Genomic DNA, 144,179 nt, shown 5'->3' on the forward strand with positions numbered 1-144,179 from the left:
CCAGTCCTTTGCAGTTTGCACAAGTGAATTTCTAATCAAATAATTATATGTGGCCTTTCAACTAACTTGCACCTTATTAATTAAATCTAATTATTGAATCGATAGAAAATGAAAAGCTGTTAATACATTCCATTGTGCTTTTACTTCACAATTTTATACTCTGCACAGCGTAGGATTATGGTGAAAACAAAACACTCTGTAATAAATCTGAGGCAAAGAGGCTTCAAAACATTACCCTGTGGGCAACATTGTACAAACATTTAAACTATTTTACTGATCTTAGTTCATCAACAACTTGCTGCACTAAGATGGGTGGGAGAAAAATTTAATATGACTATCACTTGCTTTATTGATTTCCATTACTAGCCTTGTGCACCAGTTGGAAGTTTCATAAATTTTGTGACTAGAAAATTAGTTTTGTTTATAAACAATATAGATTTAATAAATATTGATGACAATAAATAAAACAGAATGCCAACATCACTGTTAAGTGCCCTGAGCGTGCTTCTCTGATCGAGGTGTTGGGGTATTTTTAGTTCTCCCTTGGGGTGAAATACTCTGTTTACCTGACAAAACAAAATATGGGGGAAAAGTATTACCTTTTTGTCAGAAGTAAGTATCAAAGTTACAAAAAAAATAGGGACTAATACAAATCAATCCCTACTTGGCTACAATGTGGAGATGCCGGCGTTCATCTGGGGTGGCCATAGGAAGGCGTCTCACAACAACAGGTTTGTTTGGAATCATGAGCTTTTGGAGCGCTGCTCCTTCATCAAGAGAGTGGACACTCACCTGATGAAGGAGCAGCATTCCAAACAAGCCTGTTGGCCTTCTTACTGTACTTGGGTATAATTCTTAATACCCCAATTTGATGCCTAAAAGGCAAAGAAACTAATTGCAAGCTTTTTGACGCAATGATAGCACTCAGTTTTGTGTTTAAACTCCACTTTAAAATTTAAACACACAAACGAGGTTCACAAATCAGTGCAGTGCTGAAGGAAATATCTTTGAATAAGGTTAAGACACTAAACTGAGGCCTAGTCAGTCAATTGGACATAAAAGAAAGCAAGGCGCAGAGTTCTGTCAGTTCAATAGAACTGACTGATGTATTCTATTTGTGGGACCTTATTTTGCAGAATGCTTCCAACACCAGTGAAACTTCAATTTGGGTGCAATTAAGGTCATAAACAGTGTTTCATAAAAGGCAATATCTGGCCTTTTATCAAATGCACTATTTCCCTGGTTAGGGAGGTGAACAGAAAGGCACAAGCCTCTTTATGTTTAACGTGAAGGAGATGTTGGTGAGTGATTGATTTACCCTTTAATCTTGAACTCCTCGCAGTCTGAAAGAGCTTGTGCTTACTTAGCCTCTTTCATATTTTCAGGCCCTCATAACATCCAACAGCCAATAAATGACCTTTTTAACAAGTGGCTGTTGTTGCGATCCAGGCAGAAGTCTGCTGCAAGGATCCCAAACAGCCAGAGGTACATGATGAATTAAACTATTGTTGGTCGAGTTCTTAGTTATCTAAAAATCATTGGACACAAATCAGCTATCCCTGTTCTTAAAAAAACAATGTGTTACATGAAACGTGGTTAGCATTGCTGCCTCACCGCGCCAGGGACTGGGGTTTGATTCATGGCTTGTGTCACTGTGCAGAGTCTGCATGTGCTCCCCATGTCTGTGGGGATTTCCTGTGCTCTGGTTTCCTCCCACAGTCCAAAAGATGTGTTGGTTAGAAGCATTGACCATGCTAGCTCCTCCCTCAATGTACCCGAACAGGCGCGGGAGTGTGGCGACTAGGGGATTTTCACAGTAACTTCACTGCAGTGTTAATGTAAGCCTACTTGTGATACTAAGTGATAAACTTTTAAACAAAATATTCTCCAATCAGAAAATGTACAATTTTTTTTACAGTAAAGAATCTTTACAGTATAGAATCTTGAACCCAACCAGCCCAAAAATTATTTCACTAACTCAAGTTGAAAAAGTTAGCATGGTAAGTTATTATCTCCTACTTCCCTCTGCTGAACTTTCACTGGGAGGAGTGGGGTGTTTGTGTTAGAGCAGTGCACATGCAGGAGGGTAGTGGGAGAGATGTGACTTTTTTTTAAAAACATTGAACATTACCAGCAACCTTGGTAAAATGAAGATGTGATTAGAATGCATTTTACACGTGTACTAGTTTATAATAGTTGGAACTGAAGCTATTGCAATAAGTATGACTTCTTACCATTTGCGGTGGATGAGCGAGAGGGAGATGGTGATGAGGACTTCTTGCGCATCTTCTTTGCTTTTCCTTGAGACTGACCTGGAAGGTCCAGACGAGCTCCAAGCTGAGCTTCAGGATAAAGGAGGCAAAGAGAGACTTGAACCCCTTTCTCCCAAGCTGCCTTTAATTGTACTTTTTCATTAGCGTTCCAATAAAATGGAGAAACACAGACCCAACAAGCACTAAAGCTGATTAAAGATGAGAGAAATGTAGCCTTTTCAAACAAAGTACACTTTGCAAATGATTTGTTGGAGAAGTCAAATTAATTGGAGGCCATGTTGGAAAAACAAGAATCAGAGATTTTGCGGCTGCAAATACTTTCAGATTAATCCTTAGAGCAGAGATAGTTACAGGGAGATTTAATAAGATGTGATTTTCCAGCTTTGTGTGTTGTTGGGATCTTCCAATCCTGCCCAAAGGTGGGCGGGTTTCTTGGCAGCAAGATGGATGACCCGTGCAAAGTGGCATAGACTTTGGCAGGACTGGAAGCTCTCACCAGCAGCTAATGGAAGGCCACCTCCAATGGAGGAAAACATTGTGCAGTGAGAGTTGGAAAGTTCTAGTCCTAAGGTAGATAGGGGGAAACTGTTTCCAATGGAAGGAAGATCCCTAATCAAGAAAGATTTAAAATTGTTGACAAATTCGCCGGGGGAAGAAAAGACTAGGAGAATTCCATTTACTCTGAGTTCTGATCTGGAATGCACAAGGAAGTTGATTCAATAGCAACTTTCAGAATGGAATTTGATGTCTACTTAAAAAAGAAAAATTTTGCAAGGTTTTAGGAAGTCACTTTCAAAGAGTCAGCAAAGGGTTGAATGGCCTGTTTCTGTGCAACTGATTCCTATTTAATGTTTATCACTCAGCCAATCTTACCAAAAAAGATCTGATCATTCTTATACCTGGGATCAGACTGTGCCCAAACTGGCTACTTTATTTTCTCAACCAACAGAAACACAAGTGACTGCGTATCAAAACTAATCACTTCCTGTAAGAGACAACTTGAGGCTATAAAAGGCTTTAAATAAATGCAACTGCTTTGTGCAAGTATTTATTTTAAATTTTATATACCTTCCCCTGTCACGATGTAACTAATATATTTGCAGCGACTTTTATGCATATCCACAAACTGATTCCAAATTGTGAGCAATGAAATTGTGAAAAGGATGTTGTTTTTATCAGTTATGATTACACATTACTTGTAACATTTTCCTGTTATTTAAGAAGTTGGCAGATGATTCTGAAACTAGACATTCCAGGATGTGCTGGAGAGGTAACTGCTCACCCCCGTTAATAATCCTCCATTTTATTTCTTCTTGTGAACCGTGGAATCATAGAATCTCCACAGTGCAGAATGAGGCCATTTGGCCCTTTATGTCTGCATTGACTCTTGGGACAGAGATTCTTACCCAGGCCCTATCCCCATAACCCCATCTATTTGCTCCACTAATTCCCCTAACCTACATGTCTTAGGGCAATTTCACATAGCCAGTCCACCCAGCCTGCACAGCTTTGGATTTAATCAGCGGCACCTTGAAAACTTTTCAACCTCAAACAAAAATAATCCCATTGTTATTTTCACTTTTAATGACAAGATGTTTTTGTTAGTACCCGAGTTATTTTCAGCAAGTGAAGGATTTGTATGTAGTTATTTATTTGTGACACAAGTAGACTTACATTAACACTGCAACAAAGTTACTATGCAAATCCCCTGGTCGTCACACTCTGGCGCTGGTTCGGGTACACGGAGGGAGAATTTAGCATGGCCAATGCACCTAACCAACATGTCTTCACACAGTGGGAGGAAAGCGGAGCACCTGGAGGAAACTCACGTAGAGACTGAGAGAATGTGCAGACTCCGCATAAACTGTGACCCAAGCCAGGAATCGAACCTGAGTCCCTGGCGCTGTAAGGCAACACTGCTAACCAGTGAGCCACCATCCCGAAAAAGCAGTCAGGGTTTCTCCACAGCAGAGGAGCTACCAGGAGCTCAGCGCAATAAGGATTACCATTGCATGAAAACATATTCTAAAACTCACATTTGGCTACCTGATTAATATGTGCTGCTTTTGAATAGGTTCTCTAACTGGCACGCTACTTTAGTTGTAACTACATGGCATTTTGTATACACTAGCTGCAAAATATATTACTATGATATGCTTGATGTATTCATTTTCATTGTACAAGGAGAATTGCTTTCTTAATTCCATGTGAAGAATAAAAAACTGTTGGCAATTTTTGACTTACCAAGGAATTTGAAATTGACAATGTTTTCATTGTTCAGTAATGGTATATAAACCGGTGTTGAGGCATAGGCTGGTCCTAGAAGATACAGAAATACACACACAAGGTTAAAAAAACACTATTTCAAGACACAAAGCTAAATAATTGTGATTCTTAAACCCTTTGGATTCCAGCTGCTGCTGCTTCCTTACCTCACTGCTTTCTTCCTCCTGCTGTTGGAGGATAGAACGGTCTAGCTCAGCGATTGCCAGTAAAAAGTTTGAGGGTTGAGGTATTGAGCTGTAGTGATTGTGGTGTCTGTCTCTTTAAGACAGTATGGAAGAGGGTCACCTGACTTGAAGGACCAATGGGAACGTACAGCGAGTTACCACCCCAGAAGGTGGAATCCTCTCTCAGGTAGAATTCACTTGGAGGCCATGTTGTAAGCATATGAGGACTGGAGCAGCAGAGGGTTGGGGCTGCAAACCCTTTTACCTGGTTTCTCTTCAATAAATATGTTTTATTCCTAATAAAATCTGAAATCCCTTAATTATATCAGAAGGGTTGGACTGACAAGTAGCAAGTAACATTCGCGCCACACAAATGGCAGGCAAGGACCATCACCATTAAGAGAGAATCTAACCACCACTCCTTGACGTTCAATAGTGTTACTATTGACCAGAAACTCAACTGGACTTGCCACATAAACATAATAGCTACAAGAGCAGCCAGGAATACTGTGGTGAGTAACTCACCTCCTGCCTCCCAAAGCCTGTCCAGCATTTATAAGACACAAGTCAGGAACGTGATGGAATGCTCCCCACTTGTCTGGATGGGTAGAGATCCAACAACACTCAAGAAATTTGACACCATTCAGGACAAAGCAGCCTGCCTGATTGATACCACAAATGCAAACATCCACTCCCTCCACCACTGGCACGCATCTTGTAGATAGTAGTGTGTACTATCTACAAGATGCACTGCAGCAATTCATCAAAGATCCTTAGACAGTAGCTTCCAAACTCACAGCCAGTTTCATCTAGAAGGACAAGGGTAGCAGATACATGGTAACACCACCACCTACAAGTTCCCCTCCAAGCCACTCACCATCTTGGAAATATAGAGCTATTCGTTCGCTGTCGCTGGGTCAAAATCCTGGAATTCTCCTCCCTGACAGCATTGTGGGTCAACCCACAGCACGTGGACTGCAGCGATTCTCAAGGGCAATCAGGAACGGGCAGTAAAATAAATGTTGACCAGCGACACGCACGTCCCACAAATGGATTAAAAAAAGTGCCACATAACAAAAACACTTCCAATTAAAAAACATTTAAGGTCCAAAGTTTTAATTTCAAAAACCAGGGTCCTTGACTTATAATTTTTCTGAATTAAGCAAAATGTAAATATACTTAATAAGAAGCAGTGAAGACAGCCTTGATACACTTATCCTCAAGGATACATGTAGGATTTCTTGAATACTGACAGAGCAGCTGAAGTCTGTTTTTTCCTGTCGCGGGGTAATGATGAACTATAGAAGTATACCATTGATACAATGGTAAAACTATGCCAACAGTGACACTAATTCTCCAATTTTCATTTCTCACTAACTACTCATAACTCACCACTTCCTTTTCTGGGAATGGTCTAAATTTACCTCTTCCACAGGGTGCAAGTCATCTTGTGCCACTCTCTGCTTTATGGGTTGTAAACTCTGTCATTTACTTCCTCAGACTCCAATTCCATTACAAACAAATGACACATTTCTGTTTGATACCAGTCATAAAATCACATTTTCCAGTCAACATATTTTAACCCAAGCCCCACACTTAAGCTAATGAAATCAACAGCTAAGACAACTTCATTCTGTAATATCAAAGAATAAGGGTTTCCTTCTGGTACAGATCAATTGAAGTAATGCATGGTTTGTTTAAATATAAGGGGCCATAACTTCCTGGCTCCCCAGCGTCTCATTTGGGGGTAACCCCCAAAGACGTGCTGGAGAATCTCCCTTGGATGTTCCATATAAGGATTCACCTGGCAATTGTCCAGAAGGGCTAATTTGCTTTGGGCAATTGTGCTGGACCATCAGACAAAAACAAATTTAAATCCTAACTTTGGATGGTTCTGCCAGTTCTTTTTTCCTATTCATTTGTAAGACATGGGTGTCGCAGTCTGGGCCAGCATTTATTGCCTATTCCTAATTGCCCTTGTACCTCAGAGGGTAGTTGAGAGTCAACTACATTGCAGTGGGTTTGGAGTCACATATAGGCCAGACCAGGTAAGGATAGCAGATTTCCTTCCCTAAACTCTTTAGTGAACCAGATGGGTTTTACCAACTATCGACAATGGTTTTCAATCAGAAGATATTTAATTCCAGATTTTTTTTTTACATTGAATTCAGTTTTACACTCATATTTACTCTGCAAGTATTAGAAGGAAAAAAGCACTTCTAACTTCAGAGCAACTATTTTAAAGATCCAGATTGTACCTTACACGGCATACCTTGAGCTCCTTGGGGAATCCCCATTGCGTCACCTTCATGACTCCCCTGAGAACCCTCTAGGCCCCTCCCCTGACCTACCTCATCATCATCCCCTGTCCCCCTCCAACACCCAACCTCCCCCAGGTTCAACCCAGCAGCTCTGCTCCCTGCCAGCTGACAGAACCCTACACAACCCCACTCCCACCGTCAATGTCTGAAGCTTTACATTCACTCACTTTTGAAACTTACGTCCCCTTTCAACTGTCCCTTTAAAATTCACCTGCTAGTGTCGTAAAGAGGAGGGTGTGTCCTTCTTCACCACATTCTTTTTACACTTCGCTATTGGAACCCCTGAGCTACTTTGTTGTTTCAGTCTCACCTGGCCTGAGTCAGGAAGGTCGAGCGAGATGGGTGATTTGGATTTCAAGCTGAGGCAAATTGCTATGAAATGGCAATCTGCAGTGATTGCCAATCCCAGGAAAGTAGGGGCCAAGTTGTCATCCTCAGTTCAATGCTGTTGAACTATTCCTTCAAAGCAGAAAACTGCTCGACTTCAGACTTCAAGGCACCATTGGAATCATAAATTCATCAGGTATACCTTCTCACTAACAATTGCTTTCCTGTTTTCCAATTGTCTTGACTGTTAATTATCTAACTCAGGCTGGAATTTTATCACCCCACAGGAATCAGAACAGGCGAGGGGCGGACAATGGAAAGGACCATTGACCTCGAGTGGGATTTTATGGTTTTGGGATGAGCGAGGCTGTAAAGTCCCACTGAGAAAGTCAAACAGACCATTCCAAAAGTGGCTAAATTAAAAGTACATAAACATTAGTCCACTATTTACAAAACTCCCAAAAAGATGTATGGGTTAGGTTGATTGGCCATGATAAATTGCCCCTGAGTGTCAGGGAGATTAGGAGGGTAAATATGCAGGGTTACAGGGATAGGACCTGGATGGGATTCTTGTCAATGCAGGCTTGATGGGCCTAAACGGCCTCCTTCTGCACTGTATATACTATGATTTATGATTCTACTATCAAAAACTTATACAGGTATTCCAATGTGCCACTTGTACCAATCACACAGTAATATAGAATCCTTTCATTCAATGCATTTTACCTTTCATTCTGGTCTTAAGCAGCTTATCTTCCTGGACTGATTGGTCCACATGCAGTTAACTGGCTTATTTCTTTAGAGGAATTAACTTACTGTTCACACCAAGAAGAATATAGACCTCTCGTTCAGTCAGGATGTCAGAGGCGTAGCAATGTTGGTTTTCTGGTAGATTCTTCACTTGTCCACTGTTATCTGCTAGATCAACCTCGACTTAAGTGCAGAAACATCAGAACTACATCAGTACAAAAGGAAATACTGGGAAAAGTTCATATCAGCTTCTGCCTGCAACTTTTTCCAGATTCCTTGTAGCTCTTTGCAAATAACTAGAATTAATTGTATCTCAAAAGTCTCATATTGCTGCGTTACTTAATCCTCTTTATTACAAGAAACAACAAACATTCCTCACTGCCTTGCTTCTGGGTTAAAGGTCACCACAGTACCCTCCTATCCATTTCTTCATGTATTTATCTAATTTCCTCTCTGCATAAAACTTACTGACACGTGTAGTAGTTTATGTTCTAATCACTCTGAGTCAAGTGGTTTTCCTGAATTCTCATTGGGTTTCTCAATGGCTATCTTACATTGATGACTCCTGGTCTTGGATTTCCTTACAAATGGAAACATCATCTCTGTGATAGAGATGTCCACCAACAAACTGGGAGAAAGGACGTTTACAATGATAGAATCCCTACAGGAGGAGGCCATTTGGCCCATTGTGTCTGCACCAACTCATGTCCAGGCTTACCCCATGACCCCATGTATTTATCCTGCTAATCCCCCTAACTTTTCTACCATGGGATACTAAGGGGCAATTTAGCATGGCCAATCCAACTAACCTGAACATCTTTGGACTGGGGGAGGAAACCGGAACACCCGGAGGAAACCTACGCCGACGCAGGGAAAACATGCAAATTTCACCGATTCACCCAAAACTAGAATCAAACCTGGGAACCTAGCATTGAGAGGCAACACTGCTAGCCACTGTGTCACCCATAATAACCTCAACTGATGCCGTTTTCACAGGGTTTTTGTGGTTCTTCCAGCAAAGTTAATCAAGTGGGAAAATCCTGAGGAAATGACAATTTCTCATCACACAGCAAGTTTCACAGAGTGTTCTTACCAACATTGAGTGAGCAAGAGCCTACAATGTAAAAAAGACTTTCACAATTACGTTGAAAACAGATAAAATAATGTATTTAAAAGGAGGGTTAGACATCATGAACTTCTGTTTTGATTGGATCTTTACAGCCATGTATTTCTATCCTCCTTTCCTACTATCTGAATTTCCTTGTGATCCTTGGTAAAGGATAAACAGATTTTACTTCTAGGGCTTTGCTGAATCCAGGTTCTAGGATTTGGATTTGATTTAATATTATCATATGTGTTAATGTACAATGAAAAATATTGTTATACGACAAAGCATATCGTACATAAGGAAGAAAAGGAGAGACTGCAGAATTTAGTATTACAGTCATAGCTAGGATGTAGAGAAAGGTCAACTTAATGCAAGGTAATTCCATTCAAAAATCTGATGGCAGCATGGAAGAAGCTGTCCTTGAGTCAGTTTGTATGTGTCCTCTAACCCACTACGGTGGTGTCATCAACAAACTTGAAAATCAAGTTGGAGGGGAATTTGGCCGCACAGTCATCGGTGTATAAGGAATATAGTAAGGGGCTGAGGATAGAGTAGGGTACTGGTGTTGAGGATGATCGTAAAGGAGGTGATGTTGCTTATCTTTACTGATTGTGGTCTGTGAGTTAAGAAGTTCAGGTCCAGTTGCAGAGGGAGGAACAGAGTCCCAGGCCACGGGGTTTGGAGATGAGTTTTGTAGGAATTATAATGTTGAAGGCTGAGCGATAATCAAAGAACAAAGAACAAAAACAGCCCAGGAAACAGGCCCTTCAGCCCAACAAGCCCGCGCCGCCATCTCAACACCACCAGTCCCCCCCTCACCCACGACCCTCATCTAATGTTTTATGGCCATCCAGATTGAGGGAAACTGATTTAGGGACAATTTATTACTGTCAATCAGCTTAACAGCACATCTTTGGGGTGTGGGAGGAAACCGGAGCACCCGGAGAAAACCCATGCAAGCATGGGGAGAATGCGCAAACTCCCACAGACACCGGCCCAAATCCATGTGTCTGCACAGCAAACAGTGATAGTCACTGAACTGTCGTCTTGCCCAGTATCCGATCCAGTTTAGGTACACACTAACGACATGAAGCACCAGGCCAATCTTGAACAACCAAGAGCAGCCCAAGTACGACCCATCACGTGTATGCCCCTCATCGGACACAAGGCGGACCGACTTAAAACCTGTGAATGAAAAGGAAAAAAAAAAGTCGATAAAGAGGCGTCTTTGTTATCTTGGTGTTCTAAGGATGAGCGCAGTGCCAGGGAGATGGTGTCTGCTGTGGACCTGTTGAGACAGTAGGTGAACTGTAGTGGATCCAGGCAATTTGGGAGGCTGGGGTTGATTCGTTTCATGACTAATCTTTTGAAGCACTTCATAATGACAGATGTCAGAGCAACCGGACGATATTCATTAAGGCACATTGCTTGGCTTTTCTTTGGTTCTGGGATGATGGTTGTCTTCTTGAAGCAGATAGGGACCTCAGATTGTTGTAAAGAGGGGTTGAAGATGTCTGCGAATACCCTTTCCAGCTGATCCGCGCAGGATCTGAGTGCTCATCTAGGTACCCTATCTGGGCCAGTCCTTTCCCTGGGTTGACCTTTGAGGTTCATCCAAGGCTTCTGGTGTGAAAGGCGTGCTCTCGCTGACCTCTTGCTCAAAATGGACATAGAATGCATTGAACTCATCAGGGAGGGGTGTGTTGGAGCTGGCAATTTTACGTGCCTTCATTTTATAGCCTGTTATATTTTGCAGACCTTGCCATATGAGGACACTCACATATGCACCTCAGGATGAAAGTGGCATGGAGGCCCAGTGATCAGCACTGCTGCCTCACAGTATTCAATTTCGGACTAGGGTCACTGTCTGTGTGGAGTCTGCACGTTCTCCCCATGTCTGCGTGGGTTTCCTCCCAGTGCTCCGGTTTCCTCCCACACTCCAAAGATGTGCAGGTTAGGTGAATTGGCCATGCTGAATTCTCCCTCAATGTACCCGAACAGATGCCAGAGTATGGCGACTAGGGGATTTTCACAGTAACTTCATTGCAGTCTTAATGTAAGCCTACTCGTGACTAATAAATAAATAATAAATAAACTTTATAGTCGGCAGGGATCTGTGTGGCTAGCTTGGTACGGTACTGTCTTTTGGCATCTTTGATGGATCTCCTTAGATCATATCTGGCTTTCGTGTATAGGACAGGTCACCTGACTTGAGTGCCTCAGATCTAGATTTCAGCAAGCAATGGATATTCCTGTTCATCCATGGTTTCTGGTTGGGAAACATGTGGATTTGCTTCTACAGTCTTCCACACATTTACTCCTTAAATCAGTCACTGTTGTGGCGTACTCATTCAGGCTGGTCACAAGGTTTTGAAATACTGACCAGATTACTGAGTTGAAGCAGTCCTGTCGGAGATCATCCAATTCCTCGGACCAACATTGCACAAATTTCTTTGACAGATTCTCCCGTTTCAGTTTTTGCTTGTAAACTGGGAGCAGAAGCACAGCTTTGTGGTCTGATTTGCCAAAGCGTGGGCGGGTGATAGAGTGGTGGGAATGTTTGATATTTATGTAGAAGTGGTCGAGGATGTTTGGGCCTCTGGTGGAACAGGAGTGGAACAGTATCTCAGCCAGTGCTAAACAAAATAATGGTGAGAGATTATCCTTCTGAATCTCCTTATTTTAGTTCCCTGTGGAAAAATATTTGATCTCTGCCCTTCCTCGAATACATGGCTGTGATCAAGAGCTCACCATGAAGGAAGTTATTGACATAAACCTTCACCAATTATTTGTTGATGTCTATCCTTTAATTTGGTATGGAAATCACACAAAATCGATCCCAAACCTGTTTTGAAATGTTTTAAGATGGTGCACTCACTATGAAGCGTCTGAATATTCATAACCAATTTAGTAAGTTGCCACGTGGCTCTGAAATCACATGTAGCCAGACCAGGTAAGGACAGCAGATTTCCTTCCCTAAAGGGCATTAGTGAACTCTTACCTCTGGTTGCTCTTACCTTGAGTCTCATAGTGACAGTTACGTTTGATGTAGTCCAGCAAAATTTGGATCTTACAGAATAAATTGAAGAGAGCACATTCATTATCTGCAGTGAACACATACTTGGTTAAAAAAAGACAGATTAAAAGCCACAGAAGAATTCTTACAGTTATGTGCCATTTAGTACAAATGGATATTGTATGGTGACGCAGCGGTTAGCATCGCTGCCTCACAGCGCCAGGGACTCAGGTTTGATTCCTAGCTTGGGTCACTGTCTGTGTGGAGTCCACATGTACTCCCCGAGTCTGCTTGATTTCCTTGGGTGCCCCGGTTTCCTCCCACAGTCCAAAAGACGTGCTGGTTAGGTGCATTGGTCATGCTAAATTCTCCCTCAGCATACCCTAACAGGCACGGGAGTGTGGCGACTAGGGGATTTTCCCAGGAACTTCATGGCAGTGTTAACGTAAGCCCAATTGTGACACTAATAAAAAAAGTAAAATATTTAACTTCTTGACTAATCAATATTTCAAATATTTGACTTTTCTCCCAATATCTTCTCCCACATTTCCTGATTGTACTAATGCATGCTGGAGTTTAGTCACTCAATTATCTGGACCAACTGACCATTCATTCCTCATACATGTAGCCAGACAGGACAAAATACTCAGCTCAATGGTAACCACAAAGCTGGACGTTGAGATGGCACAGGTTCAGAGGTTAGTATTTGGGAATTAAACTCTGACTGATTCAAAGAGTGCTGGAGTCAATTGTAAAGCTCTGTCCCCAACTCAGAATGAGATCCATTAGCTCAACACAGAGGAAGGGCTGGAATCTTCCTGGTCCGTAAAGAATACCAACCATCTCAGATCCTCGGTAATGGAGTAGGCTATCCAGCCCTATGACTGTGATCATGGTTGACGTGCATCATAACTTCATTGCTCACCTTGGTTCTACATTCCTTCACATGTTTACCAACAAGAATCTATTAAGCTCAGAAATTTTCTATGGATCTAGCTTAGCAGCGTTTTGAGTTGGGAGGAGCGGGTAGGGGACGACGGGGGAGAAGAGGTCTAAATGGCTATTCAACTTTCCTGGCACTGTCATCTCAGTTCCTGACATTACACTTGACCTCACTCCAAATTTTAAGGTTGTGCTCTCTTGTTCTGGATTCCATCACCAGAGGAAATTATTTGTTTCTATCCATCCTACTTGTGTCATTGTGCATTACACTAATTTCGCCCATTACCCAATACTGTTACATGCCCAAAGGTCTGCAGTTTAAGAAATGACCTTCAGTCACATGAAGGCCCACGGCAGAAACTCACAACCTTGGGCAAAAGCCATCTTTAACAAGAGGGGAAACCTGATGATGATTGCAACTAGTTCTGTTCAAGCAAATCCTCCCATTGCTGTTCATGGCTTAAGCTGCATCGTAGGATCCTACAGTGCAGAAGGCCATTCACCCATTGAGTCTGTACTGTCCACAAATCTACCCAGATCCTATCCCCATGCATTTACCCTAGCTCGTCCCCCTGACACTGAGGGGCAATTTAGCATGGCCACTCTACCTAACCCGCACATCTTTGGACTGTGGAAAGAAACTGGAACATCTGGGGGAAACCCACACAGACACAGAGAGAATGTGCAAACTCCACACAGGCAGTGACCCACGGAAATCAAACCTGGCTCCCTGGAGCTGTGAGGCAGCAGTGCTAACCAATGTGCCACTGTGCGCAATCATTCACCTGATGAAGGAGCAGCGCTCCAAAAGCTTGTGCTACTAAAACAGATCTGTTAGACTTTAATGTGGTGTTGTGAGACTTCTTACTGTGCCCGTTCCAGTCTAATGCCGGCATCTCCATATCATAAATTTTAATTGGTTGAGCCTTCAGTTCAAAGAGTCACGAAGTTATGAGGACTGACTGGTATAGACTACCAGCCATTGCAGATCCTAGGTAATAGCTATCCAACCCTATGAGTTTGATCATGGTTGATCCGTTTTATAATTCCATTACCTGTCTTAATTCTATATCCCTTCAAATGTTTACCAAAAAAAATACATTAATCTCAGAAATTTCTGATGGAAACTAACTCTAGATTTCTCTAGCATATCTATTACCACATACAATGCAGATCTGGAAACCTAGGATTCTGCAGTTAAAACAAAAGATACCGATTCAGAGGGCGAGGCAGCTACTTTAACTGTCGAAAGGATTCTTACACTTACCTCCGTACAACACTGTAATAAACATGATCATCACTACAGCAAAACTCTAACACAATTCTGAAATGGCTGTTCGATGTCCATCAGATGTTAATTGCAATATTCAGTTAACTACCAACAGCAATGCAAGACCGGGCATGCTGTAACGTGCTCCTGTTCTAAAACAAATAAGTAAATAAATGATTCCTTTGAGGCAATATATATTCAATGATAAATATGGTACATTATTAATTATTAACCAGCAGTGGCTCAGATATTTATTGGACACTTTCCAGAAATAATGCAGAGTAAGAAAAGAACATTGTCAAGTAGCTTTAAGCTGTCGAGCTAATCCTCAATGCTTTTAACATAATGTTTTTTTAAAAGGCCATTTACAATAAGTTACTAGTACGCAGGAACTTGCTGTTCTGTTCCTTGGACTGAGTAGAACTTGATCTCATTTCATGATTTATTAAGTAAGCGTGATTTAGTACCCAATTACTTACCTTCCACTTCTCCCATCCTGCCAACCTTGGCTCACTAATAGCACCAATGAGATTATGGGTCCAAGTCTCACTCCAGGATGTGAATGTGTAGCCTGGATGGGCACTTAGTGCAGTAAAAACAGAATGCTACATTTTCTGGAGGTGTTGTCTTTTGAATAAAGGCCCAATTAACCCTTTCAAACGGGCATTGTAGATCCCTTAGAAATTGATGTACCATAATTAACCTGTGGGGGCACTCGGATATGCACCTCCAGGTGAGGGCGGCAATGTGGTTAGCACTGCTGCCTCTCAGCTCCAGGGACCCAGGTTCAATTCCAACCTTGGTGACTGTGTGAAATTTGCACTTTCTCCCCATGTCTGCATGGGTTTCCCCCCAGAGACCAAAGATGTGTGGGTTATGTTAATTGACCATGCTAAATTGACCCTAATACCAGGAGGATTAGCAGGGTAAATGAGGATGATGGGAATAGGGCCTGGGTGGGATTGTGGTCAGTACCAACTCAGTGGGCCAAGTGGCCCTTTCTGCACTGTAGGGATTCTATGACCAGAGGCAAAGAAAGGCAACGGGTTAGAAATTTGGCTCCATAGGGCCCAGGATTTTGATACAATGGGTGCCATTTTCTGACCAAAATGGCAGGTGCATGAGCACAATTCTGCTGTAGGCCATGCTGGACACCATGCTGGTAAGGTGCCAAACAAGAGGCATCCTTTACCCGCATCAGAAGCTTTTAGGCAATCATATGCAAATAAGGAGCCTCAGGCTGCTTGTACTCCCTTTTAGGCTTGCGCCCAAGGCAGGCAGCATCAGTGCTAATTGTCTTGGCGAAAACTAACACCAGGCAGCATGGAGTAGACAAAAGGTCAGAACTCAACCAAATCATTGCTGCTCTCCATTCTAAAGTCTTCAGCTTCACTCCCTACTCTGACCTCCAGCCCCTGCTAACAACAATGCTTAGTCAGCACACCCTTGTGATTTCCTTTCCTGACCTTCTGGCTTCCCATCATGATCACACGCTGAGGCTCTGCTATTCCTGGTCCACAGCAGTGAGAGCTTCCTCCATCACTTAGCTATACATTAGTGCATGAATGAGTGTGCACTTCTACCACTGCGTCTTCTATACGGCTGTGTGTGTGTGTATGTGTGTGTGTGTCGGGGGCGGGGGGGGTTCAAGGAACAAAATCCCAAGCGGTGAGTACCCTACGGATGAAGTGCCCAGAAATAGGTGCTGTCCAAATCCATAGGCCAATATATGTTTCCACTGAATTTTTCCAGACCTGATACCTCACTGTTGGATCACCCAGGTGTAGAACCATGAGCGATGTACCTGAAAATGGCAAACATTTGTACAGTTGTAAGGTATGTGTTTGTTGCACAACACATGGCTCTTTCCATCTGCAGGGCAATGAGCCATGGTGGTACAGTGGTTAGCACTGCTGTCCCACATTGCCAGGAACCTGGGTTTGATCCCCAGCTTGGGTCACTGTCTGCATGGAGTTTGCATGTTCTCCTTGTGTCTGTGTGGGTTTCCTCTGGATGCTCTGCTTTTCCTCCTCCGAAAGACATGCTGGTTAGGTGCATTGGCCATGCCAAATTCTCCCTCAGGAGTGTGGCAACTAGGGTATTTTCACAGTAACTTCTTTGCAGTGTAAGCCTATTTGTGACACTATTAAATAAACTTTAAAAGTTAAACTTTAACCAATTTCCCTTAGAAAAGCAATCACTACAAATTACACTAAAACTTTTTTTTAAAAAAAGCTTTGTATTTACATAGCGCTTTTCACAAACACTGGATATCTCAAAGTGCTTTTTGAAGTGTAGTCACTATTGTAGTGTAGAAAACAGGGCAGCAAATAGAAAACTCACAAACATCAGTGTAATATTGACCAGATAATCTGTTCCGTATGATATTTATTGCGGTTATATCCAGGACACTGGATATAACCTCCTCCCCCCACTCTCTTTCAAAGAGTGTCATCCTCCCAAGAAGGCAAATGGGGGTCTCGGTTTATCATCTAATCCAGAATACGGCACATCTGACAGTGTAGCACACTCTGCATTTGAGTGTCAGTATTTGTTTTAGATAGAGTTCATAGAATCCTACAGTGCAGGAGGAGGCCATTCAACCCACTGAGTCTGCACCGACCACAATCCAACCCAGCCCCTCACCCCATACATTTACACTAGCTGGTCCCCCAACACTAAGGGGCAATTTAGTATGGCCAATCCACTTAACTCACACTTCTTTGGACTGTGGGAGGAAACTAGAGCACCCATAAAAAACCCATGCAGACACAGGGAGAATGTGCAAACTCCATACAGACAGTGACCCAAGCTGGGAATCAAACCCTGGTCCCTGGCGCTGTGAGGCAGCAGTGCTAACCACTGTGCCACCTCGATATAGAATTTGACAAAACAAAACTTGTTGAATGTATTTATAGAATGCTGCCCAGATTTGTTAAGCATGACATTTGGGAGGGGAAAGATTAGATTGCTGCTGTGATTTTGGGCAGGATTTTCCAACCGCGTTTCTCCCAAAACCGGAAAATCCTGCTTGAGGTCAACAGACCTTTGCGTGGTCTGCTCTCTGCCTTCTACAATTCTTGTGGCAGGCAAGACAAAAAAAACACTCTCCTCTACATTTTGTCATGTAAATACCACACTGTCAATATTTGTTCAAATACAATTTACTGTATTTTTTCAAACGCTCTGTCATAACTATTTTACCATCCACATTAATATTCATCAACAAGCTCAAGGTTTAACATTTCTAAGGACCACATTACCACACAATGCAACATAGCAGCCAACTATTCAAGCTGACTGAACTTACGCTGTGGGGGTTCACAAACAAGATTAATTTACAAGTGTAAATTCAATCTACACAATATCATTTTGAATTCTTTCCTCACTTGAGGCAGACAAATAATGCTCCAAACTCCCACGCCTAGTAACAGATACAGAACATGAAGTGGGAGGAGATAAAGGGTGCTACGAGGCATGATTGGGTTTGGACCTTCGGATGAGTTCGCTTTTGGAAGGTTGGGGACGATGTACGTAGTGAGGTGGGTGGGTGGGTTTCAGCCACAACATTTTAGGGTGGAGGGACATAATGGTTGAAGGATCTGCCAGCTAATGCTTTGATATGCAAACTCCGCAGAGTGGAGAGTAGAATCAGGGATATTCTGGTCATTGAAAGCCATTGTTCAAGTGCAAAGGGGACATTTTGCAGATGAAAGTGGGTTGAAATGCTAAGGAGTGATGAAGTTCCCATATTTTGAAGTATCAATCTTAGTTCCTCACAGTGGTGAGATAACATAAAGCTACTTCTTTCCTCTGAAAGGAGAAATTGAGAGGGAGGAAAAAAAGAGCGTGATCGCACTCTGCTTTGTCTAGCTGTCAGTTTGTACTGACAGTAAAAAGTCTGACAACACCAGGTTTTAGTCACAGGCAACAGCTTAGCCATTTTGTTTAGTTACCTACCTTTCCTGTTCTAGTTGGGCAGTTGCCCAAGAAAATAAAATCGTGAAAACAAGAGAGGCAATGCTTATTCCAAAATAAACAAACTGTATAACAGGGAAAGTGTGTTCTAAGATAGCTCCACAAAAATAAATAAACTCTGTGCCATAGTGAAATCTGAATCACAATGGGTTGGTGAAACAGTGAACAATCAAACCGTCCCCTTAAAGGCATATTACAACACAGGCTTGATTGTTTACAAAGCAACAATCTCTCATTCTCCCGGTGATAATCATCAGAAGCGATTGACCAGTGTGATACATAAACACTAACTACATCTCAGCAGGAAGTAAAGTACGATGATAAGTTTGCTCCAAGTTTGAATTCCTTTTGCAACCTGGTGTAAGGAATTAAAACATGACAACACTTCCTGACCGTGTTTCTGTTGTAGTCCAACCTATTTATTTGATAATATACTCGCAAGCTTTCGAGGGGTTACCCTCTTCGTCAGGTGAATGGAGAGTTCTGGCCTCAGACAGAGCATATAAAGCACAGACAGTTTAGAGATTACTGATTAAAATGCGAATCCCCACACCCAACCTGCTGTTCAAGACCTGAAGTGGCTGATAATGTGAGTGGTAGGAGCACTGATCACAGTTTAAAGAGATGTGTATTGTCTCCAGACAGTACAGTAAGTGAGGTTTTGCAAACCCAGGCAAGTCACGGGGGTTACAGATAGTGCGACATGAACCCAAGATCCCTGTTGAGACCGTCCTCATGTGTGCGGAACTTGGCTATCAGTCTCTGCTCAGCGACTCTGCGCTGTCGTGTGTTGTGAAGGCCGCCTTGGAGAATGCTTACCCGAAGGTCAGAGGCTGAATGCCCGTGACCACTGAAGTGTTCGCCAACAGGAAGGGAACAGTCTTGCCTGGTGACTGTCGAGCGATGTTCATTCATCCGTTGTCGTAGCGTCTGCATGGTCTCCCCATGCAGACGCTACGACAACGGATGAATGAACATCGCTCGACAGTCACCAGGCAAGACTGTTCCCTTCCTGTTGGCGAACACTTCAGTGGTCACGGGCATTCAGCCTCTGACCTTCGGGTAAGCATTCTCCAAGGCGGCCTTCACAACACACGACAGCGCAGAGTCGCTGAGCAGAGACTGATAGCCAAGTTCCGCACACATGAGGACGGTCTCAACAGGGATCTTGGGTTCATGTCGCACTATCTGTAACCCCCGTGACTTGCCTGGGTTTGCAAAACCTCACTTACTGTACTGTCTGGAGACAATACACATCTCTTTAAACTGTGATCAGTGCTCCTACCACTCACATTATCAGCCACTTCAGGTCTTGAACAGCAGGTTGGGTGTGGGGATTCGCATTTTAATCAGTAATCTCTAAACTGTCTGTGCTTTATATGCTCTGTCTGAGGCCAGAACTCTCCATTCACCTGACGAAGAGGGTAACCCCTCGAAAGCTTGCGAGTATATTATCAAATAAATAGGTTGGACTAAAACCTGGTGTTGTCAGACTTTTTACTGTGTTTACGCCAGTCCAACGCCGGCATACCCACATCGTGTTTCTGTTATCAGGTTTGAAATTACACAGCACTGTTCCCCAGTGCTGTGTAAAGTTCTGCTAATTCAGATTCCAGTTCTGTCAGCCTGTTCAGTCCACAGCTTCTCTGCAAGTGCAGCATTGACAGCTCGTCTCTTGCCCGTGTGAGGTTTTTCAACAGGTTGCTGAAATCTCCAAGAGATGGCTCACACCTGTCCCCGGGTTCCTGAAACAATGGAGAAACCATATCACAAAGAGGACAAACACCCGAGATTTTGGACAGGATCAGTCAAGTTACTGACTGAACTCAGTAGACCCTACTTTCTTTCGAGCAGGACAATATGGTTATCTTCACACCCATACCATAAGACCATAAAGATATAGGAGCAGAATTAGGCCATTCGGCCCATTGAATCTTCTCTACCATTCAATCATAGCTGCTATGATTTTCATCCCCATTCTTCTGCCTTCTCCCCATAACCCTTGATCTCCTTATTGATCTGTGTCTTAAAGACACTCGAAGACCTGATCTCCACAGCCCTCTGTGGCAATGAGTTCCACAGATTCACCACTCTCTGGCTGAAGAAATTCCCCCTCAAAGTGCTTTCTACCCTTTGGGGAATAATGGGGAAGTGGTGGAAGAATTTCCGAGCTATCAGTCCGTTGAATACCCCTTCTTTGGCCAACAAGTCTTGGCGTTGGACTTGAACCTAGAGATTCTAGTCCAGAGAAAAGGGCGCTACCACTGTGCCACATGGCCTACAGAGCAGAAGAATAATTCTAGACAAGGGAAGCACCACAAATCAGATCATGAATTCATAGGACAAGCTGTTTTTGGGAAGGTGCTTCTGAATCTCCCTTCTTATATACTCTCTTCTGATCAGTCCATTATTGATGGTTATGTCTTCTGTGATGTAGACATGCTGGCGTTGAACTGGGGTAAAGGCTGTTTCCGAAAGCTTGTGGTGTTATCAAATAAACTGGTTGGACTTTAACCTGATGTTGTGAAACTTCTTACTATGTCTTCTGTCACATGGGACCCCATGATCAATACCCTTCTCACTCCTTAAAGCCTTCCTTAAGACTTTGACCAGACTTTTGGTCACCTCTTCTTTGGCTCAGCAAGTACCCAGTTTCTTTTTCCTGATGCCATGAATGAAGCATTTGGAACATGTTAAAGTGGTTACACGAGTGCAAGCTCTCCATTGGTACAATGGATTTTCAACAAGAGATAAAGAATCAGTCCCTTCCTCAGAGGCAAAACAGCATTACATGGAGTGCACTTCTTCACAGACAAATATCTTGATAGGAAACATGAGCAGAATGTTTTGTAAAAATATTAGCTTAATAAAAAATTGACACTCTATTGAGACTGTCATAGCATATTGTAACCCTGGTTGATTGATTAATGACCTAGTAGAAGTGATGTGTTGTGCAATCTGGTTATATGCAATCAGAATGACTGGGTTTTATTCACATTTTATTCAGCTACCAGCTGCCTATTCCACTATGGACCCTTTTGGATCAGTTGACTGGGTACAGAAAACAGTTGGCATAAATGGGCACATTTTTAGTTGACAGAATGTGCCACAGGGGTCAGTGCTGGGCCTCAACTTTTTATAATTTATATAAATGACTTTGATTAAGGGACTGAATGCATGATTGCTAAATTTGCTGATGACAAAAAGATAGGTAGAAAAGTAAACTATGAAGAGGATGCAAGGAAGATACAAAAAGGACATGAATAGGTTAAGTGAATGGTCAAAAAACAGAGTATAATGTGGGCAAACATGAAATAGTTAATTTTGGCAGGAAGAATAAAAAAAGAGGCTTATCTAAATTATGAGAGATTGCAGAGCTCTGAAGTGCAGAGAGTCTGAGCGTCCTAGTGCATGAAAACAAAAGGCCAGAAAACTGCAAATAATTAGAAAAGCTAAATAGCATGTTACCGTTTATCGTGAAAGGAATTGATTACAAAATTAGGAAGGTTATGTTTCAGTTGCACAGAGCATTGGTGAGACCACATTTGTAGTATCGTATACAGCACTAATTTTCTTAACTAAAGAAAGACGTAAGTGCATTAGAAACAGTTCAGAGAAGGTTTAATAGGCTAACATCAGGAGTGAATAGGTTGGAGAAGAGTAAGAGTAGACTTGATCAAAACTTTAAGATCCTGAGGAACATTGACAGGGTGGATGTGGAGCAGATGTTTCCCTTTGTTGGAGAATCTAGAACTCGGGGTCATTGTTTAAAAATAAGGGGTCATTCATTTAAGACAGATGAGGAGAACTGTTTTTTCCTCACAGGGTGATGTGTTTCTGGGGTTCTCTTCCAGAAAAGGTGGTGGAAGCAGAATCTTTGAACATTTTTAAGGTCGAGCGAGATAGATTCTTGATTGACAAGGGGGTGAAAGGTAATTGGGGGTAGCCAGGAATGTGTGGTTAAGGTTACAGTCAGATTAGTCATGATCTCATAGGCCAAGGGGCCTATTCCTGCTCCTTCCAGGAAAGAGCAAAATGAATACTAAGACAGTTAGAAAATACTGTTTTCCAAAAAACAAAATAAATGCAGGGAAAAATAACTATCCAACAGCATTTGGTGTCCACTGTTACTTAATCTAGATCCATACTTGTGTTAAATTAGCCTGGATCCTTAATTCCTCCTTCAAATGTTCTAGCTGTTGCTTGTACTCGGCAATCTTGATTGTGTGAAGAGAGAACTCTTCATTCATTTTATCCAGTTCATCTTCCAGTTCTTCAATTCTTGTCTATGACAAAGATGCAAGTATGTCTTAGCAATTAATTAACTTTATCAGCCGGTGTGTCACAAATAGTGAGTGGAAATTGTACAAAGCGAGGACACTTGAGAACATCTGAAACACATTGCGAGATATTTGTCCTGCCCAGTTCATGACAGTTTACAAAGATCTCTCGTCTTTATACTTGGGAGGATTTTCTGGTCCCACTCACCATGGAAAGTGCCGGGGATGGGTTGGAAAATTTGGTGGACGGATTTAAAGATGTGTTGACTATGGGCGGGTGTTTCTAGTCTCTGGGTGGGCGCGATCGGAAAATCCTGCTGACTGTTTCCTAACGTTGGATTTTTCGAATATTTATTTCTGATATCATTAAAATATTTCCCTTACAAATGCAATGGGACATATATTGCATGGAAGAATTCAGTTTTCTAACTTTGTGCTAATCTGCTTCCACTTCCTATCTTTAGGGCCATGGATTAATGCTGCTGTTCTATCCAATGGTGGCAACCTTCCTTTGGTACCTCGCCAAAGTGGCCACTTTCCAAGAAAAGTCACTGGGCCAAGATCAGAAGCCGGATTTTTGGCTGAATTTCCTCTCCCTCAGGCAAGTTGCCAGAGACAATGTGGAATCCTGCGGAGGAACCCAATCCTGTTGCACAGCCAGTCAATCCAGACCTGGAGTTGAGTACTCATGCATACCCACTGAAAAATAAAAGGCTGACTGACCTACTTGGCAAAACTCTACACCTCAATAACGTTGGTGCTTGTGGTTTCGGAAAACAAAATAAAGCATAACTCTAACTCAGAGCATAAGCTTGTGAAAGGCTGACGACGCAGGGATAAATTCTCACAGCAAGAGTGAGGCCGAGGGATTGTAAAAAGTAATGGTGCAGAAGCAGGTCATTCAGCCCATTGTGTCTCTGTTGGAGGAATTCACCCAGTGCCACTCAAGGCTTTTCACCCACTCAATACAGCCTTTCAGAGAATGATCTGAAAGGGTTAATAATCTCACAAGTTTAAAAAAAATCACACAAGCTGCTATGAAAGAAAGGGTCTTCTTATAAAAGCCATCACAGATAAGCATCAAGGCCATTAGTCTGAGAAAATTAATTGAATCAGACATCTCAAACTAGAAAACAGGAGTGGCAGAGTGTTCAGCACTGCTGCCTCTCAGTGCCAGAGACCAGGGTTTGATTTCAGCTTTGTGTCCCTGTCTGTGTGGAGTTTGCACATTCTCGCTGTGTCTGCGTGGGTTTCCTCCCACAGTCCAAAAATTTACAGGTTTGGTTGATTGGCCATGCTAAATTGATCCTGGTATCAGGGAGATTAGCATGGTAAGTGTGTGGGGTTACAGGAATAGGGATCTGGATGGGACTGTGGTCGGTGCAGACTCGATTTGCTGAGTGGCCTCCTTCTGCACTGTAGGGATTCTACGATACACAGACTGAGCTGGAACAAAGTTAACTTATAACACTGATGGATTACGTCTTCACACTGATTGGATATTATAAATCAAGCAAGCATAAAGTGATTGTGATTGGTTTTAATATCTGAATGATATAACCTTAATAACTCTGAACGGATTGCGATAACTCCTAAAACGTGATTGGTATATGCTAATTACTTGTAATTGAATTTGAAACTATAATTGCTTGTGTATTTCTGAATTCTGCACTCTGGCTAATTACAGACTGTGACCCGTGATTTTCCAGGGTCCGAGATATATATCTTGATTCAAACAGCTGTTTAAGAGAACTCTGGGACTTGGTCTGGTTATTTGAAGGGTAAAATTGTGGTCAATTTTAAGGCTGACATCAAAGCCTGCAACAGATCCAATTTTATATTCAAAGTTGCAATTGAATTTGCTTCCGGCTGATCCTAAGAACATTAGGGAGAAGGAAGATGCTGCTTTGTTTTATTTTTGCAGCTATTTTGAAAATTATAACACAATGTGTTTTGTTCTTAAGAGACAAATCTGAAATGAGGGGTTAACATGCTACCTGTGAACTCTCGAGAAGATGGTAACACCAATAAGTGTCAATGTGACACCACATATACTTCAGGGAATTTCAACAATCACTCATACCATGACGCACATTGATGATGCCATAGAATAGTGATTGAAGACAACTACAATATGTTTGCCAATGAAATCTAAATATCTTTTTACTCCACTTCCAATTGATCTTCTATATCAGGCTTGTCCAACATTTTTATAAAGGGAGGCCAATTTCCTTGCACTTAGGGGGGGCGGATGAAAATATTTCAGTTAAGGTCTCATACAGTAATAAACATGAATTTCATAAAAAGATCTGACACAGGAAAAAAAACTCACTGCAAAAAAGTCACAACAATACATTGACAATTAGAAATGAGTGATAAATAAAGATGTTCAATAGAGAATGAAATGGTCAGAGTGTGTGCGTGTGTCCAGCTCACTCATGGGATCAGTCACTCAACCCTCACCCAGGGTGAGTGTGGCTGGGAAGTGCCTGTTGGTGTGTGGAGGTGATGGTGAGTAAGAACACAGAGACAGAGTAAGCCAGACACACATTCACCCTCCACCTCCCAATCTCTCAAATTCTCTCTTTCTATCTCTCCACCCCCCATTCTTGCACTTACTCAGCCTTGCCACACACTTCCCCCCCACACACACACACACAACACCAACACATACACACACCCCACACACATTCCTGAACATATATACACCCCCCCACACACACTTCTCCATACATAGTCCCCTTTATACACACATGCATACAGACACTTAGCCTCCTACACACACAGCCCCTCCACACACAGGCCCTCCCACACATGCTCATCCTATATGCAAAACCTCCCACATACACATGCTCAATCCATCCACACACACATACACAGACACTACCATCCACCCCATAAACTCACTCATGCACACACATTAATCCCATCCCAAATACACATAGATTCACCCCATCACAGACACACAGAATTCAATGCCTTCCCATACACTAACACACACAAATGGACACACACATGCCCTCCCTCCACACTCTCGGACCCCTCACCTGTCTGCTTTCTTAACCACCCTCACACTCAATTACTCATTTTCATTAAATTGGCTAGGGGACAGTAAAAAGGGAAGAGAGATATGAAGCAAGGCTTTAGGTTGAGTGGTACCTGAACACGAGTTTGCACTGAGGGAGTGCGGAGAATCAGGGTAGTGTGTCAGGAAAAGAGGGCAAACGGAGGGGGGGGGGGGTGAACGCAGTGGGAACGGGGGTGGAACGCAGTGAACACTGGGGGAATATTCTTAGGAAATGCAGTGAGAAGTGGGGGAAACAGCAGGAGCCGGGCTATCGAACTGGGCTGAGTGTGAAGCAGCCAGAGTCCAGAGAAAGCCATGTCAGTGAAGGCCTCGTGTACTCCTGCACCTCTATGTTTGCATACTCAGATGTGCAGATGTTTACTTCTCAGTCCAATCGCAGCCTGTTTTCTCCTGTCATTGATAGTGATATTAGCAGCAAACACGGGAGAGAAACAGATTGTGATTGGAGGAGCAGTCCCATGTAACAATCCTCTAAATCACTAACCCATCCAGCTGACACTTCAGCCATCGTTCCGTGGGCCACGCGGAGGGGCTTCGCATTGCAACTGGAGGGTCATGGGTTGGATAAGCCTAGCATTCAGTGCTAGATGGCCAATTAAAACACATTTTCCACCCTAGTAATATTGGAGAAATGTTTCATTGTTTCAGTATAATAATAATAAAACAATGCTGTGCAGAAAGGCAAGTTGACAGGAACTGTAATAATAATAGATCGAACAATATACCGCACCAAACCTGATAGATGCCTACAGAACAGTCACATGTCGGAGAACATGATTGGGTGCAGAGGACATGAGGTAGTGTTTATAATCTGCACCATACTGATGGAGTACCTGAGTGTTGGATTCCTCAAGGCCGCCTTCTTTAGATTCAGACTCTAGTGGAAAGAAATAATTTTTCTGAGATTAATCAGAAATATTATCCAATGGCAATGCACTTCAAACAGTAAAACCTGGATCAGAATTACCATAGTCTTTCCTCTTCTGAGACTCTGCTTCCTGAACTACTTAAAGTCATGTAATTCCTACCAAAATAAATCACTGGACTGATGAGATAGTTTAGAATTCGTCACTCTATTACTCAGCAGTCACTTCCTGTTCATTTTTAATAACTAGTCAGTCAATCTCAAGTCCTCACTTGAAAGGTAAACTGTATGCTTCAAACTCCAACATTATTTCCATCTAACCATGACACCAAACTATGGATGGCATGGTAGCACAGTGGTTAGCACTGCTGTCTCACTGTGCCAGGGAGCTGGGTTCAATTCCAGCCTCGGGCCATTGTCTGTGTGGATTTGCACATTCTCCCCGTGTCTGTGTGGGTTTCCTCCCATAGTCCAAAGATGTGCGGGTTAGGTGGACTGGCCATGATAAATCGCCCCTTGGTGTTGGGGGATTAGCAGGGTAAATGCTTGGAATTAAGGGGATAGGGCTTGGGTGGGACTGTTATTGGCACAGGCTCGATGGGTTAAATTGTCCTCTGCATTGTAAGGATTCTATGAACTATCGATCATTGCACAGAGATGGAAGGGTGAAACAAAAATATAGTACAAGTTGTCTAGAAATCTTCTTCATTGGGCTCCTAGGTTACCTGTTTCCATACGAGGCATGTCATCAGCTACCTCTCCTCCCTCCTGTACTGAGAATCTCCTGTAGATTCCTGTAGGCTTCAAGATTTGTTGTAATACACTATGCAGTTTGAAGAATGTGTACTTCTTAAGTCTAGAAAATTAGAAAGCAGTGTTAGTGGTCTGAAGGTGAAATAAAGGGAGCAATGCAGGTTGAAATTAGACTCAAAAACACTCCTTTCCCTGAGGAGATGGTTGTCTGAACAGATTTATTTCTCTGTTTGACCAAGTTTTTCTGATTTAAACTTGTATAGTGGGCAATAACTTGGATTTAAACAGCACATTTAACATAGTAAAATGTCCAGGGGTGCATGAGAGTGTAGCATCAGAGAAGATCTGATCAAGGAGACATTAGAACATGTGGCCAAAAGCTTGGTCAAAAATGTAAGGGCAAAATTTTACATTCCCCGCCGGTGGGTTTGTAGGCCTGAGGGGTGTGGAGGAGAATGTAAAATTCCTTGTATGGACTTTCTGCTGGACTCCCATTTTCTCCAATATCTCTAATTTTTCCACTATCCCCCACTTCTGTGCCTTTTAGCTTTGACAAAGGGTCATCTGGACAGGAAATGTCACTCTTTTCTCTCCTTACAGATGCTGCCAGGCCTGCTGTGATTTTCCAGCATTTTCTCCTTTGGAGCAAACAAAGCCTTTGCACATTTGCTCCAATCGAAGCCCTCTGAGGTGGGACTTCCTCCTTGAGAGGTGGTGGTGGTGGTGGCAGCAGCAGCAGGGAAGGGGGTAGAGCTGAAGTTCCACCTGATGTTAATTAACACTCACTGAAATGAGAAATAGTGCGGGGTAGGCAGTGTCAGCAGGAGTGTGTTCCCCGTCAACTCTTTAGGTGGTTAAAAGGGAAACCTCACTATCCCAAAGTTATTGCTTCAGGTGTTAATATGCATCTTAAAAATGGAGGGTGAGATGCAGAGGTTTTAGGGAGGAAAGTACAGAGCTTATGGGTGGGAACGATAAGCACTTTGAGGTAAACTGGCAACATTTCATATTGTGTTGTTGCTTGAGGTTAGGACAAGCACCATTGCCAGTCATTCCTCAACAAGAAACTCATTGTTACTTGTGGGAATCTTATTTGACCCAATTCCATATTCCCTGCAAACCTTAATAAATCCTGGGGAAATGGCATTCAATCATTGAAACCCTATAGTACATATGTAGATCATTCGGCCCATTGAGCCTGCACCGACAACAATCCAACCCAGGCCTTTACCCTGTAACCCCAAGTATTAACCCTGCTAATCCACCTGACACTAAGGGTCAATTTAGCATGGCCAATCCATCCAACCTGCACATCTTTAGATTCTGGGAGGAAACTGGAGCTCCTGAAGCAAAGCCACAGACATGAGAACGTGCAAACTCCACATAGAAAGTGACCCAAGACTGGAATTGGACCCGGATCCCTGGCGTTGAGGCAGCAGCGCTCACCATGGTGCCACCATGTTTCATTTAGAAAGCTTCATTTTGACTCACCTGAAGAAGGGGCAATACTCTGAAAGCTCATGCTATCAAATAAACCTGTTGGACTTTAATTTGTTGTTGTGAGACAACTTACTGTGCTCGTTTAGAAAGGTTCGGGCATCCTCGAGTTAAATTTGCACTCAGAATCAATGGTTTGACAGAAACAAAAGACACCATCAACAGCACGGTGGCACAGTGGTTACCACTGCTGCCTTACAGCCTGGCATGGGTTGGCAGTGTATGGGTTTCCTCCAGGTGCTCCGATTTCCTCCCAGAGTCCAAAGATGTGCAAATTAGGTGGATTGGCCATACTTACTTGTCCCTTAATGTTAGGGGAATTGGAGTGTAAATGCATGGGATTATGGGGATAGGACATGGGTGGGATTGTGGTTGGTGCAGAATCGATGGGCTGAATGGCTTCCTTCTGCACTGGAGGATTCTATGACATCCTGGAAGTTACCATTTATTAGAAACTGAATTGGAGGAACCATTTAATGGCATGTTTACAAGAGCCAATCAGAGATTCAGTATTTTGTGACAAGTAACTCACTCCTGACTCCCCAAAGCCTTTCCACCATTTACAAGGCACAAGTCAGGGGTGTCTTGGAATATTCTCCACTTGCCTGAATGGATGCAGCTTCAATAACACTCAGAAGTTTGACACCATCCAGGGCAAAGCAGACCAATTGATTGGCATCCCATCAACAAACATTCACTCCCTCCACCACAGGCAAACACTGGCAGCAGTGTGTACCATCTACAAGGTGCAGTGCATGAACTCAAAGTTCTTTCAGCAGCACCTACCAAACCCCAAATAGTTACCATCTAGTAGAAGAACAATAGCTACCTGGGAACACCATCACCACCTGGAAGGTCCCCTCCAAGTTACTCCCTACTCCCTATCCAGACCTGGACCATTCCTTCACTGTTGTTGGGTCCAAATCCCAGAATTTCCTCCCTAACTGTGTTGTGCGTGAACCTACATCTCAGGGATTGTAGTGGTTCAAGAAAGCAGCTCACCACCACCTTCTCAAGGGCAACTAGGGATGGGCAACTGATCTAGTTAGTGACGCTCACACCCATAAATGAATTTTGAAAAACAATTTGACGCAGCGGGAAAATTCCTACATTTAATTTTAGAGTTCTCAAACATGATCGATCAGCTGCAGCACCAAATTATACATTCAACATTGTGCTGAAACAATGCAAACAGCAGCCGCTGTTCTAGTCTCTCTCTCGCATTTCTTTAACAGTATAACATTAGGAAGAGTTCATTTTATTTTCAACTAATTTAATATATTTTCCCCACTCTTAAAATTTTTACTCAAAGCAGCTTTTAGCAATTGTGATTAAAGTTAACTTATTAAAAAAAGATTTCTTGACAATAAAAGATCTGAATTGCTATCATAAAATACGCTGTGCAGGTTTTGCAGCATCACACCATCTGCTGGTGGAAAAGGAACACTGCACCTGATGGCTGCTGCCCCTCCTTAGGCCCAAGGATGGGATTTGCTGTCCTGGACTGTATGTACTGATTCTCCAACAGACCCCTCTAAGACAGACTGCACCAGCAAAAAGGGATAGAAAGTGGGGTGATTTGAATCTCTGAGACTGAGGCCTTCTGAGTGCTAAGTAGAAAGTAAGATAGAGGAGCAGAATTAGGCCATTTTGTCCGTCGAGTCTGCTCCGCCATTTAATCATGGCTGATAAACTTCTCAATGCCAGTATTCCACTTTTTCCCCATAACCTTTGATCCCCTTACCAATCAAGAAGCTATGCACTCAATGCCAGATAGAGGTCTACAAAATTACGAGAGGCGTAGACAGGGTGGATAGTCAGAGGCTTTATCCTAGGGCGGAAAAGGCAATTACCAGGGGACACAGGTTCAAGATGAGGAGGGGGAAGTTTAAGGGCTACGTGTGGGGCAAGTTTTTCATGCAGAGTGGTGGGTGCCTGGAACTCACTGCCAGAGGAGATGGTAGAAGCAAGCATATTCGCAACATTTAAGAGAAATCTGGATGGGTACATGAATAGGGAGGGAATAGAAGGATATGGACCGAGTAAGGGTAGAAAATTGTTTTAGTTCAGTTAGGGCATCATGATCAAGCTTGAAGGGCTGATGGGCCTGTTCCTGTGCTGTACCCTTCTTTGTACTTTTTTTTATTCTTTGTTCAATGACCTGGCCTCCACAACCTTCTGTGGCAATGAATTCCATAAATTCATCACCCTCTGGCTGAAAGTAATGCAAAAGAATCATTCTGCAACGATTCTTCAGCTCATCCTTGGATCTTATAGGGAGCAGGTCACAGATTAGCCGTGCTAAATTGCCCTTTACTGCCCCAAGATGTGTAGGTCTGGGGGGAGGAGGGGTCAGTGTGGGATTGCAGTGACAGGGCCTGGGCAAGATGCTCTGATGGAGACCCTCCCCACCCCCCAACGACTCCTATCAACAATGGCATACCCTAATCACAGGGTAACAGAAGTTAAAAGACTGGGTTCCATTGACTTTTACCTAACCTTGACCCTGGGGAATTCCCACATTCCCCAGGGAGCAATGATTAGGAAAATTGCCCTTAGAGAACTTTACAATGTTACACAGATATCAAAAATTGCCTTGTCATGATACCCTACAATTTTAGATAAAATTATTTCCTGTTAGAGCAGATTGGGATTTTTACCAACCAAAACACTGAAGCACTGTGGGAAGTTTGCTTGAATCTTTTGGCAGAAGTTTGACCTCCACTAATTCCTGTGGCAATCACTGAATAGAACTCAAGTGACATCAACAGAATAAAGGTGTAAACTTGCACTACTTGCTTACTATAACTATGACTGAGAGCTATTTAACCACAGGATTAGTGTTGGATTGTAGGTCCACAATTACCTTTTGTGATGATAAACCAACTTCTGTTAGGAAAGAAAAACACTTGGCCATTGTTATCTGCTCAACACTCACCGAGATAGAATTGGTTGATATCCTTTTATTTCTTTCCATCATACTCATACTTCAGTAATTTGACTAACAAATTCTGTACATAGGCCAATATGGAGAGGCTAGATAGAAGCTGAAATATTTTCAACCCATTGCAATATCTTGATGTTATAGAACCATAGAATACTACAGTGCAGAAGGAGGCTATTTGGCCCATCGATACTGCGCCAACCACAATCCCACCCAGGTCTTATCGCCATAAATTTAGCCTAGTTAGTCCCCTTAACATTAAGGGGCAATTTAGCATGGCCAATCCACCTAACTTGCATATCTTTGGACTGTGGGAGGAAACCGGAGCACCCGGAGGGAACCCACGCAGCCACAAGGAGAATGTGTAAACTCCACACAGACAGTGACCCAAGCTGGGAATTGAACCTGAGTCCCTAGCACTGTGAGGCAGCTGTGCTAACCACTATGCCACCATACTGCCATTGGAGTGTGCCGGTCATCCCAGTTAAAACATTTCAACAACAAAACCCTCCAAAGTATTGGACTGTGTTTATTCAGAGTAGGCTAAATTTATAATGTTCATATTTAAGAGAAGCTAAATTGCTCCATACATTTTGGGGAAGTGATCTTGGGAATTTTAAAGATATTAACATATCAATCAGTGCTTTGATGTAATTCAGAGCATCATGTGGTCGCATCGAACATTTTTTGGGCAGATATCTACCTTTCATTTAGGATTTCCCCCATAAACTTTGTTTCAGATGGCACTTTGATGCGGATGAGATCGTTGAACATTGTCTGAACAGATTGAATATGTTCAGTTTGGTTCCAGTTTTCAGGATCCTGTGAAATGGAAACAATAACCACAGTTCACATCCAAATAGGGATTTATAAAAAGAATGAATGTCAGGTTAAGACATGAACTGTGAGGATGGAGCAATTATTACACACAAGGACATGTAAAACTGTAGAGTATCTTACCGTAAACAGCATCAAATGTTGGAAAAGGTAAGACAGTACACGTTACTCTATAGCACAAAAAAGGAGAGGGGGACTCACCAATGAAAGGAACAAGTGAAAAATATGGAAGTTGGAGTTTGGTGATGAATTGCAAATAACTTAAGTAAGGAGCCATTGAGTTTTCACAAAGATATTACTTGGAATTCTCTGTCCAATTCTAAAGGACTGCTTAAATATACAGATAAACTACACGGTCATGGAGAAGATCAAATATGGTGACTTTAGGCTTGAACTTAAGTACTGGTGATGGGCAGTGAAATCTGCTAACCTCCCTGAAAGGAAATAAGAGGAGAAAATGAAAACTAAGACGTTAAAATTAAGTTTATTGGTGTCACAAGTAGGTTTACATTAATACTGCAATGAAGCTACTGTCGCCACACTTTGCCGCCTGTTTGGAGAATTTAGCATGGCCAATGCACCTAACTAGCATGTCTTTTGGACTGTGGGAGGAAACCCACGCAGACACTGGAAGAATGTGCAAACTCCACATAGACAGTGACCGAAGCCTGGAATCAAACCTGGGTCCCTGGCGCTGTGAGGCAGCAGTGCTAACCACTGTGCCACCATGCTGCCCTAAATCAGAAAGAAATTGATGGAACAGGAGTTTTTTTCTTAGTTATGATGGGCAAAGGATACGGGAATTAATCTTCAATGTGATTAATCCATAAATTACAGATTCATTTTAAGCAAAGGGAATTTTTTTTAATTGTAGAGGGGTATCATCCATTAGATAAGATTCAGCAAATGTCAGTATTTAAATTGGAGATGCTTGAAACTGAACAGCAGAGATGAGAGCAGGGTAGATATAATGGTTTCAGAAAATGTAATAAACTGAATTATAGAGGAGCAGTCTAGACATTCTTTACTATCAGTCCTCTATTAATTATGGATTGTTCATAAATCTCTCTCAGCCCTCAACTGAAGGAAAAGCCAACAAGAGTACACTAAACCTCGATTGTCACTACTAAAATGGAGAATAGAAAAGGAAAAGGGCAGAAAACTGTTGTAATGCATAGTAAATATCGAATGGTCAGCTGTGCAATGCTAAACAAAATTGTAAAGTGGCCATGTTTCATAAATGATCAATTGTATTACTTTGAGTCAGGTACAAACTTCAAGAACAAATTAAATTGCAGAACATGTTGACACAGAATTTTGCAACTTATCCAGCGAAACGCATACTTCACACCCTCAATAGACGGGATGGAGCTTTCAGAGTATTAAATTGGCCTGCATTCATGCTATGAGGAAGTCTGCATTCCACAAGGTGGCATACAGAAGTTTGAGTGATACATGGCATGCACAATTACATCACTGCAAGGGGAAAGAATCACGCCTGGAAAAGAAAACCATCTCAGGCAAAGATCATCGGCTAATTTATTTTACTTGGAAAATCTTATTTTTGTTTACTACTGAATTGTCATAATCTTTCAATCACGATTTGTCTTCAAGGAACCAGGAGAGAATCCTTCAGTCCTGCTACCTTTATGGTCACCATTTTAATGGCTGTTAAGGAGTGACCTCATTCTGTTTTATCTATCTAATAATGTAAATGCAAATTACACCTCTCAAAATGATCTTTACGTGTGTGCGCGTGCGGGAGTGGGTGCGTGTGTGTGGAATGTGTGTGTGCAGAATGTGTGTGTGCGGGGAATGGGTGCATGGGAGTGGGGGGGAGTGGGTGTGTGTGGAGTATGGGGGGGTGGGGGGGGGAGTGTGTGTGTGTGTGTGTGTGTGTGTGTGTGTGTGTGTGTGTGTGTGTCCGCTTGTTGCATTTACATTTCAGGTGTTTTAGACATGAATGTCTATCCTTTCTTTTGATTTAAACTTACAAAAAAAGCCCTTTATGCATGTTCTCCAAAGTCAGAGCACGCACTCTAAAAATACATCATGTTGCAGTCAGCTGTGAAGTGAGAAATGGGGAAGTTTTCCCATCTCTCTCCCCTTCTGTCACAGTATTTGAATATTTTTTTAATGCAAAGAAGAAAACAAATATGTTCTATGATAATACCTGATTATACTCATGCAGGAAAGATTTTATATTTGCAATTATACAAATAAGTTTGGGCGAAAACTTGAACCACAACTTTTCCTTGGAAAACAGTCCAATTTCTTCCCTGTTTGTCGACAGTGTCCAATATGGAAACTTTTCCCCAGTAAATTTAACCATTTCAGATACTTAACAGAACTACCAGCAGTATCATTCTTTAATGACTTTCCTCTTCAAATTCAGGATTATAATGGTCATATTGCTACAGGCTAGGCATTCAATTCTTTCATTACCAATATTTTAGTATCTTCGCGCTCATCTTTCTCGTGAGCAGCAGTGTCACAACACATTAAGAACAGAGTGGTACCCAGGGTGGCAACTGCACGCTCAAACTCCTCGATGAAGATGGGGTGACTGTCATTTATTTGGATTCCTGAAGAGACAGAGAGAATTTAAGAAAACAAGTACACTTCTGTCAGTTATATGCAAAACACATTTATGCTAGTTTAAACCTAGTGGAACACAATCATAGAGTCTATACTGTTATCTGCTAACATACAGGATTTGCAATTATGCCATAGAATCTACAGTCATTACTCAAGAATGCTTAACATGTCGACTGCTTTATCTGAGATGTTAATGGACCTGCTAATTACCTTTATAAATAGTGAGTTAAAGTATGTCACGTGTATTGAGTGTTCAGACCCTGTAATCTTGTAACATATTTGCCAGACCTTAAGTATGGCCTTATACCACAGTGAATGATCAGAACATGATAGTTTTATTTCCCGCATTACTTACTTTCATGCAGTGCTAACACTCTAAAATCTTAGGTCAATTAGCTAATTCCAAGAGCTCTAGTTTCTCCTTCCATGCTGCCATTTTACTGCATTCCCTCTATGCTATCGTTGACCTATATTGTTGGCCCATCTGTTGGGCATTGGGGGCTCTGCTTCTGATCAACTTCCTTCAGACTACACATTTTCCGTCATCACAACCTCTGATCCTCCAACAATGCAACTCGGTCTTGATCCTCCCCCATACCCTTCAAGAGCCAATGAAAATCTAGTTTCTTCTAATCTTTCAACTATATTGGCCAGAATTCTCTGGCCATTCACGCCCCAGTGTCGTTGCAAGTGAGGACGGAGAACTTGACACTTGGCCAAATCTCCATTTACTGCAGCAGGAACTGCCAGAGAATTCCAGCCTTCTTGTCACTTAACGTTGATGTGTCTACATCCATCCTATATTGTCGTCCTTACTACTGAAACTGATCTCAAGTTGAACTCCCAGACCCTTTACCATTGCTGAAGATGCTGTGACAGAGCTTGGTGTACCCTTTTATGCTGAGCAGACTTTCGTCATTAAGAGTTCTTAACTCAGTTAAAAAAAAATAAATCTGTTCATGATGTGAATGTTGTTCCTTTATCCGGGGAGTATCTCCCACATTTCCAGACAGGATTTAAGGAAAAGATCATCATTTGACAGGTCGCTCATCCTTGCCCTCCAAATGTCTACTCCCTCCATTGCAGGCTGTCTCACCTTTATGCTCAATATAGTTAGTGTTCTTATTAATTTTCTTCTTTATTTAACTCCAAAACACACCCGCCCCTTTGCTCTAGATTGCTGGATAATGCTGCATCGTGCACTTTTCTACTTAAACTCATTTGTTCTGCTTGCCTCAAAACTGCAGACCTAGCACTTCTGTCAGCTCTTTCTCCTTCAATCTGCAAGTCTTTGCAACCCAAAATACTTTAAAATACTGAATCATTACCTCCTTACTTAATGCATCTTTTATTTATTTCAGCTGTACTCGCCCTTTACTCTGCCTTTCCACACAAAACAATCAAGCCTACATGATTGCCTCTGATTAGGAGGAAGGCTAATACTTCATGGCATTAATATCTTGTTTAATTCCCTTATTGCATTTCCATGCATCAATACATACTTTAAAAGTGAGCCTGAAACTCTAAAGATTCCCCTTGTTAAAACTGCCTTTCATTTGGAATATCTTCTAGTTGGTATTTTGTATCACGTCTTTCAAAGAGCTAAGAAAAATACAGCACAGGAACAGGTCCTTCGATCTTCCAAGCCTGTGCCAATCATGATGCCCTAACTAAATTAAATGCAATACGTTCTGCCCTTACTCAGTCTGTAACCCTCTATTCCCTCCCTATTCATGTAACCATCCAAATGGCTCTTAAATGTTGCTGGTGTCTGCTTCCATCACTTCCTCTGGCAGCGCATTCCAGGCACCCAACATTCTCTGCATGAAATACACCCCCGCTCATATCGCTTAATCATTTCCCCTCTCAACATGAACCTGTGCCCATAAGACAATAATACATAGGAGCAGAATTAGGCCACTCAATCCATTGAGTCTGCTCCACCCTTCAATCATGGCTGATTTTTTATCCTCATCCTCCATTCTCCTGTCTTTTCCCCACAACTCTTGATCTCCTTATTAATCAAGAACCTATCTCCATCTTAAAGACAGTCAATGACCTGGTCTCCACAGCCTTCTGCAGCAAAGAGTTCCATAGATTCACCACTCTCTGGCTGAAGAAATTCCTCCTCATCTCTGTTTTAAAGTATTGTCCCTGTAGCCTGAGGTTGTGCCCTCTAGTTTTTCCTATGAATGGAAACATTCTCTCCACATCCACTCTATTCAAGCTGTGCAGTTTCCTGTAAGTTTCAATAAGATCCCCCCTCATCCTTCTAAACTTCAATGAGTACAGACCCAGATTCCTCAATTGTTCCTCATATGACAAGCTCTTCACTCCTGGGATCATTCTTGAGAACCTCCTCTGGACCCTTTCCAAGGCCAGTGCATCCTTCCTTAGATTTGGGGCCCAAGGCTGCTCACAATACTCCAAATGGGGTCTGACCAGAGCCTTGAACAGCCTCAGAAGTACATCCCTGCTCTTGTATTCTCGCCCTTTCAACATGAATGCTAACATTGCATTTGCCTTTCTAACTGCCGACTGAACCTGCACATTAACCTGAAGAAAATATTGAACAATGATTCCCAAGTCCCTTTGTGTTTCTGATTTCCTAGGCGTTTTCCCATTTAGAAATTAGTCAATGCCTCCATTCCTCTTTCCAAAGTGCATAACCTCACACTTGTAATTGATATTTTCACCCTGGGAAAAAGCCTCTGACTATCCATCCTGTCCATGCCTCTCATAATTTTGTAGACAGCTATCAGGTCCCCTTCAGCCTCTGTCTTTCCGCTGAAAACAATCCTAGTTTATTCAACCTCTCCTCATAGTCAATTCTCAAGATCAGGCAACATCCTGGTGAACCTTCTTTGAACTCTCTTCAAAGCTTCCACGTTCCTCTGTGGCAGCCAGAACTGCACGCAATTAGGTCCTGAACTGCGAACTTCAGCAGTAATTCACACAAAGGATAATGCACCATTCTTGATGAATTTTGCATAGGGACAGTCTTTACATAGAAAATACATCCCATTTTGGTGTCAATATTGGCTCATTAATATAACTTGTACCTTCAATAAAGAAAAATAGACTCTCATGCAGACTAGACTTTTTTTTTGCTTCTTATGAATGTTATTTATTTGAGCACTTCAGAACCATCACACTCATATGCAAAATAATCTCATATTTGAACTGTTCTGAGTGGGGACAGCAACTGACAATTAAAATCGAGAACAAAGAGTTCTTATTAGTGGAAGTGGGAAGAGTGCCATGCCAGTTTTGACTTGGGATCATGTTATGCTTGAGAAATGCTTGATGCAAATAAGACACCAATGGAAGATTTTACTGGAGACATGTTTTTAAAGTAGTTTTATAAATATCGTTCAATTTTTTTTCAGGAAATATCGGGTTGTAATTCTGGCCTCCCAGCGTCAGATTTGGGAGGTAACAGAAAGACCGGCTGGGGAATGCCTTACAGAACAAGGTTGAAGTGACTTTTTAAAAAGTCACATACAGATCCTCTATTGATAATTATATGACTTCTTAATTGGTTCGCGGAAGACTTGTAAGGGGGATCCGTTTCACAAATTCATTCTGTGGCTGGCCTTGGCGCAGCCAGACGTTAATAGTCTCACCCCAGCCACCCGGCTTTGTGAGTGTGACTGTTCTGGTGTAGTAAGTGGCGAAATCAGTGGCTGACCACAAAATCCAGGCCATAGTGGAGAAGTGTGTATGATGTAGCAGTTAGGCTGAGGCTACAGTATGAACCTTAACTATGAGACACTTTAAATAGCACTCCAAATGCTCTTCCTACCTAGATGCTTAAGACCAGCTATACTGATGAAGGTATAGCAACAAAACGCTGACAATTGCACTAGTTAGTTCACCTACCGGTTTTAATATGTGCCATTGTGTGGAGAATGCTGACGATAAACCCTCCTATGTTGTCGAGCCAAGTGGACCTAATGTACAATATCCTGTTGTTGGTATCATAGTAAAACCTGTTCTTGTACACACTGTTCTGGCAGCAGATCCTTACTTCAGTGGGGACACTATCAGCCAGCAGGAGGGTAAGAGGAGAGTGACCACAGCTGCTGCAGAGTAGGCGAGTGATGTAACACCCAAATCTGTAGACCATAAAATGGTGTGGGGACAGGCTGCCCAGGTCAACTGGATTGAGGCTTTGGTCACTCAGAGGAATTGGATCCAATTGATTAACAGCGCAGCTTTCTATAAAGAAAACACACCATTAAGAATGTTAAATGATTACTGGGCAAAAGAAACATGACACATGTTCATTTTCTTTTCCTTAAAAAAGGCACCCACATCGCAGGATCCTGGCGTTGCCAGTGTCTATAGACCCCACCTCTCTAGCTGGCTATGTGATCCTCACCAGCACATTGCAATTGCACAGATATCCTTGTCTGATCAACACCCCCAAAACTGCACCCCGTGTGTGCCCAAATGGATAGTATTGCCAAGGGATCTCCTATAGGCCCAGTTCTCTCAAACACCCTTGTTCGATTCCATGAAAAACTTGTCTTGGACAGGATTAGACCTAATCTCCTATCCCTTGCCTATTTCCAACATATGGATGATGCATTTGCTATATTTGAGAGACTTTTTTGTTGTGTGTAATTACTTCCTTATGTACCTTAATGGGCTCCATGCTGCATTCAAATTCATCTTTGAAGAGGAGCAGTCAAATATACATTTTTTTCTTGACATATCGGTTGAGAAATCTTCCGGGAGGAAGGGTTCCAGCATGGTCTACTGCAAGCCTACTCTCATTGGTCAGTATATGCTGTGGGATTTTTAAGTTCCACAAACTATACTATTCGCCTTATTAGCAACTTCATAAATAAGATCAGAGCCATTGCTCACCATGCAAGCTTGATGCTGAAATAGGATGCACCAAAGGCAGGATGATGGCGACCCGGATCGGATCATTTTGCATTTTAAAATTGAAAAATCTTGAGTGATGCTAAGGCTGTCAATTTCAGCCTTTGAAAAGTATCCAATCCGCCTCAGATTAGCCTGGAAGTGTGAAGTATCTCAAAAACCTGAGCAACAATTGAAGCTAGCTGTTTGGTGCTGCTATAACAGCAACACAAGTGGCCTTCTCCATTAATGGGATGTGGCCGTCAAACCAAAAAGACATAAATGAGTAACGTGATATCTAAATTTCAGTGGCAGTGTGATGCTCGGTATGTGGGCTGTACATTCCAAAGACAGGTGGATCTTAACAAACAGCTTGTACCTTCTGCTGTTTGCAAGAGACACAATACAGATTGTACTCAACCAGCCCTTGGTTGCTAAACCTAAAACACAGTGTCCAATATCAGATGTGATTCCTACCTAGATAGCATGTGTTAAATAATTCTCAGCGTGCTAAGAATAATGCTGACGACCAGTTTAAGATTGTCAGTTGGGCTCGCAGTGTAGCGCTTTTGCATTTACTGAAGGTTACATATATAAAAACACAGAGTCCTGTCCTTTGCAGACATAAATAACACGTACACACATTGTACCTGTTCCAGCGAAACAAAATATGTGACAGCCATTCGCTGCTTCGTTCCTCAGAACAATGTTTTGACCAGAGTCAAGTTGCCTGGTTTAAATTTTAAGCAATGCTTGGCAGTTAACTGTCAGTCACCATCAACTGGGGCATTCTCCATGGCAACATCTCTACCAGAGTTCACTTGACAAAATCAGTCAGTACTCTCTCGTACAATATAAATTGGTTTTCCCTTTAAATTTGGGATTGGAATTGTATCAATGAGTGAAAGACTAAAAACTTTGACGAAATGGTCTCTTTGTTTCATTTAAAGCTATACTTACCCAGACTTTAAAGTAACTATGGTCAACAAATCAACATTACTGGGCCAATCTGGGCTATACACAGTCAGACTATACACAAAATTGAGGACTTTCGCAGAAAAAACTCTAACAATGCATAATAGCTTCAGGATGGGTAAAAAACTGAAGCTGAACAAGTAAATACATTTCTTTATTCAGTAGGACTGATAGCTGATGACATCACTGCGAGGCAAGGAATAAATTAGTCCTCAGCTAAATCTGATGAAGTTCAAAAATTATGCAATACATACTTTAATTGAAGCGGCAGCAACAATTCAGCGTGGATGAATTTCAACAAACATGCCCAGCAATCTGGAGAACTGATTGGCTCTTTCAAAAGAGGAAGAAAATTACAGCACAGGAACAGGCCCTTTGGCCCTCCAAACCTGCACTGACCATGTTACCCAACTGAACTAAAAGCCCCTACCCTTCTAGGACCATACCCTTCTATTCTCATCTTATTCATGTATTTGTCCAGACGCACCTTAAAACTCACTATCATAAGTGCTTCTACTACCTCCCCCGACAACGAGTTCCAGGCGCCCACCATCCTCTGTGTAAAAAAGCTTGCCTCGTACATCTCCTTAAACTTGCCCCTTGCACCTTAAACCTATGCCACCTAGTAATCGACTCTTCCGTCCTAGGAAAAAGCTTCTATCTACTCTGTCCATGTCCCACATAATCTTATAGATTTCTATCAGGTCGCCCCCTCAACCTGCGTCGCTCCAGTGAGAACAAACCAAGTTTCTCCAACCTCTCCTCATAGCTAATGCCCTGCAAACTAGGCAGCATCTGGTAAATCTTTTCTGTACCCTCGCCGAAGCCTCCACATCTTTCTACTAGTGTGGCAACCAGAATTGAAGGCTATCTTCCAAGAGCGGCCTAACTAAGGCTCCATAAAGCTGCAAAACAACTTGCTAATTTTTAAAGTCAATGCCCCGGCTGATGAAGGCAAGCATGCCCTATGCTTTCTTGACTACCTCCTCCACCCGCGTTGTCACTTTAAGTGACCTGTGTACCTGTACACCTAGATCCCTCTGCCTAGCAATACTCTTAAGGGTTCTGCTATTTATTGTTTATTTCCTATCTGTATTTGTAAAAAAATTATAAAAAATTGGCTGAAGGCTGTGACTACAGTGACCTTAAGTTGGAATTCATAGACACAGAATTGTTACTGGAGTGACTGACGATGCCCTTTCAGGATTACAACAGTTCAGGAAGTCTGACTCTAGAAAGGGCCATTCAAATAGTTAGACCTTCTGAAATCTGCCATCAGGACTGATCCACTTTAGAGAGCAAAATCAAGCCAAGCACAACCTAACTGTCCGGCTATTAAGGCAACAAATGGACGGATAGAGTCCAGCAATGCCAGTGCAATGATTCCACTAAAACCAACGAGGACTCTTCAGGTACAGTTGTGGACTAGACAGAGACCAGTGCAAAAGCAAGCATGGAATTAGCTTATACCCTGTATAAATGTACGTAGTTACATGATGCCAACAAACAGCTAATATTCAACCATACAAGACTCAGAACAGCTCTGTGAGACATACTGACAATTAGGCCCAGCCAATAAGATCAGATGGACTTCTATATTTCTTGGCATATCACCAGTTCAAGATTTGCACACCATGCTTACTCATGGTTGTTAGTTATTGCCCAATCCTAGTTGCCCTGAGAACATTAAGAATCAAACAGTTAGGTGCAGGACTAGAATCCCTGATTAACTCGGGTATTGTGATATTGAATTAGCAATCCAGTAATTATGACTTGAGTTCCACAGTAAAATAGTGCTTGGACTGTTTCAGGGAAAAAAATCTTAATGCCTTCTTCACTTTCTACGTGTGGACATTCCAGTCCAAATTATTCATAAACAGAGGGAAATAAAAGAGTGGGGGGTTGGTCAACTTGGCTACATTACCCCCTGCCCACTTTCCTTAATTCTGGTGTTTTGGGGAGAGTATCCAACGGCCTGATCAGGGAGGGAGGTTTTGCTGGCCATGATTCGATTTGGAGTTGGGGGGGTGGGGTGGTGGTGGGGAGAGCTCCATGCCCCATTTCCATTGCCAGACTGCCTCAACCCCACTTTAAAACAGGCAACTTTATTCAGAAAAACCCCGACACCAGTGTCAGATCTGTGCATAGGCTGAGGCCTACCAGGAAGTTAGAACCAGTCACAAATCAGATACAGCTTACACATGAAAACAAAGCCCACAATACACTTGACAAGGTGGGCCAAGAGAAGTAAGCAGGCTTTGATGCAATTAAACCAACCATTTTTTAAAAAAATTAATAACGTTACTCCGCGCATAATAGCTGGTATCAATCCAATAAAATATCACTTGGCTATTTTAGGAGCAGAAAATAATGATTAGCTTGTGTTTTACCAGCTCTCATCCCTACCTGTTTTGTTTCCATGGTGATTTTTCAACAACGTTTGTTTAAGGTCTTCCAGTTTTTTTAGCAGTGGAGAGGAAAGCAGAATTTCAGATATATCTTCATCACCAGGCAGTGTCAACACAGTGAATGAATCAGACATTGACAGCTCATCTGCCGAAGGAGAACAATTTGTAAATAGAGTGGCTTTGGATTAGTTTGCAACCTACCTAAACTTAATGTACAATTTGCACTGCCTGCAATCTGAATTTGGATATGTCATCCCCTTTATTTAGCTACACCCTTTGGGTGTTCAAAGTAAGAAGTCTCACAATGCCAGGTTAAAGTCCAACAGGTTTATTTGGTAGCACAAGCCACAAGCTTTCAGAGCGCTGCCCCTTCATCAAGTAAGTAGGAGTTCTGTTCACAAACAGGGCATATAAAGACATAAACTCACTTTACAAGATAATGGTTGGAATGCGAGTCTTTACAGGTAATGAAGTCTTAAATGTGAGTGGAAAGAGGGTTAAACACAGGTTAAGGAGATGTGTGTTGTCTCCAGCCAGGGCAGTTAGTGAGATTTTTGCAAGCCCAGGCAAGTCGTGGGGGTTGCAGATAGTGTGACCAAGCAAGGAACAGAATAGTCAAGGAATTGTTGCCCTTCCATCCAATTAGTGTGGGATTAGGGGAAGAATCTGGAACTGAAGAATCATATCTTAAATATAGATCCTGCCACCTCCCCCTATTCCACCTGTTTTCTCCTCAGATCAATAATACAACAAATTATGAAGAGATTGAAGACGTGGCCTATGCCTTCCCGTCTCTAACTCTCGCCTTGACCTCTGCCATGACAGTGTTTGGAATTTGTTATGTTGGTCAACTGAAGAATATAAATTGAGTCGACAACTTAATTGTTGAACGTACTGGAGCACAAGCATTCTGCACTGCAACTAGCAACACCCACTAAACTTGTAACATTTCACTAATCTAAAGCATTGTATAGATTAGAAGCAAGAGTAGATATAATCAGAGTTTACAGTCTGGTTTAGGTGCCAAGTGAAATGCATATTGGCCAATTTGTTGCTAAGGGTGAGTACCGATTCCGTCAATAAATGTTGAGTTAATCTTTCCAATATTGTTGATATTGAGTACCTTGTGATATTTTATTATATTTAAAGGTGCTATATAAACCTAAGTCCTTGTTTCAAAAGGCATTATGGAAGATATTTCAAATGAAGGGGAAAATGAGCTGACATAAAAGGATTGATATTCCTTCTGGGCCATTGCAATTCCAAAGCTTTATCAGGGAAAGATTTTCATCTGATTCCATCAAATATCTCAGGACGAAGTTTAAAGTTTATTTATTAATGTCACAAGTAGGCTTACATTAACACTGCAATGAAGTTACTGTGAAAATCCCCTAGTAGCCACATTCCAGCGCCTGTTTGGGTACACTGAGGGAGAATTTAGCACAGCCAATCCGCCTATGTCATGTCTTTTGGACTGTGGAAGGAAACCCACACAGGCATGGGGAGAACGTGCAGACTGCGCACAGACGGTGACCCAAGCTGGGAATCGAACCCGGGTCCCTGGTGCTGTGAGGCAGCAATGCTAACCAATGTGCCACTGTGCAGTGAGAAGAACCATTTGAATATGTTGGGAAAACTACTAGTGGGTTCAGCTTGCAACGGGGAATCCACCCACAGAGAATGAAGAGAAATCGTTAAGGGTGCAAATGAGGGGAAATGTGCCACTTGCTATATTCCTGTAATTAGCAGCTTGTTCTGATATGCACATATCAACTCTCAACTCTTTCCTTACACATGGTTCAATGCATTTCATCCTTCTCTTGAATTAATTACTCAGGTTTATTTGAAATCTTTCAAGCTTTCAGAGCGCTACTTCTTCATCCGGTTAAGACTTAGAATCGTAGAATCATAGAAAGAGGCCATTTGGCCCAACGAGTCTGCACCGACCACAATCCTACCCAGGCCCTGCCCCAATATCCCTACATATTTACCCGCTAATTCTTCGAACCCATGCATTTCAGGACACTAAGGAACAATTTTAGCATGGCCAATCAACCTGATGAAGGAGCAGTGCTCCAAAAGCTTGTGATTTCAAGTAAACTTGCTGGGTTATAATCTGGTGTCATGTGAGCTCTCATCTTGTCCACCCCAGTCCAACACCAGCATCCCTACATCATGAATTAATTACTGATGTCTGTTAGGGATAATGATACTAAGCAAGAACTGATTGCCACTAGTGTGTCTATCTTGAGCTCACATTCACCGTCCGCGGGAATGTCAGCAGAGGCTTAAATCCAAGGAAATCAGGAAATTGTGAATCCTGCCTGTGAGATCGTTATTTTGGATTTTTACCCCCCTTCGCTAAGTAATTGACAGGGATCCAATTTAGTCATTTTGACACATTTACGTATGATTAAAGCCTCAATTCCACTGCCTGTCACCCAGACGTGAACTTGTCACGAGGATTCCCCTGGGGGTGCAAGAGGTAAGTGCAGCCATTGAGGGAAAGGGACATAGCCAGGCATGTATCAGAGGACAATGGCCAAAAGGTGGACTCTAGTGGGATCTTAATGGGGTGGAGATTCACCTATTTATGGTGATGATTGGGAGTAGACATTGGAGCTGGGGATGCTAGTGATGGCTATTTGGGTAGGGGGTTGGGGAAGGGGTCTGATGTTTGAAGTGGGTGTTGCCGGTACTGACTACTGGGGTACTGATTTGGGGGGAGGGGGGCAAGTAATCCAATGTTCGTGGGGAAAGCTGGGGTTGAGGGGAGGCCCTCAAAACCTCCATGATGAGGTAGTGGGAGCTCATTGTTTAGTTTGATTGGGGAACCCTTCAAAAATGGCGCCCTGATCTCGGCGCAGTCAGGCTTTGCTGTGTATTTAGGCCCCAGCCCTCAACATGACAGTGTGAAACTCGCCCAGTTGCTTTTTTTGTGACAGTGTGGGGTAAGACCTGGAGAGAAAACCAGTCTGTTTGTTGGAGAGAAGCATATTGTTTTTCCTCACTGGAACCATGTCATTTTTTGTAAGATTTCACCCAGCGTGTATTCAAATCCCTCCCATGGAAGTTTGAGAAAAGTAATTTCAGTAAATCTGATAATCTGTGGGAATGCCACCAGATAAAATAGCTGCCAGATTGTCATCAGACCCTGCCCAGGGCAACTCTGACAGAAACTTACTGACTCTCATGTTTAACTGTGCATGTTATATAGCTGTCCGATTGCCCCTCTAATAACAGTGAATGTGTTTTCAGGCTCACCTTTGGCTAAAGATATGATTGTCCTTTGCTCTTCAATATTACCCAATATTTCTGCACCACCAGAGGGAGGTTTTTCCAGGGGATTCATTTCCTACCAAAAAAAAAGCATTGAAACAAAGAGAACTTAATTTGTTTTGTGTGATAGAGGATTACGCATAGCACTTTACCACTTATTATTTGAGTAGTTCGACCTTCTGAACTGGCCATCAAGCAAGGGAGGATGACAGTTGATAAAAGCTTGATTGTATGTGGATAATTTATTTTTTCAGGAAGCACCTAGTGAAAATGTTTTAAATGTTCAACAGTTGCAATTATCAGCCTGATGCAATGATCAGGAAGACACTCTGCTGTCTTCCTCTCTCCATGAATTAGTCTGGCTTGTTCTGTGGCGTTCTGCTGCTGTAAGTGTTGCCTTGTTAGTAGCATATTTGGGAGATCCCCGAGACGTCTACTAAAAGGGTCTGCTGACTGCAGAAAGATCTTATTATTGAATATAATAAGCCATAAAATTGATGATATTATTTATGTGTGGATTTCTAGTTCAAAAACAAAAGTTGCATCTTCTTACCTCTGGTTCCGTGTTATCTTGAGCTGACTTGGTCAATCCATCTGGAAACCTATACAGTTGCTGTGCTTTTGCAATCATTTCTTGGGAGATGGTGATTTGTCCAGAGTCGATTTTATGAACCAAGGCAAGTAGATTGTTAAAAAGTTCCTCAAGATGCTGGTTAGATTGGTCTCCTAAATAGAAAAAAAGAAAATTAGAACTGTTCATCATAACTTCAGCCAAAAGCAGAATTGCACTGTAAGATTGCTTGCTGCGGATTATACAAAAGGGTTTGGCACTTTCCGAGAAACCATTTCTCATTCAAACACAGCAGCACTTTCTCATTCTAGATCTTTATTGAATGGAAGTAAATTTGTCACTCAGAGAAATTGCTTTATGGCAGATGACTGTAGCAAGCCAGATAGGACATGTAGTTCAAAAATGCAATCATCCCCATTTTCATAACCAAAGGATCCAAACATCCCCTTTTGCTCATGAACAGAAGACACTCTCACATTTACAATCATGTGTAAGTGTGAATTACCCAGGTTAGTCAGTACACACTGGTTGTTCTCATGCATCAACAAGCATTTGCCTACTAGTCAGTCTCTGCACCTACACTGCATAATCTTTAAATTGTGCATGTCTATTAATAGCATGCATGTGCATTGTCATGGGCTGTATTTCTGGGTGATGTTCCTTGTCGCTCCCATGGCACTTGTTATTATGGTCTCATTTTATTGTTGGGGACAATTGGACCTCTGGACATTCTGTAGATGACCAGCTGACTGCAGTGAAAGAACAGTTGTGTGTTTATGTGTGGAGTTGTGTCGATATATTTGATCCTTAACCGGGTGGGTGGGGGGGCTGACATCAGGGGGAATGGGTGAGGTATTCAGACATCAGGGGTGGGGTCGCACATTGTCGGGTGGGCAGAAGGATGGGGTGTTGGAGGGATTGAATGTGGGAGGTTTGAAGCTTTGGGGAAATCAGACATCAGGCTTTGGGTGGAAGGGTGTGACATTGGAAGGGGGGGGGAGGTGGGTGGGGTGTCAGAAGTCATGGTGTTGAGTGGGGGAGGGTCAGGCATCAGGGAATAGGGAGCTGAGACACTGGGGAGTGGATTGGGTGTGTCTGTCTGTGCGTTGAGTATCAGTGGGGTGGTGGGGGTGTCAAACATTAGGGAGGCTGTTTGGGGTCAGATCATGATGGTTGTGACTTATAGTTGGGTGGGGTGTTTCCAATGGAGGGGATTCCCATGATAGGAGTGGGGGTGTGGAGTTGGGCTGATTAGTGATGAGATGGGGGAGGTGGGGGGTCAGAATTATGGGGAGTGATCCATGCGGGGACAAGTCCGGTATTTAAAATAGTTACTCTGAAGTCAGAAGTGCTTTAGTTTCTTCTAACTCTTTTAGAGTAACGATTGGCAGAAACAACCAAAGTTAAATGATTTAAATCGCTTTGTCAGATTGTTCCCAGCGCAGAGCACAGAGTTCAGGGGAAGTTATAGCTTTAGGACAGTTGCCGCGGAAACCCTTACCAGGCAACTTCCAAAAGCATATCTTTGGGGTAACCTGAATTCTGACACTGGGGAGCCAGGAAATTAGGGGCCAATGTATTTTGTGCAGCACTTGAGTCAGGAATGAATGTGATGAGCATCTTCCCTACTCTATATCAGTAGGCTCCTCTCTTGGAAGGAAGTGCTGCTGCCAACTCTATCTATCCTCATTATACCTGGAGCTTCAGCCTGTGATCCGGTCACGATTTCCGGCTCCTCTATCATTATCCATTTTCCTTCCTTGTTTTGGAGTTCATAAGGATTTAAACATTCCAACATTTCCTAAATTAAAAAAACTCAAAATCAAACCCAGTTGATTGAAACCTTTCACAGGAGTAAAACCAGGAAGCGTTGTGTCCCACAAACAGTAGTAAAAATTCACAACCGTCTCCATAAAATTATTTGAAAACTGGGATTCAATTAAAACCTTTAAGATTTTTGTTAGGTAAGTGTATCAAAAGAATACGGATCTAAGGTGGGAACATGGAGTTGGTGTTCAGATCAGCTGCTCAACAGGGCAATAGACATGAGAGTGTCTTGTTCTGATTTGAGAAATACGGAGGTTCTTCCAGAATCCTACACTGCCAGTGGGTAGTTGCAACTTTCAGGACATCAAGATTCCAGCATTGGTGACAGAATTTGTATTTTCTGTTCTGCTGTCATGGTGAAGACACAGACACACCATTAACGCCATAACTGCTGGAATAGTGACATTCATAGCTGCACTCTCGTGGTCACCTCTTCTGCCTTTTTTAAAAAAAAATTGGTGTTGTTGATGAGCCTTTTATTTGGACTGTTTTAGATACGCTGGACAGTGTGGGTGTAAAGTACTGCAGGAATAATTTGGGGTGGGCTGTCAAAGAGACAACTATCTCCATCAACTCTAAATTTGTGTAATCATTTTTTGTTATTATTAATTCTTGGAATATGGGTGTCACAGGCTGGACCAGTCCATCCCTGAGGGAACTTGAGAGTCAGCCACATTGATGTTGCTCTGGAGTCACATGTAGGCCAGACCAGGTAAGGTCAACAGATTTCCTTCCCTAAAGGAACCATGTGAGTTATTACAATAATGGTTTTATGGTCATCATTAGACCTCCAGATTTTTATTACATTCAAATTTCACCATCTGCTGTGATGGGATTTTCTTTTCTTTATTCATTCATTGAACGTGAGTGTGACTGGCTGGCCACCATTTATTGCCCATTCCTAATTGCCTGAGGGCCACTAAAAGTCAACCACATTGCTGTGGGTTTGGAGTCACATGTAGACCAGACCAGGTAAGGATAAGAGATTTCCTTCCCTAAAGGACAGTGAACCAGAAGGGTTTTTCTGACAATCGACAATGGTTCCATTGTCATCAATAGATCGTAATTCCAGATATTTTTTGTTGAATTCAAATTCCACCATCTGCTGTGGTAGGATTCGAACTTGGGTCTCCAGAATATTGGCTGTGTTTCTGGATTAATAGTCAAGAGAAATACCACGAGGCCATTGCCTCCCCCTGATTCGAACTTCGCGTCCCAAAATATGACTTGGGTATTATTAGTCCAGCGACAATACCACTAAGCTGCTGCCTCCCCCTGAATCGCATCACGTTGAGCACTCTTTTAATAAAGCCCTTTTTTGATTTGGTGCAGGACTTCATAAATAATTATCTTAACAAAATTGCATCCTACTTTTAGAAATCACACTGGAAATTGAATCCCTCTGATGTATCATCTTCTATATTTCAAACCTTTAGCTCCTGGGTCTGTTGGCTGATGTGTCGATAAAAAGCCTGCAGATCACTCTTTTGTTTACTGAGCTGGGAAGCAAGATGAAGGTTCTGATCTTCCAGTTTGTCATACAAAGTGCGGACACTAAAATCCTCCAGTTCGGTCTCTGTTTGTCTTTTGCCTGATGGTACATAAGAAAAGATTAGGTGATCTTGGGTGTCGTTGAATATATTTATCTAACCAGATAATTCACTGTTCCTTTTATTCTCTGTGAGCATCTACCCCTAGATGGCAATTTAATGAGGGCTGACTCTAAATCCTGACATTTCATAAAGATGGCCAAGAATTTTTAAAAAATGAATTAGGGCACGCGAGGAAGGATGAAACAAAAAACATATATTTTATATACTGCCTTTCAGCATCCCCTCAATAGGATCAGAATCATAGAATACTCATAGTGCAGAAGGCCGTTATGCCCATCAAGTTTGGACTGGCCGTTTCTCAGAGTATTTTACCCAGGCCCTCTTCCCTGTCCTTTCCCTACAACCCCACACGTTTACCATGGTTAATAAGAAATAGAAAATAAGAAATAGGGACAGGAGTAGGCAATTTAGCTCTTCGAGCACTGCCCCCCCCCCCCCCCCCCCCCCGCATCTAATTAATCCATTAGATGGATTAATCCATCTAATCTACATTCCTTAGGGGCAATTTAGTATGGCCAATCCATCTAACTTGCACATCTTTGATCTGTGGGAGGAAACCCACAAGGAGAATGTGCAAACTCCGAACAGACAGTCACCCAAGGCCAGAATTGAACCTGAGTCCCTGGCACAGTGAGGCAGCAGTGCTAACCACTGTGCTACCCTGCCTTCCATTAAAATGTAGTTACTGCTGTTATGTGGTTGAATAGAATCATAGAAACACTACAGTACAGAAGGAGGCCCATTTGGCCCATTGAGTCTGTACCGACCACAATCCCACCCAGGCCCTACCCCCATGTCCCTACATATTTACCCATTAATCCCTCTAACCTATGTATCTCAGGACACTAAGGACAATTTTTAGCATGGCCAATCAACCCAACCTAATCTTTGGACCGTGGGAGGAAACCAGAGCACCCGAAGGAAACTCACATAGGCATGAGGAGAATGTGCAGACTCCACACAGACAGTGACCCAAGCCAGGAATCGAACCCAGGTCCCTGGAACTGTGAAGCAGGACTACTAACCACTGTGCTACCGTGTCGCCTGTGACTAGAGTAGTCAGCTTGTACCCGAGGTTCGTTTATCTACTTTGTGCTGTTGGAATATAAGAAGAACTCCCTTCTATCTGAAAAAGTGCCATAAAATTCATCTGTAATCAGCTGACAGGAGATGGATCTTCTGTTTATTGTCTCATTGGAGATATGGCTCTCTGGCATTGCAGTAGTTCCTGAGTACTGGACTATAAGTATTGGCCTATATATTGTGCCAAAGCCCTAAAGTGGGGCTTTATAATAGCTCCTGGAGTCAGCTGCAAAGGAACAGTGCTTTATTGCACAAAATAAAGCAAATACAACAAGCTTGGGGGGAACACAAGCCGGTCTCAACCAGCGCAAACAATAATAGACTCACTCAGGTGCCTGCTTTATACAGGGCTCAGTATATGAGCTCCCCCTGGTGAGTTAATTACCAATCCCCAGCGAGCTCGTATTCATCGAGTCCTATAGGGAAGTCATTCAGTGATTTCCCATGCACATTTCAGGGTTTATCACAGCCTTCAGCTTAATGTTTAATCTAGGCCCTGCTATGGGAAGGACATCACTTTTATGGAAATGTTTCCATAAATAAATGAGAGAAATGTTGCTAAGTTTACAAGACACTTAATAAATTAGCAAAATAGATCACTCCAAAAAGTCTGAAATATGGAATATTTATATGAGAGGAAATATACTAATTCAGCATCAAGGGTGCAATGGAGAAGAGCAGAGTTCACCCTACCTGCTACCAGGGCCGACTCATCTTCTGCTTCTGCTCCTTCTCCAATACCTCGAGGTCCAAGGGCATCATAAAAATCCAAACTAAAGAAAAACAGTGCATTCTTATTCACTGTCCTCAACCAAAGCATCAGTCACAGTGACTACACAAACTGCAACACATCTGTACCTTAACTATACATTAAACCATCAGTCTGGCTATGTGCAACTCGTTTTTGCCATTTCCTTTTTGGCTCTTTCATGAGATGGTTTGGATGGGGCGGGTGAAGTGTTGCAAAGCCTCCGGCAATGCCTTCTGCAATTGACCAGACACATGGCATCTCACCAGTTGATTTTCCTTCCTCCTTTCAGGAGGTGTTATCTTCTGTTTGCTGCCTTCCTTTGTGGCAGAACATAGACTGAGATGCAGGTGAAAGCCACTCGAAGACATAATTCATTGGAACAATATGCTCCACAACAGCATCGTCCCTTAGCAAGCACATTTACAAATCTGAAAGTTGCCACAATAGGGGAATTTCTTCTATTTCCAAAATAAGTTTGCAAATTTCATTTGTGGCACCAGATCTCCTCACTAAATAATCCTTTTCAATTGTAAACCAAATGACTATGTGCCAGAACTTTCCCTGCTGGATTTGGAAGCCCTCTGTCAGGGTCAAATGGGACTCAGGAGCCCACTGTGGGGGAACAAGTCCTCTAACTGTGATTCTCCCTGAACTGGCCAAATCATGGCTTGCCATCCAATGAAGGATAGCAAGTGGGCTCGCAAAACATGAGGACCAGCAGGAGGCCTTCCAGCACTGCAGATCTATCAGGGTTACTTCTCAGGTAAGTAAGTGAGCCCCAAAATGGAGGTGCCCTCTAACTTTTTAAATTAAAAAAAATGGCAGGAGCAGCCTCGCCATCATTGTGAAGGAGGATATTCTGTGCCCAGCCTGGTTATCCCCAGTAAGGTCTAAGGATTCAGCCCTATAGCACCATTTTGCAGATGTGAGATCTTCATGGACTTCATCTGCAACATCTGGAATAGTTTGATAACGAGTAGATATCTTTGTTAAAATTATCCGATATATTTCTTTACCTGTCCTTTCGTATGACATACTCAGGTGGGATATAAGGTTCCCCCAAACTGCGCCATTTTGGTTTCCACTTCTGCATGGGGTTTAATACTGACTGAATCGGCTTCAACACCAGAGCAGCCATTGTAAACAGTGCAGTTATCAGTGCAAGGAGGCAGAGTGTACCTGAAGCAAAGAATAAAGTGAATTCATTCCTGTTTCAAATTAGCATGAAATAACATAAATGTTTAATTGAATCAATTGAAGACAGAATCATCAGTTATATCTTTTTAAAATCTGAGCAGCTATCCCATGACATTTCTTGCACAAAATTAGAAGATATTAATTATTGTACAATATGCCATGTAACAATATATTACCACACTTCTGTATGTAGCTCTGGGCTCAGTAGCCTGCCCCTTTAAGACTACAAGCTCCAACAGCTGTAAATAGGTTAGATTGAGAGTAAATAGATTTTGAGATTAAATGGAGCCAATTGATTCTTGATAGATTTTGTAAGGGGCTGTATGAATGCCAATGTTTGCTTTGCAGAGTCAGAAGCAGCCATCACCATGCGTTTCCAAGTTCTTTTTATGTTCAGCCCAAAAATGTGCACGTGACGAAGGTTTAATATATCCTCGGAGCTCTCCTGTGCCTTTACTCGTGATCGGGAGCATTGTTGTGTTGTTTAACCTCTAGCCTGGCCTGCCCCTTTAAGGTCATATTCATGACTATCCGATGGCAATTGCAGTTGTTTGAAAATTTCTCATCCCGATAAAAGCCAAATAGTGCGGATGCTGGAATCTGAAACAAAAACAGATAATGCTGGAAAAATCTCAGCTGGTCTGACAGCATCTGTGGGGAACAAATCGAGTTAACATTTCGAATCTAGATGCCAAAGAGTCAGCTCTGATGAAGGGTCATCCAGACTTGAAAGTTTGGCTCTCCACAGATGCTGTCAGAGCTGCTGAGATTTTCCAGCATTTTCTGTCTTTGTGTAAATTTCTCAGGTTGATTAAGGAATCAAATGCAGGCTTCAGCTCCAGGTCAGAAACTAGTTTTGCATAGATTGTTTTGTTCAGACTGTGACCAATGATCACTGTGTGAAAAATGTGTGCAAGGAGTTCAATGAGAACGACTATTTTAGATGTTCTCTGTTTTTAATGTGTGGTCCGTGGACAACAAGAATCCTCCAGATGGCCCACGGACTTGTCCAACAATGCAAGTCACTGACCTACATCATTGCTGAGGCTGCAAGACAGAACAAACCAGAACTCGCTCCTCAGCACTCACGTGATCTCACTGAATCAGGTCAGCTCCAGGATACATGACATAAGCCAGTATAACCACAAGCAACGACAATAGTGTTTCATAAACAAGGTTTATCTGTTCCTGTCGATTTGTTTGTGATTGATACAAGCATCGGTTTCTCAGAAGAAGGTTATTATTTTGATGTTATAACACACCAAAATATTTCAAATACTTATGTTTATGATGTGAAAATATCAATAGTTTTTGGCATAAATTAATTTCCTTAAGATATTTAGTTACAAACACACAAATTACGGCATTTATAGTAAAGAGAACAATAAATATTTATGGTTTATGTAAGTTCCCATTTACTCAGAAAATTATTTTGTGGTGGCAAGTGTAAGTGGGTGGGTGGGAACCGTAGGTTCAAGGGGTCTTTCATGTCATCTAATGGTCTGCGGACATAGAAGCCTGAGAACCGTTGACCTGATAGTCAAAGCTATTGGTGAACAGGATTTCTCTCTTTCCTATTAACATTTGAACTCTACTGCCAGCACATCATTTGGGTCAGTGAGGTGGCTGCCTGTAGCTGATTTTTATTAAGCAATTACAGATGGGATTTTTGAGTTCTACTTAGGATTGAAATTGCGGTCAAAATTTTCTTGTGGCAACATCAACACCACGTGATCACTGTTCTTTTTTCATAAGTCATTCATGCCCAGCTAGCTCAGTTGATGGCACCTGGAGTTTATAAACTCAGGCTCATAGGTTTCAGCCCCAAGTTGGGTAAAGGGTGGCATGGTGGCTCAGTGGTTAGCGCTACTGTCTGATAGCATGAGGGACCCGGGTTCGGTTCCTGGCTTGGGTCACTCTCTGTATGGAGTCTGCACGTTCTCCTTGCGTCTGTGTGGGTTTCCTCCAGGTGCTCCAGCTTCCTCCCACAGTCTGAAAGACATGCTGGTTAGGTTATGTTAAATTCTCCCTCAGTGCACCTGAACAGATGCTGGAGTGTGGCGACTAGAGGATTTTCACAGTAACTTCATTGCCGTGTTAATGTAGACCTACTCGTTACACTGATAAATAAACAAACTTAAAAATCATAAAAATAGTGCCATTCTCTCTTCATCACAGACACTAGTATCCTAACATTTATGCTAGAGATGAGTCATAGAGTCATAAAAGTTTACAGCATGGGAAAAGGCTCTTCGACCCAACTTGTCCATACTGCCCATTTTAAAAAAAAACCCTAAGCTAGTCCGAGTTGCCCCATATCCATATTGATCAGAGACTTTAATACACTTTTATCACAGTCATAATGCAAAAACCAATTCTTACCTATAATGAGGACCCAGTCGGGTGCCAGATTGAGATTTTGCTGTTTTAGAATTCCATGCTTTACCAGCTGGAATGGAGAGGATGGTTGGACTAGCAAAAGTTTCGAGTCACAATCTGTATTAGACTTACTGACACTCACTATTAGTGTTCGATCAGGTTCAGCATTATCAAGAAAGATGTATATCCCAGGTTCCACAAAAACATGTGCAAACCTAAAGTAAAGCAAAGAGAATGGGTACAATACATAAGACCATTCAACAATAATCAGCAATGATACTCAGCAGGATTCGGGTGACAGTAGATTCTTTGTCTAGTTTCTTTCAGATTTTGAGCAGCATTCTGGATAATAGCTACATCTGCACAGGCGAATCATAGAATCATGCAGGAGGCCATTCAACCTATCAAGCCTGCACTGACAACACCACCACCAGGTATTTTTGGTCAACTTATAATTAAAACCAGATGCATGTTGTAAATTTGTTCTGGGTCAGGGACCTGGTCTGGGAACTGTGATCTAAAACTTCCTGTGTTGACTTAATAAGGGAAGTTGTTTGCATATGAACAGTCATTGTGGCCTCAAATTATATTGACGTTATGTGGGGTACATGTCACGTGCAGTAAGCGTAACATCATTATTTGCAAGTAATTTCATTGGATGTTAGAACTGTATGATTGGTACCTGGTTACACAGTTGGTTGGATGAGAGAGAATCTTCTGGAAGCAAGTGGAGGATTTGTGGATAAAAGTCACTGCAGTCCTTTGTTGCCAGCAGCAACTCTATAGAGACTAACCTTTGTGAGGCATGTGCCCTGAAGAATGCTTCAGAGAAAAGATAGATTCTATATTGGTGACATTTTTTGGCTAAGGTTTTTCCTAAACTTGGTAGTATCTAACTTTAATTATTTAACTGAAAATAATGTCCAATTAAAAATAATGTATAGTTAATAGTTAAAGTTCAGTTAAGAGTTAAAAGTCAGTAAAAGAGTGATTGAGTTGCAACTGTTTAAGGCTGAGTTGGTATTGGATGTGTTAAATAAACGAACAAATAGCTGAATGAATTAAAGAGTTGATTACTGTTCTTGTTTATCTGATTAAACTGGAATGCTTGCCAGGTGTTTAAATAAAAGCCGAATAACACCTGCCATTCCTCCTGACACAGCCAATCAACCTATCTGGATATCTTTGGACTGTGGTGGGAAATCGGAGCACCCAGGAGGAAACCCACACAGACACAGGGAGAACCTGCAAACTCCACACATATCATCACCCAAGGCCAGAATTGAACCCAGGTCCCTGGCTCTGTGAGGCAGCAGCACTAATTTGTTCAAATATCAGCTGTGGCTCACTTGGTAATGCTCTCACATCAGAGTAGGAAGGTTATGAGTTCAAGTCCCACTCCGGGACTCCAGCACAATAATTTATGCCGACACTGTAGTACTGCACTTCTGCAGGTCTTTGGGTGAGATGTTAAACTGAGGGCACGTCTTTCCCCTTAGGTGAATGTACAAGATCCCATGGCACAGTTTCAAACAGGACAGGCATTATCCTTGGCATCTTGGCCAATAATTATCCCTCAATCATCATTACAATTATATTACTTGGCCATGATCACATTACCTAGCATTCCTGGGAGCTTGCTGTGTGTGAATTAGCTGCTGTGTGTATTGCGGGAGGAAACTGGGGCATTTTAACATTATAACAGTATTTCAATGGCCTTATGGTCATGAAAGGTGCTACATAAAGGTAATTATTTTTATTCATGGGATGAGGGGATCACTGACTAGGTCAGCAGTTATTTTTCATTCTTAATTGAGAAGGTGGCAGTGAGTTGCCTTCAGGAAACAGATTGAGAAATGGGAGAGGGTGGGTGGAAAAATTGGTTACAATGGCAATGCCCATCAAGTTCTTGCCAGGAGTGTTTTTTTTAATTTACCACTGACAGTGAAGGCTCCCATCATGAGGCTAATTGCGGTCCTTAGGTGGCTAATAAAGGGCATGTTAATAGCCTCTTCCCTCCATCTCTGGCATTGCTGGGTGGTGGAGGTGGGATTTCTTCTTATGTGATTCTAAGTGCGTTTAAGAAATATACTTTAAGCATGTTCTCTGCAGTTCTAGGCAGGCAGCGAGCTGTCTGTCCTTTTAATGTTGCTGGCGTCATGTAATAGGCTTTTGGTTTATTTTTAATCTAGGCCTAATGCAATGTTCTGGAATTTTGCGACCCTTTTGAATTGTCAGGGGAAGGTTGATTGACAGGTCAAGATCAGTTGATATTTTGGGGAAAATCCAGGGCTCTTTACTTTCAGCTTGCCTGCTGGCTAGGCAGAAGCTATTGGACTCCAGCCTATAGTGTTTGTGTCTTTCTTCCTGGAATTGGAGATTTAGCTCTTGGTGGCTGGTTAGCCAGTAACTAGAGGGAAGGAATGCCACTGTCTTTTTCAGTGTGTTGAGAGTACCAGGCATTTTCAACTCACCATCCAAAAGAGTAAACCACAGAGGAGGTTGGAAAGCTGCAAGATGCAGCATCACGTGAGCACTCTATTTTCTGTGCTAAACCAAAACTGCAGTGTATGTTGGTAAGAATGTTGTGTTGGAACACCGTAGTTAACTATTCAGGTTTATATAATATCATGATTGTTTTTCTCCTTCTTTGTAATTGGTAAAAGTTATTATTCTTTTTCTAGGAGTTAACTATACTTTTAAATAAACTTTGTTTGATAAAAGCTCCCTAGTGGGTCATTGAAGTCATACCTGGGGTGAAACATCTTTATGCTTACCCGTGCCAAAATTCTAAGTGCAAAACCTATGATCTGGACTGACTTTATAAAACACCTTGGAGTTTTCGACCTGGATTATAACACGAGAATGATGGGAAGCTATCAATACCAGACACCTTTGTAGCATGCATTATATGATAGATCACACACAAGGTAATGACACCATATCAGTGGTGATGTTATCATGTTTGGGGATTGTGTGCCCTTGGAGAGAAAACATGGTAGGTTGAGGGGCGGCTGGGAAAGAATATTCAAACAAACCGGACTTTTGCATCTCTTTCACTACGAGGCTGCTGCAGATTGGGAAAGTAATGAACACAGGCTCCCACAGGTAATTCCTAATGTATGTGGATTAGGGATCAAAATATCAGATGTGGAGCCATCTGGTAACAGATCTAACTTTGCCATATTGTGAACTGTACATTGGCAACTTTCTTATGGGTTAGGGGGAGTGACATGGGGAGGGAAGGCCCTCCTAATTTGGCACCTTGTGACTGAGATGGCCCTCCCTTACAGCACTCTTTCTACTCTCTCTCAACAACCATGCTCACTCTCCCTTCATTCAGGATCTGTCTGATAGGCCCCGGTGATTCTGAATCCACTTACTCGGGATCCAGAGCAGCATTCGGGTGCAGGCCCAGCAGTGGCCACTATTCCAAATGGCACTGCAGGAACAAAAGAACTACTAACTCTCCAACTGACTGGTGGCAGGATCCAGTCCCTGATGGCAGCAGTGAATTACCTGCTTGCCACGGAATGAGTTTAGGGCCCCTAGAAACAGCTGGAAAGGGTTGCTCATGTTCTTTCTGGCTTATAAAGGGGGTCAGAACTGCCCTGTAAAACTCAGGCCTGTGAATGTGTGTGTGAGAGAATGTTCATATATGGGAAAGAGCAAGACAGAATGCATTGCTCACGCACCTCATGCTAAACTGGATTTAAAAAAGGCCAGTCGTCAAAAATCTACTTATAACAGAATAGTTTCCATGGCAAAGTGGTTAGCACTGCTGCCTCACATCATCAGGGACCCGAGTTTGATTCCTGGCTTGGGTCACGGTCTCTGTGGAGTTTGTACGTTCTCCCCGTGTCTGTGTGTGCTCCTGTTTTTTCCACAGCCAGAAAGATGTGCTGGTTAGTGCATTGGCCATGCTAAATTCTCCCTCAGTGTACCCGAACAGGTGATGGAGCGTGGCAACTAGGGGATTTTCACAGTAACTTCATTGCAGCATTACTGTAAGCCTACTTGTGACACTAATAAATAGACTTTGAACTTTAAACAGATCCTATGTTAGAAATAACGAGTGACCATCATATTTAGATCATTTCAGATAACCAGAAAGAAAAATGATGAAGAGCATCAGCTGATTGACAGGAAATGAAACTCTGCTATCAATCAAAACGCAAATAAAATATTGTCACCTGGAAACGTTGAAATTGGTTTCCCTAATAAAATGATCCAACTTCCTGAAGGGCCCAAAGTCCCAATCTGAATTTGTGTTGAAAAGATGGTCTTTCTGGTAGACAGGGTAGTGACTCAAACTGCGATCTGTTGAAGAGACAAAAAAAATCTAACTGTCCTTAGAGTAGAATGCAATATTCAGTTACTCGAAGCCAGTTACTCAGGGAGAAGATAGAAATTAACAAAAAGAGAAAATGCTGGAAGATCTCAGCAGACCTGACAGCGTCTGTGGAGGGAGAATAGAGCCAACGTTTTGAATCAGGATGACCCTTCAACAGAGCAGCCCAGCAGTTTAATGTGTTCAAAAAACACAAGCTTAATGAGCCTATCCTGATAGTCCTATGTTCACTATTGAAGTGGAGATATTAACCCATTTCACAAAACATTATGCCAGGAGTTGCCTTGCCACTAGAGCCTCCTTGGAAAGTCATTTCTCCAAATGTTGTGATTGGCACAGATAAATGCTCATGAATGTCAATATTTTAATTGTTCACTATCTTGACTCTGCCATAGACATCATTTTGACCAATTTGAATAAGGACAAGAGGAAGGTATGTTTTGGGATGGAATAAGAGAGATTGTAATGTTAGTCTTATAGGGCCAAACAGAATGGTGATGGGAAAAGCTGCAACTTGGTAGCAGAGCATCAGAGTTTGGAAATTGTAGAGGTAAACTGCCCCATTCTGAGTCAAGAGCATTTTAAACACCATGGGGGGTTACATGAAACATCAATCATGAAATGTGCAGTAAACAATTTGTCTTAACTGAGAAACCCAAACAAGGGATAAGTCATCTAATCAAGATGAATAATGGATGTGATATTTGGAATATAAGCAAGACAATGCAAGATAAATTAAAGGCAACAGAATTGTGGGCTTGAATGATATGTCAAAAAGTCAGAAACCCATCTGTGTTATCTAAATGTCAATTAAGGAAATAATTGAGGCCATTAACAACACAACTGACAGCAACAATACACAGACAGGGAGAGAACCATGTCATGTGGAGAACCTGTTTTTTAATGACCAAGATTGTTTAGGCAGATTTCAAAAGTGTGGCTGAGACCAGAGTCCCAACTTTGCATTTAATACGTGGGTAACAACTGGGAATGCTCATGAAACGACCAGAGGAGCCAATTGGAGACCATTTGAGATGGAGGACTTCCCTTTAATTCAGAGAATTCTTCTAAGTGAGATTTTTCTTGGTCATTTCCTCTGCCGAGGATTGTACAACCTCCAGATTAGGAGGAGGAGCAGGATAAGGGTGAGAGAAAGAAGGGGATACATGGAGGCTCAGGATGCTTTAGCATTGCAGCAAGGGAAGAGCATTGCTAAACCTCAAGGATCAGGAGGCACTCAAAGACCCTCAGCAGACGGTCAGATAGACATATCCTCCTGAGCAGCACCACGGCACACTGGTAAGCACTGCTTCCTCTCAGCGCCAGAGACCTGGGTTTGATTCCCAGCTTGGGTCACTATCTCTGTGGGAGTCTGCACGTTCTCCCTGTCTCTCCGTGGCTTTCCTCTGGGTGCTCAGCTTTCCTCTTAGTTCGAAAGACCCGTTGGTTAGGTGGATTGGCCACGCTAAATTCTCCTTCAGTGTACCCGAACAGGAGCTGGAGTGTGGTGACTAGGGGATTTTCACAGTAACTGCATTGCAGTGTTAATACAAGCCTACATATAACACTGATAAATAAAAATGTTTTTAAAAACTGGAGTATAAAAGCTACCTGCAACTGATTGAGATTCAATGCAGGCTTTCAAGATTTTCAGTAATTTCACTCTGTGGCACACTTGCAGGAGAGGGATCTCATCTAAATGTCTTTGTGGCCACCTGATGCCTGTTGCATTAAAAGTCCCTGTCATGTTGAACATCTTTGCAACAGTCTTATTCCAACAGCCACTGGAGACTTCATTACATTGTACGTTGCACACCTTTGCATTAAGATGTTCACATATGCAATGTTTTGAAGGGCAGGGGGTTATATCTTCATGAGTTGAATGCCTAGGACTTGCTGCAATTGCAGGTTTCCCTTAGCTGCAGGGAGCCATCGATTGTATGCACATTGTCATAAAGTCTCCCATTGGACAGCCCTAATCTTCATCACCAGAAAGGGCTTCAGCTGCTGTATCATTGGCAAATCATGGTGTGTCTGGGTACCCAGACAGAAGTCACGACTCCTCTATCCTTTGGAGCTCTCAGATTCCATACTTATTCACTGACCCTGGTTCCTTGGAGAGATGGCTAATAGGGGACTGAAAAGATGGCTAATGATGTGAGAGTGCACAGAACTGAGGTGAAGAGGAGGGTAGTGAGAGCAATGGCAATACCGGGGCCACTATGGAGTAGACTATCAGTCTCCTGGAGATGAGATTCAGATGGCTGGACATAACGGGAGGAGCTTTGCAATACTCTCCGTCACCTGTATCCCTGATGGTCATGGTGTGCTGTGTACTCCATAATATTGCAATCCAAAGGGGAGATACCCATGTCAGATGGAGGCCAATCTTCTGAGGACAAGGGAGTTGAAGGTTTGAGGCACCACAGCAATGCACCTGCTGATGGCCCTGGCTGTCATTGAGTGGGCAGCTGTGACACCAGGAATACCTTAAGACAGCAAAAGTTTCAGTACTGTCTCTAGCCATTGCTACAGGAGGATGTTGGGGAATACATCACCTTCCTTTTCCCATGTGCTATGAGAGTTCTGTCACCCATATATCCACACATTTATCCATCACCCTAAACATGAACACTATTTCTCTTGCCCTCCCTCAGCATTTTATTGCTTCCCTCAGCCTCCAGACACGAGTCACATAGCTGCAGCAATTGATAACAATTTCAGTATAAGGGAATGTGAGATGTACCTTTATCCAGAAGCTTCAAAGGAGTCATTGCATCAGAAGATCATCCATGTGCCCCTCCTTGTGACTAATGTAGATATTTAGTATAACATTTACGAGTGCTCCAGGGCAGTGTCCCCTTCTATTGTGGCTGCACTGGAGAGAGGCAGCTGATCTGCCACCTCCTTTACTCTGAGTAACCTCGGCGGGCATCCTCCATGTGGCTGCGGTCCACAATTCCAGGAGACTCTCTCTGACATGCATGAGAGCCTTCCGTCGCGATGGCAATGGTCGAGGCCTATGTCAATGGCTGGTGGATGGAAGTTAATGCTGCTCTCGTTAGAACTTCCAAATGGAGGCAGCTGTTGCTCCCTCCGTCACTAGACCAGCTGATCCTCTCTGCCAACCAATGAGCTTACAACAACTGGACGTATGACCAAACTTGCCAGTTACCATGATGCGCTGAGTCTCTGCCACTGAGATCAGAGCCGGGGTAATGGTTTACAGGTTGGAGCACATCCTGAAGATTGCGACTGCAATGCGTTTTCCCCTCTAGGTCAGTTGCCAGTCTGTCCCTGGAGGAAGCATGGCACTCTGAAGAATATGTGATCGCAGAACTCATGGTCTGGATGGACACCTCCACAGTTCATACCAGAGCACCCACCCGCCAAATCTTCAAGGGCCTCGTGCTGGACACTCTGCATCTGCTGCCTTACAGTCGACTCCAGAGGCACATCCTCTGACTCAGAATCCATTTCCTACGAACCCAAGAAGTTTGCTGACTTCTATGTGAATTCCTCTTTACAATTTTGTCTTCTAATTACAATTATGTGTCTCTCTACATCATACCGTAGGCAATACTGTTCTCCAGTCCCACAGTAACCCCATCTATACCAAACACTACAATAGGCGCACAAGAACTTCTATAAATGATCACCAGGAGACAACTACAGTTTGTTGAGCGTGTACTTAGGAAAGAGAAACTAGAACATCTGGTAATGACTGGTAAAATTGAGCACAAGAGTGCAAAGGTGAGACAAAGGAGGAAATACATTCACAGTTTAAGAAGTAGAACAGGTACTGAATTAGAGAACAATAGCAAGCTGTTTGCTGTTATCAATCATTGACAAAACATTACACCTGAAGAAGTCATCTGAGGGTGAGACTTGGCTGAAGCTGAAAAGGCATCAAAGAAAAGAAATGGGATAAATTGGACAGCAGCCATTGGAAAGAAAACATCAAGTTTAGTTCTTTCAAATATAAAGATTTATATCACAGGAGACTGACACTCACTGCTCTGATGGATGCTGAGTTTGAAGAGGATTAAATCTTTTGGCCTCAGACAGACAATGGGATTTGGAATTTTGGGAATTTCACCACTTGTACCAGCGGAAATGGTTTTTTGTGAAGAGCTTGCCGTTTTTGTCAAGAATCGTGGGTTTTGAAACCTATCAGGCCACTCAGTTTCTGTGTGGAGAAAAATGAAGACAGTGCTCGACTTAATGCTGATCTGTATGATGAATGCTGAAGCTCTGATTTTAACTTAACCAACCTGGTGGGTGTGGTTTGGATCCACGTTTTACATCCTGCTTAATTTTATGCTCCAATCTGAACGTGCCCCTGTTAGGTGGGTTAAAGTTGGGGCTTGATTATACAATGAGGGGCAGATTTATGTCAGTAATTCAAACATTTCATATTGCATTGTAAACTGAAGGAACAATCTTCAACAGCTTCGGAGCATAAAACAGCCTTGCAAATAAGTAAGTTTCTCAAATTAACACCCATTCACTTCTCATTCTTTACACTATGAAGCTATCTGCCAAATTATGGTGTTATGGATTTAACTCAGCTGATGAAAAAGTGAATTTTGCCAAGAATGGAAGGAGACAACATTACACACTATAGATGAAGAAAACTTTGAGGAGGCTTCACTACACAGGTTATTTTCAGCCAGCTGAGGACATCGACATACACAAAAAACCCAACATATCAATTGGTCCAAGAATTCTGAAGCAAAAAACTTTAGAATATGATAATGCATGGTGGTACAGTGGTTAGCACTGCTGCCTTACAATGCTAGGGACTCAGGCTCAATTTCCAACTAGGGTCGCTGTTGGTACGAGTCTGCACATTCTCCCCGTGTCTATGTGCTTTTCTCTGGGTGCTTCCACAGTCCAAACATCAGGCGGATTAGTTGCATCGGCCATGCTAAATTCTCCCTCAGTGTACCTGAAAGTGTGGCGATTAGGGGATTTTCACAGTAACTTCATTGCAGTGTTAACGGAAGCCTACTTGTGACACGAATGAACTTTTAAACTTTAAATAATGATAATATTAACCTTAAAGCAAATTATTTTCTATAAATTAGGCTCTAATTAGGTCTGCTTGGCTGACACAGTAGAGATCTTGTACATCTCTTAGTGGAGGCAAGATGGAAACAATGCTTTATATTTTGATTGAGAGCATAAACTTAACTTTTTTTAAAATATACATTTATTTTTAGGTGGATAGATATCTTGTAATTTACTTTTGGGTGAATTAGTTTATTTTGCATTTATATTTTAGATGGATTAATTTATTTACTTTGCAGTATTGTAACCATAAAGTAATCTAGAATTTAACTTATAATTAAATGTGAAGTAACCATTATAAAATGTTGTACACCTACTTTGTACCTTGTACCGGACCTTATGTTCTCTAGAATTCATCAACGGGGAATTCTATGCACTGAGAGGGATGAACTCAGAGGAGTTATCTCTGAAACATTGCACCTAGCAATTATACCTTATTCTGAGATAACTTGTTTAGTCCTGGGAGGGAGAGCAGTTTATTTTAAGATCAAGGCCAGAATTTTCTCACGCCTGCCCCGATTCCAGGGGCGAGTGAGGCTCAGGGAATGGCATTCTCTGTTGGTCTTGGGTGGGATTGTACGAATCTCAGGTGGATGTGCCGGTAAAATTGCGCCCCTATTGTATAACTATAATAGCTGACGAAGCTTTTGTAATGCTTTATAATCTCTCCTAGTTGAGGATTAAGACTCACAATAAATACAAAATCCCATCCTGACTCTCAACGCCCTGGAAGCAAACGGTAAAAACTTTTTAAACTACAGAAAAACATTTCATTATATCATCAGCGCATCATTTAATCTGTATCTCCCATTACATAAATGGTCAATATGAAATGGCCCATTAGGAATACTTGTGAAGAAATTGATGCCTGTGCCATGGTGGTATAGTTTAATATTTTCTGGGTCTCTGATTATGGCAACAGTACCTGGTGCTGCCACAGCAAATCAGAGCTTAACTCACTTTGGTCACTGACCTGTTAGGAACTTGTCAACCACATTCTTTCCAGATAAAATCAAACCAAAAATCCCAGTGGGCTCAAAAACAATAAACAGAACTGTAGGACTATTGGAAATGTGTTCCTCTGGACCCAGCACATCAGCAACAATCTAAAAAGATAAAATATACCAACGTTACCTAATTGGTCAATGAAGAGAAGGAATCATTAAAGAAAAAACAAACAAGCGAAGGATTGCACAACATTTGCGATGCAATTAGTATTTTTATTGCAACACTACTTCTTTAAATCCTCATCCCTTGTCATTTAATCTCTTCCATGTCATAACCATCCTCATAGGAACATAGAAAATAGAAGCAGGAGTAGACCATTCAGTCCTTCGAGCCTGCTGTTCCATTTTGGTCGTGGCTGATCATCAAATTCAATATCCTGTTGGGAATTGTGGGGAACTGGGAATGGCCCAGGGTGTGGCCTCAAGTTTGGAGCAATGAAGTTTCTTTATTAAACCTTTTCTTCTATTTCTAAATTGAAGTAAGTTTTTTGTTACATTTTTGTTTATACTGGAGGAATTCCTTCCGGATCAACAGCAAGAAAGATCCAATCTTCTGTTGCACCCTATTGAACAAATGCTGCTTGTTTCTGGGGTTTTACTGCAAATTCCCTTAACAGTAAAAGGACAATTACTCAAGGCCACTAATTCGGTAAATGAAGCCTTGCAAAGATGGCTTACCTTCAGAGCAGTATTATGACGTGGATAACTGATACAAAGGGAGGAAGGAATAGAACAAAAGATTTTCATTTTGATGACTCACCCAGTTTGTATGGTCCCTGGTCACCCCTGGTCCATTCTGACTGGTTAATATGAGCTCCCCAGTAGGTTGACTTCTTGCAGAGATATTCACAATTCTGGCCACACAGACTCTGTCACAGAGCTCTTCAGCAGAGATGTATTTATTACAATGGCATCTGGAATAAGAAAGCTAACCTCAGGCACTGGTGGAAAGTACAAATCTAAAATTTCTACATAGGTTAAAACATGTTCAGAAGTGGGATGAGTGTGTTCAAGGATAAATGGTTATTTTCAGTCCTTGCTGGTTTTCTCCTGGGATATGGATGCTCAACATTCTCCAATATCTTACCAATCAGCTACGATTTGCATGTTGGAAGTTATAAGTATATGCCTTTGTCCAGGGAATTGAGCACAAAATCTAGACAGTATTGAGGGAGAGGCCAGATGGTTAACAGTGAGATGGATTGTCTTGGGTTACAAGAAGATATAGATGGAATGGACAGATAAGTGGCAGATGGAATTTAACCCTGAAAAGTGTGAGGTGACACACTTTGGAAGGAGTAGTTTGACAAGAAAATACTCAATGAATGGTAGGGCACTAGGAAGTTCTGGGGAACAAATGGACCCTGGCATGTTCGTCCATAGATCTCTGAAAGCAAAAGGACATGTTAGTAGGGTGATCAAAAAGGCATATGGGACACTTGTCTTTATCAATCGAGGCATAGATTACAAAAGCAGGGAAGTCATGTTGAAGTTGTATAGAACTTTGGTGAAGCCACAGCTAGAGTGTTGTGTGCAGTTTTGATCATCACACGATTGGAAGGATGTGATTGCACTGGAGTGGGTGCAGAGGAGATAGACCAGGATGCTGCCTGGGATGGAATATTTAATTTATGAAGAGAGGTTGCATAGGCTTGGGTTGTTTTTAATTGGAGCAGAGAAGACTGAGGAGCAACCTGACCAAGGGTACAAGATTTTGAGACACCTGGGTAGAGTGGATAAGGAGCAGCTGTCCCCCTTAGTTGAAGGGTCAGTCACGAGCGGACATAGATTCTAGGTGGGGGGGACAGGACGTTTGGGGGGATGCGAGGTGACTGTCTGGGATGCACTGCCTAGGAGCCAGATTGTCTCACATCCTTTATAAAGTACGTGGATGAGCACTTGGCACATCATAACATTCAGGGCTATAGGCCAAGTGCTGGCAGATGGGATTAGGTGAGGGTTTAGGTGTTTCTAATGTGTCGGTTCAGACTAAATGGGCCGAAGGCCACTTCTACGCTGCATAATTCGGGGATTCTGAATGCTTCACTGTTGTAGATGCCATCTTATGTACTAACTGAACTATTGGACTGTAGGAGTATAAACCAAGGAGTATTAAGAGTTTGTAAGAAAAGTACTGTAATAATTGTGGGCAATTTTAATCTTCATAGAAATTTGATCAATCAAACTGGCACTGATAGTCTGGAGGATGAGTTCATAGAGTGTACTTGGAACAGTTTCTTAGAACAATATGTTCTATCCCAAGAGTTGGAGAAAATCAAGAAACTAAAGAAATGGAGGAACTTAAAACAATTACAATGTCTAGAGAAAGGTATGAGGAAAACTAATGGCATAAAAGTCTGACAAGTAAGTAGGCCTGGTGGCCTGAATTCTATAACCTTAAAGAAATAGAGGCAGAGATAGTGGATGCAGTGTTTATAATCTTCCAAAATTCCTTAGATTCAGCAGAGGTCCTAGTGGATTGGAAAACTATAGATAAAGGGGGACAAGTAGATGTAGTGTATTTGAATATCTAAAAGGTACTCAATAAGCTTACACAAATTCAGAGCTCATGGTGTTCGGAGGGATATATTAATGTGGATAGAAGATTAGCTAAATAATAGGAAATGTTGGGATAAATGAGCATTTTAAACTTGGCGAACTGTAACTAATCCCCATAGGGATCAGTGCTGGAGTCTGAATTGTTCAGGTCTATACTATGACTTAGATGCAGTGATCAGGGCACTTGCAGCCAAATTTGTTGATTATAGGAAAATGGGTAGGCAAGTAAGCTGTGAGGAGGATACAAAGAATCTACAAAGTGATATAGGTAGGTCAAATGAGTGAGATTAAAGGCCAGAGTATTAAAGGACTAGGATTGATATAATTCAATCCCCATTTTAATGTTATGTATTTTCCTTATTTTTATACTGTTTGTATGAACTCTTCTGCTCACATTCATAATGAAGCCACTGCCACCCTGTAACTGTACCCTTCAGTCAGTCCCTCAGCACCTTATTGCAATTTCTAAAATTAATATCAATGTAGGAATTTATAATGGAAGAAGTTGACAATAAACAATTGTTAAATTATTTTTTGAGATGCTGGCAAAGCCAGCATTTGTTGCCCATTGCTAATTTCCATGAACTGAGTGGCTTTTTAGGCCATTAGGGTTCGGTGGATTGGACATGCTAAATTGACCTTTAGTGTCAAGGGGGGATTAGCAGGGTAAATAAATGGAACTACTGGGAAAGGGCCTGGCTGGGGTTGTGGTTGGTGCAGACTCGATGGGCCGAATGCCATTTTTCTTAACTATAGGGTTTCTATGATTTAAGATGGTATTTGAGAGGCAACCATGTTACTGTGGGTCTGGAGTCACATGTAGGCCAGACCAGGTAAGAACAATAGTGCAGCAGGTGAATTTTTACTACAATGGTTTCATGGACATCATTAAAATTCTAATTTCAGATATTTATCGAAATCAAATTCCACTATCTGCCATGGTGGGATTCAAACCCGGGTCCTTAGAGTGGTGGATTCCAACTGCTGTGCCACAAGAGCATTACCCTGGGTATCCTGGATTACTAGTCCACTGACAATACTATTTTGCCACCACTTCATTACATGATTGCACACAATATTATTGCAAGTGTATTTCTCCAGAGCTGCTGCAATAGGTAGGTATATCTGTGTGACTGACATTCCCAGCTCCACGTCCAGCTTGCCCCCGTATTTCCCACACGCTGGAGTGCAGTTATGCTGCTCCGGGAAAACACATCTTCTTGTAGAAGCCAGCCGAGCCTCACCAACACTGCAGCGCTCATTCACCTGGAGAGAGACAGGACACAAGAACGAGTAAAAAACTTAAATATCCAGAATATGCAAATCTAAAAGGATAGCCACGTAAACGTTAATTAATTGTTGCATCCTGCTTGTCTCAATTATAACAAATCTGATGTTATCATGAGTTTGAAATGGAACAAATCTCCTTATAATATTCTTGGGTGCGGATGATACAGTGGCTGGAAGTTTCCGGTCATTCACACCAGCAGAATCTTATTGTTAATTCATTTTACGGGACGTGGGCAACGCTGGCTGGCATTTATTGCCCATCCCTAACTGCCCTCCATTTTCAGAGGGCAGTTGAGAGGCAACCACATTGCTGTGGCTCTGGAGTCACATAAAGGCCAAGCCAGGTAAGCACAGCAGATTTCCTTCCTTAAAAAGGACGTTCATTAGTGAACTAGATGGGTTTTTCCGAAATCGACAATGGTTTCATGGTCATCAGTGTATATTGTTAATTCCAAATTTTTTTTATTGAATTCAAATTCTACCATCTGCTGTGGCAGGATTTGAACCCCCAAGTCCCTAGAACATTAGCTGAATTTCTGGATTAGCAGGTCTAGCAATAATACCACTAGGCCATCACCTCCCATCTTCCGAAGGCGAAGTGCGCATTCAACAGGCATTCTTGTTGGCAAAGGGAGGACCTTGAGAAGATTCCACCACTGGCCATTGACGGGCCACTTCCATCACCACAAAACATGGGTTGCATGGAAAATCCTGCCCGTTGATTGAGAATTTTAAAAACTGGGACTAAACAACTTTAAAGTTTTTTTTTGTTTTTTTAAATTTGATTTATTGTCACATGTATTCGTATAGAAGTGAAAAATATTCTTTGCGTGCAATACAAAGCATACTGTTCATAGAAAAGGAAATGAGAGTGTAGTGTTAGAGTCGTAGCTAAGGCATAGAGAAAGTCAACTTAATGCAAGGTAGGTCCATTCAAAAATCTGACAGCAGCAGGAAAGAAGTTGTTCTTGAGTTGGTTGGTATGTACCCTCAGCATTTTGCATCTTTTTCCCGACGGAAGAAGGTGGAAGAGAGAATGTCCGGGGTGCATGGGGTCTCTAATTATGGTAGCTGCTTTGCCGTGGCAATGGGAAGTGTAGACAGTCAATGGATGGGAGGCTGGTTTGCATGATGGATTGGGTTACATTCACAACCTTTTGTAGTTTCTTGCAGTCTTGGGCAGAGCAGAAGCCATACCAAGTTGTGATACAACCAGGAGGAATGCTTTCTGTGGTGCATCTGTAAAAGTTGGTGAGAATTGTAGCAGACATGCCAAATTTCCTTAGCCTTCTGAAAAATTAGATGTGTTAGTGGGCTTTCTTAATTATAATGTCGGCATGGGGGGGGGGGGGCACCAGGACAGGTTGTTGAGAGAAAAAGTGATAGGAAAGTCTCTTTATCTCATTGCTCATCATCTATATGCTTTGTGGACTTGGAAAAGTTGGAACCATTTTTCAGTTACCTCTGTTGCTTTGAAACATTTTCCTATTTCAAAGTACTGTTTGACAATGTGAAAATTAAGTGTCTGACATTTTAGTGGATTTGAAAAATTCTTCTGGGGTTCTGTTTAAATGTTGTTAAGAAATGGTTAAAACAGCAGAAAGATGATCTTTGTGATCTTACCTTCCATTCAAACCATTCTCCCATTGCAGTGAGGGCGGGGGATTTAGCAGCCAGCCAAAGATTCCAATGTTAAGATTCGAGTCAATGATTTACAAAAAGCTACTTTTTTAGAAATTGAAGGAAAGATGTAGAAAATGTAGATTCATTGGAAATAAAGATAAAAATTGACAAAGTGGATTAAAGAAAGGAAAAAAAAAGTCAACTGCACCATGAATAAGTGCTCAGGCTTTCTTGATATGTAAACATTGACCAAATTACTCTGTTTGAAACCCTGGGGTATTCCTTCCGTGGGATGCCCTACACTAGAAGCACCAACCTATCAAAGCTAACCACATATACAATATGCAGTCGCGATACCTGCCCAGGTGAAAGTAGAGAATTAATAGGTAATGCTAGAGTTTCAGTTCATGGCTCTGTTGTTGACTGTTGACTCCCTATAATGAAGTCAATTGTTCTCAAAAATGTCGTTCAAACTCCCAAGAACATAAGAATTCAGAGTTGCTGGAATCACAAGAATTTTCTCTCACCTCTGGATAACAGTCCATGTCACTGTTGCTATTTGAGTTTTTCTGATCTGCTTCGTTGTAATAAACGTATCCAGTCTTACAGATACAGGATCCGTCCGATTCTTGGAACGCACGATTGAAACCATGGCACGTGCATGTCATGGAACCTGCACGAGGCAAAGACAGTCAAACAAATAACTTTCAACCATTGCCAAAACTCCAGGCGTGGAATTTTACAGCCCTGTTGCGGTGGGGGAAAAGGCCATAGAACGAGACGAGTTTTTGTAAAGGCTTTGTTGGAACCAGAAATACCCCCCCCCCACTACCGATCTTTTAATCGCCCAAGAAAATGTTTTTCTTTTTAAGTATTTCTTCTCTCCAATTTTATAATTCTCTGGAGGGTGGCCATTGGTCCCGCTTGGATAACGCAATGATGCCAGTAAAGTTGCATTTACATTGCCTGTTTAGCAGCTGTGTGAAGCATTGTAAACTTTGTACAGTTGAAAGTGACACTGCACATGTGAAGTCAGATTCTTAATCAAGTCTGGAATGATGTGGACTGAGACAGCCTGGAGGGACAGTCTCATAACACTTTGCTCTGAAACAGCTTAGAGGGCAAAGCCAGCATGTAGTCCAACCAGATTCTTGAGTGCGTCTTCATACTTCTGGGACACTTTTCAAACCCACCCTGTGACATTTGCAGATCTTCCATCCACAGTGCCACGCTTTCTGGGCACCCTTTTTGTGTGGCACTATCAGAAAGTGGGCTGGATAGTGAGGTTGCAGGAAAAGCTCTGCTATCTCAGGAAACCACGATGTGGAGATGCCGGCGTTGGACTGGGGTAAGCACAGTAAGAAGTCTCACAACACCAGGTTGAAGTCTAACAGGTTTATTTGGCTGCACTGTACGGCCAATCAACCTGTTGGACTTTAACTTGGTGTTGAGAGACTCCTTACTGTCTCAGGAAAGCCCTGAGAAAGAAAAGGACAATATCAAAGAGACAAAGGCCTAGCAAGCTGAGTCTTTGCCCTTTTTCCCTGACCTTTACATCCAGGAAACTGAGTATTCCTTGTTTGGGGGAAGGCGGAGGGCGGGGGGGAGGCAAAGGTCAGGAAAATTTTCTCTCAAGTGCTCTCTGCACCAAATGTTGATGTGCTTCCCTTCATATTGGTGGATATATGGTCTTTAGTTTTAGTTATCCCCTTTGTTGCTCACCTAAGCTTGAATATGAGGTACTTCCACATGGAAAACAAGCCTTCTGTGCATACAGATGGTTAAACATATTTTCAGGACACGGGTAGCATTCGCTGTGTTGCTTAGCACGGCTGGTGTTTCCATAAGTCCCTGGAGGGCAGGGCACTGGGAATCTGGTCATTTCAGAGCAGTGGTAGCCAATTGGGCAAGGATGTGACAAGTAGTTATCAGAACCTGAAGGAAAACAGATATAAATGAAACAGGAATACATTACAGTGCCCGCTGCAGTGTTTAAAAATCCAATAACATTTAACAAGTCTGGGGCTGGATTTTCAAAGGACCATGGGATAGGGACCAAGCGCGGGCAGGACTTGAAACTCTCAGTCCCGGAAGTCATCTTGGAATCCCCGTGCCGAGGGACGGCAATGTTCACAGGGCTGCTGGGAGATGGGCGGGGAGGATGGAAAAACCATTTGCCACCAGTCAATGGACCATTATGGTCCTCAAGGTGCTTGTTAAGGAGCCCATCCAGTGTGCAATTGAACTTCCATAGAATCATGGACATAGAATCGCTACAGTACAGGAGGCCATTCGGCACATCAAGCCTGCACCGAGAAACAATCCTATCCAGGCCCTATCCCCATATCCCCACATATTTACATTGCTAGTCCTCCTGATACTAAGGAGCAATTTAGTATGGCCAGTCAACCTAATCCGCACATCTTTGGACTGTGAGGGGAACCTGAGGACCCGGAGGAAACCCACGCAGACACAGGGAGGATGTGTAAACGCCACATAGACAGTCACCCGAGGCAAGAATCAAACCCGGGTCTCTGGCGCTATAAGGTAGCAGTGCTAACCACTGTGCCACCATGTCACCCAAGCAGTTTGATGCATGTTAATAGTTGGGTTTTAGTGGGGTAAAATAAAGCTGATTTTTTTTTGTCTTGTAATCATTTTCTAATAGACCTATTTGCAGCAGTGTGAGTCCATTACCTTTATTTCCCCTTCCTGGCACCTTTCATCAGCTGATGCTGTTGGCCTTGGGAGGAACTTCTCTGTTTGGCAAGGCAGTGGCAATGCTAACATGGCTGCCATCTGCCTTTGCTGCTGGCCTCTAATTGGACACTGAAGTTACCTCCTAATCAATTACACCATTTGACATTTAAAATAATGCCACAATAGCAATGCATGGGGTCAAGAATCAGATTTTATCCAGGTGGTAGCAGGTTGATTGGTTGAGACACTGGCATAGAGAATGCAGTAGTTAATGGTGATTGACAGTTAACTGCTGAGGATTATTTGGAATATAAACAAGACAGTTTGACTCTGATGAGTTAAGGCATTGCCCTGAGAAATGAAACGGCAAATAGCTGTCACTTATTTTGTTCAGCTGAAACAGGTATAATGTGCATGCATGTTATTTATCTCTGCAAAGAACAGGGCCCTACGTGTTCACATGTAGCTAAACACAAAATAGAAAACCTGATAGCTTTCCACTGGAACATTGGCCCTGATTTTACTGGCTTTACTTGAAGCCTTGAGTGGGAAGCCAATGTGGCCTCTTCCCCCCCATCCCCAAAAAATGAGATAGCAAGAAGAAAGCAGGCAAGATTTTTTTACTTTCCTTGTAAGGCCAGTAGAACTGGCAATGCATCCTTTACCCCACCAGGAAGGTTTAAACCTCCCCTGCCTCTCACCCTTCACTCTCATGATTCTCCCAACATTGTCCCACAACTTGCCTGTCAGCAGGCTAAGCTTGAGGGCCACCAAGTTGCCTCTTGTTGACTGATCTATCACCCCCACTCAGTTTCCAGTTCTCGGTTCATTTTGGGTCTGTCGATGAAGCCCATGAATTAAAATCACATTGACCTCATATAATGGCACACCATGATGACTTGCCTTCAGTTTTAACAGGTTCTTCTAGGCAGGCAGCAAAGACACCCATCTGAAGCCATTAAGGTCCTCCCTTCTAATGTAAATGGTGGCCTCATTCACACCCTCAGACCGTCACTAAGGCCAGTGGCCACTCTTATTCTCCTGTCCAAAGTCTGCTCCAAGTTCAAATAGGGGTGATAGTGTCTACAGTAGTTCTGATCAGACTTACCTGCTGGACAGTGGAAGCCTGCTGGACAAGGGCTACAGTACAGTTCAGCAGCAGAACCCTTCCTGTAGGTTCCAGCCTCACAGATTGAACAAGCTTTCTCCAGACGATCCCTTAGCCCTGTTACATTGACTGGCATGTACCCTCCATCACAAGGCAGCATTGAAGAACTATTTGCAGGGCAGAAGTATGGGAAAACACACCTGCAACAAGATGATAATTATCTCACCACATTCATCAGAGTAATAGTGTGTGACAGGGCTTTTGTCAAACTTTATTCTTAATCTACCAAAGGGGCAGCCCTTCTTAAGCACCTTCCCAAATTTGGGGCTGTTTTTAAGACTAATGGGAAACTAAACAAAACTAGAAATGTCACTCTTACTCTGTAACGGTGGCAAAGACAGCACCTGTATGTCAGGTGGGAGAACTACTCAAACATTATTGCCAAAGCTTGAATGGCAACTTGTGGGATTTCATGGCAGAATCCCACACCACCCAAATAGCAATAACTTTTCAAAAGCTTATTTTCCTGCCTTTTTTTCTTAAGTATGGCCCGATTCAGAGAGTCTGCAAGATGAAAATTGTGAATTGCCTTTGCCTACACAACACCTGCTCTCCCCTCAGAGCAACTAACTGAGAAAGAGGTGTTTGTACCTTTCACGACAGAATGTGGAAGTGCCGTTCTTTCATAATCATATCTGATGATGTGTGTCTTGTAGAGATGGTAAACAGCCTTTTGGGGTGGTCGGTGGCGAGTTATTCTCCACTGAATTCCCAGCTTCTGACCTGCTTTTATATAGTGCAGTTTTTGGTCAATGGTAACCCCCAGGATGTTGCTGGTGGGGAATTCAGTGATGGTAATGTCATTGAATCTCAAAGGAGAAATGATTGGATTCTATTACTGGAGATGATCATTGCCCGGCACGTGTGTGGAATGAATATTACTTGCCACTTGTCAGCCCAAGACCGAATGTTGTTCAGATCACGCTGATTCAGGGCATGTATTTGAGGAATTGTGAAAGATAAACATTGTGCAATCATCTGCGAAGATCCCCGCTTTATATTGGAGAGAGGGTCACTGATGAAGCAGCTGAGAACGGTTAGGCCCAAGGTTCTATCTTGAGGAACTCCTGCACTGACATTCTGAGCCTGAGATGATTTTGCTTTTAGCTTACTGTGCCAAATCTTAATTTTTTTTCCTGCACCATGCAATTTTTACATGGATTTCTCGAAAATGGTTGTTAGAATGCCTTCACTATTCTGAACAAACAACTTTGTGCTAATTTCTATAAGTGTATTTTAGCACTGAAACAAGACTCAGAAAAATATTGTTGGACAAAATATCTGATACTTTTTTTTTGCTGACTTTGCTTGCTGACATTCACTTGTCTGTTTAATCTTGATGCTATTTTAGGCTGTACATTGTTGAAGGTGTGAGCTGCTAATCTTACAGTGAGGGAAAACAAAAGAGGGCTGAATCCTCCCAGCCTCGCGGTGGCAAGCTCGGAGGCAGATACACCAGGAAAATAGAGGGGGCAGGGGCAGGGAGGAAGTCGATTCTGTCCAGTTTTCTGCAGCATTCCTGTCACCAAACCTATGCTTCACTCCATGCTTTTTAATGGTGCAGCAGAGAGCAAGATGCTGGCTTCAAAGAGCAATACAGCACAGGAACAGGCCCTTCAGATCACCAGGCCCATGCTGATCACATTGTCCTACCTAGACCAACTGCCTGCATCCCTCTATTCCCGGTGTTCATGTGCCTATCCAGATAAATCTTAATGTCACTCATTAACCACTCCCTTGGCAGTGCATTCCAGGCCCCCACCACCCTCTGGTGTAAAAAAACTTCCCCCGCACATCTCTACTGAATCTTTCTCTCTTTATGTTGAACTTGTGTCCCCTTGTAATTGTCACTTCTGCCCTGGAAAAAAGCTTCCAACTGTTCACCTTTTCTATGCCCCTCATAATTTTATAAACTGCTATCAGTTCACCCATCAGCCGCCATCTTTCCAGGAAGAACAATCCCAGTTTATTCAATCTCTCCTCATAGCTAATACCCTCCATAGCACACAATATCCTGCTGGGAAACTAATGGCAGAACTTTGTAACGTGGATTTCAACCTTTGGATATTTAAGTGTAACCGAGCATCTCTCCAAGTCACTGTATCCTTGACGCATAACAAAGAGTGAACACCATTAATCTCCTTGTTATATTGAGGGGGAAACCTGGTCCAATGTAACTGAAAGTAAAGCTGCTGGTTGGTACGTACAATTGCTCTGGGGTCTTGTACGTAGGGGAACCTCGTGGACAGAAGTAACCACCAGGACAGATAACTCCATTCCCCGTCATGGGACCGCAGTATGAACCTGGTCTACATGGAGTTTCAGTTACTGAACCTGTAATAAAAAACAGACTTAGTAAAATCACCTTCTCAAAGACTTTATTATTTCTTTATTAGCGTCACATGTTGGCTTACATTAACACTGTAATGAAGTTACTGCGAAAATTCCATAATCGTCATATTCAGGTACCTTTTCGGGTACACTAAGGGAGAATTTAGCACGGCCAATGCACTTAATCAGCACGTCTTTCAGACTGTGGGCGGAAACCGGAGCACCCAGCGGAAACCCATGCAGACATGAAGAGAACGTGCAAACTCTACACAGATAGTGACCCAAGCCAGGAATTGAACCTGGGTCCCTGGTGCCATAAGGCAGCAGTGTTAACTGCTGTGCCACCCCATTTAGCCATGATTGATAAATTTAAGCTGTAAATATAAAACAAATCAAAATTTATATCGTGCCTTTCATTCTTTCAAGATGCCCCCAAAGCACTTCATAGTCTATGAATTCCTTTTGAAATGTCACTATTGTAAAATAGAAAATGGCAGAAACCAATTTGCACACAGCGAGGTCCCATAAACAGCAGTGGGACAGGGACCAGAAATCTGTATTAGTAATATTGGTCGGAGGGACAATTATTGGCCAGAGGAAGACCATTATTTTTCAACATATAATGCCATGGGATCTTCTGTTTTTGTGGCAGAGGGATTCAAGACATATGAAAGGTTTGTCATCTTGTCTGAAAGACAGATGTCCAAAGAGATGGCATTTTCTGAGTATCGTGTTTAAGTGTCAGCCTGAGTAATGTGTTCTGCCAAATGTCACCTACTTGACTAAAGGAGAAGGTAAGAGTTGAGTTTATTTTTTCATCACCTTCCAAAAATTAATACAACTCCCTGGGTTTCTACAAAATTGACAGTGTTGATAGAATTCTAGCATTCATGAGAATGTGTATGTCTACAAATGAAATAGATTTATCATAGAAGCAAGTGTAATGACACCACACCTTCTTTCACAGGTGCCAATGGAGATTATGCACTGTAGAATTAAATGGTTACTTGTCAAACATTAACATTAAAATGAGGCAGTTGAATTTATTGAATGCAGGTAGTTGTTTTTCATTAAAAAATCCAGTGGAAAATAGATTTGTTGCACACTTGCTTTTGAATGGTGTTTAGAAAAGAAAAACTCAAGCCCCAAAAATTGAATTTGTAAAATATTGAAATCCGTGATAGGTTCAAATAACAAAGCATCAAATCCAAACAAGAGGATTAGGTGGCAGTTCTGGGGCGGGACTTTACAACTGTGCTCGCCCCAGTGCCGGAAAATCCCAGCCAAAGTCAACAGACCTTTCCATGGTCTTGTCCCGCTCATTATGATTCCCATAGCAGGTGGGGTGGTAAAATTCCAGTCCAGGTGTTTCACACATGTCAGTGCAGACTCAACAGGCAAAAGGGCCTCTTCTGCACTGTATGATTCTATGATAAAATCCATTTGCCCATGTGTATTTTTTCTTGAGCATTGCACGTTGTTGCTATTAGTTACCAAGTTTTCAATGGATTTTCGCCATTAGCAAAGATCAAAAGCCTGTTTTACAGCTTGCTCAATGAAACATTTGACAAAAGGCAGCAGCTCTTGTGGCAAATCTTGGCCTTGAATTCTATTTGCTCATATTTCGAAATGGAGGAGTAATTTCTTTCTTGCATTCTCTGAGTCAGGATCAGAAATTGGAGAATTGTGTGTACATTCACTAAAACTGAGGGAAGAGAAGCTTAGAATTTCCTACACGCGATATTCTGGTGAGGAGAGATGCTACAGTACAGGCATGCAAGGGATTTAGCCTGGGTTGTATTTTAATCTTACCTGCAGGGCACTCATATCCAGCTCGGCAAGACACTCCAATGATGTTTGGTCGACCAGTTTCTCTTGGATCAGGGCAGTAGTAGCCAGGTGGGCACGGCTGACAGTCTTTGTAAAAGGCGGCACCCACCTTGCTTCCTAAAGTTCCACCAGGACAGAACACATGGCCTCCTTTCCCAGGGCACCAGTAGCCCAACGGGCAGAGATAGTTTTTATAGGTGGTTAATCCTAGGAATAGTCACAGTAATTACTGCATTATCATTTCTGACCACCGCATAAGAGACAGAATTATTTCAATACTCAAGAAAAATTATAAATCAAAATTAAAAATTAACTATTTCTAAAAATAATTTGAGTGAAAAGGTGATTTTAAGCAAATGTTTTAGTGTAAACAATGGTTTCTGAAATATTGCCTAACTCCTGAATCATAGAACCCCTACAGTACAGAAGGTGGCCTTCTGGCCCATCGAGTCTGTATGGACCACAATCCAACCAGGCCCTATTTCTGTAGCCCCACACATTTACCCTGCTAATCCCCCTGATGCTAAGGTCAATTTAGCATGGCCAATTAACCTAACCCACACATCTTTGGACTGTTACAGAAACCCTACTGTGCAGAAAGACGTCATTTGGCCCATCAAGTCTGCACCAACCACAATCCCACCCAGGACCTACCCCCTTATCTCTACATATTTATCCGCTAATCCCTCTAACCTACGCATCTCAGGACACTAAAGGGCAATTTTAACATGGCCAATCAACCTAACCTGCACATCTTTGGACTGTGGGAAGAAATCCATGCAGACTCGAGGAGATTGTGCAAACTCCACAGAGACAGTGATCCAAGCCGAGAATCGAACCCAGACCCCTCGAGCTGTGAAGCAGTAGTGCTAGCCACTGTGCTACCGTGCCGCCCGTTTTATTTTAACTATCACTTCTTTCTTCAAAGATGCTAAATTTCATTTGCTGTCCTGTTACGAGTTTGGGTGGAAGTGGGAATTGTACCTGTCTCATTGCAGTGGTATCCTGGAGGACAGGGCTGGCAGGTTGCCTGACTGGCTGCTCCACTGACATTGGAATAAGTGTAGATCGGGCACTCCTGTGGTCCACCAGGGAACTGAGAGGGGGCCTGGATAACTCCATCACAAAAATAACCCGCAGGACAACGATAAAGTACAGGATCACCTGTGTTTTGACAAATGTATACTATAACGCATTAAGAAACATATGTTGTAAAATTAACAGCTATTGACATCATTAGTAAAAGTTTTACCATGTTTTCAGCTATTAGCAGAATTTCAAATTGTATCCTGCAAAGGATATTTTATTTTATCATGTAAAATCTCATATCACATTCAATACTTGGTTCACTTGAACATATTCAATGGATTTTTGATCCACAAGTTCAACTGATACCTTCTTTACACCAGTGTCCAGGTGGGCAAGGTTGGCAATCCTCCAGCTGTCTACCGCCAGACAGTAATCTAATAGTGTTCGCAGGGCAGGCTTTGGTTGTTTCAGCCCCCTTGGGGCAATAGAAACCTGAAGAAACAATTCTGATGATCAAATTCAAAAGGGAATTGTTAGGCAGAACATTCATCTACTCACTCAAGAGGCTTTCCTCCAGAACTCTGAAAAGGTGAATTTCCAGAGAGGGTTCTCCCACACCTCTGCTCCAACATAGCAGCACAACTGCGAAAGGACAGGCTAAATAGCTTCAATGCTGCTCATGGCAACTTAGTGACGTTTCCGTAGCTCCTTGACAAAATTGCATTGGATGATCAGGAGAAACCCCAGTGAAAGTAAGCCCCTTGGTGTTTTAAAACCGACTTTGGATCATTAAAATCAACAGTTTCGTTGGGTAACACAGCACAATCTGTCGGAATTTTAAAGTTATAACTTCAGACAGTTGGAGAAATTCTTCCAAATTTAAAGCCGCTGAAATTGACGAGAAACCTGGATGTGAATTTCCTCTCATTCCAAAGTATCAAGTAAATTAACTACAAGAGGCAGCCAAGTTGTGCAGGAACCATTTCTGTTCATCTGTTGCTACAAACCTGCTCTCCACAAATCCTCGTGTGTTTCCTAGCCCTTCCTGTAACACACCTGCTGAATTCCAAATGCCCTAGTTCATTTAAATATATTTTATCAAGAGATAAAAGCGATGTGCCACATGGACAATTTCACCTGCAATTTCTTTAATTGGGGACATTTTTCAAAGCAACTCAATATTGTGTGCAGTTTTTGTCGCCGCACTTGCGCAAGGATATTTTGGCCTTGGAGGGAGTGCAGAGGAGGTTCTCTTGGCTGATACCGGAGATGAGCGGGTTAGACTATGAAGAGAGACTAAATAGACTGGGTCTGTGCTCTTTGGAGTTTAGAAGGCTGAGGGGGGATCTTATAGAGACGTATAAGATAATGAAGGGGATGGATAGGGTAGAGGTAGAGAGATTCTTCCCGCTCAGAAAGGGCAGCAGGACTAGAGGGCACAGCCTCAAGATAAGTGGGGAGGGGAAGGGGGGCAGTTTAGAACGGAGTTGAGGAGGAACTTTTTCACTCAAAGGGTGGTGAATCTCTGGAATTCTCTGCCCGTTGAAGTGGTGGAGGCTACCTTGCTAAATATACTTAAGACATGGGTAGATAGGTTTTTGACAGACAAGGGAATTAAGGGTTATGGGGAGAAAGCGGGAAAGTGGAACTGAGCCACTTCAGATCAGCCATGACCTTATTGAATGGCGGGGCAGGCTTGAAGGGCTAGATGGCCTACTCCTGCTCCTATTTCTTCTGTTCTCATGTTCAATTTCTTTGCCATTCTATCTCTAATGACCTAGCCTTGCGTCTCACAGCTTCAGACAGATTGATACCACAACCCCGTCTCAACATTAGAGCTTCCAGAGATCAGGTATAACACTGATCATCACAAAGAAAGAGGACCAGTATAGGATGGAGCAAAGGAGTCGAAACAGAAATAATGGGGGATTAATACCTTCTCCATTGATAACCTTAGTGAGGTTTTTGTTTGATTTATTATTGTCACATGTATTAGTATACAGTGAAAAGTAATGTTTCTTGCACGCTATATGGCAGAGCATACTGTTCACAGAGGAGGAAACAAGAGAGTGCAGAATGTAGTGTTACAGTCATAGCTACGGTGTAGAGAAATATCAACTTAGTGCGAGGTAGGTCCATTCAAAAGTCTGATTGCAACAGGGAAGAAGCTGTTCTTGAGCCAGTTGGTACATGTCCTCAGGCTTTTGTATCTTTTTCCCGCCGGAAGGAGGTGGAAGAGAGTATGTCCAGGGTTGGTGGGGTCCTTAATTATGTTGGCTGCTTTCCTAAGGCAGCGGGAAGTGGAGACAGGGTCAATGGATGGTAGGCTGGTTTGCCTGATGGACTGGGCTTTGTTCATGACCCTTTGTAGTTGCATAAGAAAAAGTGGGCATCCCCAAAGTGACATCCCATCAAGTACTGGAGGAAAACCTCAAGTCAGATTTATTGCCTAGATTTCTCTTTCTGCATCTACAAATGGTGAGCATCATACTCAACTCTCATGGTACTGGCTCGCTTCAGGGGGCCACTTGGACAGCTCTGAAATATCAGTCAGATCGATTGTTAACTTTAACTCAATGTTCTCGTCATCCTCATTGCGTCATGAGACATGACGCTGCACATACCCAATGTCAGTTACACATATTTTATGCGGGTGATAGATCTTTCTTAACAAAAGGTATTAAGGGAGTTAGAATCATAGAAACCCTACAGCACAGAAAGAGGCCATTTGGCCCATCAAGTCTGCACTGACCACAACCCCACCCAGGCCTTACCCCCATATCCCTAAATATTTACCCATTAATCCCTCTAACCTATACATCTCAGGACACTAAGGGCAATTTTATCATGGCCAATCAACCTAACCAGCACATCTTTGGACTGTGGGAGAGAAACCGGAGCACCCAGAGGAAACCCACACAGACACGAGGAGAATTTATGAACTCCACACAGACAGTGACCCAAGCTGGGAATCAAACCCAGGTTCCTGGAGCTGTGAAGCAGCAGTGCTAACCACTGGGCTACTGTGAGTTTCTTTCTAGGGAAGGCCAGCATTTGTTGCTTATTCCTAATTGCTCTTGAACTAAATGATTTACTAGACCATTTCAGTAAAGAGTTAAAATTCATCCACATTGCTGCAGGTCTCGGGTATCATAGACCAGACCTGGTTAGGATGACAGATTTCCTTCCCTGAAAGATATGAGTGAACCTGATGGATTTTTACTTCAGTTGATGACAATTTCATGGTCACCACTCTTGAGACGAACTTCTGATTCCAGATTTTTACAATTAATTAATTGCACTGTAATACACTACATTCTGCACTCTTTCCTTTCCTTCCCCCGTGTACAGTATGAATGGTATGCTTTGTCTGCATGCAAGAAACAATATTTTTCAGCGTCCCAATGCATGTGACAATAATAAATTAAATCAAATTTAATAATTAATTGAATTTAAATTCCCCAGCAGCTACCCTGGTGCGATTTGAACCAATGCCCCTCCAGAGCTTGAGACTTCAGATTATTAGTCCAGTTATATTACCACTACACAAACATCTCCCCCAACACACGTGGATATGGGGCATAGGCAGGTTTAGAATGTCAGATAGCAGGTCATTCATGATGCCTTTGTATGATGGAACAGGCTCGAAGGGTTAAATGGCATATTCCTGTGTTACACATTGGAATAACACATACAATACAATCCCTCCTTGATTTAATTGACACTGAATCACCCTTGGGAACATGAAAAGAATGTCCTGAACAGTTCTGGGTTTGATATGAATGAGATTCCTCTCACCAGGTCAAGCTCTGCTCGGATCAATTTGACTGACTTGACAGCTCATGAATTTCCCTATTGTAGGATGGCAGGAGTTTTGACCCCTTCTCTGATCGGTCAATTCACCTGCCCAGAAAGCAGTATATCTTTTCTCAGTGGGTTATGGGTTTAAAGAAAATAAGTGGAGGCGATGGCTTGGTGGTATTATAGCTGGACTATTAATCTGGAAAGTCAGCTAATGTTCTGGGGACCCGGGTTCAAATCCCACCATAGCAGATGGTGGAATTTGAATTCAATAAAAATATCTGGAATTAAGAATCTACCATGAAGTCATTGTTGATCGTCAGAAAAACTCATCTGGTTCACTAACGTCCTTCTGCAGGAATCTGCTGTCCTTACCTGGTTTGGCCTACATATAACTCCAGAGCCACAGCAATGTGGCTGACTTTCAACTGCCCTCCAAGGGCAACTAGGGACAGGCAATAAATGCTGACCAGCCTGTGTCCCACTAATGAATGCAAAAAGTCATGCTACTCTGAGTATAAATGAGAAATGTTGAGTTTAATGGATCTGGAATTGAAACAATGCCCCTCATTGTATCAGTTTGAGGCAGGAATTCACTGTTACCATGATACAGCTCAGATATAGATATTTTCTCAGTTTATGATATGGTCTCACAATAAAACAGCGTAGATACCCAACATCAAACCTAAATAGCATGACAAGACTTTGCTTTTAGCACAAAGCAGAAATACAGAAACAACGATGAGACTTGGTAATACATTGTCATTTCAATCTCATACCTGCAGGGCATACTCCCGCACAGGATCGGCCCCACTCACAAAGATCATGATCACTTGTAGCAACAGGGAGAATTCCCTGAGGAGTTGAAGTAGTGCTGCCAGCAAGACAGAAGTAGCCAGCAGCACATAATCCCTGAATCTTGCCTCTACTGCAAAGAGACACAAGGTTTAAATGTACAACAAAAAAAGGTTCAAATGTATTCAAATATGCACTAGTGCTTACAAAATCGTTTGAAATTGTTGTCATTATCTAATGGACTATGTTAATGTTGTCCAAAAATTTTTGGTCCAAATGATTTTTTCCAAGCACACTAAGAAAGTGAGACCAAAGGGCAGAAGTGCAATTGAGTGATAACTAAATTAGAACATCTGTCAGAAAACATTCTTCAACTGTAGATAACACAAATATATATATTTAATTCATTAATGGATGTGGGCATCACTGGCTTGGCCAGCATTTATTGCCAATCCCTAACTGCCCTTCTGAAGGTGATGCTGAACTGCTTTCTTTAAACGCTGCAGTTCCTGAGGTGTAGGTAGAGTGCTTTTAGGGAGGGAATTCCAGGATTTTGACCCAGCAACAGGGAAGGAATATATATGATATATGATAATAATATATTTCCAAATCAGGATGGTGAGTGACTTGGAGGGGAATCACCAGGTGGTGGTGTTCCCATGTATCTGCTGCACCTGTCTTTTTAGGTGGTAGCGGTCAAGGGTTTGGAATATGCTTCCTAAAGACCCTTGGTGATCTCCTGCAGTGCATCTCGTAGATGGTACACACTGCTGCCACTGTGTATCAGTGGTAGACGGATCGAGTGTTTGTGGAAGGGGCAGCAATAAAGCGAGCTGCTTTGTCCTGGATAGTATGGAGCTTGTTGAGTGTTGTTGGAGCTGCAGTCATCCAGGCAAGTGGACAGTATTCCATCACACTCTACTTGTGCCTAGTAGATGGTGGGAAAGCTTTTGGGGGAAGGGGGGTGGTCAGGAGCTGAGTTATTCACTGCAGTCATGGCCCCGCTTGTCCCGAAACCGTAAAATTCCACCTGCGATCAATGGACCTTCTGATGCTCTGCCCCTCACCTGCTTTGATTATCGTGGCGGGTGGGCCGGTAAAATTCTAGTCTTTATCTTATTCAGGTGGTATTTATATGGCTAGTCCAGTTCAGTTTCTGGTCACTGATATCAACATCCTGCAAGTTAACGGGGGATTCAGCGATGGTAATGCCATCGAATATTCGAACATAGAATAGTACAGCACAGGACAGGCCCTTCTGCCCTCGATGTTGTGCCGAGCTATGTCTGAACCCAAGATCAAGCTATCCCACTCCCTGTAATTCTGGTGCGCTCCATGTGCCTATCCAATAACCGCTTGAAAGTTCCTAAAGTGCCCGACTCCATTATCACAGCAGGCAGTCTATTCCACACCCCAACCACTCTGAGTAAAGAATCTACCTCGGACATCCCTCCTGTATCTCCCACCATGAACCTCATAGCTATGCCCCCTAGTAACAGCTACATCCACCCAAGGAAATAGTCTCTGCACGTCCACTCTATCAATCACCCTCATCATCTTATAAACCTCTATTAAGTCACCTCTCATCCTCCTCCCCTCAAGAGAAAAGTCCCAGCTCTCTCAACCATTCCTCATAAGACCTACCCTCCAAATCAGGCACCATCCTGATAAATCTCCTCTGCATTCTCTGACTTTAAGATGAAAGGAAGACCATGATGAAGCAGCTGAAGATGATTGGGCTGAAGACATTACCCTGAGGAACTCCTTCAATGATATCCTGAAGTTGAGATGATTTACCTCCAACCACCACAACCATCTCCCTTTGTGCCGGGCATGACTCCAACCAGCGGAGAGTATTTCCCCTAATTCCCATCGACTCCAGCTTTGCTAGAGCTCCCTGATGCCGTATTCAGTCAAGAGCAGTCAGTCTCACCTCACCTCTGGCATTCAGCTTTCTACGTTTGAATAAAGGCTGGAATGGGTAGGTATTGAGAGATTCTCCAGTTGTTCACACCGACAGGATTCTCTGGTTCTGCCAGCAGCACATCCCCTACTGCTGGTTTCCTGGCAACATGGGGTGGCTTCATTGACAGCGGTGGGACCAGAGTCGCCCCTTGCTGAGAAAAATGCTGAGGGGAGGCCAGGAAATCTCACCTAATGTGTTTTTAGATAATAATGATGCAGAGATGCCGGCGTTAGACTAGGGTAAACACAGTAAGAAGTCTCACAACACCAGGTTAGAGTCCAACCAGGTTTTATGAGACTTCTTACTTTTTTAGATAAAAACCATACAAGACAATATACAAAAATCCTGGATTACCAAAGCGCAACATATTATAACTGGAGAATTAAGCTTTACTTGTTTGAATGGTCATAGAATCATAGATTCCTTACAGTGCAGAAGGAGGCCATTCAGCCCACTGAGCCTGCACCAACACCAATCCCAACTGAACCCTATCACCAAAACCCAACATATTTACCCTATTAATCACCCTAACCTACACATTTTGGTACACTAAGGGACAATTTAGCATGGTCAATCAACCTAACCCACATATCTTTGGAAACCAGAGCAGCCAGAGGAAACCCACGCAGACACAGGGAGAACGTGTAAGCTCCACATAGTCACCTGAGACCGGAATTGAACACCCGAGTCCTGGGCTCTGTGAGGCAGCAGTGCTAACTACTGTGCCTCTTTTCTTAATCTTGGCTTTGTTCTTGCGATCTAACCTACATGTGCTGGTAATCTCTGATTGAGACTGAGGAATCTTGTGGAAATTTCTAAATGAGAAGTTGTAACAATAGCGTTACTTTCTGACATTCAATCCCGCAGTGACACTTACCCTGTTGATCTTACAAATTCATAACGGTCATTTTGTGATGCAGTCTTTGGTTTACTTTGTAATTCGAGTGGACATTCTTCTTTGTGGCTAAATAGCTAATACATTAGTAATGTGATTGTAATCATCACAATAACAATTGTAATTATATATAGTTTATAATACTATCGGAACCTAGATTATAACTGCAGCAGGGAGTATCAGAATCTTTGCTAATGTATTGATATGACTCTGAAGGACAGTTCTACATAAATTTTGAGATAAAGAGATGGATAACAAAACTATGGACAGAAAATTCAGGAAATGTACAGCATGTTCAATTAGTCTCTGAAAAGAAACATTGGTTAATGTCCTGAGAGAATCGTTCATTGGAAGGATTCTTGGTTCTGGCGAAAACACTTGCCAAAATTATTAATCACCTATATTTCTGTTTCAGAATGCCCACTGACCTGAATTCCCTTTTCTTTCACTTTATAACAAAGTCGCTAAGAGAATGTGTACATGGCACTGCTTGGGTCTCTGCCAATGCCTAGTCTGCCATCAGTTGCATGTTGGTCTAAGAGACCAGTCTGTGTGGTGTAGAGCGTTTCTGGGTTTCCTTGGTGCATTCCCCATTTTTCATTATAAATTGATATGCATTAGAGACTTGCAGTGCTGGGAGACATGAATCAACAGCTGACACACTCTGAAAGCTTTTGGGATGTTCTGACTGATCCCCCAGGTGAGGTCTCCCAATTATTTACGTTCCTGGATGAGATACCCCCAAATTGTTATGCTCCCGGGTGAGGGGATGAACTAGTTCCTTTTTCTTCTTCAACTCCCTCGGTTAATCGCAACAAGGTTAATTTGAAACAATCCCTTCTCTCGAGGATACCTTTTCCTAATCCAAATGTATTTATGTTTTGAAAGGAGCCAATTTAACCTGGCTTTCTTGAGTTAAAGAGAGAGTGAGCTTATTAGTTAGTAACATGTGAGAAACAAAATGCTACGCATATTCACACAGGTTAGAAATGAGGAATGAGTCCAAACGTTAAAGATGATATGTGAATCAGACTTTGGCACGTCCATGAGCTGTCGATCGTGACACATTGTAGCTGTTAAATTCTTTTCAAGTTTTTAAAAGTTTTAAATTAAAGTTAGTGTCACAAGTAGGCTTATATTAACACTGCAATGGAGTTACTGTGAAAATCCCATAGTTGCCACATTCTGGCACCTGTTCGGGTACACTGTTCGGGAGAATTTAGCATGGCCAATGCACCAAACCAGCACACCTTTTGGACTGTAGGAGGAGACTGGAGTACCCGGAGGAAACACACGCAGACACGGACCTTCACAGCACACAGTAGATCTAGAGTACTAGACTAGTATATAGGGTTCCATTTGGCTTTTCACCTTTTCTTGTGTATTACGTGGAAAGGAAAAACACAAATGTATCTTCCACCCAGAAACTGCTTTCTTTCAACTCACATCAGGCCCACCTCCTGGTATACAACCCACAGGAGATGGTTCTGCTGAGGTGGCAATCAGTTTCCATCATCTTTGCAACCGCAGGAGATTACAGCTCAGTTTTTGCATCGCATCTCTTCCGTTGATGTGTCACTCTCTGGTGTTACTTGACACCATCCCTGTCTCTCTCATGACTGAGTATAATCCATACAGGAACTTTCCAGACAGTCACTGAATTACATTCTCAGAATTTAAAATCTCAACTACCCTTGGCTTGTATGCCCTTTTAATAAACACACATCTCACTTAAATGTTCAAATGCCATCAGTAATTTGGCACTATGGTCTGTTGTCACGACAGAAGTTTGAAATGGAAAGGTTAGTGAAAGAACATTGTGTTGACTGCTATCCTACTGACAACACAAAACCCTTGATCCCTGCATCATTAAATAGATTTCTAATTGTCTTTCAACACAGATTGTTACAGAACAGTTGTAAACATGTCTCACATCAGGAAAAACTGGTTTGGCTGACCTGCAGTACTTGCCAGTAGGACATGGTAAACAGTCCCTTTCCTCCTCCAAGCCTGATGTTAGTCCTGGGGTGAATGTCCCACTTTGACAGGGAAAAGGAATCTGAGTACCTGAAAAAGATGTTGCAAACAACATTAGATACGGAAGATGCAATCTTCCAGCAAATAAGACAATTGCCTTCCTCAGCTCGTTTATCCAATTACAGCTTTGAAGAAGGTAATTGGGGCAATAGTTCCTTAACTGTTTGGATTGATGAGAAAAATGCACAATTATTTTGTTATTATTTAAATAATGAAAAAACTTGCATTTATATAGAACCAGTCACATTCTCAGCATGACACAAGACACTTTGCAAAATGCAGCAATTGAAGTCAGTTGATACAAAGCAAAAAGTAAGATGTTAACCAGGGTTACTGATGGATAATCATTTGTCTGGAGACCAAGGTGGTTCCCCTGGTCTTCTTCAATTAGAAAAAGCAGATGGGATACTTTCGAAAATCCCATCCAAAATACAGCACCTCTGACAAGGCAGTATACTTGCAGTACTTCACTGTAATGTTAACTACATGCTCCAATCCTGGAATAGGACTTGAATCCACAACTACCCGAATAAAATCCAAGAACATTATCACTAAATGCAAGCAGACATTGTAATTAAGCTGCCAGCCTGATTCCTTCTGCCACATCATTTGACTGTAGCACCTGTTTGAGTGAGTCATACTGCTGGCCCAGGGTTGTTCTATATTCAGAAAAGATGGAGCTCTGAATATGGTTTGTTCATTTTAATATTAATAAACTATCAATAGAATCTTTTACATAAAAATTTTAAATTCCTAGATGGTTTCTTAATGGTTTGTTCTACACCAGACACAATTAGATTACAGCGAGTGTGAAATTGAATTAACTAATCTATAGCACCGCATGAAATGGATTTGGTGTTTCAGCTAAATCATACCAAGAGTGACACTCATAGAATTCTTACCGTGCAGAAGGAGGCCATTCAGTCTGCAACTCTCCAACAGAGAATCCTAGCCAGGTCCTATCCCCATAACTTCACATACTTACCCAGCCAATCTATACTTTTAGGACACTTAAGCGGCAATTTAGCATGGCCAATCAACCTAACCCACACATCTTTGGACTGTGGAAGGAACACAGTAAAAAGTCTGACAACACCAGGTTTTAGTCCAACCGATTTATTTGATAGTAAACTCACAAGCTTTCGGGTTAGCCCCTCTGTCAGGTGAATGGAGAGTTCTGGCCTCCGACAGAGCATATAAAGCACAGACAGTTTAGAGATTACTGATTAGAATGCGAATCTTTACACCTAACCTGCTGCTCAAGTCCTGAAGTGGCTGACAATGTGTGTGGAAGGAGCACTGATCACAGGTTAAAGAGATGTGTATTGTCTCCAGACAGTACAGTAAGTGAGGTTTTGCAAACCCAGGCAAGTCATGGGGGTTACAGATAGTGCGACATGAACCCAAGATCCCTGTTGAGACCGTCCTCATGTGTGCAGAACTTGGCTATCAGTCTCTGCTCAGCAACTCTGTGCTGTTGTGTGTCGTGAAGGCTGCCTTGGAGAATGCTTACCCGATGGTCAGAGGCTGAATGCCCATGACCACTGAAGGAAACCAGGGCATCCAGAGGAAACCTGCACAGACACGGGGACAGTGTGAAACTACACACAGACAATTACCCAAAGCCAAAACCGAACCCAGGTCCCTGGCACTGAGAGGCAGCAGTGCTAACCACGGTGCCACCCACTCTCAGTGACTGCAATGGTGCTCCAAAACTATTTATTACTCCATTGAGTAGCATACCCAGAATTCTGTGAAAAACATACTTTAATCCACCGACATGTACTACGAAACTACTTAAAAATTTTTGATGCTTTAAGGCTGATTTTGCGTTTGATTTAGTATCTTTCTGCCCAAAAGCTGGATCACGAATTACAACAAGCTGGCAGTAGAACAGCCTGGAATCATGTCTTCAGTACAGGATATTAAAAATGGAATTGTTTTTCCTGTCAAGTGAGTCCAAAACAATCCGGAGATATCAAGTTCTACAGTTTTATTTTAATAACATGCTTTGGAACTTGGAGCCGGCGCTGTAAACCGAGATGCAAATCCCCAGTGTAAACTGGAGAATTGTTTGCTGGTGATCGTGACAGAGATAGATATCTCTGGAGGATATGACCTCAGTGTGTTTCATGTTACCGGCAACTCTTGACAGCATTCAGAATGAGTATTACTTTATCTTAATAATAATAAATATAAAATGCACTACAGCAAAATGCACAGTGGAAAAAAAAACCTGATACAAAAATCAATCCTGTAGCAACTCACTGAATTACGAACCTTCTGGGCAGTAAAAATGGGGTGGGCAGAGTATTTGCTCGACTGTCGCAGTTTCCTCACAGTAAAACCCAGCTCGACATGGGACACACATTGCAGAACCCTTGTTCGGCTGATATTTTCCCACTGGACATGGGATTGGAGATCCTGAACCTTCGGGGCAAAAATGTCCCTGGGCAGAGAAAATAGAGAAAGTCACACTTAACTATTTATTCATCAGTACTTGTTCAATTTGGTAGTATGACTGTCATGAACATCTAACAATATCTTATAGAATTTAGTGATTGTGTTTGATATTCTGCACAGGGGTGCACGATTTGGAAATACAAGATAGGAAAAGAATATGGGGTAGCACACTGGCAGTGGTTAGCACTGCTGCCTCAGAGATCCAGAGACCTGGGTGTTTGATTCAAGGCTTGGGTCACTGTCTATGTGGAGTTTGCATATTGTCTGCTTGTCTGTGTAGGTTTCCTCCCGGTGTTCTGATTTTCTCCCACAGTCCAAAGATGTGCAGGTTAGGTTGATTGGCCATGATAAATTGCCCCTTAGTGTCCTGGGATGTGTAGGTTAGAGAGATTAGCGGGGCAAATATGTGGGGTTATGGGGATAGGACCTGGGTGGGATTGTTCTCGGTGCAGGCTCGATGGGCCGAATGGCCTCCTTCTGCACTGTAAGGTTCCTTTCCATGAATATTGGTTCAAGAGCACAATTTTAAGACTGGAAATGTACAATATATACTGGTCTTACTGAGCTTTAGGGATCAACTATGACCATTGCACAAACTTAACTCAAAGCTAAAATCATTCATTGTCAATGTCAAAAAGAAAATAGACCACAAAATAAATGAAGCAAGTTTATGAATAACACGACCCTTTATTCAAGAATCATGTTTTCACTGATTGCTACAAGTTCCTTAAATAGGTCTTCAGTGCAACCAGAAGGTTTGGATCTGGTTCTGGGTAATGAAGTAGAGCAAATGGAATGTGTTAGAAGAGATCATCTAGCTGACAACAGTGGCTTAGGCGGCATGGTGACACAATGCCAGCGACCTGGATTCCTGGCTTGGCTCATTGTCTGTGCGGAGTCTGCATGTTCTCCGTATCTGCATGGATTTCCTTCAGATGCGCTGGTTTCCTCCCATAGACTGAAAGGCGTATTGGCCAGGTGCATTGGCCATGTTAAATTCTCCCTCAGTGTACCTGGACAGGTACCTGGTGTTGGCGATGGCGATAAGGGGATTTTCACAGTAACCTCATTGCAGTGTTAATATAAGCCTACTTGTGACACCAATAAATGTGACTGTAAAAACATTCAACTGGATTAATTGGCAAGGGCAGTATGGTGACATAGTACTGCTGATTGTATTACTGTCTCAGGGGCCCGGGTTCAATTCCTGGCTTGGAATTTGCATGTTCCCCCCATGTCTACGTGGGTTTTCTCTGGATGCTCCAGTTTCCTCCCACAGTCCAAAGACGTGCTGTGGTTAGGTGTATTGGCCATGCTAAATTCTCCCTCAGTGTACCCGAACAGGCGCTGGAGTGTGATGACTAGGGGATTTTCACAGTAACTTCATTGCAGTGTTAATGTAAGCCTACTTGTGACTAATAAATAAAAATTTAAACTTCATGTGGACAATTGCACTGTGCCAGGAATCATCGAATAAAACAATTTAAATTGCTAACTTTGGATGGTTTTGCCAGTATGCTAATACTTTGATAAAGTTAGAAGAAATAAAACTACTTCTAACTTCAGCATAACTAATTAAAACACCCAGGCTGGGCACTACCGACCCCATAATGGCCCCCTCAATTATCACAGTGGCTCCATTGCAGAATTAATGTAAGCCTACTTGTGACTCTAATAAATAAAAAAAAGTATACATCCCCTTTCCTGCTGTATTCTGCACCCCCAACACCCACCCATGTGGGATTCCCCACCTACCAGACCCAACCTGACCCGACTCCCCCCCTCAGATCTTGAACTAACCTGACAACTCCTGTCCCCAACCCAGCTGGAGGTCACCCAGGGCTCAACTGCTCTCTCCCCAACCACCCAAAGTTCGATCATTCCACTCCTCCCTTTTCTGACCCCACCCCCCGGCTCTATTTCTGATCACCCCATGTCTGACTTTCCCACCCTCCCTTCCCCAATATCCCCATCCCCCCAAACACCATTTCCAAATCCCCACCCACTTTCCGACCTCTTCAGTTTAACTTTATAAATTACTGACTTGGCCTCAGTTGGAGCATTGTTGACAATTCTGGGCATCACATTTCAGGAAAGATGTAAAGGCTTGGGAAATGAAGAGAGGAGTTTTACCAGAGGTGAGCGATTTCAGTTCTGAAGAGAGGTTGTAAAAGTTGAGACTGTTCTCCTTGGAATGGAGAAGATAAAGAGGTGGTCTGACAGAGCTTTTCAAGATGGTGAGGGGTGTTGACAGAGGAGGCTTAGGTGGGATTGTTATTGGTGCAGACTTGATGGGCCTGATGGCCTCCTTCTGCACTGTAGGGTTTCTATGATTCTATGAGTAGATGGAGAAAAACTATCCCGTCTGGTGAATGAGTCAATAAGTAGGTAATACGAATTCAAAATCATCAGAAAAAGTCAGAGGGGAGTTGAGGTGTATTTCTTTTTCCACTCAGAGCTGTTGGGATGCGGAAAGGTTTATCTGAAGCTTGTGGAAACTGATACTATAAATAATTTCAAAGGGAACTGGACTCATACTGGAAGATGAGGAATTTACAAAATTAAAATAAAAGAATGGTTTGCATTTATATTGCTTTTCATAACCACTGTTACCTTAAAGCCAATTTGATATTTTGATGTAGTCACTGTTGTAAAGTAGGAAGCATATCAGAAATTATGCACACAATCAACTCCCTTAAACTAAAACATGATAACAACATAATAGTTTATTTTGTTGTGACGTTAACTGAGGAATGAATATTGGTTTGGACACTGGGGTAACTCCCTCACGCTTCTTTGAAATAATGCTATGGGGTCCCAAGCAGGCAGATGTGGTCTCGATTTAACATCCTATCTAAGGATGGCACCTCCAACAATGCAGTACTCCTTCAGTACTGGACTGATCAAAAAATGGTGATAAGCATGAAGATCCAGCACCAGCATGATAGGCCAAATGGACTCCTCTTGTTCTGTAACTTCTGATGATTCCACAAAATATCCTTTGAGCTGTATTATTTTTGGCTGCTTTAAAACACCATCAAATTCTAACTACATTTTCCCACCCATTATTAAGGTTTATGCATATCCAAGTATAGAGAAATATCCTAAAGTACTTAATAATGTAAGTTATGAATTATACATCAATGTATTTCTTCCCAATCAGAACAATGTAACATGATTCTCACTTGACTGCTCTGTCAATGCGCACCCTGAAAATTTCAGGAATAATCTTGCAAAGTGAAACTGATGATTAATTTTAGAAGGAACTCAGGAATTACAATTATTTTCAATAGGATTCAAGAGCTATCATCAGTCTGATTGCCGTGAAAGGTTCATAGAATCACAGAATCTCTACAGTGCAGGAGGAGACCATTTGGCCCATTAGACAGAAAGTGTAACAGCTTCAGTCAATGCTGATTGTCAAAATACCAACACGTACCTGTGGGCAAGAGAAAGCATCGGGACTGACTGAACTATGATTGACAGGACAGTAGAATCCAGCGAGGCAAGGCCCATTGGGATGACTCAGACCTTCATCTGCACAGTAATAGCCAGAATAACAGGGTGCACAGGACTCTAATGAAGCTCCTCCTATTAACAACATATAACCAGATTAGGATGAATGGCAGCACAGATACTTTATATTTCTCAATTGATGCCCTAATTTCTCTTAATCTTTTGAGATGAAAGATAATTGCAACTCCAATTTCAGAGAGAGAAAGTTGTAAGTTGAACAACCTTTCAACGTACTTATTTCAAAAGGCAGAACAATGAAAGAAATGTCTGTTAATGTGGAGGATGGGCTCAATTTTATGTCATTTTACATTTCCAGGTTAAAATGTTCTCTTCAATTGGTCTAAGATTATGAAATGAATATAATCAATGAAATGAATATAATATAGTTTGTTGCACTATAATTTATCAATATTATGTGAAGTATTTACAGTATAGGCACTTTTCCTGTCTTGATTTGATACTAAGATGTTGGCTCTAAGCGTTCATTTTGTATGCATTTTGTATAATGATATCCCAAGTTGCTAGCCTATGATATAGAATGATAGAGTCAAGGCAGTACAGGAGGAGGCCATTCAGCCCACCGAATCTGTACCAACCACAATCCCATCCAGACCCTATTTCTGTAACTCCATACATTTACCCTGCTAATCCCCCAACACTAAGGTCAATTTAGCTTGGCCAATCAACCTAACCAGCGCATCTTTGGACTATGGGAAGAAACTGGAGCACCCAAAGGAAACTCAAGCAGACATGGGGAGAAAGTGCAAACTCCACATAGACAGTGACCCGACGCCTGAATTGAACCCGGGTCCCTATCTTGATCGGGGTGCTATTCTCAACCTACTGTTCCTATTCATATCGCTAGAATGTAATTTCATATCATTACATAAAGAAGAGCGGAACCCCTAAGCTGTTTTGAACCATCATGTCGGAATTATAAAACATTGTACATATATGACACAGCATTTACCATTCTGTGTTATTCAGTAGTCATCAGGCAGGATTTTCTGGCCCTTCTCACCAGTTGGCTCTTCCTAAGGTGAACTTGCAAACCCCCCCGCCCCCAGCAGAACTGGAGGATCCAGCCGGCAGCCAACAGTGAGTTCCTCAGTGCTGGAAAACATGCCCTAAGGTATACAAACACGACAGTGCAGGAGGAGGCCATTTGGCCCATTGAGCCTACACCGACAACAATCCCACAAACTCATCCTGGCCCCTAACCCTATAACCCCAGGTATTGCCTTTAATTGGGAAATCTACACTATTACCAGAGATTATTATGCTAGCCTCATGCTTAAAATGGCAAAATTGGCATCCAGTATCCCAAAAAGGGTGGTATGTGGAACAATGGCAAGCATTTCTGCCTCACAGTGCCAGTGACCCATATTTGATTCCAGCCTTGGGTCACTGCCTGTGTGGACTTTGCACGTTCTCCCCGTATCTGCATGCGTTTCCTCTGGGTGCTATGGTTTCCTCCCACAGTCTGAAAACGTGCAGGTTAGGTGGATCAGCCATGCTAAATTGACCCTGAGTATCCAAAGATGTGTCGGTTAAGTGGATTAGCCAAGGTAAAAGGTGCAGGGTTCTGGGGATAGGGTGAAGGGGAAGGTCTGGTTGGGATGCTCTATTGGAAAGTTGGTGCAGACTCGATGGGCCAAATGACCTCTTTCTGCACTGTAGGGATTCTGTGGAAAAGCATCGAACATTCCAGTACAAATCTACAACACAGGGGATAGTCATTTGGCCCATCACAGTTGCATTGAACTTTTGAGAATTGTTCCCTCTTTCTCCTGGGTCCAGTAAATTAATAAAGTAGTACAGGTCCTTTTATGGGATGCAGTGTATTTTCTGGTCAATGTATTCTTCCATCCCTAATCGTTTCTGCCTGGGCAAAAAAGGTCTTGCTGGTTTTAAAATAATTTTGGCATTTATATAAATGTAAACAACCGTTTAAACTTCCTTCCCAGTGGGGCTGTTCCAACAATGACAGCGAGATGTTGGAGGCCAGCAATAATATTATTTAAATTTCTGCACAGGAATACAGACATAGGAAAGAATGTACAGCACTGCTTTTCATTGTTATATACTTTTGCTAATCATTATAATTCTTAGTAGAATTGAGGCTTTAATATCTTATGTTTACAATGCCATAACATGTTAAAAGACTAATCAGAGACACACAAAGCAGTATTGAAGGAGTTGAATTACAAGAGGAAGGTAACACAGACATTTACATTGTGAATCAGGAAGTGCCATCTTTAATGCAACACAAAGTTCTTTGTCTACAAGGGTAATAATATTTAATATGTTTTAAAATAAAATATCTACTACAACACCTGCTGTGGTGATTTTCTTTTAACATTCTGCCTGTCACAGTTACACAGCTGGGGACAGATTACTCACATTAATTTTTGAATTTTTTACTGCTTTCATACTACTTGGGGCACGGTGGCACAGTGGCTAGCACTTCTGCCTCACAGCTCCAGGGACCAGAGTTCGATTCCCAGCTTGGGTCACTGTCTGTGCGGAGTTTGCACGTTCTCCCCATGTCTGCGTAGGTTTCCTCTGGGTGATCTGGTTTCCCCTCTCAGTCCAAATGATGTGCTGGTTAGGTGCATTAGCCATGCTAAATTCTCCCACAGTGTACCCAAACAGGTGGCGGTGTGAGGTGACTAGAGGATTTTCACAGTAACTTCATTGCAGTGTTAATGTAAGCCTACTTGTGACACTAATAAATAAACTTCAAACTTTACACTCTGGGTACACTGAAGAATGTACAAATGCGGTTCAGAAACCAGAAAATCCAAATGGAAACGTTGCCTCAATTCTTGCCCTCCTTCTCAAAATGTCAAAAAGCTTGGGGAGGAGGAGAAAGTCATCAAATTTTGATGAAGTGATTAGAGCATGGGTTCTCATGCTGCTGGGAGAGAGCCTTACCTGCTGGCAGCTGATATCCAGCTGTGGCATACATGTTAATGATCCTTTCTATTGCTGAATATTACTGTCCAATCATTTCTCACAGTGCACAAATAATATTTCCGACAATCACTATAGGCTGGTACCAATAGAAAGTTAGAGAATTATTCCTTAGAAGCCAATATGCAGATGGCACAGTGGCATAGTTTTTAAGCACTGCCGCCTCACAGCACCAGGGATTGGTTCAATCCCAGCGTTGGGTCACTGTCTGTGTGGAGTTTGCACGTTCTCCGCACGCCTGCATGAGTTTCCTCCAGGTGCCCCGGTTTCCTCCCACAAAAGATGTGCAGGTCAGGCGGATTGGCCATGTTAAATTGACTCTAGTGTCAGGGAATTAGCAGGGTAAATGTGAGGTTATGAGAATAGGGCCTGAGTTGGATTGTGGTTGGTGCAGATTTGATGGGCCGAATGGCCTCTTCCTCCACAGTAGGGATTCTATGATTCTATCATTTGATCTTAAGGTCTGTGAATTCTCTTTACTCACCAGTTATATTCTTAAATGTTCCCTTTGGGCATGCAATTGGTACTTCAGTGCCTGTTGGACAATAGTAGCCTGAAGCACACGGACCACTCATTGGAAATGCTGGATCGCTCTGTGGTATGGGGCCTTTAGCACCTCCCTGACAATAATAACCTCCTACGCATGGACCTGCAAAAGAATTTTTTGTAGCAATTTAAGACTTCAGCACATATTCAGAGAAAGCTCTGCTGGAAGAGTGTCATAGCTCATGAAAACAAAGGATTATGTTTCATTGACTGAAGATGACACATTAATCCAACCAGAGCCCCACAAACAACCGAGAAACTGGCTGAAATTGTGACAGGAGTTCACTGGTTTAGAACAAAGAACAGTACAGGAACAGGCCCTCAAAGCCTGCGCTGATCACTTTTACCGGTCTAAACCAATCACTTATATCCCTCTATTCCCTGTTTGCTCATGTGTCTGTCAAGATAAGTGTTAAAGGTGGCTAACGTATCTGCCTCAACCACCCCACTTGGCAGTGCATTCCAGGCCTCCACCAGCCTCTGCAAAATAAAAAACTCCCCCTGCACATCTCCACAGAACCTTTCCCCTCTTATCTTGAACTTGTGTCCCCTTGTGATTATCATTTCTGCCCTGGGAAAAAGCTTCCAACTATTCACCCTACGCTTTAACTCTCATAATTTTACGAAATTCTATCAGGTCACCCCTCAGCCTTTATCTTTCCGGGGAGAACAATCCCAGTTTATTCAATCTCTCCTCTTGGCTAATACTTTCCATACCAGGCAACATCTAGGTTAAACTTTTCTGCACTCTCTCCAAAGCCTCCATGTCCTTCTGGTAGTGTGGTGACCAGAATTGGAATGACCAGGATTCAGTTTAATAATGTTGCAGTTGACCAAACCAATACTGCTTCTGATTCTTGTCCTTTTACAAAGCACAGCATTTCTTGATAAATGTATGTTTCCATCAGGCACTGATACCTACCATCTGGTTGGGAGTTTGCCCTCCCTTGGCAGTATAATCCAGCTGGACAGCTCACACACGCAGCGGCAGAAGAGGCCCTGTCTAACGTATTGTATGTTCCCTCTGGACAAGGCAATGGAAAAGCTGACCTTGATAAACAATAGTGGCCTGGAGAAGCAGAGGGTAACAAAGTTAAAAATATCTGTACTGGCCACAACTGATATATTATTTTCAAGATTAATTTTATCCCGTAGGGAGAGGGAGGGAGAAGCAGGGCAGTGAATCCTGGCACACAAAAGGCAGCAATGAGAGATAAAAATGATAAAACTTTGAACCCTGATCCCAACCCCCCAGGAAAAGAGGCAGCAACCAACACAATCCAAGGAGTCAGATTAAGGTAAATGCAGTAACCAGGCTGGCAGCCTCTATTTAACAGTTGTACAGGTTTTACAGCGAGAGGTTGGGTTTCTCAGGCCTCAGGGACCCTGGCTGTTGAAATGTGGTGAAGACTGTTTTAGCAAGAGGCTAACTATTTTCATAGCAGTTTTTGTGAGCCATGAGGCGGAGGAGAACAGCTTTCCAGTAGGCACTCAAACTACATTATCCGGGAATCAGGAATCTAATGTAGGCAGCACGGTTAGCACTGCTGGCCTCAGCGCCAGGGACCCAGGTTCGGCCTTGAGTCACTCTATGGCATTTGCATGTTCTCCCTGTGTCTGCGTGGGTTTCCTCTGGGTGCTCCAGTTTTCCCTCCATAGTCCAAAGATATTTAGGTGGATTGGCCATGCTAAACTGCCCCTTGGTGTCCCAAGATGTTAAGGTTGGGGTAAATACGTGGAGTTATGTGGATAAGGCCTGGGTAAAGTGCTCTTTCGGAGAGTTGGTGCAGACTTGATTCACCAAATGGCCTCCTTCTGCACTACAGGAATTCGAATCACAGAGTTTAGGATTGGACCCCATCTGTACCCCGGGATTTGGGATCAGCTCTACATCCTGTCTGGAAGCCAAGTCTGTCAATCAGGCTGACTCGGGCAGAGAAGCCGTCAAGGCCAAAAGATGCACAGGTGAGGAATAGCATGTAGAGAAAGCCAGCTTCTAAATTCCACATTTCAAACTCTGAGGGTGGCACAGTGGTTAGCAGTGCTGCATCACAGTGCCAGAGACCCGGGTTTGATTCCTGGCTTGGGTCACTGCCTGTGTGGAGTCTGTACGTTCTCCCCGTGTTTGCCTGGGTTTCCTCCAGGTGCTCTGGTTTACTCCCACAGTCCAAAGATGTGCTGGTTAGGTGCATTGGCCATGCTAAATTCTCCCTCAGTGTACCCAAACAGGTGCCGAAGTGTGAAACTAGGGGATTTTCACGGTAACTTCATTGCAGTGTTAATGTAATCCTTCTTCTGACACTAATAAAAACTTTAAATCTGAACTTTTAAACAATTCTTCTGCCATCCCTCTCCCCTGCCCCCATTAGAAGCCAGGACTGATCAATCCATAATATTTTACTGGGATTCAGGAATGTATTAATTATTCCTGCTATCTTATAACAATCATTTAATTTCAAAAATACAAATTAAAATACTATGGATGCTAGAAATCTAAAATAAAAACAGAAAACTTTGGAAAATCTCAGCAGGTCTGACAGTATCTGTGGAGAGATGAACAAAGTTAACAGATCAGGTCCATAATCTTTCTACAGATCCTTTTAATGAAACATTTCAACAATACTTAGTTGACTGGAAAATGCTTTGGATTGTCTTGAGGTCCTGAAACCTTTACATAAATATAAGAGGATGCGGCGGTGTAGTGGTATTGTCAATGGACTAGTAATCCAGAAACCTAGGGGAATGCTTTGGGGATCCAGGTTCAAAGCTCACCATTGAATTTGAAGTCAAAAAAAATAGTAAAAACCTATCTGGCTCATTAACACTCTTCCTGGTCTATGTGTGACTCTAGGTCAAAGAAATGTGGTTATTGCTGAAATGGCCAAGCCATTCGGTTCAAAGGAAATTATGATTGAGCAATAAATGCCTGCCCACATTCCATGAATGAATAAAACACTTTGAGCATTGGAGAGATACATTTGTGTATACATTTTGATATTCCACTGGACTGAATTCAGCCTTGGTGAGAAAAGGAAAATCAGGTGGATTTTCTGCCTGCTTTGTGCCCCTGCCATTTTCACACCCTGTGGTGAAGGAGTTTAAATGCTTACTTCTGAATGAAGAAAGAGTATTTGCTCACCGCTTGGGATCTTGATCAACTCAATTTGGAAGCTATGCCAATGCTGCAGATGTGAAGTCAATGCCCTTGCTCTAAGGAAATCTCTGCCTGCTGACAGTAGCGTATTCTACTCTAACCCTCAAGACCGTTGGCACTTTTTCAATGAAACTCCATTTGCGCTGATGCAATGCTTATCAACTGGTTGTGTGGAGTCAAACATTTGTTTGAGATAGTTCAAAAAATCTTACCCTTGGGGCAAGCAGCAGGTTCCACTGTGCTGCTGTTGACACACATGGCACCAGCAGGGCAAGGCAAACAGATACCAGCTCCGGGTGATGGATTGTATGTGCCAGCTTTGCAGGGTAACTCACTGATAGTACCAGCAGGGCAGCGGAAGCCCCTGGGACACACATAACCCTGAATACCATCCGAGGGCTGAGGTGTGGTACTTCCAGCATGGCAGACATATCTGTGAAAAATCCACAGGTGAATATATAAAGAGCAAATATGAATACAGTTCAGTGCACACCCAGGTATGGCACCGATACGAACACAATTATTCTAGCAATGCAAGAGGTACTCAGTCTCCTTCTCCTCCAGGTACGATGCCACAAGGGGGTGTTAGCAACCATGGACTGCCATTGGATTGGTCCACAATTATATCTGGCAAAGTTTTAGGGAAAGGCAATGGCCTTGTGGTATTATTGCTAGATTATTTACCCAGAAACTCAGCTAATGTTCAAATCCTGTCATGGCAGATGGTGGACTTTGAATTCAATAAAAATAAATTTTAAATGTCTGGAATTAAAAGTCCACTGATGACCATGAAACCATTGGCGATAAAACGCATCTGGTTCACTAACGTCCTTTAGGGAAGGAAATCTGCCATCCTTACCCGGTCTGGCCTACATGTGACTCCAGAGCCACGGCAACGTGGTTGACTCTCAACTGCCCTCGAGCAACTCGGAATGGTCAACAAATGCTGGCCAGCCAGTAATGCCCGTGAATAAAAAAAACTTTCGTGGTTCTCCGCTTGCTTTCTGTGATCTGGCTGATAGGAAAGCTCTTCTGTTCTTACTGCATGCCATCAGGTGTATTAGAAGGACTTACAGACAATCAACTGATCTGGCCATGTTACAAGTGGGGTTTGAATGTGGAGCTTCTGACCCAGAGATTGGGATTCTACCCACTGCAGCACAAAATCTCCCTCCAAGAGCTACTGTAAAATGTAAAAACACCAAAGGCTACAGGGGAAGCTCTTTTAAAAAACATTTTACAGTACTTTCTTGCAGGTAACTGGTGGAGTAAGCAATATTTTAAAATTAGGAGTTCTTCCAGTGCAAAGGTTTTAGACTGATAGACAAATTTGCTTTCTTAGTACTTGATTATGGGTGAGAAATTCATGTTGGGTTGGTGAGATAAAATTGAATAAGAAGTCTCACAACACCAGGTTAAAGCCCAACAGGTTTATTTAGTAACAAAAACCACTTGCTTTCAGATTGCTGCTCCTTCGTCAGGTAAGTGGGAATTCTGTTCACAAACAGGATGTCCCGAGGCATAGTAGATTGGAGAGACCGTGCAGACATTATGACAGCGGATGACTGAATACTGTTCGACAATCACCAGACAAGAGTGTTTTCTTCCAAGAGCGTTGGGGAACATTTCAGCGGTCACGGGCATTCAGCCTCTGATCTTTGGGTAAGTGTTCTCCAAGGCGATCTTCACGACACATGACAGCACTGAGCAGAGACCGATAGCAAAGTTCCACACACGAGGACAGCCTCAACTGGGATCTTGGGTTCATGTCACACTATCTGTAACCCCCACGACTTACCTGGGCTTAAAAAATCTCACTAACTGTCCTGTCTGGAGACGACACACATCTGTGTGTATTGTCTGTGTGGGGTTTGCACATTCTTCTTGTGTCTGCGTGGGTTTCCTCCGGTGCTCTGGTTTCCTCCCACAGTCCAAAGATGTGTGGGTTAGGTTGATTAGCCATGCTAAATTGACCGTAGATACATAGGTTAGAGGTTTAATGGATGAAATATGTACGGATACGGGGGTAGGGCCTGGGTGGGATTGTGGTCGCTGCAGACTCAATAGGCCAAATGCCTCTTTCTGTACTGTTGGGTTTCTAATTTCTAAATCTCTTTAACCTGTGTTTAATTCTCTCTCCACTCACATTGTCTGTACCTTTAAGACTTGATTACCTGTAAAGACTCGCATTCCAACCATTATTTTGTAAATTGAGTTTGTATCTTTATATGCCCTGTTTGGGAAAAGAACTCCCACTTACCTGATGAAGGGGCAGTGCTCCAAAAGCTAGTGACTTTTGCTATCAAATAAACCTGTTGGACTTTAACCTGGCATTGAGAGACATCTTACTGTGTTTACCCCAGTCCAACACAAGCATAGCCACATTGAGATAAAATTGGCCATATTGGATAAACCACAGACACGCAGCACCTAATGTTCAGTTCCATTGTAATCGGAACAGGTGGCCAATTCAATACCACCTCTTTTACGTCACCACCAGAGGCAGATTTTGAGTAGTATAACCCATGAAGTATTTCACATGCAATGGGTTATTTGAAATGTAAGCAAGTATCCACAAAACATTTTAACATTAGTTACTTTATATGCAAGCCAGATTTTCAGAGCAATTTTGTTTGTCTCAGTAACTATTCACATCCAACTGGAGCAAGACCCTGGATCAGGTTAACCTGACAGCAATTCTGTTATCATTGGATTGCTCAGTCACTGCAGCAGAGTGGTGTCATATCATGACTGGCCATTTAATTGCTGCGCATACCATCCAAAGCACTATCAATCTTTACATTAACCAGTTATAATGTTTTACTGAAAACTACTTTGGCTTGAAATTAAAATAATGACCAAAAGTGAAGGCAAATTAACAAGCCAAACATATCAGAAGAGAGGGAGAGAGAGAAAGAATGTGACATACTTGATAGGCATAATTAGAAGTCAAGCGTGTTGTTGTTGCAGATCTAACTGCACCATAAAAATATCTAAGCAGAGAACAGATAACAAACACACTAAAATGTGGGGCTGATCTTGGCTGGCACTTACCCAGGGTCACAAAGTTGAACTTGACTCAAGTCCGTCAGTCCTAATTGGCTGCAATAATGCCCAGGAGGGCAGCGTTGACACTGGGCTTGACTGGCCAGTCCTGCAGCATGAGAATATGATCCCATTGGACAAGGCACTGGATGTTCACTACCCTCTGGACAGTAGTGACCAATGGGACAGATATCATTACCAGTATAAGTGGCATTATCAAATTCAAGCTAAAACAAAGAATATATAAAATAAAAATATTTAATCCATAACACACATTCCGTAAACATCTTCCTTAAAGAACTAATGTTCAATAACTCAGTCTTCCAAAAAATGTTTTGCCCTAAAATGATATTCAAGATCCATTATAAACTCCTTAATTGAAGACATGATGAATGCTACCCAGAGAAACATATGGTGGAGTAACTATCTGTGTTCAACTATTTGAATGAATGTAGATTGATGCAGAAACAACACAAAGGCTGCATGTTGTCGGAGCGGGATCATTTACTTGCTGCTTTTTTTGTGCTGACTATGACTGTACAATTGATCAGAACACGATCCTGTTGGTTATGCATCTAAACCCGTGTCTCCTGTTCTAACAGCTAAGTAGGATGCAATAATCCCAGAACACGCTCAATACTTAACTAATAAGAAAGAGGGTATGTGGCAAAGTAGACCAAGATAAGCTACAGGTAGCAAATAATATTCCTAATCGAGACAAGTGAAATGCTTCACATGGGATCAAAAACCATGCAGGAAGGAGTGATTATTATTTATTTACTTCTAAAGTTTATTTGTTAATGTCACAAGTAGGCTTACATTAACACTGCAATGAAGCTACTGTGAAAACCTCCTAGGCGCCACAGTCTGGCGCCTGTTGGTGTACACTGAGGGAGAATTAGCATGGTCAATTCACCTAACCAGCATATCTTTCAGACTATGGAAGGAAACCGGAACACCCGGAGGAGACTCACGCAGTCAGGGGGGAACGTGCAGACTCTGCACAGAAAATGACCTAAACCGGAATTGAACCTTGGTCCCTGGAGCTGAGAGGCTAATCATTGTGCCACCGCGATTACTTAAAGGGCAAGGAAATAAAGTGTATCGAAAATATTTGACAATAAATTGAAATCCTCACAATACTGCTTACTGGTAGTGAATAGCAAATTAAATGTTGGGATGCATTATAAAGCTGAAATAGCACGACAATTCTGTAACTTGAACCACTGGGGCAACATCATTACAGCAGTGGAAGAGTATTACAACTACTGAGAGAATAAAGGAAACAGCAACCAAATGACTGAAGAGATGGAGGGATTATATAATGAGGAGCTCCTCCAGCATCCACGACCCTCCTTCCCTCACCTTGGCTATGGCCTGGTGCTGAAGGCAGCCAGCCTGCCTCTTAATCTGGCTAGCTGCATCTGTGAAACAGGGACAGAGATGTTAAATTCAACAGGATCTGAGGGAAACCTGCTTTTCAAAACAGTCCATTGCTCCCTCCTCTCTTTCATGCTAATGTTGAGGTCATTATTTCAGTGAGAGAGTCATAAGTCCATAGAATGCTCTCTCTAGAGATGGTGAAAGAGCTAGGTGTTGATTCCCTCAAATACAAATGGGATAATTTACTTTCAGAAAGTAATATTTTGGAATACAGTAAAACTTAACTAGAGATATGATATGTCCTATGATCAGTGTGGCATGGTGGCACAGTTGTTAGCACTGTTACCTCACAGTGCCAGGGACCGGGTTCAATACCAGCCTTGTGTAACTGTGTGGAGTTTGCATGTTCTCTCCCTGCAGGTTTGGTAGATTGGCTATGCTAAATTGTTCCTTAGTATGCAAAGATGTGTAGGTTAGGGAGATTAGCAGGTTAAATCAGTTAATGGTAGGGCGTTGGGGAGAGTTACAGAACAAAGAGATCTAGGAGTACATGTGCATAGCTCCTTGAAAGTGGAGTCACAGATGGACAGAGGGGTGAAGAAGGCATTTGACATGCTTGGTTTCATCGTTCAGAACATTGAATACAGGAGTTGGGACGTCTTGTTGAAGTTGTACAAGACATTGGTAAGGCCACACTTGGAATACTGTGTGCAGTTCTGGTCACCCTATTATAGAAAGGATAACATTAAACTAGAAAGAATGCAGAAGAGATTTACTAGGATGCTATTAGGACTTGATGGATTGAGTTACAAGGAGAGGCTGGATAGACTGGGACTTTTTTCTCTGGAGCGTAAGAGGCTGAGGGGTGACATTATAGAGGTCTATAAAATAATAAGGGGCATAGATAAGTCAATATCTTTTCCCTAAGGGGAGTCTAAAACTAGAGGGCATATGTTTAAGGTGAGAGGGGAGAGATACAAAAGTGTCCAAAGGGGTAATTTTTTCACACAGATGGTGTTGAGTGTCTGGAACAAGCTGCCAGAGGTAGTAGCAGAGGTGGATACAATTTTATCTTTTAAAAAACATCTAGATAGTTACATGGATAAGAGGATATAGAAGGATATGGGCCAAAAGCGGGCAATTGGGATTAGCTTAGGGGTTTTAAAAAAATGCAGCATGGACAAGTTGGGCCGAAAGGCCTGTTTCCATGCTGTAAACCTTTGATTCTATGACTAAATACCTGGGGTTATGTGGATAGGGCCTGCGTAAAATGCTCTGTCGGAGAGTCAGTGCAGACTTAAGAGACTAAATGGCCTCCTTCTACACTGCAGGGATTCTATGAGTCTATGAAGTGTAGCAAGCTTGGAAAGAATCGATGATTTTGGACATGGATCTCAAAGCTCCTCAACACTCTCAGCCTTTTCTCACTGTGTGTCTGGGTCTGTTGTAAATTAACCGGTAGAGATTTATCAGCATTTCCACTATTGTGCACCATGTGACTATCAAGACGAAAGGATGTCAATTGGATGGATCATGGTCTTTTTATCTTCGGGTATGTTGGACATGTTATAAACCATCTTCTCAGCGAGATCAGGATATTGAATTTGATGATCAGCCATGATTAAAATGAAAGGCGGAGCAGGCTCGAAGGGCTGAATGTCCTACTCCTATTTTCTATGTTTCTCTGTTTTTAAGCTAATTCCGAGTGCAATTCAGTCTACAGTTCCTACACCTCTGAGCATCTTCCATCTTCACTGAATGCCGAAACTCTAAAGAAAGCCCCTTTTACAATTTTAGCAGAAGCGAACTAAGAAAAGCAATTTCAGAATATACAACATAAAACATGGCTACTGTAATTATCTCCTGACTAGAACTGTCTGAGTTCAGAGGACGCAATGTAAAATAGTGTAGCCTAATATTAACTAATCCAGTATTTGCAGGTATTTGATCAAAACATCTTAATTTTAAATATTATTTTCAATAGTTCTGATCTCAATTTGTCTGTGCAGATTGTACCAAATGCTGGATAGGAGTTGGGCTGATGGCACTTCCGGTACAGTAGTATCCAGGGTGACATGGTCCTGTAGGATGAGCGAGTCCATGGGAAGCACAATGCATACCTGTCAGGGAAATGCACAAGAGTTTCAACAAAGAAAAACTGGTCAGAAAAGGAGCAGTTGTCAGAATGATGAAAATTGAACACAGCTTCATTTTATTAACTGCACGATTATTGTGATTATGATATTAAACTCTCAACCTTAAGCTCTGACTTGAAAATGAATCAAGTTAAGCTAGTAAATACTGACAATGAAAGTCACCATTATTCTGTGAAAGTTAACTGCTCCTACAGGGAAGTGAAGGTGCCATGTCCAGGTTAGCTTGCAGTATATGGTTGAATACGAGTTCCTTCTGAAACATCCTTGGTCATCACCAGCACCTTCTCAGAGCAACTAAGGACAGGCATTAAAATCACCCTTTACATCCTGAGAATTTTTTTTTAAAAACATAAATGTCTCCTGTGCCATGCTTTGGGGTGTTGTATCACACCAACGGTGCTATATAATGGTAATGCTGATGATAACCATATTCAAATTAAGATGCATTATGCATGGAACAAAATCACAATGTACAATATTAAATATTTATCATGTTTGGTATGAAGTTTTCTTTTGGTCTGTCTACAACTAGGCGTAGATACATTTACATCAAAAATATCATTGTTTTGATTTTTTTCAAGTCATGCAAGGTGCTTTAAAAGTAAAGTATACAACTTCCATAATCCTGTACTTTGTATAACTAGACGTCTTGATGTTATTTGTGTTTTGCTCATAAAAACATTGCCGGTATTCACCAGCCATTCACGCTCTGTCGCTGCTGCCAGTGAGAATGATCTCATAGTGTACTGTGAGTCACTCTTTCACCTCCCCACCTCCTGGACATTGAAACCCCACTCCTCGACCCCCTGCCACCATTGTGTCCCCGACTAAGAACCCCTTTGCCGATCATCCCAGTGAACCTTGGTGCAGAGTACACAGCCCCTATGGATCTCCGCATGCCTTGACTCCCCTTCAGGCCCTACCCCTTCAGGCTCCGTCTCTCCCCGTAGGCGCCACCCTTCCCTTTAGGTGGGCACTCCCAGTGTGCCGAGTGGGCTCTGCCAGGGTGAAGGCTGGTAGTGTCAGAATGCCCAGTGAGCAGTGCCAAGGTTCCAGGTGGGCACTGCCAGGTTTCCAGTCTTGAAGTGCCTGGCTGGCACTGCCTTAGGGGAATAGCCCATCCCTGCCCCTGACCACCCAGCTGGCTTCAATGGCCTCTGGACCCCCTGCAAGGGCGTCACGTCTGGTCCCCAGTGGTGATGACCATAAATGATCCTCGCCAGTGAGAACCCCCTCAGCGAGGTCGTTAATGCAAGTGAGCCCAGGTGATTGTGTCCTGGGCTCACGAATAATATTAAAATTAGCCAATGATTATTAAAATCAGCCTTGCACCTGTTACCAAGAACTGGGCCAGTAAAATCGCAAGAGGCAAGAAACCAGGCGCAAACCCAACTTTTTGCCCCTTGCATGACAAACGAGTAAGATCGCCCCCTATGTTTTTGCATTGAAATGCAGCAGTTGGCTTCAAAGGCTGATGTTTTCTACTGAATCCCTCAACACTTTTTATTTGTCTGTGAAATGCTATTCCCTACCTGGTGAACAGGGCAAACAACTTGACTCATCAGCTGCACCAGGACTTGGGTTGAATGTACCCTTTGCACAGGGGTGCTCTGTGGCCAAAGAGGTGCCAGCTGGACAGAAGAAGCCTGCAGGGCAGAGTTCAGACAATTTCCCACCAGAACCTTTAATGACAAAGAATAAAAATACAATAACTATTGAAGAGCAGGAGGGAAACGGAGATGACTTGGTGCTCTGAAATACTTTTACAATACCATATAATTGACTTAAATATGATTTTCTTTTTTACTGCAATGGATGAGCTTCTGAGGTCACTGTAGAGCTCATCTTGCTAAGTGGTTTCATATTACCATCAAAGGAAAGTTTCATTGATCATGGGTAACAGGCCATGGAAGATGCAATTATTGATATGTGCCACCAATTTAGTCCAATACAGGAACTTGCTACAGCATTGTCCTTGAAGAAGTCTCGCTATACAATCAATTACTCCACAGCAGAAGTCACAGCAGGAAGACGCTGCAACCAGATGATTCCTGAACTTTATTGAACATCGAAGCTTGTGGTAGGTTTGAAATCAGACTGGAAATAAGACTCACTGTAAAAAGATCAATAAATGCAGAAGTCTAAAAAGCACAAACTGTAAGCTGAACCTCACTCACGTGGGGAATCTATATCCAAACGACAGGTAAGGAACTTCTTCTTTGAGAGAGTGGTGAATCTCTGGAATTCTCTGCCCATTGAAGTGGTGGAGGCTACCTTGTTGAATATGTTTAAGTCACGGGTAGGTAGATTTCTGATCGATAAGGGAATTAAGGGTTATGGGGAGCAGGCGGGTAAGTGGAACTGATCCACTTCAGATCAGCCATGATCTTATTGAATGGCGGGGCAGGCTCGAAGGGCTAGATGACCTACTCCCGCTCCTGTTTCCTATGTTCTTATGTAAGAGACAGGAAATATTTAAATACAAAAATGTGCAGCTTCAGCTCATATTTGCCAATTAGAACGAGGAGCAATGGAAAGTGAGGTTGAGATACCATTGGTCAGGGCTATAGCTCTCATTTCTTGTCGATATAACACATGCAAGTTCTAATTGGCCACTATGGCGGAATTGTCCCAAACATATTCTAAGGCTGGAATTTTACCGGGGCAGACGAGGCTCACAGAATAAAATTTTCCATGGGCCTCGGATGGGATTTTATGAGCGTCATCCGAGTGAGGTTGTAAAATCCTGGCAACTGTGTCAAATTCGCGTGAAAACTGGAGTAATTCATGCTGGTTTATTCAGTTGGAGTTTAGAAAAGAATCTCCGACGTTCTGTGCACTGCAGAGGTCACTACTGTGTATACCATTAAAGTTCAGGGAGTGGGATCCATTCCTGCTGCAGAGGCTGGTGGCACAACGCTGAGCAGGACATCACACATGCACCGATGTGTCAATGCCAACACTGGCACATGTGCACTAACCCCACATTGCTGGCCTCCTGATTACTGGTCAGCTTGATCACTGGCCAGTCCCACAACCCCCACATCACTGGTCCTATGCTCCACCATGGCTCGATCGCTGGCACCCGTACCATTCCCAGGCCAGCCCCGAATCCCCCCTTCCCAGCCCCCCCTACATCGCCAGCAGGCTAGGCTGACGACTCACCTGGCTGTTCATCTCCCCTCCCCCAAGGTGCCAATGCCCAGTGTGCACTTGTCCCTCCACTGCCTGACCCTCTGGTGGGCCCCAATTCCCCCCCTTCATTCCAGCAGAGTTGGGCCACTAGCTTCCCAAAAGTGGGGAACTACTTTAAAACCCCACTGGAGGGAACCACTGTGGTGGCAGGTGGGGACGGGGAATGCTATTGCGTCCAGAACTTCATTCCCAGGCCCGCTAATCATATTTAAATTATACTAAATTCTCCTCTGCATTCCTAATGCATCTCCTCGTCTATTTCTGGCGTGGAGCTGATGGCACCAGAGATCTGGCACTGGGAGAGGTGCTCAGGGCTGGATGCCCAGCATGGATCATGCTAACCTGGCCCCACTGAAATCTCCCAGTCTGCTGCACTAATTTATTGGTTCAGCGAGATGGAGGATTGCCCCATACCTTTGTGCATACATGATATAACCTTAATCAAGAATTATGATTGGATAGAAATAATTCCTAGACTTTTATTAGTACATGCTAATTATTCGTAATTGAAGTTGAAACTACAATTGCTTATGTGTTTCTGAATTTTTCACTCTGACTGGTCTGAGTGGCAATAGTCGGCATCCAGTAGCGCTGCAGTTTGACAATAAATCATGAAACCACTCCGCAACTTTGGCCACTTAAGGGGAATGATAGTTTTAAATACAACAAAAAAAAGCATTGTGACAGCCCCATTACACACTGCAATGGGAAAACTGGAAAAAATGTAAAATGCCACCACCTGGCAGTAAGAGTCAGCCATTGAGCAGTAGTTGGAACATTAATAGCATTCAGTATAAGACTAGGTTCCTCACTAATTTGCCTTCATGTTGTTCTTTTGCCTACTTTTCTTCTGCATAAATATCTCATTACTATTCTCATAGCAACTCAAGGAAGGCGTAGGGTGGTATTGGTGAAGGGAATAAACCAGAGGCACATTCCAAAGCTAAAAAACCGTGGGTTCAAGCAGTCTCACGGTTAAGTGTAAGGGTGTGAATCAAAGAGTGTTGAAAAGAAGTAACCACAGCGCCAACCAGATTACAAGCCTTGCTGAATGACTGCCCTCTATTCTCTTTCTCAAAGCAATTTATTTATATGTAATCAGTCAGGGTAATTTGAAACTGGTTAGAATATTATTTTGGCCTACTCACCATTAGTGAACTGACAAAAGAAACCAGCTGGACATGAATCACACGATTCCTGGCCTTCATTGGCTTGGTAAGATCCTCCCTCACACGGTAGTGGAATGGAAGTTCCTTCAGGACAATAGAAGCTTCTTGGACAGATAAACAGCATGGGGCGGGATGAACTTTGACCTGGGGGGCAATAAAATCCCCCGGAGCAAGGGCCATCAGGAACATCATTACCGAGCCCTTGAAAAAGAAGCAAGTTATTTAAACAAAACCATTTTTTCTAAATAATAATCTTATTCCTGTACTTTACAATCACTTGTGCAAAGAACGAGAAACACAGCACTGATGCCACAATGTAGGAATGCAGAATAGTATTAATACACAGGGACATGTGAGAATATAAGAACAGTGCACCAACTCATCATCAAGTTCCTGGCCTTGGCCTTGCTGCAATGGGAATGTGCTGACCAGAGAGGAAATGTCACAAAGAGGACAGATTTTTTCCCATGAGGAGAGTGATATTCAGGTCCTCCTTCCCCCCCACCCCTATCTTATTCTGTAGAACAGTCCTTCCAATTTTGCCACAGATCTTAATAAGGGGGACTTTTCAGTGTTGACAAGGCTTGGTTTACTTTTCTAGTTTTTGGTTCCTAGGTTGATCAGCTCCATTCCTTTTAAGCTTCATAGCTGTTTGATGCAACTGAGTGGTGTGCTCAGCTCATTTCAGAGGGCAACTCAGAGTCAACCACATTGCTGTAAGTCAGAAGTTACATGTAGGCCAGACCAGGTAAAGAAGGCAAATTTCCTTCTCTAAAGGGCAGTAGTGAACCAGATGATTTTTTTTAGTGACAATCGAAAATGGTACCATGGTCACCATTACTGGGATTAGCATTTCATTCTAGATTCCGCCAGCTGCCATGGTGAGATTTGAACCTGTGTTCCCAGAGCATTAACCTGGGCCTAATTAGTCCAAGTGACATTATCATTATGCCATGTCCTTCCCCATTATAAACATGGTGGCACAGTGGTTAGCACTGAGCCTCTCAGTGCCAGGGTCCTGGGTCAGATTCCCAGCTCGGGTTACTGTCTGTCCAGAGCCTGCACGTTCTCCTTGTGTCTGCAAGGGTTTCCTACAGATGCTCTGCTTTCCTCCCAAGTTTGAAAGACATGCTGGTTAGGTGCATTGGCCACACTAAATTCTCCCTCAGTGTACCCAAACAGGTGCCAAAGTGTGGCGACTGGGGGATTTTCTCAGTAACTTAGTTGCAGTGTTAATGCAAGTCTACTTGTGACTAATAAATAAACTTTATTTTTACTTTAACATATTAAGGGTTCATACAGTCACATTGCCAAAGCAAGTTCCAATTCTGAGCTTATCAATACATTTTCTCCCTTACATACAATTACTTGGGTTTCATTCATGCTGCAATTAGTGCAAGGCATCTCCTGGTGTGTTAAAATCAACATTCCCTCTAAAACGTGTAGCAAATCCCCCAGGAACGTACCAAGCAGGGAGCAAACAGGCTGTGCTCAGTGCAGACTCGAGAGGCCGAAGGGGCTCTTATACACTGAATAATTTTATGATATGATTCCTTTTGGCAAACTTAAAGTGATTGGAAGGAACAGTGGTTACATTACTAATTTGTTTTTAATTTTGCAAAATTTCTCAAATGACCGAAGTAACTTCATGCTTAACAGCTCTTTCACATTATTCAATGTCATAACCCTGCCTACACAAAACCTTTTACTAAGACTCACATTTAGGTGCAAACATTGTTAAACATTTTTACCATCGCAATAACGTCCACCGAGACAAGGCTGACAGTCTGACTCTTTTCTGTTCCCAGTGCTATTGCTGTAAGTACCAGGTGGACAAGGCACAGGAATGGCCGTGCCTTTTGGGCAATAGGAACCAGCAGGGCAGATGTGTTGGTCAGGTTGAGTGGAGGCAGCATCGCAGTAATATCCCGCAAAACATGCACCTACGGCAAGTGGAGGAAATAACAATCACAAATAACACTATTCTTCTTTGCTCCAGAACTATCCCTCCTACCACAAATCAATTAAACCAAGCCAAGGAGACATTCATTTAAAAATCACTAGGGCACCTAAGTGCAGTAGTAAATGGACAGGATTTTTCATGCTGCACTAGCCCCAGAGCATGGTCTCCCCCGCCCCTTGCCCAAGCCACCTGCTATGATTGCCATGGCGGGTGGGATGGGAAAATCCCCCCCAATATCTTAACAACAGTTAGCCCAGGAAAGTATTTGATTTAAAAAAGGGAAAATAAGACAATTTACATTTGACGTAAAGAATTTTAGAAGAACCAACAGCCTTTCTCTTTAGATAAATCAGTTTTCCTACAATAATTGATGTTGCAAAAGCTATGAAAGTAAACAAACACCCTTTGATTCTACCGTAATTTATATGTAACACAATAAGGATAAGCATACCTGAAGGCATAGTAAGCCCTGGATTTGAACAGTATTTCCCTCCATCACATCGTACTGGAGTAGGAGATCCAGCTGGACAGTAATAACCTGCGGGGCAAAGTCCGCCCATTGAATGAGATTGTTCTGGATACTTGCACCTGGTAAAGTCATTAAAATAATAAATGTGATTTATTGTTAATGGAATTTTAGACCCATCTAGAACTATGAAGGTAAAAAAATAGAAACTTGATTGACTTGTAGACTGATGACTATCTGATCCCTCTTTTTTCCAGACAGATATAAGAATGTTCTTATATACAGATTCTTGAAGTGCAGCAGAATTAAGGATTTTGGCAGACAGGCAGGCAAGTGGAGTTGAGGCCAAAAATATATAAAAAGGAAGAGGCTGGCTAGGGTGAACGTTGGTCCCTTAGCGGATGAGAAAGGGGACCTAGTGGTAGGGGATGGGGATATGGCTAAGGTCTTGAATAACTTTTTTATTTCTGTCTTCACGGAGGAGGACGTGAATAATTTGCCGGGTGTTAGCGATGGAAAGGTGGTAGGACTGGAGGGTCTTAATGACATTACTGTTACTAGAGAGGTGGTGCGCGACAGACTGGAGGGGCTGATTGTGGACAAGTCCCCAGGACCGGATGGAATGCATCCGAGGGTTCTGAAAGAAATGGCGGAGGTGATAGTGGATGCCTTGGTGGTTATTTTCCAGACGTCGCTGGATTCCGGGGAAGTGCCGGAGGATTGGAAAACGGCTAATGTTACGCCGTTGTTTAAGAAGGGTGCCAGGCAAAAGGCGGGGAATTACAGGCCGGTTAGTTTAACGTCTGTGGTAGGTAAAATGTTAGAATCCGTCATTAAGGAGGAAATTGCGAGGCATCTTGAAGGGAATTGCTTGATAGGGCAGACGCAACACGGTTTCATTAAAGGGAAGTCGTGTCTGACCAATTTACTGGAGTTCTATGAGGATGTGTCTAGGGCGGTGGATAGAGGAGAGCCGGTGGATGTGGTCTTTCTGGATTTTCAGAAGGCGTTTGATAAGGTACCTCACAAGAGGTTACTGCAGAAGGTCAGAGGACATGGAGTTGGGGGTAGGGTGTTAGCGTGGATAGAGGATTGGTTGTCAAATAGGAGGCAGAGAGTGGGGGTCAATGGGTGCTATTCGGATTGGCGGTTGGTGACTAGTGGGGTGCCCCAGGGGTCGGTGCTGGGGCCTCAGCTATTTACCATTTATATAGATGATCTGGAGGAGGGAACCGAGTGTAGGGTGTCGAAATTTGCTGATGACACCAAGATTGGGGGAAAGGCAAATTGTGCGGAGGGTGTGGAGAGTCTGCAGAAGGATCTAGATAGGCTGGGCGAATGGGCCAGGAAATGGCAAATGGAATTTAATGTTGGCAAGTGTGAGGTGGTCCACTTTGGTAGGAAGAATGGTAGGAAGGACTATTACTAACGTGGCGAAAAACTGCAGCAGGCGACGGTGCAGAGGGACCTCGGGGTCCTTGTGCATGAGTCGCAAAAACCCAGCCTGCAGGTGCAGCAGGTGGTCAGGAAGGCGAATGGGATGCTGGCCTTCATAGCGAGGGGGATTGAATATAAAAGTAGGGAGGTCTTGCTGCAGCTGTATAGGGCATTGGTGAGGCCGCAGCTGGAGTACTGTGTGCAGTTTTGGGCGCCGCACCTGCGCAAGGATATTTTGGCCTTGGAGGGAGTGCAGAGGAGGTTTACTAGGCTGATACCGGAGTTGAGGGGGTTGAGCTATGAGGAGAGGCTGAATAAACTAGGCTTGTACTCGTTAGAGTTTAGAAGAATGAGGGGAGATCTCATTGAGACGTATAAGATGATGAATGGGATGGATAGGATAGAGGTGGAAAGACTCTTCCCGCTCAAGAAAGACAGTAGGACTAGGGGGCACAGCCTCAAGATAAAGGGGGGGCAGTTCAGAACAGAGTTGAGGAGGAACTTCTTCACTCAAAGGGTGGTGAATCTCTGGAATTCTCTGCCCGTTGAAGTGGTGGAGGCTGCCTCGCTAAATATTTTTAAGAAGCGGGTTGATGGGTTTTTGATAAGAGAGGGGATTAAGGGTTATGGGGAGAGGGCGGGAAAGTGGAACTGAGCCACGACAGATCAGCCATGATCTTATTGAATGGCGGGGCAGGCTCGAAGGGCCAGATGGCCTACTCCTGCTCCTATTTCTTATGTTCTTATGTTCTTATGTTATCAGATCTGCTATGATTTAATTGAATAGGGTCAGCACAGTGGCACTGTGGTTAGCACTGCTGCCTCTCAGAGCCAGAAACCGGGTTCAATTCTGGCCTTGTCTCTGTGGAGTTTGCACATTCACCCCTTTTCTGTGTGGGTCTCTTCCAGGTCACTTGTCATTTTACTGGTATTTCAGCAGTTGAAGCAACTGAATGAATCTCTTCTGACATTTGCACCAGTGGGATTTCCTTGCCTGATAGTCTGACACAACGAGAATCCCAACTTTGGGATACCCATTTATTTCTGTTTTGATACGCAGGTTGGACATTTATGCTCCACGCACATTGGACTGTCCATTCGAGACGGCATGAATTATGACAGATCCTCCACAGCATGGCAAACAGAACCTGCTGGGGCACACAGGTGAGTACAGCCCCAAGGAGGAAGAAGTCATGCTTTAGGCTGTCCCATGGCATTGCCTGGGAATTGCCAATGTGCAGAGCCAGGGGAAGGGGGTATTCTGCAAGGGAAGTGCCAAGGTTCTATATCCATGGAGAGGGCTGGGGGTGGGGGAGGTTGGGCCCACATTCATAGGGTTGGGGATTCCATTGTGGTGAGAGGATTCCATGGCTTTGGTATTGGTGGAGGGGTGGGGGGATTCTGTGACACAAGGGAACTTCTTTATACTATTTTTCATTTAACATCACGGCACCATTCACCCAGGGGCCAAATTTGATGGTGCGACAGACTCATTCATAGCCTGTCCTGCGAGTGTGACATCATGGGATCTGCTTCCTTGACATTCTTTGACTACGTGTCGAATAAACAGCAAGAAAAGCTGGCAGTGCAGCCGACAGACTATATCTCACATTCCCCACTGAATTGGCAGTCAAAAGAAAGGGAAAATCCTGCCTGTTGTATTTTCACATAAAACAAAATACATCAGATGACATTTTTAACATCGGGGGATTAAAAGGTGGATTTCAGCACTTACTCTGAGGTGGAGTTGAAGGAAACATTAAAAGTTAAATGATTCAGTGTCGGTTTGTCAGTTGTGGATCCTCCAGTACAGTAATAGCCTCCAGCACAAAGCCCAGAAGGTTCTGAGAGACCAGGTTCATTGCAGTGCTGTCCAGCAGGACATACCCGACACTCCCATTCACTTCTACGACCTGGACAGAGATACATTAAGAGTTGCAGTTCAACGGTTAGTGCTGAGGTGTGTCACGCTGCTATGGACTGACTTGGTGCCCTTGCTACAAAATTAAGCAAAAAGCACACCTAGAAACATGTTTTCTCATTCCGTCAGTTAACTCATCAAAATTTCTTCATTAATTCAAAACAAGTCCGGAAACATTTTATTTAAAAGTAAATGTTTTTTTTTGCATTGTCAGATTCTTCAATTCTACGATTCAATCATGCACTGCACACAATAAGCTCAGAAACGCAAGAGACACTTTTGTACCTGTGTTTACATGTTGATAACTACAATACCTGACTGGTCATTGTATGATCCTGGTGGACAGGGATATTGAGTGGCTTCTTCTGTCCCAGGGGGACAATAATAACCTGGTAGACAGAGCTCAGGAATCATCAAAGTTGGCAGACAGTAGTATCCTGCGACAGCAATTAGAGAACGAGGTAAACATTAGGAATGTGAAAGTTGTAAAAAGAGATCATTGTGAGCTGTAGTTTGCATCCACCTTTTCCTTCTTGTTTGTTCTTCCTAAATACTGAACACCCCTGGATTTAGGCATCATACCAAAAAGTAGCTCCCCCAAGATCAATTCAAACAAAGATAATATATTTTTATTGTAAGAATAATAAATATAAGGCACAGAACAAAAATACAAAAAACATAAATAGTTTAAGTTTATTTATTAGTGTCACAAATCGGCTTATATTATTAACAATGCAATGAAGTTGCTGTGAAATCCCCTAATTGTCACACTCCAGCACCTGTTCGGGTACACTGAGGGAGAATTTAGCATGTCCAAGGCACCTAACCAGCACATCTTTTAGACTGTGGGAGGAAACCGGAGCACCCAGAGGAAACCCATGCAGTCACAGGGACAACGTACAGACTCCGCACAGATAGTGACCTAAGATGGGAATTGAACCCAAGTCCTGGTGTTGTGAGGCAGCAGTTCTCACCATCGTGTCGCTGTGCCACAGCTGCATATGTTCTATTCACAAAGGGTAGGAACCAATATTAGTACTTGATTTAAACTTGCTTAACAAAGAGATGTAGAAATTGCTGCAGGTGTCACTACTTCCAAAGCTATGGCAGGATCACTTTTAGCGAGAGAAAAAGTAGGACAACAAGGAAAGATATAGCCCCTCCATAAAGAAAATGTGTTCACAAACCTTATCTTTTATTTTAGAAATTCTACAGTGGTAACACAGATGTTATTCAATCAGGAATATTTTACCTGCAGGGCAAGTCCTACAGTGCTCCGATCCCTCTTCATCAGCATAAGTTCCTGATGGGCATGGTTGTGGTAGAACTGACCCTGAGGGACATTGTTGTCCAATACCACACTTTCCACCTGACCCCAAGAAGAGCTGGGTAGAACCAGGATTGGGAACATTCACTCCTGAAAACAAAGGAAAAGGTGATGTCACTATAATCGCAGATAGAACCATAGAAAGATTGCAGCACAGAAGGAGGTCAATCAGTCCATCTTGTCCACGCCAGCCAGAGAGAATCACACTTTTCTAATCCCATTTTCCTGCACCCAGCCTTGTACCTTACAGTGTTTAAGAGGCAGATCCAGGTATTTTTAAAAAATAATTTAGGGTCTCTGCCTCCACCATGAACTCGGGCAGCAAATTCCAGACACCCACTGCATAAAAAAATTCCTCCTCATGTCCCCGCTACACCTTCTGCCACTTATCTTGAATTTATGTCCACTGTTTCTAGAATTCTCCACCAAGGGAAACAATTTTACCCTGTCCACCTACGCTTTCTCTTCCCTTCATAATTTTGTACACCTCCAACAAGTCACCCCTTAGCCTTCTTTGTTCCAAGGAAAATAACTCCCCAACCTATCCAATCTCTCCCCATAGCTACACTTTTCTAGCCCAAGCAACCTTCTTGTAAACCTCCCCCTGCACTCTCTTCAGAGCAATTAAGTTCTTCCTGAGACCAGAGGCTGCATTCTCCTTGGAGTGGGAAAGGTGGTGATTTTAACACGAGGATCAGCACATTCAGGCAAGAGGCAAGATTGAGAAAGCAGGGCAAATATTAACAAAAGTATATGATAGAGCTGAAATCCTACTCAATGTTTTCAGAATTAACTTGCAGCCAGTATTGCTTTATTTTCCAATGCTTTTTCCACCTCAAAATGTTGGATTTCCTTTCAACAAACAGCTGCAGTATTATTTATGCACTATTGACTTATGGTGCATGAAGGGCCATGAAATAGACTTGGTAACTTGAGCTCTTTATTGCAAGCGTGCACTGTTCCACAGTCAGATCTAAGGTGGATCTGTTGAGTCTTTCACTGTGTGGAGCTAATCCCCAGGGGTCACCTGCCCTGCCCTCTTAAAGGGGCAGTACTACCCCAAACCCCAACATATATTATATACATAAATCACACAGTTTTTTTTTATTTTACAACATTTTATTCCCTACATGATCCAGTTGTGCCCAAGTCATCTGATGTATTGGCCAAATGTAGGACACTCATGTTTAAGTTTATTTATTGATCAGTGCCACAAGTAGACTTACGTTAACGCTTCAACGAAGTTAGTGTGAAAATCCCTAAGTCGCCACACTCCGGCACCTGTTGGGGTACACTGAGGGAGAATTTAGCATGGCCTTTGTGCCTAACCAGAATATCTTTTGAACTGTGGGAGGAAATCTGAGCACACAGAGAAAACCCATGTAGATATGGGGAGAATGTGCAGACTCCACACTGACAGTGACCCAAGCTGGGAATTGAACCTGTGTCCCTGGCGCTGTGAGGCAGCAATGCTAACCACTGTGCCACAGTGACATCCTGTAATGTATTAGCATTGGTAGGTTGAGTGATCAGAACAGGCGAGAAAGATTAAATGCATCATGCCAAGCCAACTCCTCTCAGCTAATGTGCGTGCTAGTTCTCTTCCAGCCAGAGTTGCTGCATTGTCATTAGAAATGGGAGGTTTGTGTAACTCCACTTTCTTTAACTCAAGACGTCCTGCTCCATAAGTGCAGCTACTCACTGGCTTAACTTGTTGCAGCTTCTTTTATAATTTTCACCAAAAATTAATAATCATTGACTTTTTTTTGTTTACATATATGTTACAACTCTCATCAACAGTATTGAACCACCAGTATTTTATGTCACCATTACTTTCCATGATTATTACGTATTTCTGGTATATGTGGTGTTAGATAAATTGAATTTGCTGAGCATCAAGATGAAGATAACATTAAATGAGGATACAACACATTATCTTTCCTTTCTGGCCAGTGGAAAACCAATATGATTTCTGAAAGATTAGTAAGAACACCTGTTCCACATGACAACGATATGCAATTGATAAATTTAAATAATTGAGGATGATCTTTCTTGAATGGGGAATATTGTGCGGTATGGTGGTTTTAGGGGACACAGCAACTAAAGTTTACTAGGATTTTACCGTGATGACAAACATGACCTTTTGCAAATAGGGTCCTGAGAGAAAAAGAAATTAAAATTGTACTGAAATTATTCAAAAGACACAAACAAAATTTATAAAAGTATCAGTATGATCCAGCAGAAATTAAAACAGAGAATTCCAGACATACTCAGCCAGTCTGTCAGCGTCCCTAGAGAGAGAAACAGAGTTAATCTTTCAGGGCAATACGTAGGTGGGGATTTTCCTGATCCGCCCAAGAACTAGAAAATTTGCAGAGCAGCCAAAACTCTTTGGGCAGATCCTCCAGCCACATGTACCCCAAGTCCGGAAATTCCAGTCCGAGCTCACTGGACCTTTAAATGGTCTGCCAAAGTTTCTGTCTCACCCAGTATGATTCTCACAGCAAGCGAGACTAGAGGACTTTGGCCTTTGAGTGGGAATTTCCGGCCTGCTGAGTATTTCGGACATTTTCTCTTTTTATTTCAGATTTCCAGCATTCGCAGAACTCGTTCTTTCTCTGGGACAGTGAGGATATTCAAATTTATTCAACAGGGAGATTTTTTAACGTGGGAATTGGACCTCTTTAAAGAATTGAAAGGTATCACTTCAATTGCCTTTCCATTGATGAAAACAAGATTTACATGTAAACAAGAATTCACATTCAAATTATGGAATAATTCACAATTTTTGGAAATAAGAATTGATTTTCAATTGACTTAACTGACTAAATAAGGGCTGGAAAAATAAACAAACATACATAAATATTATTTTCTATATTGAAATGTTGCAAAATTTTTAATGAAGTTCAAAGATTATTAAAGTTTAAAAGGTTTCTATCTCAAATTTCTGATAGCATATTTATTGCTGAGGTTTTCTCTTTTCAGATTTCTTTGTCAGGCTCTGGTCTGATTTAGATACAGACTGTCTTACCTGAGATACAGTAATGTCCAGGGTCACACTTTCCCTGCGGTGAAGGAAGGCCATCTTCAGCACAGTAGGATCCTCCTTTACAGGGCAGACATCCGCTCTTTTCTTTCAAACCTATACGTCCTCCATATGTCCCTGAGGTAAAAAGTAAAGTTTGAGTATTAGTGTCACAAGTAGGCTGACATTAACATTGCAATGAAGCTACTGTGAAAATCCCCTAGTCGCCACAGTCAGGCACCTGTTCGGGTACACTTAGGGAGAGTTTTAGCATGGTCAGTGCATCTAACCAGCGCCAGTGCACAACATTTGGACTGTGGGAGGAAACCGGAACACTCAGAGGAAGCCCATGCAGACACTGGGTGAATGTGCAGACTCCACACAGTCACCCAAGGCCAGAATTGCATTCGGGTCACTGGCGCTGTTTTAAAGTTTAACGTTTATTTATTAGTGTCACAAGTAGGCTTACATTAACACGGCAATAAAGTTACTGTGAAAATCCCTTAGTTGTCACACTTCAGAATCTGTTCGGGTACACTGAGGGAGAAATTAGCATGGTCAATACACCTAACCAGCAGTATGTCTTTTGGACTGTGGGAGAAAATGGAGCACCTGGAGGAAACCTATGCAGACACGGGGAGAATGTGTAGACTCCACTCAGACAATGATCCAAGCCAGGAATCATCCCTGAATCCTTCATACCCAATATCCATTGACTAGAAACTGAACTGGACTGTCCATATAAATACTGTGGTTATAATAGCAGGTCAGAAGGCTGAGAATTCTGTAGCAAGTAAATCATCTCCTCCCTCACCTCACCCACTTGCCTGGATGAGTACAGCCGCAACAACACTTGAGAAGCTCAACACCATCCAGGACAAAGCAACTCATCCACCATCTTAAATATTCACTGCCTTTATCCCTGATGCGCAGTGACAGCCATGTGTAGCATCTGAAAGCTGCACTGTAGAAACACACAAAGGCTCCTTCCACAGTATCTTCCAAATGCACAAATCTACCAACTCAAAAAGGACAGCAGATGCACGGGAACACCACCACCTGCAAGTCACGCTGCATCCCGACTTGGAACTACATTGCCGATCCTTCCCGAGTCAAAACGCCTGGAACTCGTAGTACTGTGGGCATTGCTATGGATGGCAGCAGTTCAAGAAGTTCGCCACCATCTTCTCAAGGGCAATTAGCCAGCAAAGCTCTCAACCCACAAACAAATCAAAAACTGGATTGAACAAGACAAATTCAACTTTTTATTTGAAATATCAAAGTCCTACTGATCATAAAGAGTGGCCTCGCTCGTCCTGAAACCGTAAAATCCTGCCCGAGGTCAACAGACCCTTCCATGGCTCGCCCCTCACCCACTCCGATTCCCATGGTGAACGGGGCGGTAAAATTCTGGCCAAAGACTTTAGGGCAATGGCAGGAAGCAATTTTCTTGTATCTGACTCACCTGCAGGGCAAGCTGGGATTTCTGCTCCTGTACCTTCTGGACAATAGAATCCTAATGGGCATGGATTAATCCCATTGCCATGGATACAGTAAAATCCAGCAGGACATACAGTGCACTTAGCCCCACCACTATGATTAAAGAATGTCGTAACAGGGCAAGGGACAGGACTGTGGGTTCCAGCTTGACAATAAAATCCCTCTGGGCAAACGTCACCACTTTCTCCATCTGAAAAACAAATTAGAGAGTTATTACATTAAAGAATTACATATCAGTGCTTTTATAGTTTTCTACATACTTTGACTGGTTTCTATACTGCAAGCATCAGGGGAGATGCGAGGCAGAACTAAGTAAAGGTGGCCAAGTTTAAGGACAGACCTGCATTTAGATAGCACCTTCCAGCAATCATCCAAAATAACTTGTAGCCATTTAAGAACTTTCAATGTATAGTCACTGTTGTAATGTAGGAAACAGTGGCAGTTAATACACAAACATCAAGGGCCCAAACACAAAAATGTGCTAACGATCAGGTAATCTGGATATATTGGAAGTAATATTGGTGTTGCGATAAATATTGTCCAGGAGATGGGGGAGAACAGTCCTGGTCTTGGTTGAAATAATGCAATCAGATTTCTTGTGTCTACCTGAGAGGACAGGTGGAGTTTTGTTTAATATCTCATTCCAATGAAGGTACCCCCAACAATGCAGCCCTCTCTCAATTTTGTACTGTTTTGTCAGTTTGGGTTATTGCGTTCAAGTCTTGGATGGGATTTGATAGGGAAGGAACAGTAACATTGTTCCAAGTCAGGATGGTGAGAGACTCTGAGGTGAACTTGCAGGCGGTGGTGTTCCCATACATTGGCTGCTCCTGCCCTCCTGGGCAGTGGATGTCACAGGTTTGGAATGTGATGTCGAAGCAGTCTTGGCAAGTTGTTGCAGCATATTTTTGTACATGATACATATTGCTGCCAGTGTGTGCTAGTGATGGAAGGAATAAATGGTTAACTGTTCTCCGTGTAGGAATCATCATCAAACAAATTTAGGTCCAAGCTTCAGTTTCTTAAGACATACAGGGGAATTGCTTGGCTGAAAGCACAAGCTTTGGCTCAATATTTAAATGAAAAATTTTGGGGATGAACACTGCAATCTAACTGACTAGGATAAATTGCTCTGTTCTGAATAATACACATGTTAATCGAAAACCCCAGCCTTTGGGTTCAAACACTAACATTTAGAGAGCTGTCAGATTCATTAATATAAATTTCATTTGCCTGGCCTGCAGGAGATTCTTGATTTCTCATTTTATAGACTGTCAAAAGGCTAGGAACTATTACAAATTTACATTTGTATTCCAAGATTGGAAAGTTCCTGGGCTTTTTGCATTGAAATAATTCAAATGATAATGTTAAAACTTTTACACGTACCATGCGGGTTAGGCTGGGTGGCATGCCCGATGCAGTAATAACCCTCAAAGCACAAGCCACTGGGTTGGGTCAGGCCAGTATTGGCACAGTAATGTCCTGGGACACATGGCAAACACGCAGCCAGTGAAGTCCTTCCTACAAAAAAAAGCACAAGAAAATCCCCAGGATAGAAGCAAATCAGTGTGACAGTGTGAAGTGATGAACCCCAGCTGTAGGGATTTTCCTGGGTGTCATAGTTGTTTACTTGGGCAAAACAAGAGTTGAAAATCAAGACGCTGGCAGCTCATATGATCGTAGAATCCCTGTGGTGCAGAAGGAGGCCATTTGGTCCATCAATCTTACACTGACCCTGCTGGTCCCCCTGATGTTAAGGGGTTATTTATCATGGCCAATCAACCCAACCCGCACATCTTCGGCATGTGGGAGGAAACCGGAGCACCTGGAAGAAACCCAGGCCGACATTGGGAGAATGCACAAACTCCTCACAAACAGTGACCTGAGGCTGGAATTGAACCCAGGTCCTTGGTGCTGTGAGGCAGCAGTGCTAACCATTGTGCCATCATGCCGCCCACCTTCATGCTTTTGATTAATGGGCAAGAAAACCCAGTGCCCCAAGGTACCCAATTTACCTCTCTTCACTACTCCAGGCATCAAGGGCACCCAGATAGGGGATCTGGGAAATTCTCATTGTTCATAGTTCAACAGTGACCATAAAATCTCAGAATCAACTTGGTTTGGAACTTAACTAAAACAATTAACTTGAAACTGAAGGAGGCCTCTGGTGGTCAGTTAAAAGGTAATCTCATATAAAGGGTAAAAGTTAAGTATGTAAATATAGAGTCTACATCATCATTGACAAAAATCACACAATAAGTGGACCCAGGTTCAATTATAGCATTGGGTCACTGTCTGTGTGGAGTTTGTACATTCTCCTGCATGTCTGCGTGGGTTTCTTCCATGTGCTCTTGTTTTTTCCCACACTCCAAAGATGTGTGGATTAGGTGGATTGGCCATTCTAAATTGCCCCTTGTGATAGGGGGATTAGCAGGGTAAATATGTGGAATTTTGACAATAAGGCCTGGGTGGGATTGATGTCAGTGCACGCTCAATGGGCTGAATGGCCTCCTTCTGCAATGTAGGGATTCTATGATAATAGACCCTGGAGAATGATAGTTCTGTGTAGAGTCTCATGCAGAGTATGTCTTGGAAACAATGAGCATAATGTACAATAAAAGATTGAGTTTGCGAATGGCATTGCTTCCATTGTCCTGATCCATTACAACCACATGCAAGAAAGAAAAATTATAGTGATACCAAGCTACGGTGAACAGGAGGAGGAATATTATATGTTTTAAGTGAAACTAAACAGCCCCTTTATTAGTGTTTGTACAGAGAAAACTCTGACATTTCATTTATCAAAATATGGAATGTGGTTTCGACTTAATGTTTATGAATTATTTATACCTGTTGAAGGATTGTATGTCCCAATTGGGCAGGGCTCTGGCCTCAAGGTTCCACTCACACAGTAATAACCAGCAGGGCAAATGACACCATGAGTCTCATTATCTGGAGTGGGTGTTTGAGCACCTGGAAGATTGAGCAATACGTTGTAATCTTAATTAATTAAGAACTATTGCTATCAGTGAAAAAAACCCCCCCGAGGTGGATAATTAAACAAAAGTAACAAAGTTACAGCATGGGTTCAGGCTTTAGACTCTGCAATTGCTAATACATTCCGATTGTTCTCACCAGATTGAAGAGATCTGCCTGCGGCTGTGTCACTTCCCCCTAAGGATGCTACATTTTGTGTCTGACAGTCAAGAAAAACCCTTTCAGTTGATGTCAGGCTGTTAGTGAGCCTCCTAGAATTGGCTGCCATCAAACAGTCTCTCAGATTCTGGATTAACAATGACGGGCCATGTTAAAAAAGCAAACTGCAGTCAGGTTGATATTCTCAGTTAGTTAAAGCAGAACCTATTCATTTACATTTTACAATGCATCATTGTCGTTTATTTGAACGTGGGCTTTGTTATAATCCAGGCCAGGAACTTCAAGGTATTTTGTGAAGTCAGCCTAGACCACAAGTTTTGAATTTTGGTTAGGGTAAGCATAAGATGCTTCACTGCAGGTATGATTCGAATCATAGAAACCCTACTGTGCAGAAAGAGGCCATTTTGCCCATTGAGTCTGCACCGACTATAATCCAGGCCCTACCCCCCATATCTCTACATATTTACTCACTAATCCCTCTAACCTACACATCTCAGGACACTAAGGGACAATTTTAGCACGGCCAATCAAACTAACCCACACATCTTTGGACCCATGAGGGGAGCTGTTATCAAACAAAGTTTATTTAAGAATACAATTAACACATGGAAAGAAAATTGGCAATAATTTTTTTTTACCAATTACAAACAAGAAAAAAACCCCATGATATTGTATAAACATTAACAACTAAATGCACTGTTCCAACACAACAGACTTCCTCATAAACATACACCTGTCCCAGGTTTAGCCCAGGAAACAAGAACGCTCACATGATGCTGGTTTTTCTAGCATTGCAATACTTGCTGTGAATTAGTCATTTGGATAGAGAATTGAAACTCTGACTTCCAAGCTCTATAGCTGCCAGCACCCCCTCGAGGTAAAGATAGAGCCACTGCTTGCCTCTAGCTAGCACACTACCAGCAGCAAACTTTTCATTCCAGAAATGTAAAGAAGACTGCTTCCAAATTAGCTAATTAGCAGAATTTCTAATACCAGGGAGACACACAGAACACTGATGTCTATCTGGATACACAAACCTTCCAACTAGCCAGCAACCAAAGATGAAAGTAAGAGCTTGTGTGAAAAAAAACTGTCTCACCTGACCTGTCAATTAATGTTCCCACAACATTTCAAAAAGGGTCATAAAGTCCCAGAGAATACATTAGGCCCAGATTAAAAAACAAAACCCCATTTAATCAACAATAAAAGGACACCTAAGCAGGCAGCCAGCATTACAATGGAAAAAAAAAACAAAGCTGCTTATTGCTGCAGAGAACATAATTAAAAATACATTTCTTAAAGCGTCATAGCTTGCCCAGGTGCAGGTTATTGCTCTCAACATGGTGCAAACATGGTTTAAATAGCATTCCTCTACGCTACTGTAGTAGCCAACAAACTAGTTGCCCAACATTAAATGCCAGTGACCATCTTGGTGTATTGGTGAATATTATTTAAGACTCATAATAATTTTCTTCCTATTTTATGCTCAGTATTTTACATAACCTATTAGAAAAGGTGGTTGTTAATAAGGAGAAAAAGTTTTTGCTGTTTGGAGTTTATGATAAAATTCTAAATGGACTGTATGTTAGAGAGAGTTAGGCACACCGATATACATACTTTTATGTTAAATAGGAATAGATGTGCTCCCATTGGTGCCAGTATCCAATTTATAGTTGTCAAATACATAAAACAGGTTTAAAACAATTAAATGGATTAAAAGCAAATCAAAACCTGAATGTTTAAGCACAATTCTGGCTGTAATTCTTTCAGTTTATAAAATTATGAGCGACATAGTTAAGGTTGACAGTCAGAATCTTTTCCCTAGAACAGAAATGTCTAATGCTAAGGGGCATGTACTTAAGGTGTGAGGAAGAAAGTTCAAATGAGATGCAAGGGGCAAGGTTTTACACAGAGAGTGGTAAGTGTCTGGAACACACTGCCAGGAGTGGTGGTGGGGGCAGATACGATAAGGGTGATTAAGGAGCATTTAGATAAGCACATGCATATGCAAGGAATAGAGGGATATGCAGCAAGGGGAGGCAGAAGGGATTAGTTCAATTTGGCGTCATGTCTGGCACAACATCATGGGCTGAAGGGTCTGCTCCTGTGCTGAACTGCTCTTAGTTTTTTTTGTGCATTTTCACACACATTGTTTTCTCTTTAGAGAATTGTGGGAGGATTCCTGAGAAGATTATCAGCCTGTTCAACTGTGTTACAAATGCTCCTTCAATGGCCAACAAGTCTTAGCATCGGATTTGAACCTGGAGCTTCTGACTAAGACGTGGGGACACTACTCCAACTCCCACAGGACAATGGTTCTTATATAGTCATTGTTTTGGCTCCTTGTTCTATTTTAGGCAATATCCCAGGAAAGGGCACAGTGTTGAAAACAGAGTAAAGTGAATTAGTCCAGTAAGCAAATAAATAAAACATGATGAATACTAGTATTGGGGTAGCAACACAGATAGTTGGTATAAAATTCACTATGGCAAGTTATTGAATGTAATAAATCAGGTCATTTATCCTTCAAGAAAAGGATCTGCAATTCCTATCTGATCTGGTTAAAGCTCAACTCCATTCTACACTGTGGGCTGGACAGTAACTTGAAAGTGGACAGACCGGGGGAGAGATGGCATGGGGTGGGGAAAAGTGGGGTATGGAGGTGGCAGAGAGCAGATACTTTCTTGAGGTTGAAAATCTGAAGACTCGGTTTCCCTTGAGGCCTTACTGAATTTAATACCAAGACCTGATTAACAATTTTAATTTCTGATTCCCAGTCAGAGCAAGAGGTGGGTGGCTTGTTGTTCAAGGGTAGCCCAACCGCAACAGGCTCGGAAAGCCTGGCTGATCAGGATAAAATTTTAAATCATGGTTGAGTGTGAAGAATATGGCCTCACTATAATATTTAATTTTCCAACCCACTACCTGATTGCCCTCATCCTGTTCTGCTTTGGTTCAAACATGAACAAGCTGGGGGTCATAAATAATATTTTGACCAACCATTTTACCACTCAGTTTAATACGTCTGATTTGTAAGGGGAGGGGTGTGGGGGCTGCTAAAATTTCTGCATGGCATGATTTGCTTTGAAATGCTCTCTGAAGTTGCCCAGCAAACCGATCTGTGTTACAACTGCCCGCTAGGGGTCAGCTAGCGATTTTACCAATTTCATCCGCATTCGAAGAGAAGTAACAAATTCTGCTCAGTTACCTAGTTTGCAGTAATATCCTGCTGCACATGGACCTTGAGGGGACGTCAATCCAGGAGAGCCACAGTAGAATCCAGGGTCACACAGAGTACAATCACCTGGAGAGGCCAATCCAGTCTTACTGCCGTAACGGCCGATTGGACAATCAATACCTGTTTTGGTTTTAATACAACAAATTTTCAAGGCACTGATTACATTGGTGATTCAGATTAAAAAGGTCTTTATTTGTAGGCTTACTGGGAATAGATTTTATAAGATCGCACCACAAGGCTTTGCTTGATGGAAGCACAGATGAGAAAATTAACCACAGAGATCCATTTCTAACCTGTCAATTTGCTGGGAACTGATTTTAACGAATGGAAAAGCAAGAACACCAATGATCATTCTGGCCTATGAATTGAATTCTCTCAGCAACACTTTCCTTGATCAAGGCTGTGTTTAACGTTTAAGTTTATTTACTAGTGTCACAAGTAGGCTTATATTAACAGTGCTATGAAGTTACTGTGAAAATCCCCTAGTTACCACAATCCAGCGCCTGTTCAGGTACAGTGAGGGAGAATTTAACATGGCCAATACACAACCAGCACATCTTTTGGACTATGAGAGGAAACCGTAGCACCTGGAAGAAACCCTTGCAGACATGGGGAGAATGTGCAAACTCCACATTGACAGCGACCCAAACAGGGAATTGAACCTGGTTCCTTGGTGCTGTGAGGCAACAGTGCTAACCATTGTGCCACCGTGCTGCACATGTTTTGGGTCAGGACCTAGTGATATTTATTCCCTATAAAGATCTTCTATTTAAATAAATTGAATATAATGGTACCCATGGTACCATATTAGACAGGGTGCAGTTAAAGACTGCTGCAATGAGACATGGCATATATGATCTTAGTGTTGGTGCTTGAATACCCAGGACCAATAGATAAATTGTTAGAAATGTCTGCGGGAAGAAAGCAATTGTACGTACTGGAGCGAATTGCAAGATGCAGCACTTCTGCTGGGAAGCAGTGTTTACAGGGGTGAATAACATAGTTAGTGTTTCACTGTATTAATCTGCATAGCCATTTCTTTGCAATGTCTTTACACTTTACCCCATATATGAGCGATACTTCCACCTGTAATCCACACTCACATTGAATGCAACACCAAGGAGAAGAAAGACACAGAGGAATCAAATGTTCTGCCAAAGTCATCGGTGCCTTTAATGGAACATTTATGAATATTTAAGAGAAATAATAAGGGGAAAAGTACTTATGTTAAGAGCTGTTCCTTTGTGTAACTATTTTGGGGATGTGCTTTATGGGAATGCAAGCTGTGACAAGTAGCTGCCTATCACAATAAAATGCTGCTGACAAGCACTTACTCTTCTTTTTAATACTTAGCAGCTCATTAACACCATTTTTGGGCAGGAAAACCTCATGCGCTGTTTTGCATAACAGCTTTGCAATAAGAAGACATTTATTTGGAAAAGTGCTCATCTACACTTTCTTATTTCATTAGAAAAAAAAAATGAACATTTATTCACCCATGTAGTTACATCCATAACTTACAGACTATATGTACAACCTATATATAAATGAAAACAGTGGCTTATTTCCAATGCATATTTGTACAGATTTTGGATCAAATGAAATAACCATGGAGGCTTCTTACCTGTAGCTGAGCCTGCTTCACAATACTGGCCCATTGGGCAAATATCACCAGTAGTGCCATCAACTGGACTCGAGTACATTGCTCCTCTGAGGCAATAAAAGCCAGGAAAACAGGAACCAGAGGGTTCAACCAGACCTTCTTGGCTGCAGAACTGGCCCGGTGGACACAGATCACACTCAGCTAGGATCAAGGGAAAGCATTTTTTTAAATACTATTATTTCATTCCAGATTGTGCTTTTGTACACAAAATAACACAGACTGCAGTTAAAGACTGCTGCGATAAGGAGAGATGTGGCATGTGATTGTCCCACTGTTCTTGGTGTTGGTGCTTGAACCAACACCAGGACCAATGGACAGAATGTTAGAAATGTCTGCGGGAAGCAAGCAGTTGTATGTAGTTGTATGTAGCAGTTGTATGCCAATTGCAAAATGCAGCATTTGTGCTGGGAAGCAGTGTTTACAGGGAGCACACTGAGATAGGGGGGCATGCAGTCTCAAGAAACAGATATCAAATCACAGGCCACAAGCTAAAAAGCCATTTCCCTTTGGGAATCATCACAGTGGAATCAGTCCCAGCTATTGCTGATCAGTCCAACTTAACCTGACTCCAGAAGGCATCTGAGTACAACTGAGCCAATATCTTCAGAAGAATAGAAAAGAGAAAACTCACAGAGTTTAGATAACATTGCAATGCATATGTCCTTTTTCTGTAGTCATACGCTTTATCTCTTGCCCTTCTGGCCTACACATGATGCTGGACTGACCTCAGTTTTCTGTGACAGTACTGGTTATTTCTTCAGAATGACAGGTTATCTGAACAGGAGTAAGCATTTACCTGCTGAGGTTAATCCTTCTTTGTTGCTGAAAGTTCCACGAGGACATTTGTACTGGGTGGCAAATTCGGTTCTCAATGGACAGATTTGCCCAGGTGGACATCGCTGAGGGGCTTCCACTCCCCCGTTCTCCAATTCAGGCGAGTCGCAATAGCTTCCAGCAGGACAAGGATTGCAGTCAGGCTGGCCTTTCAGTGCTTGATAGAAACCTATTGATCACATTGCTGGTATCACTAGCCAGAACAAAAACCTTTAAGAAAGCAGGATGATTGTTGATGGTAGCAAATGCAAAATGGCCAAATAGTCTAACTCCAACTGTCTTAGATCAGCTGGATGATCAACTAAAATGCTGATGCGGGATAGAGAGAACCCAACAAATTCTCTTAGTTTTGGATATCTACCCTGTGAGTAAGCTAACCAAATCATCCTGACAGTACAACCAAGAGTCACTACGCCTGTCCAAAAACACAAGGGCAGTAAGTGCATAAGGATCACCATCCCCTCCAAGTCACACAGCATCCCGACTTGGATATATAGAATCGCTACAGTGTAGAAGGAGGCCATTCAGTCCATCGAGTTGGCACTGACTCTCCAGCAGAGCACTTTACCCAGCTCCTATCCCAAGTGCCCACATATTTACCCTGCTAATCGCCCTAATTTACACATCTTGGAACACTAAGAAGCAATTTGGCATGGCCAATCCACCTAACCGACACATCTTCAGACACTGAGGAGCAATTTAGCATAGCCAATCAACTTAATTGGCACATCTTTGGATTTTGGGAGGAAACCTACACAGACACAGGAAGAACGTGCAATTCCACAGAGTCACTCAAGGCCGGAATTGAACCTGGGTCTCTGGCCCTGTGAGGCAGCAGTGCTAACCACTGTGCCTCCCATATATTGGCATTCCTCCATTGTCACTGGATCAAACTCCCAGGAGTTCCCAGTTATCAGTACTGAGAAAGTATACCTTCACTACATAAATTATGTTAACAGAGTAAACACTAAAATCTGATTCTTACTGGTCAGAGAATTGGTAGCAAGATAAAATTCAGGATATTATACCCGTAGCCTACAGTGAGGAGAGAGTCAGAAGAAGTAATTTAGTGGAAAGGCATTTCAATGCAGTTCCACCCGCAGTCTACGAACACAAACCAATTAACTGCAGAAGAAATCTACAAGAAATTGTACTGGGAAAGTGAAAAAAAGTAGGATGACTGTTGCAAAATAGCCAAATAACCCTACTCCAAGGGTCTTAGATCCTAGAAAATCAGGCAGAAGGCACATCTATCTTTTAGGAAACGTCTTTGATTTTCCTGCCATTGGTAATGGGTTGAGGTTTTTATAGATGCGGGCTCCTCCATACTGGATTTTTTTACACTTATTGTGTCCAGATGGTCCAATATCATCAGGCAAAGGTTGAGGTAAATCCTCCATATGTTTCCATTGAGGAAACAGAAAGATTGGTTGACATCATGGATCTAATTAATTAGTAACGATGAGTTTGGTCATCTCCAGAAGAGAGACACTGGATATCTCTTCTTGGGAGAGGGAAAACAGACAATCCACCATTGAGCCATGATTGAAGACATGGCTAACTCCATCTAGCAGACAGAGTAGGGTAGAGAAAGAGGTAGAAACTTTGACAATGACAACTCAGGTCAGAAGAGCAAACACAGAAATCGGGGGAAAAAGAAAACAGATTCAATTTGTAAAATTCACAATTGCTACACAACTAAATAGGTTTTTAAAAGAGACACTTTACCTCTTGGACAGGAGTCAGGACTGGAACTCCCTGCTGGACACCTCGACCCAACAGGACATGAAAAGTTTGCTGGGGTGGGAGAAATCTGGCCTCCTGGGCAGTAGTAACCAGGTAAACAGAGACCAGTCGGATGAAGCAGCCCGATGCCTTTGCAGAAGAATCCTGACAAAAGATGACCATCAGTATCGATCTCACTCAAATAACAAAAAATCTTTACTTTGGCAGACGATGGTTGGAATTTTACCGGACGCCCACCCTGGAACCAGGGCAGGTGCAGCTCACAGAACCGAATTCTCCGTTGGCGTTGGGTAAGATTTTATGAGCCTCACCCAAGTGAGGTGGTAAAATGCCAGTAGTTTGGATTCAAAGAATCATAAAATGGTTGTAGAACAGATGGAGGCCATTCTGCCCATAACTCTGTTGCCAGCTCTCTGTGAGAACACAACTGGCCCCGTTCCCCAACTTTTCTGTGTAACCCTACAAATTTGTTAGTTTCAGATGCAGCGGATGCTTATGGCAACTATCGCAAACTGCTTAGTAAAAGCATGTTTAGCACAAACAGATTTTTGCAAACTTGTGAATAATTTTGAAGTTGATCATATCAATTTTAAATGTATCTTAAACAACTTAAGAGATGAGTTTTTTTTAAATACCTGGTGTACAAGGCAGGCAGTTTCCCGGTGCCTCATTACTGGGGGTACTGGAGTATGTTCCTTCAGGGCATGGCTTGGGCGATGGTGATCCCACAGGACAATAATGCCCAGCATTACAACGGAAAGAGTCTGGGGCACGCTCAGCACTGCCAACAGGACAATAATATCCTCCATCACAAGGGCCTGAAATACAATGAAAAACATAGTAAATAATGCAATCCTTGGATCAGGAGGGGTTTTTTGCTGTTACAGCCTAAGTTGTGAGGACGTTTGATAAATATCATGGTCAATTGTCTACTAAAAAAAGGTTGTTTTTTTTGGCTAAATGTTCAACATTATTCAACATAATCATGATTTAACTTCACATGACAGTAAAGGTCCTCATTGTGATGAAGTTGTACTCCCACTCTTTATCAACAAGTTTATTATTTCAGCAAATGTGGCCCAGACAGCAAGACACCATACATCATAGATTTGGATTAGTCTGAATTATTCCAATAACAGAAATACAGCTAAAATAGTCTACAATTACAATCCAATTTTGAAAGAGTACAACAGAAAATCAAATACATTTCAATTGACTATATTTTAATATCACAATTAATGTGCCGCCCAACAACTTGAGACACATTCCACAGATACAGGAGATGTTTGACTAAAATGTAATAACTCTGCTGTGCTATTGGCTTAAATGATCAACAGCTTTAGTCATCCATTTCCTGGATGGTTAGGGCAGTTATATATCCAATGTGATGGTATCCAAAGTGATCTAGAAAAGCTCCCCCTGTCCACTTTCCTCATTTGCTATTAATATTCCATTCTAATTTATTAATCTGAAACTCAAGGGTGAAAAATCTCAATTTGGAAAAGTGTGAAAAAGCCGATCTCCTGTTTTGCAGCAGCGAATGAATAGTTTGCGAAAAGTGGATGTTATTAAATGTTGCATGGTACAGTGTTGTTCCAGGTCATGTCCACATTTAGCAACGGATGAGCTTTATTTTTCCGTTAACAATGAGTAACAATATAGCATTTGGCACAGTAGATAGCACTGCCACCTCACAGTGTCAGGGATCCGGGTTCAATTCCTGCCTTGGGTGACACTGTCTGTGTGGGGTTTGCACATTCTCTCTGCGTCTGGGTGGGTTTCCCCTGGGTGCTCTGGTTTCCTCCCACAGTCCAAAAATGTTGCCGGTTAAGTGGATTGTCCATGATAAATTTTCTGTTAGTGTCCCAAGATGTTTAGGTTGGGGAAAATTAGCAGGGTAAATACATGGGATTATGGGGATAAGGCTTGGGTGGCACGCTCTGTCAGAGTAATGCAGTCTCGATGATAGAATCATAGAATCCCTATGTGCAGGAGGAGGCCATTTGCCCATTGAGACTTCACTGACTCTCCAACAGAGCATCTTACCCTGTCCCCGTAACCCCCACATAATTATCCTGTTCATCGCCCTAACCTACAGATCTTTGAACACTAAGGGGCACTTTAACATGGTCAGTCAGCCTAACCTGGACATCTTTGGACTGTGGAAGACACAGGAGCACCCGGAGAAAACCCACACAGACACCAAGAGAACGTGCAAACTCCACACAGACAGTCACCCAATGCAGGAATTGAACCTGGATCCCTGAAGCTGTGAAGCAGCAGTGCTATCCACTATGCCAAATACAATGGGGAGGCACGGTAGCACAGTGGTTAACACTACTGCTTCATACCTCCATGGACCTGGATTCAATTCCCAGCTTGGGTCACTGTCTGTGTGGAGTTTGCACACTCTCCTCGTGTCTGCGTGGGTTTCCTCAGGGTGCTCCGGTTTCTTCCCACAGTCCAAAGATGTGCGGGTTAGGTTGATTGGCCATGTTAAGATTGCCCCTTAGTGTCCTGAGATGCATAGGTTAGAGAGATTAGCGGGTAAATATACAGGGATATGGGGATAGGGCCTGGGTGGGATTGTGGTCGGTGCAGACTCAATGGGCCAGATGGTCTCTTTCTGCATTGTAGGGTTTCTATGTTGTTACTCATTGTTATAAAGTTCATCCATTGTTAAGTGTGGAGATGACCTGGAACAGAATGGTCTGCCCTAAAGTTTCACCTGGGAACGAATCACAGGAAGATCAAACCTGTTGGCTCAGCCAGCTCATACTGATCACAGTAGTATCCTGCTGGGCAGATCTGAGGAAGAGATGAGCCCTCTGGGCAGAAAAACCCTGGAGAACAACGATTTCCTGGGGAAACATCTGACAGACCAGTACATTCCGGACATGTTGAGAATTCACCTGAAAAGACGTACAATTTTAGACCAAAGCTGCTGATTTTTTTTTTAAACTGTGTCTTTTGAGAAATATAAGGATAGTTTAAGGTTCTTTGCAGTGAAAACATATCTGAAAAAAATTTTTTGGAACGTAGCTAAGGCCACAATTGCTGCCCCTTTGTAAATTGCCCCATAGTGCTGAGCTTTCCCTTGGAACTGATTGGGTTCTTGGAGTTAAGGAAGCATAGTGATTGGCTTTCAACAACAACCGCCATTGCCATATTGTCTCTGTGTCGATATGATTCCAGCACCTAGGGTTTTTACCCACATTTAGTTTGATAAGGTCTACTAGGTACACTTAGCCAAGTTCTATCTATTTAGCATTCAACCCTTAGAGCCACACGTGGATTAAGGTTGTGTTGAGGTGGAAACTGGAATGATCTAGTGGCGTTGAAGACCAGTGAACACTGAATAGATGTCACTCAAAGCACAGTTACTAACTCTTCCCCACCACTTTACTGAAAATTGGAAGGACACCGAAAGTTGGTAGGGAAGTATTCAAATTAAGAGGGTTAGATTAACCTTCTGAAAGTGCACACCAAAGTAATAAGGATATCCACGTTAAAATTACTGAGGGAACTGGGGCACAAAACCAGGAGAATCAATGATTCAATTTTGGGTTAGTTCAAATACATTTCCACTTTTTTGTGGAAATTTCATTTTGTGACGAGCTGTGAATCGGCAAACCCATTCCAATTTGAACAAAAAGTAAATACTCTCTGATAATTTGAGATCTCTATTTCTCGCATACCTGGAGGCAGTGGTTTGCTTGTAACTGAACCTCCTGTACAATACCAGCCTGGAGAGCAGCTCCCACTGGGCGCACTCAAACCACTCCCTTCACAAAATTGACCTAAAAAAATCACAACGTTTAGAGAAAAAAAATCAGGACCCATTTCAAGAATATTTGGTTCTATTTTTGATCAGATAAAACTTCAGTGAGGACTTTTTTTTAACCAATAGCACTGCTGTGTACTCCCACAGAGCTACCAATATCAGATGTGTGCTGTTCTTGATAGTGCATCCATTCATTTCCTTGCAGTTTATGCTCTTTTATCTGCTCAATGTCTTGGACCTCAGATGCAAAAACAACTTTTGCTCTTTCCCTATTTGTAGTATTTTCTGTTTTTATTTCAGATTTCGAACTCTTCTGTGATCTTAAACTTTAGACATCTTTTACATTACTTCCGTGGGGTAGTGCTGATATTGAAATGTACACAGCTCACATATCCTTGGAAGTATGGCTACACTGTTACTTTAGAAAGATGTATGAATGCAAATAACTGTTATGTATGTTAGGGCACAGGCTATTTAAGGGAGTGGATCATGTGGCCTGGGGTGTAGGGTGAGCTGACTGGGAACTGCCCTGTGTTTGGAATGTGGAGCGAGTAGACTGAATAAAGATCTGTGTTCCCTGGTGCTTGGCTGTGGAGTAGTTCATGAAGAGACCCCTCTTAACAGGAACTGTCTCTTTTCCCTTTCAAGAAGCTGGCAGCTTATATAATATTACATTATATTCCTTTTTGGCCCAATACTTCCCATTATTGTAATTTTAATGTTTGCCTAGAGATGTACACAATTTATTTCCTTATTCCTTCCTCCCTAAATCATTTTTTCTCGGTTACCTACACAATTTAAATACATTTTCCTTCCCCTTTATTTCTCCAAATACATAGGGCAGTGTGGTGCACAAACAGAGCCTGGTATTGTCACTGGGAGCCAAGATTCTGGTGTGCGTATTTTAGTTCAATCTCAATTCCAGATGGAATTCTTGACAGAAACCTGGAAGTGGCTGTGGATATTATGAAGGAGGAAACCAAGTAAGAGGCTACCTCTGAGATCTTTGTCCGGTTAAGGATATCATATGGGCTCCACCTGCAGGAGGATCAGAAGCTCTGGATGGTCAGCAGCTTCATCGGGAGAGGAAGATGCTGCTGCTGTAGGGTTTAGGGTTGGGGTTGTTGTTGGAGGGACGGGGGGTTGGAACACTGAAATGGTACCTCAAGATTGGGGAGGGGGTTCCCTCTGAAGATGAGCAAATGTTTCAAAATCTAATGCGCAGCAGCTGGCCGGCCATCACTGTGGAGGGGAAAGTCTCTTCATGCAATGGGCTGGCAGCCAAGGCTGTAGCCTTCATAGACCAGAGGCCTATGCTTGGCTAATTCTAGGACATGCCTCTGGCCCCTTGGCCTGTTGCCACCATTCCATCTCCAGGCCCCAACCACATGGAGGAGGCCTGTCTACCATCGGGAAAGCCATGCGGCTTGTGAAGGGTGCCTCAAACTGGCACTTTAGTTGGCGTAGTAAGAAGTCTCACAACACCAGGTTGAAGTCCAACAGATTTATTTGGTGGCACAAGCCACTAACTTTCGGAGCACTGCTCCTTCATCAGGTAAGTGGCCAGCAGCAACTGGGGGTGCATTGTACACCAACCTTTAGTGAGGAATTGCCAGCAGGCCAGCTTCTAAATCTCCCTCTGCCTCAGGATGAAAATTATATTGCAAGTATTTGATAATCTTATTCACAAGAGTAAATAAATTGAACACACAAGAACAATGTAGTGATTTACACATCATATAGTAACTATGTTTACAATGACTTACAACTTTAATGTTGCCCCCCACTAAAGATGACAGTTTAGCCTGACTGGGTATAACCTACGTACTGGCTTAATATTATGGTTGCAAGATAGTTGCTTGCAACATGCACATTTAACTTTTTTTTCTGAAACAAAATGCAAATTGGATGGCTTTAAATAACTTAGAAATTGGACCTAAATTTCTGGTTCTTCCCACCAGTGGGATTTTCCATTCCAGCCAAAGGTGACCTCCCACGGTGGGTTCCCTGGTGCAGAGGGTGCGGGCCACACAAACCTCCATAGACATTGGTGGGATCGGAAGGTCCCATCACTGGCCGATGGCAGGCTGCTGACGCCACTGGAAAACATGCTGCGGGGAGACAGGAAAATCCCAGCCATCATATTCAGATAGCCCAGGACCCATTAGTGAAGGAGTGTCAGAGAGAATGTTCCCCAACTGTACCCTTCACACTTACCTGGAGGGCAGGTTAAGCAGCCAGCAGAGCTTTCTTGACCAGGTGAACTATTGTAGGTCCCGGGGGGACATGGATACTCTTCTCCGAGGCGGGTACGTTCTGGACAGTAGTGACCCAATGGGCATTTTAGTGGGAAGGGGTTTGAAGTGCCACCCAAACAGAAGTATCCAGCCAAGCATATCTGGCAGAACCTCTGACCTGAATGTGTTTTAAAAGCAAGTGCAGTTAGATAGAAGAACACAGGAAGAGTTTGCTACACATAAGCATGGAAATTTCCTTTTCTATTTATTACTTAGTTTCATTTGTTCATAAATCAATGAAATATTTTTGATGCCTAACTAAGTTTCAGCCTACCTTTGTGATTTCAGTTTTATAATAGTTTCAAACTCATTATTCTTCTCAAATCTTCCTCAGTGGTATATTCCTTCCATAGTACCATTAATAAATACTGCACAAATATCTGACATACAATAAAACCCCAGTGCTTTGAAGCCCAGGGATCTGCTCACACACTCTTAAGTGGAGATTCATGATCGCTGAGGAGGCTCCATTCCCAGGCGAATGCATCCCTATGAATCGCAACAAGCCTTACAAACAGTCTATATCAAAAGCAACAGATTCAAATGTCAAGTGAAAAAAAAAAATGTGTAAAAGCCTTTATTCAATTTGTTCATATTTTAAAATGATTTGATTTATTAATGTAATATGTATTAGTATACAGGGAAAAGTATTGTTTCTTGTCCATTATACAGACAAAGCATATTGCACATAGATAAGGAAGGAAGGTGCAGATGTAGTGTTACAGTCATAGCCAGGGTGTAGAGAAAGATCAACTTAATATGAAGTAGGTCCAGTCAAAAGTCTGATAGAAGCAGGGAAGAAGCTGTTCTCGAGTCGGTTGACACATGACCTCAGACTATCTCGTTCCCAACAGAAGGTGATGGAAGAGAGTATGTCCAGGGCGTGTGAGTTCTTGATTATGCTGGCTGCTTTTCCTAGGCAGCGGAAAGTGTAGATAGCATCAATAGGTGGCCTGACTTTGTAAAACGTCACAGGTTTGCATTGATAAATGTCAGGAGTTAGTTCTAGAAAAACTCAGTAGTCTTTTTCTGCTCCGGTAAATGGGTGAGCACTGGACTCCTTGGTTAAGGATAAATTGCATCTATGATTGCTTTATCCATCCCTTCTGCCATGCCATGTACAGCCTTGTCCACCTTTGTGTAAGTTCTGATGGTTGTCTCAGCAGGAATTTCCATACTGGCCCACTTACGGGCAAGTGAAAAGAGCTCCATCACTGGGTTGGTTGGCCTCACGTTGCTCCTCCATGTCCTGTGCAGCTGTAACCTATCTGAAACTAATCCCCAATCGACAACACTTTTCACTTTCTCACAGGTTTAACCATATGTGCAGGATTTTCAAATCCTTTCACAGGGAGACCTCAGTATCAATTGATGATTTGCCCTGCACTCTATGATTTCAAACTTGTGTGATCTAATTCTGTTCTGATGGGTCAGCATGCTTATATGACAACCTTAGATATATAGAATCCCTACAGTGCAGAAAGAGGTCATTTGACCCATCAAGCCTGCACC

At 42.5% G+C, this 144,179-nt stretch overlaps 1 protein-coding gene across 1 annotated transcript; it reads right to left on the minus strand.

The window, feature by feature from the left end:
* Positions 1–19,997: 19,997 nt before the first annotated feature.
* Positions 19,998–90,663, minus strand: LOC145359791 (uncharacterized). The gene is made up of 29 exons (XM_080214569.1): positions 90,629–90,663; positions 85,794–85,942; positions 81,580–81,705; positions 81,099–81,348; positions 80,167–80,391; positions 78,231–78,357; positions 75,964–76,163; positions 73,878–74,090; positions 72,683–72,828; positions 70,381–70,508; positions 67,444–67,597; positions 66,650–66,782; positions 64,619–64,792; positions 60,446–60,572; positions 56,256–56,467; positions 53,693–53,855; positions 52,619–52,698; positions 50,660–50,820; positions 49,098–49,203; positions 47,385–47,557; positions 46,817–46,907; positions 43,551–43,697; positions 39,180–39,518; positions 35,145–35,284; positions 32,566–32,684; positions 27,394–27,524; positions 26,637–26,680; positions 22,584–22,721; positions 19,998–20,180 (listed from the first exon to the last, which is right to left on the minus strand). Exons 2-29 carry the CDS (start codon positions 85,839–85,841, stop codon positions 19,998–20,000), a joined length of 4,278 nt encoding a protein of 1,425 aa, XP_080070695.1. The 5' UTR covers positions 85,842–85,942; positions 90,629–90,663.
* Positions 90,664–144,179: the final 53,516 nt, after the last annotated feature.

This window comes from Carcharhinus amblyrhynchos, chromosome 29 (genome assembly GCF_965287045.1).
Source record: "Carcharhinus amblyrhynchos chromosome 29, sCarAmb.v2.hapA, whole genome shotgun sequence".
Taxonomy (NCBI): Eukaryota; Metazoa; Chordata; class Chondrichthyes; order Carcharhiniformes; family Carcharhinidae; genus Carcharhinus; species Carcharhinus amblyrhynchos.

What these genes read in the sequence shown, in the direction of transcription:
- LOC145359791 (XM_080214569.1), bottom strand. Translation starts at nt 85,841, where the DNA reads ATGATCTTTGTGAGTGGGGCCGATCCTGTGCGGGAGTATGCCCTGCAG. An exon ending in TGGATATGAGTGCCCTGCAG is followed by an intron (nt 78,358 to 80,166) that starts GTAAGATTAAAA and finishes TTTTTATTACAG; the next exon opens with GTTCAGTAACTGAAACTCCA. An exon ending in AAGATAACACGGAACCAGAG is followed by an intron (nt 46,908 to 47,384) that starts GTAAGAAGATGC and finishes TTTTTTTGGTAG; the next exon opens with GAAATGAATCCCCTGGAAAA.